Raw genomic sequence first — 142,404 nt, forward strand, 5'->3', positions numbered from 1 at the left:
TAATTTGTAAAGCTTGATGCCATCCTATATTCTGTAAAGAAAATTATATCCTCTAATTCCTTTTAAAGTGTTTCAACAGCAGAGAATTTTTTTTCTCAATTGCACTATATTAGGGCTGTGGGAAATTAATATTTGATGACAAACAAGAGTAAAAGTCCTCTTTTTGGGGTAAAAACCCACAAAATGAGATGAAGAATAGAAAGCACTGCTGACATTCAAAATCAAGATTTTCCTTTTACTAAATAGGCTCTTTGACCAACTAAGCCAAAGGACAAACAGGTGCAAAACATTAAAAAGCCTGCTTAGAGAGTTAAACAGCCCTAAACTGAGATAAAGAAGGAAGAGGACTGCTGGCATTCAAATTCAAGATTTTCCATTTACTAAATAGGCTCTTTGACCAACTAAGACAAAGGACAAACAGGTGTGATACATTAGAAAGCCTGCTTAGAGAGTTAAACAGCCCTAAACTGAGATAAAGAAGGAAGAGGACTGCTGGCATTCAAATTCAAGATTTTCTGTTTACTAAACAGGCTCTTTGACCAACTAAGACAAAGGACAAACAGGTGTGATACATTAGAAAGCCTGCTTAGAGAGTTAAGAAGCCCCAAACTGACATAAAGAAAGAATAGCACTGCTGGCATTCAAATTCAATATTTTCTGTTTACTAAACAGGCTCTTTGACCAACTAAGCCAAAGGACATAAAGGTGAGATACATTGGATAAACGGATTAGAGATGCATAGAAAGGAGGCATTTCAAAACGAAGTCAACTGGTTTTACATTGTCATGCTTGAAGCCATCTTTCTTCCTTTATATGTCTTAAATATAAGAGATTTTTAATCTCACAATTGCACTATCAGTCGCAAGTGAAACACCTATTTTTAAGATAGGAAGCTTCTTTGTGAGGAGATGAAAACACGGCACTGCTGAGATTCGAACTCAGGATCTTCTGTTTACTAGACAGGCACTTTAACCAACTCAGCCACAGCACCAGAAGATGGCATGCATTTGAAATCCAAGGAAGATTGAAGCACCAATCGAACATTCAACTGGTTAGCGCAGCAAAACAATATTGAGCTTGAGTTCCATTCCACGTAGAGCAGAAACATGGATTAAGATTTCAATCTCAGTCATAACACTTAAGAAGCCAAGTAAATTTTGAAGAGCATTCATTAAAAAGACTGACAAATTTACAGAAGCTGTATCGAGGACAAAGGCTTTCAAGTTTTGCAAATGAATGAGCCATCTTTTAGCACAGCTGAAATTTGGGACTTGTTTTGCTTCCAAGTTATGACACAGAATAGACAGATTGAAGAAATGCCATGGCAAAACCAAAAGGAGGAAAAATTATGACTAATTGATATTAAAAACCTCAGCACTGGTTCATTTCTGATAGAGTTTTCCCCAAGCTAACTTCAAACAACAGGCACTGTAGTTGACGAGATAAGGCAACTCTGACAAAAGCCAACATACAATCTTCAGTGAAAAAACACTGACTGGTAAAAACCCTCTCAACATCTTCCCACCTAAACGCACGGGCGCTATGTAGAAGAGGTGGCCGAGTGGTTATGGCGATGGACTGCTAATCCATTGTTCTCTGCATGCATGGGTTCGAATCCCATCCTCGTTGGATTAATCTGCTTCTTCTATCATCTTGAATGGTTTGGTTTTCATTTTTAACCCAAGCGGTGGACACTTCAAGCATGAAAGTTTACAATACTCCTGTGCTGCTATCAAACTTTGCAGAGTCAGATCTGTAAATCCACTGGTTTTAATTTGTAAAGCTTGATGCCATCCTATATTCTGTAAAGAAAATTATATCCTCTAATTCCTTTTAAAGTGTTTCAACAGGAGAGAATTTTTTTTCTCAATTGCACTATATTAGGGCTGTGGGAAATTAATATTTGATGACAAACAAGAGTAAAAGTCCTCTTTTTGGGGTAAAAACCCACAAAATGAGATGAAGAATAGAAAGCACTGCTGACATTCAAAATCAAGATTTTCCATTTACTAAATAGGCTCTTTGACCAACTAAGCCAAAGGACAAACAGGTGCAAAACATTAAAAAGCCTGCTTAGAGAGTTAAACAGCCCTAAACTGAGATAAAGAAGGAAAAGGACTGCTGGCATTCAAATTCAAGATTTTCCATTTACTAAATAGGCTCTTTGACAAACTAAGACAAAGGACAAACAGGTGAGATACATTAGAAAGCCTGCTTAGAGAGTTAAACAGCCCTAAACTGAGATAAAGAAGGAAGAGGACTGCTGGCATTCAAATTCAAGATTTTCTGTTTACTAAACAGGCTCTTTGACCAACTATGACAAAGGACAAACAGGTGTGATACATTAGAAAGCCTGCTTAGAGAGTTAAGAAGCCCCAAACTGACATAAAGAAAGAATAGCACTGCTGGCATTCAAATTCAAGATTTTCTGTTTACTAAACAGGCTCTTTGACCAACTAAGCCAAAGGACATAAAGGTGAGATACATTGGATAAACGGATTAGAGGTGCATAGAAAGGAGGCATTTCAAAACTATATTAACTGGTTTTACTTTGGCTTGAAGCCATCTTTCTTCCTTTATATCTCTTAGATAGAAGAGATTTTTAATCTCACAATTGCACTATCAGTCGCAAGTGAAACACCTATTTTTAAGATAGGAAACTTCTTTGTGAGGAGATGAAAACAAGGCACTGCTGAGATTCGAACTCAGGATCTCCTGTTTACTAGACAGGCGCTTTAACCAACTAAGCCACAGCACCAGAAGATGGCATGCATTTGAAATCCAAGGAAGATTGAAGCACCAATCGAACATTCAACTGGTTAGCGCAGCAAAACAATATTGAGCTTGAGTTCCATTCCACGTAGAGCAGAAACATGGAATAAGATTTCAATCTCAGTCATAACACTTAAGAAGCCAAGTAAATTTTGAAGAGCATTCATTTAAAAGACTGACAAATTTACAGAAGCTGTATCGAGGACAAAGGCTTTGAAGTTTTGCAATTGAATGAGCCATCTTTTAGCACAGTATGAAATTTGGGACTTGTTTTGCTTCCAAGTTATGGCACAGAATAGACAGATTGAAGAAATACCATGGCAAAACCAAAAGGAGGAAAAATTATGACTAATTGATATTAAAAACCTCAGCACTGGTTCATTTCTGATAGAGTTTTCCCCAAGCTAACTTCAAACAACAGGCACTGTAGTTGACGAGATAAGTCAAATCTGACAAAAGCCAACATACAATCTTCAGTGAAAAAACACTGACTGGTAAAAACCCTCTCAACATCTTCCCACCTAAACACACAGGTGCAATGTAGACGAGGTGGCCGAGTGGTTAAGGCGATGGACTGCTAATCCATTGTGCTCTGCATGCATGGGTTCGAATCCCATCCTCGTCGGATTAATCTGCTTCTTCTTTCGTGTTGAATGGTTTGGTTTTCATTTTTAACCCAAGCGGTGGACACTTCAAGCATGAAAGTTTACAATACTCCTGTGCTGCTATCAAACTTTGCAGAGTCAGATCTGTAAATCCACTGGTTTTAATTTGTAAAGCTTGATGCCATCCTATATTCTGTAAAGAAAATTATATCCTCTAATTCCTTTTAAAGTGTTTCAACAGCAGAGAATTTTTTTTCTCAATTGCATTATATTAGGGCTATGCGAAATTAATATTTGATGACAAGCAAGAGTAAAAGTCCTCTTTTTGGGGTAAAAACCCACAAAATGAGATGAAGAATAGAAAGCACTGCTGACATTCAAAATCAAGATTTTCCTTTTACTAAATAGGCTCTTTGACCAAATAAGCCAAAGGACAAACAGGTGAAAAACATTAAAAAGCCTGCTTAGAGAGTTAAACAGCCCTAAACTGAGATAAAGAAGGAAAAGGACTGCTGGCATTCAAATTCAAGATTTTCCATTTACTAAATAGGCTCTTTGACAAACTAAGACAAAGGACAAACAGGTGTGATACATTAGAAAGCCTGCTTAGAGAGTTAAACAGCCCTAAACTGAGATAAAGAAGGAAGAGGACTGCTGGCATTCAAATTCAAGATTTTCTGTTTACTAAACAGGCTCTTTGACCAACTATGACAAAGGACAAACAGGTGTGATACATTAGAAAGCCTGCTTAGAGAGTTAAGAAGCCCCAAACTGACATAAAGAAAGAATAGCACTGCTGGCATTCAAATTCAAGATTTTCTGTTTACTAAACAGGCTCTTTGACCAACTAAGCCAAAGGACATAAAGGTGAGATACATTGGATAAACGGATTAGAGATGCATAGAAAGGAGGCATTTCAAAACTAAATCAACTGGTTTTACATTGTCATGCTTGAAGCCATCTTTCTTCCTTTATATCTCTTAGATAGAAGAGATTTTTAATCTCACAATTGCACTATCAGTCGCAAGTGAAACACCTATTTTTAAGATAGGAAGCTTCTTTGTGAGGAGATGAAAACAAGGCACTGCTGAGATTCGAACTCAGGATCTCCTGTTTACTATGCTGATTCTGTCACACTAAGGTGCGACCCGTCTTAATTGTCTGTGGCCGAATTGTAGCTTTGGCACAAGGTATACGTATACTCGAGAAAAGAATACACAAGACAAGAGGTTATCGTGTCAGTATGATTCTTCTCTGTCTTTAATCAAACGTGTACAGCTTTTATAACAGAATTTGAGCTACATCATCAGTTACATCATGGACATGTTTCCAGTTACTATTTGCCTTTCCCAGGTCGCTACACAATCATTATGTACATTTCTGGGTTACCGTTTATTGCTCCCACATTGCTGAACAATACTTATATACACAAGTATTGTTTTCTAGCTTGGCTTACCCTGGTCCACCCAGTTTATTCAATATTTGATGAAGCTTAGGTGAGTGATACCATACAGAAACAACTCTAAGAAAATATAAGAAAATCAGAAGTATCTTAAAGCAACATGATCCCAATATCCAGCAAAGCGTCCATATAGTGATACAGATTTGATTCTTGTATATATTCATGTGCCATATATTCTTCCCTTAACAGTCCCTCCTTTGGAGATATGCAAAATCAAAATCCTAATCTCGTCGAACCTATCGATCTGTCCTCCCGGCCTACCTATCTCAACAATGCTGGAACCTAACTAACTAATCTTCACCGTATATACGAGACGACCCATCTCTAGTAGATGGACCCCCTCCTAACGGACTTTGCACAGGAGGAAGTCAGATCCTGGACTTTCCCTCATTGGCTTGCTTCAGACAGGCATATTCCGGAGATGGTGCTTGCATGTTTTCATTGGGACATCTTTCATACAGGGGATCTTCAAAATCGGCATGCATGGTCATCACTGTGGTTTCCATAGTTTTCATCATCATTTTCTTAAGGCATGGCACTATGCAGCATAGAATTAAAGAAAATATGATCAAAGGACATAAAATAACTTTTGCAAACTTAATGGGTCAATAATTGCCTTTATGGCATCCCCAGTGTATTTTATAAGCCGTTGTTGATTATTGTATAAATAGTTTATCCGCTTTGCATTCTTATTTACGGGGATGGTGGGTTTAAACACAACTATTGTCTCGTTCTCGACTTTGAATTTGTCAGGTGCTCCCTGTGTGCCCCCACTGGTATCTATGCTTCTTAGCCAAAATTTACCTTTTGTGTCACCATTTTCCCTCCCAAGTTTAGTACTTGAGCCTAGTACATATAACCCTTGCTCATTCTCTGAGGGGTTCTCAATGGTGAGGTACAGAACTATGCATCCCTCCTTGGGGCAGTGAGCGGCAGTGACAGGGAGTATTGAATCTGGAAGGCCACTCTGACCCTTAAAATGGGCTTTTGACAGGGTCATGCGACTTAATAGGCTTATTCCCCATTTGTCCCTTCGCTGTAGGGCCTGGGCTGGTTGATGTCTCCAGTCACTTTCACCAGTGTGCCACCCAACAAGAGACTAATCCTCCCAGTTTTGAACCTTCCCCTATTTCAGCAGTAGTGACACAGATGAATTGTGTATTAAACCTGATATGAAACTGTGCCATGGGGCCTGGATATTCTTATTGTGAGACAGTAGTCAAATTGATATGTTACTCTTGGGGTGGAGACATTATACCAGAAAGTCAGTATGCCCTTCTCATGAGTGACTACCCCTTGGTGACTGACTACCCCTTGAGCTAGGAGAAGGATAAGTGCCAGATGGATGAAGAGTGGCAGCCGCTACTGGACTCTGGATCCGGCATCTCCTTGCAGTGGGAAGCGAGGACCCATGGACTGCTGCGATAGTTGACAGGACTTGGAACAGGCTGTCATCTCTAGGTTCAAGGGTACGTCTGTTGAACCTCTTGGTGATGAGGACTCAGTCACCGGGCAGGATCTGGTGGGCTCCTATGTCCTCAGGATCTGGGATGGATGAAAAGACTCGAAAATGCATTTTAGTCACATGTTTTTAAACTTAGTCTACATATAGGCAATTATACTTGTGCGTGTATGTGACCCAAGGGAAAGACTAAACTCTTATGCTATGACTTCCCTGTTTCCTGTATAGCATCAAATATGTAGAGTTTTGTTCGAGGCCTTAAATTTTCCTTGTTCATCCTTAGGCATATTTCATCCTGTATAACTTCATCTTAGGTCCACTTCTTCTTTTCTTCCTTGGATACTTGTTTCTGGAGTGTCAGAACATCTTTTTCCAGGGTTATTCCTTTTCCTCTGTTTCCGTGTCAACCGGTATTACTGCTGCTTCTTTTGCTGTTACTTCAGCTAGTCTGTTGCCCACTGCTTCCCTTGAAGTGTCTCCAGTGTGTGTGCTTTTACTTTTACCACCGCAACTCTTCCTGGCATCAACAAGGACTCCATTAATTCTTGTATGGCTTTGTGGTGTCAGACTGGCGTTCCGTTAGCCGTGATGAAGCCTCTTTCCCTCCAGATTGATCTTGACAGCTTCATGTTGAGTGGACCTCTCGTATGCTTCTGTCAAGGCCCGCAGTCCTGCCTTTGGATGTAGGCAGTGGTTTTGCTGGCAGCAAGTTACTTCTGTGGCTACTGCTATACCAGTGTGCGAACGGCCTTCTTGGTCTGCATACCTTGGTCTATCCACAAAGAGCATCAGGTCAGGATCTTCCAGGTGTTCTCTTGCCTCATGACAGCAAGACAATCGCATTCCGCCATTTCAGAGTCGACTACCTCTTCCACTAATGTGTCAGAGATGTGGTTTTCATCCTCCATCTTCCTCCCCCCTTTGGCAGAGGTAGAAGAGTAGCTGGATTATGGACAGCACATCTGGAGATGGTGACGTTGTCTGAGAGCAGAGTAGGGCATTGCAGACAGAAATATCAGAAGCTTTATCCAGCACAGGTGGGTTGCAAACACGGTTCTCATGCAGGTTTGGACTTCACGAGTCACTTGGTCAGGTTTTGGAGAGTAGAAGCCAGGAGGGCATTGTCTTCCTCCGGGAAGCTGTGTTAGGACTCCATTTACATGGTCAGGCTTCTTCATGACAAACAGACAAAACAGTTCAGTATAGCGTGGCAGTCCTAGAGCTGTGAAAATGTGATTGCAATTTAGCATATAAAACACACCGATACCTTCTTTGGTTAACCTTAAAATAGTTATAAAAAAAGGTTGCATGTGTAGAAGAGCAGTATTGTCTTGGCTGTCTTCAGTCAGGGTCGGAGGTCATCCATATGTATTGTAAAAAAAAAAGTGGCTGTGGGATGTATCCTCTTCCAGGGCTCCAGGACCGTGGTCATGGCTCGGGTGAGCATAGAGAGGCTATACTGTGCCCCTTGAGGCATCATAGTCCAAATATATTGCTGGCCCTCGTGTGAAAACAAGCAGGTACTGGCTTGCAGCATGTAGAAATAAACTGAAGAAAGCATTGGCCAGGTCAATCACCGTGAACCATAGAAAAATAAATAGAATTGATAAAAATAAAACATAGTGTGTGGGTTTGGTACCATAGATGTGTTCAGTACTATAACTTCATTGACAGCACATAAGTCATGTATTATCCATAACTTCATAGAAATAATTGCAAATTATGAAATGGAGGGTAAATATTGCAATTTCCTTGGCAGCTGGGCTACTGGCTTCTGCCCCACCTTTACAAACTGGATTTTCAGCCTGCCAATATTGAGTCTGGGATCAGTGCCATTAGTTCAACGCCCACATGATCTACAGATGTGTCCTGTAAAAAAAAAGAAAAGACTACATACTTCTTCAGCAAGTAGATCAATGTCCCTGATCAATCTTCTGATTGCATCGGGACCCACCAGGAATTTGAGAGGAGTATCCTCAACCTCTGTCTGGGTGAGAGATGTTGTTTCTCCATTGTATTTTTGTGGGGGGGCGAGCTCCATGTCATATTCATCTTTTTCTTCATTATTCTTTTCATAAACGACATTAATTAATAAACCTATAATGGATACTGGACAGGATGTAGCATAAGACGTGCCGTCTATATAAATAGTTGGAAAGAAGGTACGGCTCTTTGGGTTGGTCATCTGACAGTCAGAACAAGTCTCACGATATTCTGCATTCTGCGTTTGACAGCTGGCACACGTCCAGTCATCGGGAATGTATATAGAAGTATAAATGAATGTAATGCAGATATTGCAACTGACATCTTCCTGTGTAAATATTTGTTTTGCACAAAATTCAGCAATCTTGTTATATTCCTCTCCTCATCCCTTTTTTCCTAACTTCCTCTGCCATCTTATAAAATGCTTCAGGGTCCTGTAACACCTCATAATACCTGAGGCTGGGACGCTGCTCTCCACTCATTAACACATTCTTCTATCCCTTCTTATCTAATGCTCCTCCCCTCGTGATCGGAGGGTTTCTTAACGTACATTTTCTTTCTCACTCCACTATGGGTCATATCTGTCTTATAGATATTGACTGACTGCTCCCACCCATTCTATCATCTGAATTCTGAGTATATCTGAAAAACATTTGTATGTGTGCGTCTTAAAACAAATTCTCACGGGGTTATGAACAGTGGGATATGTGACTGTAAAAGCTGTATGTACTCCTTATGTCCGAGTAAAGGGGTCTTCAGTGAACATAGTGATGTCTAGCTATCTTGAACACAGTAATATAGGGAATTAACCAACAACTAACACCAGAGTATTTCACAAATCTTGTGTATCCTGAAACTGCGTAGTATAAAAATACCTTATAAATTGTTAAAATTTCTGTTTCCTCAAAACTTTCGCTCTAAAACCTTTCAAAGAAAACCATCTCATAGAGAAATGTAGTGACATTAGTAAAACAATAACTAAAAAGTAACAATAGACCTCGGATCTCACAGAGATATCTGTACAAATCAAGCAATTACCATTCAAGTAATTCTCTTTCTACCTGAACCAACTAACCTTATAATTATAGTATGCAGAACAAAACTAGTTTATCCAATTCTCTAATTTCACAACATATATATGTATACACACATAGAATGCATTCAAAAATTTTAACCACATGCTAGTACGCCTCCTGCAAATTATACACACTACAAAAGACAAAAGACAATGAATTTAAAACTGGTACTGACATCAAATACTGCGAATCCTTGACACCAAAACAATTCGCAATTTACCTATCCATATGCCAGCCTGATTTGTAGAGGTGAAAAATCTACACCTGGGCAAACCATACTTTTCAGGGAGAGAGCAATCACTCAGTCACATCAACACGGTAATTGAAATTACCCTTCCACCCATATAACTTATGAACCTATGCTGCAGCTAAAACACCATCATCTTAGCCAGATGATGTCCGGTGGGAAACCCGCAAGAAGTCACCAACCACTTAGAGGTTGGAAAATCACTGAGAGTAATCAAGCCCCTACTCCCACTTGCCCACTGGGAGAGACACAGTTCAGACTTCTGCGATCATCGGTCAAGCCGAGAGCAGGACCGGAACCAGAGTGACAGTGAATTTGCTCAGTACGTCTCCCTATCTATATTTTTTTCCTTTTCAGGCTGGCTGAGGTAACAATCACGTATGCAAACAACCAAAACAGCAAAGCAGAGAGGCAAAGCAGATAAGGCAGACAATTAAACTTTTAGATTACCGTAATTATAAATATGCTTGAAGGGATATATATGTATACTATAAAACAACTTATTACATTTTATATTTTATATCCTCCGGACTGAATACAGATAATGTAGCGGGATTGTTAAACACTTTGGATTCAGGAAATGCAGCTGAAATAGCAGTCTAACCAGTATGGCAGTATATTCAATATGAGGGCTGCGGACAGGCATGTCTCAACAATGCATCAATACTTCAAACATAAAAAAAACTATTATGAATGTATTCCTTATCCCTTTCACTGTTCTTTTGTTACCAAGGCAACTAGGGCTGGGCTTTTTGTCACTTTAGGTATAGTAAATAGTGGTAATCACCTCTAGATAGGTGGTTGATATTTCAGCAGAGGGGGGAAAAATTAGTAATCACCTCTTTCCTTAAAAATATGTATATGCCGTGTCATTCACGTCACCGGGCCCAGTTTATACTGTGGGCGTATGGCCGGACGTGAGCACCTATATGTGTATATATATAATATATACATAACTTCTTCGACCGTCTAAGGTCGGAACCAGGGTGATAACCCAGTGGAAACATCCCCTTTGTACTCTGCTCTGTATGCTTCTAGTAGCCCTAGTGCAGTATGAAATAGTTTTTATCAGATACTAGATGGATTCTAGATACACCCTCCGAATTGGTTAGACCGGATAATACACACAGACAATTAAGGAATTATATACCTGACCGGGTCCGTAGGCTCAGGACTTTCAAACGTGGTCAGTTTAAGGGTTCAGAGAAGACAGCCAACTATCTCCTCCCAGCCGGACGTGAATACAGAAGGTTAGGTAAGATGATATATTTTCTCACCAGGTCTCGAGCTGCAGTCTCGTCCCGCTGGAAAGACGTCCGTCCTGGGGGGAGATTTTGTTGCGGCTGTGATCATCTGGTATCGTCCTGAGCCCCACTGTTTGAGCGCCAACTGCTGATTCTGTCACACTAAGGTGCGACCCGTCTTAATTGTCTGTGGCCGAATTGTAGCTTTGGCACAAGGTATACGTATACTCGAGAAAAGAATACACAAGACAAGAGGGTATCGTGTCAGTATGATTCTTCTCTGTCTTTAATCAAACGTGTACAGCTTTTATAACAGAATTTGAGCTACATCATCAGTTACATCATGGACATGTTTCCAGTTACTATTTGCCTTTCCCAGGTCGCTACACAATCATTATGTACATTTCTGGGTTACCGTTTATTGCTCCCACATTGCTGAACAATACTTATATACACAAGTATTGTTTTCTAGCTTGGCTTACCCTGGTCCACCCAGTTTATTCAATATTTGATGAAGCTTAGGTGAGTGATACCATACAGAAACAACTCTAAGAAAATATAAGAAAATCAGAAGTATCTTAAAGCAACATGATCCCAATATCCAGCAAAGCGTCCATATAGTGATACAGTTTTGATTCTTGTATATATTCATGTGCCATATATTCTTCCCTTAACAACTAGACAGGCGCTTTAACAAACTAAGCCACAGCACCAGAAGATGGCATGCAATTGAAATCCAAGGAAGATTGAAGCACCAATCGAACATTCAACTGATTAGTGCAGCAAAACAATATTGAGCTTGAGTTCCATTCCACGTAGAGCAGAAACATGGAATAAGATTTCAATCTCAGTCATAACACTTAAGAAGCCAAGTAAATTTTGAAGAGCATTCATTTAAAAGACTGACAAATTTACAGAAGCTGTATCGAGGACAAAGGGTTTGAAGTTTTGCAATTGAATGAGCCATCTTTTAGCACAGCTGAAATTTGGGACTTGTTTTGCTTCCAAGTTATGACACAGAATAGACAGATTGAAGAAATGCCATGGCAAAACCAAAAGGAGGAAAAATTATGACTAATTGATATTAAAAACCTCAGCACTGGTTCATTTCTGATAGAGTTTTCCCCAAGCTAACTTCAAACAACAGGCACTGTAGTTGACGAGATAAGGCAACTCTGACAAAAGCCAACATACAATCTTCAGTGAAAAAACACTGACTGGTAAAAACCCTCTCAACATCTTCCCACCTAAACGCACGGGCGCTATGTAGACGAGGTGGCCGAGTGGTTAAGGCGATGGACTGCTAATCCATTGTGCATGGGTGAAGCGGTGGACACTTCAAGCATGAAAGTTTACAATACTCCGGTGCTGCTATCAAACTTTGCAGAGTCAGATCTGTAAATCCACTGGTATTAATTTGTAAAGCTTGATGCCATCCTATATTCTGTAAAGAAAATTTTATCCTCTAATTCCTTTTAAAGTGTTTCAACAGCAGATAATTTTTTTTCTCAATTGCACTATATTAGGGCTGTGGGAAATTAATATTTGATGACAAACAAGAGTAAAAGTCCTCTTTTTGGGGTAAAAACCCACAAAATGAGATGAAGAATAGAAAGCACTGCTGACATTCAAAATCAAGATTTTCCTTTTACTAAATAGGCTCTTTGACCAATTAAGCCAAAGGACAAACAGGTGCGAAACATTAAAAAGCCTGCTTAGAGAGTTAAACAGCCCTAAACTGAGATAAAGAAGGAAAAGGACTGCTGGCATTCAAATTCAAGATTTTCCATTTACTAAATAGGCTCTTTGACCAACTAAGACAAAGGACAAACAGGTGTGATACATTAGAAAGCCTGCTTAGAGAGTTAAACAGCCCTAAACTGAGATAAAGAAGGAAGAGGACTGCTGGCATTCAAATTCAAGATTTTCTGTTTACTAAACAGGCTCTTTGACCCACTAAGACAAAGGACAAACAGGTGTGATACATTAGAAAGCCTGCTTAGAGAGTTAAGAAGCCCCAAACTGACATAAAGAAAGAATAGCACTGCTGGAATTCAAATTGAAGATTTTCTGTTTACTAAACAGGCTCTTTGACCAACTAAGCCAAAGGACATAAAGGTGAGATACATTGGATAAACGGATTAGAGATGCATAGAAAGGAGGCATTTCAAAACTAAATCAACTGGTTTTTACATTGTCATGCTTGAAGCCATCTTTCTTCCTTTATATCTCTTAGATAGAAGAGATTTTTAATCTCACAATTGCACTGTCAGTCGCAAGTGAAACACCTATTTTTAAGATAGGAAGCTTCTTTGTGAGGAGATGAAAACAAGGCACTGCTGAGATTCGAACTCAGGATCTCCTGTTTACTAGACAGGCGCTTTAACCAACTAAGCCACAGCACCAGAAGATGGCATGCATTTGAAATCCAAGGAAGATTGAAGCACCACTCGAACATTCAACTGGTTAGCGCAGCAAAACGATATTGAGCTTGAGTTCCATTCCACGTAGAGCAGAAACATGGAATAAGATTTCAATCTCAGTCATAACACTTAAGAAGCCAAGTAAATTTTGAAGAGCATTCATTTAAAAGACTGACAAATTTACAGAAGCTGTATCGAGGACAAAGGCTTTGAAGTTTTGCAATTGAATGAGCCATCTTTTAGCACAGCTGAAATTTGGGACTTGTTTTGCTTCCAAGTTATGACACAGAATAGACAGATTGAAGAAATGCCATGGCAAAACCAAAAGGAGGAAAGATTATGACTAATTGATATTAAAAACCTCAGCACTGGTTCATTTCTGATAGAGTTTTCCCCAAGCTAACTTCAAACAACAGGCACTGTAGTTGACGAGATAAGTCAAATCTGACAAAAGCCAACATACAATCTTCAGTGAAAAAACACTGACTGGTAAAAACCCTCTCAACATCTTCCCACCTAAACGCACAGGTGGTATGTAGACGAGGTGGCCGAGTGGTTAAGGCAATGGACTGCTAATCCATTGTGCTCTGCATGCACAATCCTCGTCGGATTAATCTGCTTCTTCTTTCGTGTTGAATGGTTTGGTTTTCATTTTTAACCCAAGCGGTGGACACTTCAAGCATGAAAGTTTACAATACTCCTGTGCTGCTATCAAACTTTGCAGAGTCAGATCTGTAAAGCCACTGGTTTTAATTTGTAAAGCTTGATGCCATCCTATATTCTGTAAAGAAAATTATATCCTCTAATTCCTTTTAAAGTGTTTCAACAGCAGAGAATTTTTTTTCTCAATTGCACTATATTAGGGCTGTGGGAAATTAATATTTGATGACAAACAAGAGTAAAAGTCCTCTTTTTGGGGTAAAAACCCACAAAATGAGATGAAGAATAGAAAGCACTGCTGACATTCAAAATCAAGATTTTCCTTTTACTAAATAGGCTCTTTGACCAACTAAGCCAAAGGACAAACAGGTGAAAAACATTAAAAAGCCTGCTTAGAGAGTTAAACAGCCCTAAACTGAGATAAAGAAGGAAAAGGACTGCTGGCATTCAAATTCAAGATTTTCCATTTACTAAATAGGCTCTTTGACCAACTAAGACAAAGGACAAACAGGTGTGATACATTAGAAAGCCTGCTTAGAGAGTAAAACAGCCCTAAACTGAGATAAAGAAGGAAGAGGACTGCTGGCATTCAAATTCAAGATTTTCTGTTTACTAAACAGGCTCTTTGACCAACTAAGACAAAGGACAAACAGGTGTGATACATTAGAAAGCCTGCTTAGAGAGTTAAGAAGCCCCAAACTGACATAAAGAAAGAATAGCACTGCTGGAATTCAAATTGAAGATTTTCTGTTTACCAAACAGGCTCTTTGACCAACTAAGCCAAAGGACATAAAGGTGAGATACATTGGATAAACGGATTAGAGATGCATAGAAAGGAGGCATTTCAAAACTAAATCAAGCCATCTTTCTTCCTTTATATCTCTTAGATAGAAGAGATTTTTAATCTCACAATTGCACTGTCAGTCGCAAGTGAAACACCTATTTTTTAAGATAGGAAGCTTCTTTGTGAGGAGATGAAAACAAGGCACTGCTGAGATTCGAACTCAGGATCTCCTGTTTACTAGACAGGCGCTTTAAACAACTAAGCCACAGCACCAGAAGATGGCATGCATTTGAAATACAAGGAAGATTGAAGCACCAATCGAACATTCAACTGATTCGTGCAGCAAAACAATATCGAGCTTGACTTCCATTCCACGTAGAGCAGAAACATGGAATAAGATTTCAATCTCAGTCATAACACTTAAGAAGCCAAGTAAATTTTGAAGAGCATTCATTTAAAAGACTGACAAATTTACAGAAGCTGTATCGAGGACAAAGGCTTTGAAGTTTTGCAATTGAATGAGCCATCTTTTAGCACAGCTGAAATTTGGGACTTGTTTTGCTTCCAAGTTATGACACAGAATAGACAGATTGAAGAAATGCCATGGCAAAACCAAAAGGAGGAAAAATTATGACTAATTGATATTAAAAACCTCAGCACTGGTTCATTTCTGATAGAGTTTTCCTCAAGCTAACTTCAAACAACAGGCACTGTAGTTGACGAGATAAGGCAACTCTGACAAAAGCCAACATACAATCTTCAGTGAAAAAACACTGACTGGTAAAAACCCTCTCAACATCTTCCCACCTAAACGCACGGGCACTATGTAGACGAGGTGGCCGAGTGGTTAAGGCTATGGACTGCTAATCCATTGTGCATGGGTGAAGCGGTGGACACTTCAAGCATGAAAGTTTACAATACTCCTGTGCTGCTATCAAACTTTGCAGAGTCAGATCTGTAAATCCACTGGTTTTAATTTGTAAAGCTTGATGCCATCCTATATTCTGTAAAGAAAATTATATCCTCTAATTCCTTTTAAAGTGTTTCAACAGCAGAGAATTTTTTTTCTCAATTGCACTATATTAGGGCTATGGGAAATTAATATTTGATAACAAGCAAGAGTAAAAGTCCTCTTTTTGGGGTAAAAACCCACAAAATGAGATGAAGAATAGAAAGCACTGCTGACATTCAAAATCAAGATTTTCCTTTTACTAAATAGGCTCTTTGAACAACTAAGCCAAAGGACAAACAGGTGCGAAACATTAAAAAGCCTGCTTAGAGAGTTAAACAGCCCTAAACTGAGATAAAGAAGGAAAAGGACTGCTGGCATTCAAATTCAAGATTTTCCATTTACTAAATAGGCTCTTTGACCAACTAAGACAAAGGACAAACAGGTGTGATACATTAGAAAGCCTGCTTAGAGAGTTAAACAGCTCTAAACTGAGATAAAGAAGGAAGAGGACTGCTGGCATTCAAATTCAAGATTTTCTGTTTACTAAACAGGCTCTTTGACCAACTAAGACAAAGGACAAACAGGTGTGATACATTAGAAAGCCTGCTTAGAGAGTTAAGAAGCCCCAAACTGACATAAAGAAAGAATAGCACTGCTGGAATTCAAATTGAAGATTTTCTGTTTACTAAACAGGCTCTTTGACCAACTAAGCCAAAGGACATAAAGGTGAGATACATTGGATAAACGGATTAGAGATGCATAGAAAGGAGGCATTTCAAAACTAAATCAACTGGTTTTACATTGTCATGCTTGAAGCCATCTTTCTTCCTTTATATCTCTTAGATAGAAGAGATTTTTAATCTCACAATTGCACTGTCAGTCGCAAGTGAAACACCTATTTTTAAGATAGGAAGCTTCTTTGTGAGGAGATGAAAACAACTCAGGATCTCCTGTTTACTAGACAGGCGCTTTAACCAACTAAGCCACAGCACCAGAAGATGGCATACATTTGAAATCCAAGGAAGATTGAAGCACCAATCGAACATTCAACTGGTTAGCGCAGCAAAACGATATTGAGCTTGAGTTCCATTCCACGTAGAGCAGAAACATGGAATAAGATTTCAATCTCAGTCATAACACTTAAGAAGCCAAGTAAATTTTGAAGAGCATTCATTTAAAAGACTGACAAATTTACAGAAGCTGTATCGAGGACAAAGGCTTTGAAGTTTTGCAATTGAATGAGCCATCTTTTAGCACAGCTGAAATTTGGGACTTGTTTTGCTTCCAAGTTATGACACAGAATAGACAGATTGAAGAAATGCCATGGCAAAACCAAAAGGAGGAAAAATTATGACTAATTGATATTAAAAACCTCAGCACTGGTTCATTTCTGATAGAGTTTTCCCCAAGCTAACTTCAAACAACAGGCACTGTAGTTGACGAGATAAGTCAAATCTGACAAAAGCCAACATACAATCTTCAGTGAAAAAACACTGACTGGTAAAAACCCTCTCAACATCTTCCCACCTAAACGCACAGGTGGTATGTAGACGAGGTGGCCGAGTGGTTAAGGCAATGGACTGCTAATCCATTGTGCTCTGCATGCACAATCCTCGTCGGATTAATCTGCTTCTTCTTTCGTGTTGAATGGTTTGGTTTTCATTTTTAACCCAAGCGGTGGACACTTCAAGCATGAAAGTTTACAATACTCCTGTGCTGCTATCAAACTTTGCAGAGTCAGATCTGTAAAGCCACTGGTTTTAATTTGTAAAGCTTGATGCCATCCTATATTCTGTAAAGAAAATTATATCCTCTAATTCCTTTTAAAGTGTTTCAACAGCAGAGAATTTTTTTTCTCAATTGCACTATATAAGGGCTGTGGGAAATTAATATTTGATGACAAACAAGAGTAAAAGTCCTCTTTTTGGGGTAAAAACCCACAAAATGAGATGAAGAATAGAAAGCACTGCTGACATTCAAAATCAAGATTTTCCTTTTACTAAATAGGCTCTTTGACCAACTAAGCCAAAGGACAAACAGGTGAAAAACATTAAAAAGCCTGCTTAGAGAGTTAAACAGCCCTAAACTGAGATAAAGAAGGAAAAGGACTGCTGGCATTCAAATTCAAGATTTTCCATTTACTAAATAGGCTCTTTGACCAACTAAGACAAAGGACAAACAGGTGTGATACATTAGAAAGCCTGCTTAGAGAGTTAAACAGCCCTAAACTGAGATAAAGAAGGAAGAGGACTGCTGGCATTCAAATTCAAGATTTTCTGTTTACTAAACAGGCTCTTTGACCAACTAAGACAAAGGACAAACAGGTGTGATACATTAGAAAGCCTGCTTAGAGAGTTAAGAAGCCCCAAACTGACATAAAAAGAATAGCACTGCTGGAATTCAAATTGAAGATTTTCTGTTTACTAAACAGGCTCTTTGACCAACTAAGCCAAAGGACATAAAGGTGAGATACATTGGATAAACGGATTAGAGATGCATAGAAAGGAGGCATTTCAAAACTAAATCAACTGGTTTTACATTGTCATGCTTGAAGCCATCTTTCTTCCTTTATATCTCTTAGATAGAAGAGATTTTTAATCTCACAATTGCACTATCAGTCTCAAGTGAAACACCTATTTTTAAGATAGGAAGCTTCTTTGTGCGGAGATGAAAACAAGGCACTGCTGTGATTCAAACTCAGGATCTCCTGTTTATTAGACAGGCGCTTTAACCAACTAAGCCACAGCACCAGAAGATGGCATGCATTCGAAATCCAAGGAAGATTGAAGCACCAATCGAACATTCAACTGGTTAGCGCAGCAAAACGATATTGAGCTTGAGTTCCATTCCACGTAGAGCAGAAACATGGAATAAGATTTCAATCTCAGTCATAACACTTAAGAAGCCAAGTAAATTTTGAAGAGCATTCATTTAAAAGACTGACAAATTTACAGAAGCTGTATCGAGGACAAAGGTTTTGAAGTTTTGCAATTGAATGAGCCATCTTTTAGCACAGCTGAAATTTGGGACTTGTTTTGCTTCCAAGTTATGACACAGAATAGACAGATTGAAGAAATGCCATGGCAAAACCAAAAGGAGGAAAAATTATGACTAATTGATATTAAAAACCTCAGCACTGGTTCATTTCTGATAGAGTTTTCCCCAAGCTAACTTCAAACAACAGGCACTGTAGTTGACGAGATAAGTCAAATCTGACAAAAGCCAACATACAATCTTCAGTGAAAAAACACTGACTGGTAAAAACCCTCTCAACATCTTCCCACCTAAACGCACAGGTGCTATGTAGACGAGGTGGCCGAGTGGTTAAGGCGATGGACTGCTAATCCATTGTGCTCTGAATGCATGGGTTCGAATCCCATCCTCGTCGGATTAATCTGCTTCTTCTATCATGTGGAATGGTTTGGTTTTCATTTTTAACCCAAGCGGTGGACACTTCAAGCATGAAAGTTTACAATACTCCTGTGCTGCTATCAAACTTTGCAGAGTCAGATCTGTAAATCCACTGGTTTTAATTTGTAAAGCTTGATGCCATCCTATATTCTGTAAAGAAAATTATATCCTCTAATTCCTTTTAAAGTGTTTCAACAGCAGAGATTTTTTTTTCTCAATTGCACTATATTAGGGCTGTGGGAAATTAATATTTGATGACAAACAAGAGTAAAAGTCCTCTTTTTGGGGTAAAAACCCACAAAATGAGATGAAGAATAGAAAGCACTGCTGACATTCAAAATCAAGATTTTCCTTTTACTAAATAGGCTCTTTGACCAACTAAGCCAAAGGACAAACAGGTGAAAAACATTAAAAAGCCTGCTTAGAGAGTTAAACAGCCCTAAACTGAGATAAAGAAGGAAAAGGACTGCTGGCATTCAAATTCAAGATTTTCCATTTACTAAATAGGCTCTTTGACAAACTAAGACACAGGACAAACAGGTGTGATACATTAGAAAGCCTGCTTAGAGAGTTAAACAGCCCTAAACTGAGATAAAGAAGGAAGAGGACTGCTGGCATTCAAATTCAAGATTTTCTGTTTACTAAACAGGCTCTTTGACCAACTATGACAAAGGACAAACAGGTGTGATACATTAGAAAGCCTGCTTAGAGAGTTAAGAAGCCCCAAACTGACATAAAGAAAGAATAGCACTGCTGGCATTCAAATTCAAGATTTTCTGTTTACTAAACAGGCTCTTTGACCAACTAAGCCAAAGGACATAAAGGTGAGATACATTGGATAAACGGATTAGAGATGCATAGAAAGGAGGCATTTCAAAACTAAACCAACTGGTTTTACATTGTCATGCTTGAAGCCATCTTTCTTCCTTTATATCTCTTAGATAGAAGAGATTTTTCATCTCACAATTGCACTATCAGTCGCAAGTGAAACACCTATTTTTAAGATAGGAAGCTTCTTTGTGAGGAGATGAAAACAAGGCACTGCTGAGATTCGAACTCAGGATCTCCTGTTTACTAGACAGGCGCTTTAACCAACTAAGCCACAGCACCAGAAAATGGCATGCATTTGAAATCCAAGGAAGATTGAAGCACCAATCGAACATTCAACTGGTTAGCGCAGCAAAACAATATTGAGCTTGAGTTCCATTCCACGTAGAGCAGAAACATGGAATAAGATTTCAATCTCAGTCATAACACTTAAGAAGCCAAGTAAATTTTGAAGAGCATTCATTTAAAAGACTGACAAATTTACAGAAGCTGTATCGAGGACAAAGGCTTTGAAGTTTTGCAATTGAATGAGCCATCTTTTAGCACAGCTGAAATTTGGGACTTGTTTTGCTTCCAAGTTATGACACAGAATAGACAGATTGAAGAAATGCCATGGCAAAACCAAAAGGAGGAAAAATTATGACTAATTGATATTAAAAACCTCAGCACTGGTTCATTTCTGATAGAGTTTTCCCCAAGCTAACTTCAAACAACAGGCACTGTAGTTGACGAGATAAGTCAAATCTGACAAAAGCCAACATACAATCTTCAGTGAAAAAACACTGACTGGTAAAAACCCTCTCAACATTTTCCCACCTAAACGCACAGGTGCTATGTAGACGAGGTGGCCGAGTGGTTAAGGCGATGGACTGCTAATCCATTGTGCTCTGCATGCATGGGTTCGAATCCCATCCTCGTCGGATTAATCTGCTTCTTCTTTCGTGTTGAATGGTTTGATTTTCATTTTTAACCCAAGCGGTGGACACTTCAAGCATGAAAGTTTACAATACTCCTGTGCTGCTATCAAACTTTGCAGAGTCAGATCTGTAAATCCACTGGTTTTAATTTGTAAAGCTTGATGCCATCCTATATTCTGTAAAGAAAATTATATCCTCTAATTCCTTTTAAAGTGTTTCAACAGCAGAGAATTTTTTTTCTCAATTGCATTATATTAGGGCTATGGGAAATTAATATTTGATGACAAGCAAGAGTAAAAGTCCTCTTTTTGGGGTAAAAACCCACAAAATGAGATGAAGAATAGAAAGCACTGCTGACATTCAAAATCAAGATTTTCCTTTTACTAAATAGGCTCTTTGACCAACTAAGCCAAAGGACAAACAGGTGAAAAACATTAAAAAGCCTGCTTAGAGAGTTAAACAGCCCTAAACTGAGATAAAGAAGGAAAAGGACTGCTGGCATTCAAATTCAAGATTTTCCATTTACTAAATAGGCTCTTTGACCAACTAAGACAAAGGACAAACAGGTGTGATACATTAGAAAGCCTGCTTAGAGAGTTAAACAGCCCTAAACTGAGATAAAGAAGGAAGAGGACTGCTGGCATTCAAATTCAAGATTTTCTGTTTACTAAACAGGCTCTTTGACCAACTAAGACAAAGGACAAACAGGTGTGATACATTAGAAAGCCTGCTTAGAGAGTTAAGAAGCCCCAAACTGACATAAAGAAAGAATAGCACTGCTGGCATTCAAATTCAAGATTTTCTGTTTACTAAACAGGCTCTTTGACCAACTATGACAAAGGACAAACAGGTGTGATATATTAGAAAGCCTGCTTAGAGAGTTAAGAAGCCCCAAACTGACATAAAGAAAGAATAGCACTGCTGGCATTCAAATTCAAGATTTTCTGTTTACTAAACAGGCTCTTTGACCAACTAAGCCAAAGGACATAAAGGTGAGATACATTGGATAAACGGATTAGAGATGCATAGAAAGGAGGCATTTCAAAACTAAATCAACTGGTTTTACATTGTCATGCTTGAAGCCATCTTTCTTCCTTTATATCTCTTAGATAGAAGAGATTTTTCATCTCACAATTGCACTATCAGTCGCAAGTGAAACACCTATTTTTAAGATAGGAAGCTTCTTTGTGAGGAGATGAAAACAAGGCACTGCTGAGATTCGAACTCAGGATCTCCTGTTTACTAGACAGGCGCTTTAACCAACTAAGCCACAGCACCAGAAAATAGCATGCATTTGAAATCCAAGGAAGATTGAAGCACCAATCGAACATTCAACTGGTTAGCGCAGCAAAACAATATTGAGCTTGAGTTCCATTCCACGTAGAGCAGAAACATGGAATAAGATTTCAATCTCAGTCATAACACTTAAGAAGCCAAGTAAATTTTGAAGAGCATTCATTTAAAAGACTGACAAATTTACAGAAGCTGTATCGAGGACAAAGGCTTTGAAGTTTTGCAATTGAATGAGCCATCTTTTAGCACAGCTGAAATTTGGGACTTGTTTTGCTTCCAAGTTATGACACAGAATAGACAGATTGAAGAAATGCCATGGCAAAACCAAAAGGAGGAAAAATTATGACTAATTGATATTAAAAACCTCAGCACTGGTTCATTTCTGATAGAGTTTTCCCCAAGCTAACTTCAAACAACAGGCACTGTAGTTGACGAGATAAGTCAAATCTGACAAAAGCCAACATACAATCTTCAGTGAAAAAACACTGACTGGTAAAAACCCTCTCAACATTTTCCCACCTAAACGCACAGGTGCTATGTAGACGAGGTGGCCGAGTGGTTAAGGCGATGGACTGCTAATCCATTGTGCTCTGCATGCATGGGTTCGAATCCCATCCTCGTCGGATTAATCTGCTTCTTCTTTCGTGTTGAATGGTTTGGTTTTCATTTTTAACCCAAGCGGTGGACACTTCAAGCATGAAAGTTTACAATACTCCTGTGCTGCTATCAAACTTTGCAGAGTCAGATCTGTAAATCCACTGGTTTTAATTTGTAAAGCTTGATGCCATCCTATATTCTGTAAAGAAAATTATATCCTCTAATTCCTTTTAAAGTGTTTCAACAGCAGAGAATTTTTTTTCTCAATTGCATTATATTAGGGCTATGGGAAATTAATATTTGATGACAGGCAAGAGTAAAAGTCCTCTTTTTGGGGTAAAAACCCACAAAATGAGATGAAGAATAGAAAGCACTGCTGACATTCAAAATCAAGATTTTCCTTTTACTAAATAGGCTCTTTGACCAACTAAGCCAAAGGACAAACAGGTGAAAAACATTAAAAAGCCTGCTTAGAGAGTTAAACAGCCCTAAACTGAGATAAAGAAGGAAAAGGACTGCTGGCATTCAAATTCAAGATTTTCCATTTACTAAATAGGCTCTTTGACCAACTAAGACAAAGGACAAACAGGTGTGATACATTAGAAAGCCTGCTTAGAGAGTTAAACAGCCTTAAACTGAGATAAAGAAGGAAGAGGACTGCTGGCATTCAAATTCAAGATTTTCTGTTTACTAAACAGGCTCTTTGACCAACTAAGACAAAGGACAAACAGGTGTGATACATTAGAAAGCCTGCTTAGAGAGTTAAGAAGCCCCAAACTGACATAAAGAAAGAATAGCACTGCTGGCATTCAAATTCAAGATTTTCTGTTTACTAAACAGGCTCTTTGACCAACTAAGCCAAAGGACATAAAGGTGAGATACATTGGATAAACGGATTAGAGATGCATAGAAAGGAGGCATTTCAAAACTAAATCAACTGGTTTTACATTGTCATGCTTGAAGCCATCTTTCTTCCTTTATATCTCTTAGATAGAAGAGATTTTTCATCCCACAATTGCACTATCAGTCGCAAGTGAAACACCTATTTTTAAGATAGGAAGCTTCTTTGTGAGGAGATGAAAACAAGGCACTGCTGAGATTCGAACTCAGGATCTCCTGTTTACTAGACAGGCGCTTTAACCAACTAAGCCACAGCACCAGAAAATGGCATGCATTTGAAATCCAAGTAAGATTGAAGCACCAATCGAACATTCAACTGGTTAGCGCAGCAAAACAATATTGAGCTTGAGTTCCATTCCACGTAGAGCAGAAACATGGAATAAGATTTCAATCTCAGTCATAACACTTAAGAAGCCAAGTAAATTTTGAAGAGCATTCATTTAAAAGACTGACAAATTTACAGAAGCTGTATCGAGGACAAAGGCTTTGAAGTTTTGCAATTGAATGAGCCATCTTTTAGCACAGCTGAAATTTGGGACTTGTTTTGCTTCCAAGTTATGACACAGAATAGACAGATTGAAGAAATGCCATGGCAAAACCAAAAGGAGGAAAAATTATGACTAATTGATATTAAAAACCTCAGCACTGGTTCATTTCTGATAGAGTTTTCCCCAAGCTAACTTCAAACAACAGGCACTGTAGTTGACGAGATAAGTCAAATCTGACAAAAGCCAACATACAATCTTCAGTGAAAAAACACTGACTGGTAAAAACCCTCTCAACATTTTCCCACCTAAACGCACAGGTGCTATGTAGACGAGGTGGCCGAGTGGTTAAGGCGATGGACTGCTAATCCATTGTGCTCTGAATGCATGGGTTCGAATCCCATCCTCGTCGGATTAATCTGCTTCTTCTATCATGTGGAATGGTTTGGCTTTCATTTTTAACCCAAGCGGTGGACACTTCAAGCATGAAAGTTTACAATACTCCTGTGCTGCTATCAAACTTTGCAGAGTCAGATCTGTAAATCCACTGGTTTTAATTTGTAAAGCTTGATGCCATCCTATATTCTGTAAAGAAAATTATATCCTCTAATTCCTTTTAAAGTGTTTCAACAGCAGAGATTTTTTTTTCTCAATTGCACTATATTAGGGCTGTGGGAAATTAATATTTGATGACAAACAAGAGTAAAAGTCCTCTTTTTGGGGTAAAAACCCACAAAATGAGATGAAGAATAGAAAGCACTGCTGACATTCAAAATCAAGATTTTCCTTTTACTAAATAGGCTCTTTGACCAACTAAGCCAAAGGACAAACAGGTGAAAAACATTAAAAAGCCTGCTTAGAGAGTTAAACAGCCCTAAACTGAGATAAAGAAGGAAAAGGACTGCTGGCATTCAAATTCAAGATTTTCCATTTACTAAATAGGCTCTTTGACAAACTAAGACACAGGACAAACAGGTGTGATACATTAGAAAGCCTGCTTAGAGAGTTAAACAGCCCTAAACTGAGATAAAGAAGGAAGAGGACTGCTGGCATTCAAATTCAAGATTTTCTGTTTACTAAACAGGCTCTTTGACCAACTATGACAAAGGACAAACAGGTGTGATACATTAGAAAGCCTGCTTAGAGAGTTAAGAAGCCCCAAACTGACATAAAGAAAGAATAGCACTGCTGGCATTCAAATTCAAGATTTTCTGTTTACTAAACAGGCTCTTTGACCAACTAAGCCAAAGGACATAAAGGTGAGATACATTGGATAAACGGATTAGAGATGCATAGAAAGGAGGCATTTCAAAACTAAACCAACTGGTTTTACATTGTCATGCTTGAAGCCATCTTTCTTCCTTTATATCTCTTAGATAGAAGAGATTTTTCATCTCACAATTGCACTATCAGTCGCAAGTGAAACACCTATTTTTAAGATAGGAAGCTTCTTTGTGAGGAGATGAAAACAAGGCACTGCTGAGATTCGAACTCAGGATCTCCTGTTTACTAGACAGGCGCTTTAACCAACTAAGCTACAGCACCAGAAAATGGCATGCATTTGAAATCCAAGGAAGATTGAAGCACCAATCGAACATTCAACTGGTTAGCGCAGCAAAACAATATTGAGCTTGAGTTCCATTCCACGTAGAGCAGAAACATGGAATAAGATTTCAATCTCAGTCATAACACTTAAGAAGCCAAGTAAATTTTGAAGAGCATTCATTTAAAAGACTGACAAATTTACAGAAGCTGTATCGAGGACAAAGGCTTTGAAGTTTTGCAATTGAATGAGCCATCTTTTAGCACAGCTGAAATTTGGGACTTGTTTTGCTTCCAAGTTATGACACAGAATAGACAGATTGAAGAAATGCCATGGCAAAACCAAAAGGAGGAAAAATTATGACTAATTGATATTAAAAACCTCAGCACTGGTTCATTTCTGATAGAGTTTTCCCCAAGCTAACTTCAAACAACAGGCACTGTAGTTGACGAGATAAGTCAAATCTGACAAAAGCCAACATACAATCTTCAGTGAAAAAACACTGACTGGTAAAAACCCTCTCAACATTTTCCCACCTAAACGCACAGGTGCTATGTAGACGAGGTGGCCGAGTGGTTAAGGCGATGGACTGCTAATCCATTGTGCTCTGCATGCATGGGTTCGAATCCCATCCTCGTCGGATTAATCTGCTTCTTCTTTCGTGTTGAATGGTTTGATTTTCATTTTTAACCCAAGCGGTGGACACTTCAAGCATGAAAGTTTACAATACTCCTGTGCTGCTATCAAACTTTGCAGAGTCAGATCTGTAAATCCACTGGTTTTAATTTGTAAAGCTTGATGCCATCCTATATTCTGTAAAGAAAATTATATCCTCTAATTCCTTTTAAAGTGTTTCAACAGCAGAGAATTTTTTTTCTCAATTGCATTATATTAGGGCTATGGGAAATTAATATTTGATGACAAGCAAGAGTAAAAGTCCTCTTTTTGGGGTAAAAACCCACAAAATGAGATGAAGAATAGAAAGCACTGCTGACATTCAAAATCAAGATTTTCCTTTTACTAAATAGGCTCTTTGACCAACTAAGCCAAAGGACAAACAGGTGAAAAACATTAAAAAGCCTGCTTAGAGAGTTAAACAGCCCTAAACTGAGATAAAGAAGGAAAAGGACTGCTGGCATTCAAATTCAAGATTTTCCATTTACTAAATAGGCTCTTTGACCAACTAAGACAAAGGACAAACAGGTGTGATACATTAGAAAGCCTGCTTAGAGAGTTAAACAGCCCTAAACTGAGATAAAGAAGGAAGAGGACTGCTGGCATTCAAATTCAAGATTTTCTGTTTACTAAACAGGCTCTTTGACCAACTAAGACAAAGGACAAACAGGTGTGATACATTAGAAAGCCTGCTTAGAGAGTTAAGAAGCCCCAAACTGACATAAAGAAAGAATAGCACTGCTGGCATTCAAATTCAAGATTTTCTGTTTACTAAACAGGCTCTTTGACCAACTATGACAAAGGACAAACAGGTGTGATATATTAGAAAGCCTGCTTAGAGAGTTAAGAAGCCCCAAACTGACATAAAGAAAGAATAGCACTGCTGGCATTCAAATTCAAGATTTTCTGTTTACTAAACAGGCTCTTTGACCAACTAAGCCAAAGGACATAAAGGTGAGATACATTGGATAAACGGATTAGAGATGCATAGAAAGGAGGCATTTCAAAACTAAATCAACTGGTTTTACATTGTCATGCTTGAAGCCATCTTTCTTCCTTTATATCTCTTAGATAGAAGAGATTTTTCATCTCACAATTGCACTATCAGTCGCAAGTGAAACACCTATTTTTAAGATAGGAAGCTTCTTTGTGAGGAGATGAAAACAAGGCACTGCTGAGATTCGAACTCAGGATCTCCTGTTTACTAGACAGGCGCTTTAACCAACTAAGCCACAGCACCAGAAAATAGCATGCATTTGAAATCCAAGGAAGATTGAAGCACCAATCGAACATTCAACTGGTTAGCGCAGCAAAACAATATTGAGCTTGAGTTCCATTCCACGTAGAGCAGAAACATGGAATAAGATTTCAATCTCAGTCATAACACTTAAGAAGCCAAGTAAATTTTGAAGAGCATTCATTTAAAAGACTGACAAATTTACAGAAGCTGTATCGAGGACAAAGGCTTTGAAGTTTTGCAATTGAATGAGCCATCTTTTAGCACAGCTGAAATTTGGGACTTGTTTTGCTTCCAAGTTATGACACAGAATAGACAGATTGAAGAAATGCCATGGCAAAACCAAAAGGAGGAAAAATTATGACTAATTGATATTAAAAACCTCAGCACTGGTTCATTTCTGATAGAGTTTTCCCCAAGCTAACTTCAAACAACAGGCACTGTAGTTGACGAGATAAGTCAAATCTGACAAAAGCCAACATACAATCTTCAGTGAAAAAACACTGACTGGTAAAAACCCTCTCAACATTTTCCCACCTAAACGCACAGGTGCTATGTAGACGAGGTGGCCGAGTGGTTAAGGCGATGGACTGCTAATCCATTGTGCTCTGCATGCATGGGTTCGAATCCCATCCTCGTCGGATTAATCTGCTTCTTCTTTCGTGTTGAATGGTTTGGTTTTCATTTTTAACCCAAGCGGTGGACACTTCAAGCATGAAAGTTTACAATACTCCTGTGCTGCTATCAAACTTTGCAGAGTCAGATCTGTAAATCCACTGGTTTTAATTTGTAAAGCTTGATGCCATCCTATATTCTGTAAAGAAAATTATATCCTCTAATTCCTTTTAAAGTGTTTCAACAGCAGAGAATTTTTTTTCTCAATTGCATTATATTAGGGCTATGGGAAATTAATATTTGATGACAAGCAAGAGTAAAAGTCCTCTTTTTGGGGTAAAAACCCACAAAATGAGATGAAGAATAGAAAGCACTGCTGACATTCAAAATCAAGATTTTCCTTTTACTAAATAGGCTCTTTGACCAACTAAGCCAAAGGACAAACAGGTGAAAAACATTAAAAAGCCTGCTTAGAGAGTTAAACAGCCCTAAACTGAGATAAAGAAGGAAAAGGACTGCTGGCATTCAAATTCAAGATTTTCCATTTACTAAATAGGCTCTTTGACCAACTAAGACAAAGGACAAACAGGTGTGATACATTAGAAAGCCTGCTTAGAGAGTTAAACAGCCCTAAACTGAGATAAAGAAGGAAGAGGACTGCTGGCATTCAAATTCAAGATTTTCTGTTTACTAAACAGGCTCTTTGACCAACTAAGACAAAGGACAAACAGGTGTGATACATTAGAAAGCCTGCTTAGAGAGTTAAGAAGCCCCAAACTGACATAAAGAAAGAATAGCACTGCTGGCATTCAAATTCAAGATTTTCTGTTTACTAAACAGGCTCTTTGACCAACTATGACAAAGGACAAACAGGTGTGATATATTAGAAAGCCTGCTTAGAGAGTTAAGAAGCCCCAAACTGACATAAAGAAAGAATAGCACTGCTGGCATTCAAATTCAAGATTTTCTGTTTACTAAACAGGCTCTTTGACCAACTAAGCCAAAGGACATAAAGGTGAGATACATTGGATAAACGGATTAGAGATGCATAGAAAGGAGGCATTTCAAAACTAAATCAACTGGTTTTACATTGTCATGCTTGAAGCCATCTTTCTTCCTTTATATCTCTTAGATAGAAGAGATTTTTCATCTCACAATTGCACTATCAGTCGCAAGTGAAACACCTATTTTTAAGATAGGAAGCTTCTTTGTGAGGAGATGAAAACAAGGCACTGCTGAGATTCGAACTCAGGATCTCCTGTTTACTAGACAGGCGCTTTAACCAACTAAGCCACAGCACCAGAAAATAGCATGCATTTGAAATCCAAGGAAGATTGAAGCACCAATCGAACATTCAACTGGTTAGCGCAGCAAAACAATATTGAGCTTGAGTTCCATTCCACGTAGAGCAGAAACATGGAATAAGATTTCAATCTCAGTCATAACACTTAAGAAGCCAAGTAAATTTTGAAGAGCATTCATTTAAAAGACTGACAAATTTACAGAAGCTGTATCGAGGACAAAGGCTTTGAAGTTTTGCAATTGAATGAGCCATCTTTTAGCACAGCTGAAATTTGGGACTTGTTTTGCTTCCAAGTTATGACACAGAATAGACAGATTGAAGAAATGCCATGGCAAAACCAAAAGGAGGAAAAATTATGACTAATTGATATTAAAAACCTCAGCACTGGTTCATTTCTGATAGAGTTTTCCCCAAGCTAACTTCAAACAACAGGCACTGTAGTTGACGAGATAAGTCAAATCTGACAAAAGCCAACATACAATCTTCAGTGAAAAAACACTGACTGGTAAAAACCCTCTCAACATTTTCCCACCTAAACGCACAGGTGCTATGTAGACGAGGTGGCCGAGTGGTTAAGGCGATGGACTGCTAATCCATTGTGCTCTGCATGCATGGGTTCGAATCCCATCCTCGTCGGATTAATCTGCTTCTTCTTTCGTGTTGAATGGTTTGGTTTTCATTTTTAACCCAAGCGGTGGACACTTCAAGCATGAAAGTTTACAATACTCCTGTGCTGCTATCAAACTTTGCAGAGTCAGATATGTAAATCCACTGGTTTTAATTTGTAAAGCTTGATGCCATCCTATATTCTGTAAAGAAAATTATATCCTCTAATTCCTTTTAAAGTGTTTCAACAGCAGAGAATTTTTTTTCTCAATTGCATTATATTAGGGCTATGGGAAATTAATATTTGATGACAAGCAAGAGTAAAAGTCCTCTTTTTGGGGTAAAAACCCACAAAATGAGATGAAGAATAGAAAGCACTGCTGACATTCAAAATCAAGATTTTCCTTTTACTAAATAGGCTCTTTGACCAACTAAGCCAAAGGACAAACAGGTGAAAAACATTAAAAAGCCTGCTTAGAGAGTTAAACAGCCCTAAACTGAGATAAAGAAGGAAAAGGACTGCTGGCATTCAAATTCAAGATTTTCCATTTACTAAATAGGCTCTTTGACCAACTAAGACAAAGGACAAACAGGTGTGATACATTAGAAAGCCTGCTTAGAGAGTTAAACAGCCCTAAACTGAGATAAAGAAGGAAGAGGACTGCTGGCATTCAAATTCAAGATTTTCTGTTTACTAAACAGGCTCTTTGACCAACTAAGACAAAGGACAAACAGGTGTGATACATTAGAAAGCCTGCTTAGAGAGTTAAGAAGCCCCAAACTGACATAAAGAAAGAATAGCACTGCTGGCATTCAAATTCAAGATTTTCTGTTTACTAAACAGGCTCTTTGACCAACTAAGCCAAAGGACATAAAGGTGAGATACATTGGATAAACGGATTAGAGATGCATAGAAAGGAGGCATTTCAAAACTAAATCAACTGGTTTTACATTGTCATGCTTGAAGCCATCTTTCTTCCTTTATATCTCTTAGATAGAAGAGATTTTTCATCCCACAATTGCACTATCAGTCGCAAGTGAAACACCTATTTTTAAGATAGGAAGCTTCTTTGTGAGGAGATGAAAACAAGGCACTGCTGAGATTCGAACTCAGGATCTCCTGTTTACTAGACAGGCGCTTTAACCAACTAAGCCACAGCACCAGAAAATAGCATGCATTTGAAATCCAAGGAAGATTGAAGCACCAATCGAACATTCAACTGGTTAGCGCAGCAAAACAATATTGAGCTTGAGTTCCATTCCACGTAGAGCAGAAACATGGAATAAGATTTCAATCTCAGTCATAACACTTAAGAAGCCAAGTAAATTTTGAAGAGCATTCATTTAAAAGACTGACAAATTTACAGAAGCTGTATCGAGGACAAAGGCTTTGAAGTTTTGCAATTGAATGAGCCATCTTTTAGCACAGCTGAAATTTGGGACTTGTTTTGCTTCCAAGTTATGACACAGAATAGACAGATTGAAGAAATGCCATGGCAAAACCAAAAGGAGGAAAAATTATGACTAATTGATATTAAAAACCTCAGCACTGGTTCATTTCTGATAGAGTTTTCCCCAAGCTAACTTCAAACAACAGGCACTGTAGTTGACGAGATAAGTCAAATCTGACAAAAGCCAACATACAATCTTCAGTGAAAAAACACTGACTGGTAAAAACCCTCTCAACATTTTCCCACCTAAACGCACAGGTGCTATGTAGACGAGGTGGCCGAGTGGTTAAGGCGATGGACTGCTAATCCATTGTGCTCTGCATGCATGGGTTCGAATCCCATCCTCGTCGGATTAATCTGCTTCTTCTTTCGTGTTGAATGGTTTGGTTTTCATTTTTAACCCAAGCGGTGGACACTTCAAGCATGAAAGTTTACAATACTCCTGTGCTGCTATCAAACTTTGCAGAGTCAGATATGTAAATCCACTGGTTTTAATTTGTAAAGCTTGATGCCATCCTATATTCTGTAAAGAAAATTATATCCTCTAATTCCTTTTAAAGTGTTTCAACAGCAGAGAATTTTTTTTCTCAATTGCATTATATTAGGGCTATGGGAAATTAATATTTGATGACAAGCAAGAGTAAAAGTCCTCTTTTTGGGGTAAAAACCCACAAAATGAGATGAAGAATAGAAAGCACTGCTGACATTCAAAATCAAGATTTTCCTTTTACTAAATAGGCTCTTTGACCAACTAAGCCAAAGGACAAACAGGTGAAAAACATTAAAAAGCCTGCTTAGAGAGTTAAACAGCCCTAAACTGAGATAAAGAAGGAAAAGGACTGCTGGCATTCAAATTCAAGATTTTCCATTTACTAAATAGGCTCTTTGACCAACTAAGACAAAGGACAAACAGGTGTGATACATTAGAAAGCCTGCTTAGAGAGTTAAACAGCCCTAAACTGAGATAAAGAAGGAAGAGGACTGCTGGCATTCAAATTCAAGATTTTCTGTTTACTAAACAGGCTCTTTGACCAACTAAGACAAAGGACAAACAGGTGTGATACATTAGAAAGCCTGCTTAGAGAGTTAAGAAGCCCCAAACTGACATAAAGAAAGAATAGCACTGCTGGCATTCAAATTCAAGATTTTCTGTTTACTAAACAGGCTCTTTGACCAACTAAGCCAAAGGACATAAAGGTGAGATACATTGGATAAACGGATTAGAGATGCATAGAAAGGAGGCATTTCAAAACTAAATCAACTGGTTTTACATTGTCATGCTTGAAGCCATCTTTCTTCCTTTATATCTCTTAGATAGAAGAGATTTTTCATCCCACAATTGCACTATCAGTCGCAAGTGAAACACCTATTTTTAAGATAGGAAGCTTCTTTGTGAGGAGATGAAAACAAGGCACTGCTGAGATTCGAACTCAGGATCTCCTGTTTACTAGACAGGCGCTTTAACCAACTAAGCCACAGCACCAGAAAATGGCATGCATTTGAAATCCAAGGAAGATTGAAGCACCAATCGAACATTCAACTGGTTAGCGCAGCAAAACAATATTGAGCTTGAGTTCCATTCCACGTAGAGCAGAAACATGGAATAAGATTTCAATCTCAGTCATAACACTTAAGAAGCCAAGTAAATTTTGAAGAGCATTCATTTAAAAGACTGACAAATTTACAGAAGCTGTATCGAGGACAAAGGCTTTGAAGTTTTGCAATTGAATGAGCCATCTTTTAGCACAGCTGAAATTTGGGACTTGTTTTGCTTCCAAGTTATGACACAGAATAGACAGACTGAAGAAATGCCATGGCAAAACCAAAAGGAGGAAAAATTATGACTAATTGATATTAAAAACCTCAGCACTGGTTCATTTCTGATAGAGTTTTCCCCAAGCTAACTTCAAACAACAGGCACTGTAGTTGACGAGATAAGGCAACTCTGACAAAAGCCAACATACAATCTTCAGTGAAAAAACACTGACTGGTAAAAACCCTCTCAACATCTTCCCACCTAAACTCACAGGTGCTATGTAGACGAGGTGGCCGAGTGGTTAAGGCGATGGACTGCTAATCCATTGTGCTCTGCATGCATGGGTTCGAATCCCATCCTCGTCGGATTAATCTGCTTCTTCTTTCGTGTTGAATGGTTTGGTTTTCATTTTTAACCCAAGCGGTGGACACTTCAAGCATGAAAGTTTACAATACGCCTGTGCTGCTATCAAACTTTGCAGAGTCAGATCTGTAAATCCACTTGTTTTAATTTGTAAAGCTTGATGCCATCCTATATTCTGTAAAGAAAATTATATCCTCTAATTCCTTTTAAAGTGTTTCAACAGCAGAGAATTTTTTTTCTCAATTGCACTATATTAGGGCTGTGGGAAATTAATATTTGATGACAAACAAGAGTAAAAGTCCTCTTTTTGGGGTAAAAACCCACAAAATGAGATGAAGAATAGAAAGCACTGCTGACATTCAAAATCAAGATTTTCCATTTACTAAATAGGCTCTTTGACCAACTAAGCCAAAGGACAAACAGGTGTGATACATTAGAAAGCCTGCTTAGAGAGTTAAACAGCCCTAAACTGAGATAAAGAAGGAAGAGGACTGCTGGCATTCAAATTCAAGATTTTCTGTTTACTAAATAGGCTCTTTGACCAACTAAGCCAAAGGACAAACAGGTGTGATACATTAGAAAGCCTGCTTAGAGAGTTAAACAGCCCTAAAATGAGATAAAGAAGGAAAAGGACTGCTGGCATTCAAATTCAAAATTTTCTGTTTACTAAACAGGCTCTTTGACCAACTAAGACAAAGGACAAACAGGTGTGATACATTAGAAAGCCTGCTTAGAGAGTTAAGAAGCCCCAAACTGACATAAAGAAAGAATAGCACTGCTGGCATTCAAATTCAAGATTTTCTGTTTACTAAACAGGCTCTTTGACCAACTAAGACAAAGCACAATCAGGTGTGATACATTAGAAAGCCTGCATAGAGAGTTAAGAAGCCCCAAACTGACATAAAGAAAGAATAGCACTGCTGGCATTCAAATTCAAGATTTTCTGTTTACTAAACAGGCTCTTTGACCAACTAAGACAAAGGACAAACAGGTGTGATACATTAGAAAGCCAGCTTAGAGAGTTAAGAAGCCCCAAACTGACATAAAGAAAGAATAGCACTGCTGGCATTCAAATTCAAGATTTTCTGTTTACTAAACAGGCTCTTTGACCAACTAAGCCAAAGGACATAAAGGTGAGAGACATTGGATAAACGGATTAGAGATGCATAGAAAGGAGGCATTTCAAAACAAAAGCAACTGGTTTTACATTGTCATGCTTGAAGCCATCTTTCTTCCTTTATATCTCATAGATAGAAGAGATTTTTAATCTCACAATTGCACTATCTGTCGCAAGTGAAACACCTATTTTTAAGATAGGAAGCTTCTTTGTGAGGAGATGAAAACAAGGCACTGCTGAGATTCAAACTCAGGATCTCCTGTTTACTAGACAGGCGCTTTAACCAACTAAGCCACAGAACCTGAAGATGGCATGCATTTGAAATCCAAGGAAGATTGAAGCACCAATCGAACATTCAACTGGTTAGCGCAGCAAAACAATATTGAGCTTGAGTTCCATTCCACGTAGAGCAGAAACATGGAATAAGATTTCAATCTCAGTCATAACACTTAAGAAGCCAAGTAAATTTTGAAGAGCATTCATTTAAAAGACTGACAAATTTACAGAAGCTGTATCGAGGACAAAGGCTTTGAAGTTTTGCAATTGAATGAGCCATCTTTTAGCACAGCTGAAATTTGGGACTTGTTTTGCTTCCAAGTTATGACACAGAATAGACAGATTGAAGAAATGCCATGGCAAAACCAAAAGGAGGAAAAATTATGACTAATTGATATTAAAAACCTCAGCACTGGTTCATTTCTGATAGAGTTTTCCCCAAGCTAACTTCAAACAACAGGCACTGTAGTTGACGAGATAAGGCAACTCTGACAAAAGCCAACATACAATCTTCAGTGAAAAAACACTGACTGGTAAAAACCCTCTCAACATCTTCCCACCTAAACACACAGATGCTATGTAGACGAGGTGGCCGAGTGGTTAAGGCGATGGACTGCTAATCCATTGTGCTCTGAATGCATGGGTTCGAATCCCAGCCTCGTCGGATTAATCTGCTTCTTCTTTCGTGTTGAATGGTTTGGTTTTCATTTTTAATCCAAGCGGTGGACACTTCAAGCATGAAAGTTTACAATACGCCTGTGCTGCTATCAAACTTTGCAGAGTCAGATCTGTAAATCCACTTGTTTTAATTTGTAAAGGTTGATGCCATCCTATATTCTGTAAAGAAAATTATATCCTCTAATTCCTTTTAAAGTGTTTCAACAGCAGAGAATTTTTTTTCTCAATTGCACTATATTAGGGCTGTGGGAAATTAATATTTGATGACAAACAAGAGTAAAAGTCCTCTTTTTGGGGTAAAAACCCACAAAATGAGATGAAGAATAGAAAGCACTGCTGACATTCAAAATCAAGATTTTCCATTTACTAAATAGGCTCTTTGACAAACTAAGCCAAAGGAAAAACAGGTGTGATACATTAGAAAGCCTGCTTAGAGAGTTAAACAGCCCTAAAATGAGATAAAGAAGGAAGAGGACTGCTGGCATTCAAATTCAAAATTTTCTGTTTACTAAACAGGCTCTTTGACCAACTAAGACAAAGGACAAACAGGTGTGATACATTAGAAAGCCTGCTTAGAGAGTTAAGAAGCCCCAAACTGACATAAAGAAAGAATAGCACTGCTGGCATTCAAATTCAAGATTTTCTGTTTACTAAACAGGCTCTTTGACCAACTAAGACAAAGTACAAACAGGTGTGATACATTAGAAAGCCTGCATAGAGAGTTAAGAAGCCCCAAACTGACATAAAGAAAGAATAGCACTGCTGGCATTCAAATTCAAGATTTTCTGTTTACTAAACAGGCTCTTTGACCAACTAAGCCAAAGGACATAAAGGTGAGAGACATTGGATAAACGGATTAGAGATGCATAGAAAGGAGGCATTTCAAAACAAAAGCAACTGGTTTTACATTGTCATGCTTGAAGCCATCTTTCTTCCTTTATATCTCATAGATAGAAGAGATTTTTAATCTCACAATTGCACTATCAGTCGCAAGTGAAACACCTATTTTTAAGATAGGAAGCTTCTTTGTGAGGAGATGAAAACAAGGCACTGCTGAGATTCAAACTCAGGATCTCCTGTTTACTAGACAGGCGCTTTAACCAACTAAGCCACAGAACCTGAAGATGGCATGCATTTGAAATCCAAGGAAGATTGAAGCACCAATCGAACATTCAACTGGTTAGCGCAGCAAAACAATATTGAGCTTGAGTTCCATTCCACGTAGAGCAGAAACATGGAATAAGATTTCAATCTCAGTCATAACACTTAAGAAGCCAAGTAAATTTTGAAGAGCATTCATTTAAAAGACTGACAAATTTACAGAAGCTGTATCGAGGACAAAGGCTTTGAAGTTTTGCAATTGAATGAGCCATCTTTTAGCACAGCTGAAATTTGGGACTTGTTTTGCTTCCAAGTTATGACACAGAATAGACAGATTGAAGAAATGCCATGGCAAAACCAAAAGGAGGAAAAATTATGACTAATTGATATTAAAAACCTCAGCACTGGTTCATTTCTGATAGAGTTTTCCCCAAGCTAACTTCAAACAACAGGCACTGTAGTTGACGAGATAAGGCAACTCTGACAAAAGCCAACATACAATCTTCAGTGAAAAAACACTGACTGGTAAAAACCCTCTCAACATCTTCCCACCTAAACGCACAGGTGCTATGTAGACGAGGTGGCCGAGTGGTTAAGGCGATGGACTGCTAATCCATTGTGCTCTGAATGCATGGGTTCGAATCCCAGCCTCGTCGGATTAATCTGCTTCTTCTTTCGTGTTGAATGGTTTGGTTTTCATTTTTAACCCAAGCGGTGGACACTTCAAGCATGAAAGTTTACAATACTCCTGTGCTGCTATCAAACTTTGCAGAGTCAGATCTGTAAATCCACTGGTTTTAATTTGTAAAGGTTGATGCCATCCTATATTCTGTAAAGAAAATTATATCCTCTAATTCCTTTTAAAGTGTTTCAACAGCAGAGAATTTTTTTTCTCAATTGCACTATATTAGGGCTGTGGGAAATTAATATTTGATGACAAACAAGAGTAAAAGTCCTCTTTTTGGGGTAAAAACCCACAAAATGAGATGAAGAATAGAAAGCACTGCTGACATTCAAAATCAAGATTTTCCATTTACTAAATAGGCTCTTTGACCAACTAAGCCAAAGGACAAACAGGTGTGATACATTAGAAAGCCTGCTTAGAGAGTTAAACAGCCCTAAAATGAGATAAAGAAGGAAGAGGACTGCTGGCATTCAAATTCAAAATTTTCTGTTTACTAAACAGGCTCTTTGACCAACTAAGACAAAGGACAAACAGGTGTGATACATTAGAAAGCCTGCTTAGAGAGTTAAGAAGCCCCAAACTGACATAAAGAAAGAATAGCACTGCTGGCATTCAAATTCAAGATTTTCTGTTTACTAAACAGGCTCTTTGACCAACTAAGACAAAGTACAAACAGGTGTGATACATTAGAAAGCCTGCATAGAGAGTTAAGAAGCCCCAAACTGACATAAAGAAAGAATAGCACTGCTGGCATTCAAGTTCAAGATTTTCTGTTTATTAAACAGGCTCTTTGACCAACTAAGCCAAAGGACATAAAGGTGAGAGACATTGGATAAACGGATTAGAGATGCATAGAAAGGAGGCATTTCAAAACAAAAGCAACTGGTTTTACATTGTCATTAGAGTTGAGCGATACCGTCCGATACTTCAAAGTATCGTATCGGATGGTATCGGCCGATCTTTAAAAAAAGTATCGGTATCGCCGATTCCGATACCGGAAGTCCCATTCAAGTCTATGGGACTTCCGGTATCGGAATAAGAAAAACCCTTTCCTGCCCTTGTACAGCCTCTCTGGGGTCTGTACGGGCCTTTCGGGGGGCTGTGCCGGCCTGCCAGGGGGTCTGTGCAGGCTCCGGTGGTCTGTGCCGGCCTGCCGGTGGTCTGTGCAGGCTCCGGGGGGCTGTGCCGGCCTGCCGGGGGGCTGTGCCGGCCTGCCGGGGGGCTGTGCAGGCTCCGGGGGGCTGTGCCGGCCTGCCGGGGGGCTGTGCAGGCATCGTCCGATGGGACTACAAGTCCCATCGGGCGATGCCTGCTACCATGACAGTGATTGACACATTAGCCAATGATGGGACAGTAGTAGTCCCATCATCCGGCTAATGTGTTAAATGTAAAAAAAAAAAAAAAAAAAATTACATGCTACATACATACAACATGCATACTACATACATGCTACATTCATACTACATACTACATACATGCTACATTCATACTACATGCAACATACATACTACATATATACTACATGCATACTACATGCATGCTACATGCATCATACATAACACATATATACTACATGCATGCTACATACATACTACATGCTACATACTACATATATACTACATGCATGCTACATACTACATGCTACATACATACTACATATATACTACATACATACTACATGCATGCTACATGCATCATACATAACACATATATACTACATGCATGCTACATACATACTACATGCTACATACTACATATATACTACATGCATGCTACATACTACATGCTACATACATACTACATATATACTACATGCATGCTACATACATACTGCATGCTACATGCATGCTACATACATACTACATACATACTACATGCTACATACATACTACATATATACTACATACATACTACATGCATGCAACATACATACTACATGCATGCTACATACATACCACATACATAACACATATATACTACATGCATGCTACATACATACTACATACATACCATATACATACTACATGCATGCTACATACATACTACATGCATGCTACATATATACTACATGCATGCTACATACATACTACATGCTACATACATACTACATATATACTACATGCATGCTACATACATACTACATGCTACATACATACTACATATATACTACATGCATGCTACATACATACTACATATATACTACATGCATGCTACATGCATGCTACATACATACCACATATATACTACATACATACAATACATTCATACAATACATACATAGACATACAGTACATATAACATAGAGTAACATACTTACCAATACTTGTCACATTGTTCCCCGAAGCCATTGTCTTTCCGGAATAAATATTAACATAACAAACCACAAAAATACTCACCCACGATCCGAAGCAGTCCACGAGTGTGTCCGACGACGATCTTGGGTAGAGAACTGCAGCATCAGCTGTTGCTGCCGTTCTCTACTGGCTGCAGGAATCCAATGACGGAAGGTAGGTATCCTTCCGCACTGTATTCCTCCGCCACTTAAAAAAAAAAAAAGTCCCTAGTCTCACTTTATGCCATTGCTGTGTGGGAAATTCCCACGCAGCAATGGCATAAAGTGAGACTAGGGACTTTTTTTTTTTTAAGTGGCGGAGGAATACAGTGCGGAAGGATACCTACCTTCCGTCATTGGATTCCTGCAGCCCGTAGAGAACGGCAGCATCATCTGATGCTGCAGTTCTCTACCCAAGATCGTCGTGGGACACACTCGTGGACTGCTTCGGATCGTGGGTGAGTATTTTTGTGGTTTGTTATGTTAATATTTATTCCGGAAAGACAATGGCTTCGGGGAACAATGTGACAAGTATTGGTAAGTATGCTACTCTATGTTATATGTACTGTATGTCTATGTATGTATTGTATGTATGTAGTATATATGTGGTATGTATGTAGTATGTATGTAGCATGCATGTAGTATATATGTAGTATGTATGTAGCATGCATGTAGTATATATGTAGCATGTATGTAGTATGTATGTGGTATGTATGTAGCATGTAGTATGTATGTAGCATGCATGTAGCATGCATGTAGTATGTATGTGGTATGTATGTAGCATGCATGTAGTATGTATGTAGTATGTATGTAGTATGTATGTAGCATGCAGTATGTATGTAGCATGTATGTAGTATGTATGTAGTATATATGTAGTATGTATGTAGCATGTAGTATGTATGTAGCATGTAGTATATATGTAGTATGTATGTAGTATATATGTAGTATGTATGTAGCATGCAGTATGTATGTAGCATGTAGTATATATGTAGTATGCATGTAGTATGTATGTAGCATGCATGTAGTATGTATGTAGTATGTATGTAGTATGTATGTAGCATGCAGTATGTATGTAGCATGTATGTAGTATGTATGTAGTATATATGTAGTATGTATGTAGTATGTATGTAGCATGCATGTAGTATGTATGTAGCATGTAGTATGTATGTAGCATGCATGTAGTATGTATGTAGTATATATGTAGTATGTATGTAGCATGTAGTATGTATGTAGCATGTAGTATGTATGTAGTATTTTTTTTTTTTTTTTTTAACATTTAACACATTAGCCGGATGATGGGACTACTACTGTCCCATCATTGGCTAATGTGTCAATCACTGTCATGGTAGCAGGCATCGCCCGATGGGACTTGTAGTCCCATCGGACGATGCTTGCACAGACCCCCGGACATCAGCACAGCCCCCCTGCAGGCCGGCACAGCCCCCCGGCAGGCCGGTACAGACCCCCACAGGGTGCACAGCCCCCCGGCAGGCCGGCACAGCCCCCCGGCAGGCCGGCAGAGACCCCGGGCAGTCCACACAGCCCCCCGGCAGGCCGGCACAGCCCCCCGGCAGGCCGGCAGAGACCCCCGGAAGGCCCGAAATGACGGCGCATCATGATGCGCACACACCGCGCATCATGATGACATCAGGCCATCAATCAACTGAACTTCCGATTCCGATGCCGAATTCCGATATTGAAAAAATATCGGAAGTCGGTATCGGAATTCCGATACAGCAAGTATCGGCCGATACCCGATACTTGCGGTATCGGAATGCTCAACACTAATTGTCATGCTTGAAGCCATCTTTCTTCCTTTATATCTCATAGATAGAAGAGATTTTTAATCTCACAATTGCACTATCAATCGCAAGTGAAACACCTATTTTTAAGATAGGAAGCTTCTTTGTGAGGAGATGAAAACAAGGCACTGCTGAGATTCAAACTCAGGATCTCCTGTTTACTAGACAGGCGCTTTAACCAACTAAGCCACAGAACCTGAAGATGGCATGCATTTGAAATCCAAGGAAGATTGAAGCACCAATCGAACATTCAACTGGTTAGCGCAGCAAAACAATATTGAGCTTGAGTTCCATTCCACGTAGAGCAGAAACATGGAATAAGATTTCAATCTCAGTCATAACACTTAAGAAGCCAAGTAAATTTTGAAGAGCATTCATTTAAAAGACTGACAAATTTACAGAAGCTGTATCGAGGACAAAGGCTTTGAAGTTTTGCAATTGAATGAGCCATCTTTTAGCACAGCTGAAATTTGGGACTTGTTTTGCTTCCAAGTTATGACACAGAATAGACAGACTGAAGAAATGCCATGGCAAAACCAAAAGGAGGAAAAATTATGACTAATTGATATTAAAAACCTCAGCACTGGTTCATTTCTGATAGAGTTTTCCCCAAGCTAACTTCAAACAACAGGCACTGTAGTTGACGAGATAAGGCAACTCTGACAAAAGCCAACATACAATCTTCAGTGAAAAAACACTGACTGGTAAAAACCCTCTCAACATCTTCCCACCTAAACTCACAAGTGCTATGTAGACGAGGTGGCCGAGTGGTTAAGGCGATGGACTGCTAATCCATTGTGCTCTGCATGCATGGGTTCGAATCCCATCCTCGTCGGATTAATCTGCTTCTTCTTTCGTGTTCAATGGTTTGGTTTTCATTTTTAACCCAAGCGGTGGACACTTCAAGCATGAAAGTTTACAATACGCCTGTGCTGCTATCAAACTTTGCAGAGTCAGATCTGTAAATCCACTTGTTTTAATTTGTAAAGCTTGATGCCATCCTATATTCTGTAAAGAAAATTATATCCTCTAATTCCTTTTAAAGTGTTTCAACAGCAGAGAATTTTTTTTCTCAATTGCACTATATTAGGGCTGTGGGAAATTAATATTTGATGACAAACAAGAGTAAAAGTCCTCTTTTTGGGGTAAAAACCCACAAAATGAGATGAAGAATAGAAAGCACTGCTGACATTCAAAATCAAGATTTTCCATTTACTAAATAGGCTCTTTGACCAACTAAGCCAAAGGACAAACAGGTGTGATACATTAGAAAGCCTGCTTAGAGAGTTAAACAGCCCTAAACTGAGATAAAGAAGGAAGAGGACTGCTGGCATTCAAATTCAAGATTTTCTGTTTACTAAATAGGCTCTTTGACCAACTAAGCCAAAGGACAAACAGGTGTGATACATTAGAAAGCCTGCTTAGAGAGTTAAACAGCCCTAAAATGAGATAAAGAAGGAAAAGGACTGCTGGCATTCAAATTCAAAATTTTCTGTTTACTAAACAGGCTCTTTGACCAACTAAGACAAAGGACAAACAGGTGTGATACATTAGAAAGCCTGCTTAGAGAGTTAAGAAGCCCCAAACTGACATAAAGAAAGAATAGCACTGCTGGCATTCAAATTCAAGATTTTCTGTTTACTAAACAGGCTCTTTGACCAACTAAGACAAAGCACAATCAGGTGTGATACATTAGAAAGCCTGCATAGAGAGTTAAGAAGCCCCAAACTGACATAAAGAAAGAATAGCACTGCTGGCATTCAAATTCAAGATTTTCTGTTTACTAAACAGGCTCTTTGACCAACTAAGACAAAGGACAAACAGGTGTGATACATTAGAAAGCCTGCTTAGAGAGTTAAGAAGCCCCAAACTGACATAAAGAAAGAATAGCACTGCTGGCATTCAAATTCAAGATTTTCTGTTTACTAAACAGGCTCTTTGACCAACTAAGCCAAAGGACATAAAGGTGAGAGACATTGGATAAACGGATTAGAGATGCATAGAAAGGAGGCATTTCAAAACAAAAGCAACTGGTTTTACATTGTCATGCTTGAAGCCATCTTTCTTCCTTTATATCTCATAGATAGAAGAGATTTTTAATCTCACAATTGCACTATCTGTCGCAAGTGAAACACCTATTTTTAAGATAGGAAGCTTCTTTGTGAGGAGATGAAAACAAGGCACTGCTGAGATTCAAACTCAGGATCTCCTGTTTACTAGACAGGCGCTTTAACCAACTAAGCCACAGAACCTGAAGATGGCATGCATTTGAAATCCAAGGAAGATTGAAGCACCAATCGAACATTCAACTGGTTAGCGCAGCAAAACAATATTGAGCTTGAGTTCCATTCCACGTAGAGCAGAAACATGGAATAAGATTTCAATCTCAGTCATAACACTTAAGAAGCCAAGTAAATTTTGAAGAGCATTCATTTAAAAGACTGACAAATTTACAGAAGCTGTATCGAGGACAAAGGCTTTGAAGTTTTGCAATTGAATGAGCCATCTTTTAGCACAGCTGAAATTTGGGACTTGTTTTGCTTCCAAGTTATGACACAGAATAGACAGATTGAAGAAATGCCATGGCAAAACCAAAAGGAGGAAAAATTATGACTAATTGATATTAAAAACCTCAGCACTGGTTCATTTCTGATAGAGTTTTCCCCAAGCTAACTTCAAACAACAGGCACTGTAGTTGACGAGATAAGGCAACTCTGACAAAAGCCAACATACAATCTTCAGTGAAAAAACACTGACTGGTAAAAACCCTCTCAAAATCTTCCCACCTAAACACACAGATGCTATGTAGACGAGGTGGCCGAGTGGTTAAGGCGATGGACTGCTAATCCATTGTGCTCTGAATGCATGGGTTCGAATCCCAGCCTCGTCGGATTAATCTGCTTCTTCTTTCGTGTTGAATGGTTTGGTTTTCATTTTTAATCCAAGCGGTGGACACTTCAAGCATGAAAGTTTACAATACGCCTGTGCTGCTATCAAACTTTGCAGAGTCAGATCTGTAAATCCACTTGTTTTAATTTGTAAAGGTTGATGCCATCCTATATTCTGTAAAGAAAATTATATCCTCTAATTCCTTTTAAAGTGTTTCAACAGCAGAGAATTTTTTTTCTCAATTGCACTATATTAGGGCTGTGGGAAATTAATATTTGATGACAAACAAGAGTAAAAGTCCTCTTTTTGGGGTAAAAACCCACAAAATGAGATGAAGAATAGAAAGCACTGCTGACATTCAAAATCAAGATTTTCCATTTACTAAATAGGCTCTTTGACAAACTAAGCCAAAGGAAAAACAGGTGTGATACATTAGAAAGCCTGCTTAGAGAGTTAAACAGCCCTAAAATGAGATAAAGAAGGAAGAGGACTGCTGGCATTCAAATTCAAAATTTTCTGTTTACTAAACAGGCTCTTTGACCAACTAAGACAAAGGACAAACAGGTGTGATACATTAGAAAGCCTGCTTAGAGAGTTAAGAAGCCCCAAACTGACATAAAGAAAGAATAGCACTGCTGGCATTCAAATTCAAGATTTTCTGTTTACTAAACAGGCTCTTTGACCAACTAAGACAAAGTACAAACAGGTGTGATACATTAGAAAGCCTGCATAGAGAGTTAAGAAGCCCCAAACTGACATAAAGAAAGAATAGCACTGCTGGCATTCAAATTCAAGATTTTCTGTTTACTAAACAGGCTCTTTGACCAACTAAGCCAAAGGACATAAAGGTGAGAGACATTGGATAAACGGATTAGAGATGCATAGAAAGGAGGCATTTCAAAACAAAAGCAACTGGTTTTACATTGTCATGCTTGAAGCCATCTTTCTTCCTTTATATCTCATAGATAGAAGAGATTTTTAATCTCACAATTGCACTATCAGTCGCAAGTGAAACACCTATTTTTAAGATAGGAAGCTTCTTTGTGAGGAGATGAAAACAAGGCACTGCTGAGATTCAAACTCAGGATCTCCTGTTTACTAGACAGGCGCTTTAACCAACTAAGCCACAGAACCTGAAGATGGAATGCATTTGAAATCCAAGGAAGATTGAAGCACCAATCGAACATTCAACTGGTTAGCGCAGCAAAACAATATTGAGCTTGAGTTCCATTCCACGTAGAGCAGAAACATGGAATAAGATTTCAATCTCAGTCATAACACTTAAGAAGCCAAGTAAATTTTGAAGAGCATTCATTTAAAAGACTGACAAATTTACAGAAGCTGTATCGAGGACAAAGGCTTTGAAGTTTTGCAATTGAATGAGCCATCTTTTAGCACAGCTGAAATTTGGGACTTGTTTTGCTTCCAAGTTATGACACAGAATAGACAGATTGAAGAAATGCCATGGCAAAACCAAAAGGAGGAAAAATTATGACTAATTGATATTAAAAACCTCAGCACTGGTTCATTTCTGATAGAGTTTTCCCCAAGCTAACTTCAAACAACAGGCACTGTAGTTGACGAGATAAGGCAACTCTGACAAAAGCCAACATACAATCTTCAGTGAAAAAACACTGACTGGTAAAAACCCTCTCAACATCTTCCCACCTAAACGCACAGGTGCTATGTAGACGAGGTGGCCGAGTGGTTAAGGCGATGGACTGCTAATCCATTGTGCTCTGAATGCATGGGTTCGAATCCCAGCCTCGTCGGATTAATCTGCTTCTTCTTTCGTGTTGAATGGTTTGGTTTTCATTTTTAACCCAAGCGGTGGACACTTCAAGCATGAAAGTTTACAATACTCCTGTGCTGCTATCAAACTTTGCAGAGTCAGATCTGTAAATCCACTGGTTTTAATTTGTAAAGGTTGATGCCATCCTATATTCTGTAAAGAAAATTATATCCTCTAATTCCTTTTAAAGTGTTTCAACAGCAGAGAATTTTTTTTCTCAATTGCACTATATTAGGGCTGTGGGAAATTAATATTTGATGACAAACAAGAGTAAAAGTCCTCTTTTTGGGGTAAAAACCCACAAAATGAGATGAAGAATAGAAAGCACTGCTGACATTCAAAATCAAGATTTTCCATTTACTAAATAGGCTCTTTGACCAACTAAGCCAAAGGACAAACAGGTGTGATACATTAGAAAGCCTGCTTAGAGAGTTAAACAGCCCTAAAATGAGATAAAGAAGGAAGAGGACTGCTGGCATTCAAATTCAAAATTTTCTGTTTACTAAACAGGCTCTTTGACCAACTAAGACAAAGGACAAACAGGTGTGATACATTAGAAAGCCTGCTTAGAGAGTTAAGAAGCCCCAAACTGACATAAAGAAAGAATAGCACTGCTGGCATTCAAATTCAAGATTTTCTGTTTACTAAACAGGCTCTTTGACCAACTAAGACAAAGTACAAACAGGTGTGATACATTAGAAAGCCTGCATAGAGAGTTAAGAAGCCCCAAACTGACATAAAGAAAGAATAGCACTGCTGGCATTCAAGTTCAAGATTTTCTGTTTATTAAACAGGCTCTTTGACCAACTAAGCCAAAGGACATAAAGGTGAGAGACATTGGATAAACGGATTAGAGATGCATAGAAAGGAGGCATTTCAAAACAAAAGCAACTGGTTTTACATTGTCATTAGAGTTGAGCGATACCGTCCGATACTTCAAAGTATCGTATCGGATGGTATCGGCCGATCTTTAAAAAAAGTATCGGTATCGCCGATTCCGATACCGGAAGTCCCATTCAAGTCTATGGGACTTCCGGTATCGGAATAAGAAAAACCCTTTCCTGCCCTTGTACAGCCTCTCTGGGGTCTGTACGGGCCTTTCGGGGGGCTGTGCCGGCCTGCCAGGGGGTCTGTGCAGGCTCCGGTGGTCTGTGCCGGCCTGCCGGTGGTCTGTGCAGGCTCCGGGGGGCTGTGCCGGCCTGCCGGGGGGCTGTGCCGGCCTGCCGGGGGGCTGTGCAGGCTCCGGGGGGCTGTGCCGGCCTGCCGGGGGGCTGTGCAGGCATCGTCCGATGGGACTACAAGTCCCATCGGGCGATGCCTGCTACCATGACAGTGATTGACACATTAGCCAATGATGGGACAGTAGTAGTCCCATCATCCGGCTAATGTGTTAAATGTAAAAAAAAAAAAAAAAAAAATTACATGCTACATACATACAACATGCATACTACATACATGCTACATTCATACTACATACTACATACATGCTACATTCATACTACATGCAACATACATACTACATATATACTACATGCATACTACATGCATGCTACATGCATCATACATAACACATATATACTACATGCATGCTACATACATACTACATGCTACATACTACATATATACTACATGCATGCTACATACTACATGCTACATACATACTACATATATACTACATACATACTACATGCATGCTACATGCATCATACATAACACATATATACTACATGCATGCTACATACATACTACATGCTACATACTACATATATACTACATGCATGCTACATACTACATGCTACATACATACTACATATATACTACATGCATGCTACATACATACTGCATGCTACATGCATGCTACATACATACTACATACATACTACATGCTACATACATACTACATATATACTACATACATACTACATGCATGCAACATACATACTACATGCATGCTACATACATACCACATACATAACACATATATACTACATGCATGCTACATACATACTACATACATACCATATACATACTACATGCATGCTACATACATACTACATGCATGCTACATATATACTACATGCATGCTACATACATACTACATGCTACATACATACTACATATATACTACATGCATGCTACATACATACTACATGCTACATACATACTACATATATACTACATGCATGCTACATACATACTACATATATACTACATGCATGCTACATGCATGCTACATACATACCACATATATACTACATACATACAATACATTCATACAATACATACATAGACATACAGTACATATAACATAGAGTAACATACTTACCAATACTTGTCACATTGTTCCCCGAAGCCATTGTCTTTCCGGAATAAATATTAACATAACAAACCACAAAAATACTCACCCACGATCCGAAGCAGTCCACGAGTGTGTCCCACGACGATCTTGGGTAGAGAACTGCAGCATCAGCTGTTGCTGCCGTTCTCTACTGGCTGCAGGAATCCAATGACGGAAGGTAGGTATCCTTCCGCACTGTATTCCTCCGCCACTTAAAAAAAAAAAAAGTCCCTAGTCTCACTTTATGCCATTGCTGTGTGGGAAATTCCCACGCAGCAATGGCATAAAGTGAGACTAGGGACTTTTTTTTTTTTAAGTGGCGGAGGAATACAGTGCGGAAGGATACCTACCTTCCGTCATTGGATTCCTGCAGCCCGTAGAGAACGGCAGCATCATCTGATGCTGCAGTTCTCTACCCAAGATCGTCGTGGGACACACTCGTGGACTGCTTCGGATCGTGGGTGAGTATTTTTGTGGTTTGTTATGTTAATATTTATTCCGGAAAGACAATGGCTTCGGGGAACAATGTGACAAGTATTGGTAAGTATGTTACTCTATGTTATATGTACTGTATGTCTATGTATGTATTGTATGTATGTAGTATATATGTGGTATGTATGTAGTATGTATGTAGCATGCATGTAGTATATATGTAGTATGTATGTAGCATGCATGTAGTATATATGTAGCATGTATGTAGTATGTATGTGGTATGTATGTAGCATGTAGTATGTATGTAGCATGCATGTAGCATGCATGTAGTATGTATGTGGTATGTATGTAGCATGCATGTAGTATGTATGTAGTATGTATGTAGTATGTATGTAGCATGCAGTATGTATGTAGCATGTATGTAGTATGTATGTAGTATATATGTAGTATGTATGTAGCATGTAGTATGTATGTAGCATGTAGTATATATGTAGTATGTATGTAGTATATATGTAGTATGTATGTAGCATGCAGTATGTATGTAGCATGTAGTATATATGTAGTATGCATGTAGTATGTATGTAGCATGCATGTAGTATGTATGTAGTATGTATGTAGTATGTATGTAGCATGCAGTATGTATGTAGCATGTATGTAGTATGTATGTAGTATATATGTAGTATGTATGTAGTATGTATGTAGCATGCATGTAGTATGTATGTAGCATGTAGTATGTATGTAGCATGCATGTAGTATGTATGTAGTATATATGTAGTATGTATGTAGCATGTAGTATGTATGTAGCATGTAGTATGTATGTAGTATTTTTTTTTTTTTTTTAACATTTAACACATTAGCCGGATGATGGGACTACTACTGTCCCATCATTGGCTAATGTGTCAATCACTGTCATGGTAGCAGGCATCGCCCGATGGGACTTGTAGTCCCATCGGACGATGCTTGCACAGACCCCTGGACATCAGCACAGCCCCCCGGCAGGCCGGCACAGCCCCCCGGCAGGCCGGTACAGACCCCCACAGGGTGCACAGCCCCCCGGCAGGCCGGCACAGCCCCCCGGCAGGCCGGCAGAGACCCCGGGCAGTCCACACAGCACCCCGGCAGGCCGGCACAGCCCCCCGGCAGGCCGGCAGAGACCCCCGGAAGGCCCGAAATGACGGCGCATCATGATGCGCACACACCGCGCATCATGATGACATCAGGCCATCAATCAACTGAACTTCCGATTCCGATGCCGAATTCCGATATTGAAAAAATATCGGAAGTCGGTATCGGAATTCCGATACAGCAAGTATCGGCCGATACCCGATACTTGCGGTATCGGAATGCTCAACACTAATTGTCATGCTTGAAGCCATCTTTCTTCCTTTATATCTCATAGATAGAAGAGATTTTTAATCTCACAATTGCACTATCAGTCGCAAGTGAAACACCTATTTTTAAGATAGGAAGCTTCTTTGTGAGGAGATGAAAACAAGGCACTGCTGAGATTCAAACTCAGGATCTCCTGTTTACTAGACAGGCGCTTTAACCAACTAAGCCACAGAACCTGAAGATGGCATGCATTTGAAATCCAAGGAAGATTGAAGCACCAATCGAACATTCAACTGGTTAGCGCAGCAAAACAATATTGAGCTTGAGTTCCATTCCACGTAGAGCAGAAACATGGAATAAGATTTCAATCTCAGTCATAACACTTAAGAAGCCAAGTAAATTTTGAAGAGCATTCATTTAAAAGACTGACAAATTTACAGAAGCTGTATCGAGGACAAAGGCTTTGAAGTTTTGCAATTGAATGAGCCATCTTTTAGCACAGCTGAAATTTGGGACTTGTTTTGCTTCCAAGTTATGACACAGAATAGACAGATTGAAGAAATGCCATGGCAAAACCAAAAGGAGGAAAAATTATGACTAATTGATATTAAAAACCTCAGCACTGGTTCATTTCTGATAGAGTTTTCCCCAAGCTAACTTCAAACAACAGGCACTGTAGTTGACGAGATAAGGCAACTCTGACAAAAGCCAACATACAATCTTCAGTGAAAAAACACTGACTGGTAAAAACCCTCTCAACATCTTCCCACCTAAACGCACAGGTGCTATGTAGACGAGGTGGCCGAGTGGTTAAGGCGATGGACTGCTAATCCATTGTGCTCTGAATGCATGGGTTCGAATCCCAGCCTCGTCGGATTAATCTGCTTCTTCTTTCGTGTTGAATGGTTTGGTTTTCATTTTTAACCCAAGCGGTGGACACTTCAAGCATGAAAGTTTACAATACTCCTGTGCTGCTATCAAACTTTGCAGAGTCAGATCTGTAAATCCACTGGTTTTAATTTGTAAAGGTTGATGCCATCCTATATTGTGTAAAGAAAATTATATCCTCTAATTCCTTTTAAAGTGTTTCAACAGCAGAGAATTTTTTTTCTCAATTGCACTATATTAGGGCTGTGGGAAATTAATATTTGATGACAAACAAGAGTAAAAGTCCTCTTTTTGGGGTAAAAACCCACAAAATGAGATGAAGAATAGAAAGCACTGCTGACATTCAAAATCAAGATTTTCCATTTACTAAATAGGCTCTTTGACCAACTAAGCCAAAGGACAAACAGGTGTGATACATTAGAAAGCCTGCTTAGAGAGTTAAACAGCCCTAAAATGAGATAAAGAAGGAAGAGGACTGCTGGCATTCAAATTCAAAATTTTCTGTTTACTAAACAGGCTCTTTGACCAACTAAGACAAAGGACAAACAGGTGTGATACATTAGAAAGCCTGCTTAGAGAGTTAAGAAGCCCCAAACTGACATAAAGAAAGAATAGCACTGCTGGCATTCAAATTCAAGATTTTCTGTTTACTAAACAGGCTCTTTGACCAACTAAGACAAAGTACAAACAGGTGTGATACATTAGAAAGCCTGCATAGAGAGTTAAGAAGCCCCAAACTGACATAAAGAAAGAATAGCACTGCTGGCATTCAAATTCAAGATTTTCTGTTTATTAAACAGGCTCTTTGACCAACTAAGCCAAAGGACATAAAGGTGAGAGACATTGGATAAACGGATTAGAGATGCATAGAAAGGAGGCATTTCAAAACAAAAGCAACTGGTTTTACATTGTCATGCTTGAAGCCATCTTTCTTCCTTTATATCTCATAGATAGAAGAGATTTTTAATCTCACAATTGCACTATCAGTCGCAAGTGAAACACCTATTTTTAAGATAGGAAGCTTCTTTGTGAGGAGATGAAAACAAGGCACTGCTGAGATTCGAACTCAGGATCTCCTGTTTACTAGACAGGCGCTTTAACCAACTAAGCCACAGCACCAGAAGATGGAATGCATTTGAAATCCAAGGAAGATTGAAGCACCAATCGAACATTCAACTGGTTAGCGCAGCAAAATAATATTGAGCTTGAGTTCCATTCCACGTAGAGCAGAAACATGGAGTAAGATTTCAATCTCAGTCATAACACTTAAGAAGCCAAGTAAATTTTGAAGAGCATTCATTTAAAAGACTGACAAATTTACAGAAGCTGTATCGAGGACAAAGGCTTTGAAGTTTTGCAATTGAATGAGCCATCTTTTAGCACAGCTGAAATTTGGGACTTGTTTTGCTTCCAAGTTATGACACAGAATAGACAGATTGAAGAAATGCCATGGCAAAACCAAAAGGAGGAAAAATTATGACTAATTGATATTAAAAACCTCAGCACTGGTTCATTTCTGATAGAGTTTTCCCCAAGCTAACTTCAAACAACAGGCACTGTAGTTGACGAGATAAGGCAACTCTGACAAAAGCCAACATACAATCTTCAGTGAAAAAACACTGACTGGTAAAAACCCTTTCAACATCTTCCCACCTAAACGCACGGGCGCTGTGTAGACGACGTGGCCGAGTGGTTAAGGTGATGGACTGCTAATCCATTGTGCTCTGCATGCATGGGTTCGAATCCCATCGTCGTCGGATTAATCTGCTTCTTCTTTCGCGTTGAATGGTTTGGTTTTCATTTTTAACCCAAGCGGTGGACACTTCAAGCATGAAAGTTTACAATACTCCTGTGCTGCTATCAAACTTTGCAGAGTCAGATCTGTAAATCCACTGGTTTTAATTTGTAAAGCTTGATGCCATCCTATATTCTGTAAAGAAAATTATATCCTCTAATTCCTTTTAAAGTGTTTCAACAGCAGACAATTTTTTTTCTCAATTGCACTATATTAGGGCTGTGGGAAATTAATATTTGATGACAAACAAGAGTAAAAGTCCTCTTTTTGGGGTAAAAACCCACAAAATGAGATGAAGAATAGAAAGCACTGCTGACATTCAAAATCAAGATTTTCCTTTTACTAAATAGGCTCTTTGACCAACTAAGCCAAAGGACAAACAGGTGCGAAACATTAAAAAGCCTGCTTAGAGAGTTAAACAGCCCTAAACTGAGATAAAGAAGGAAGAGGACTGCTGGCATTCAAATTCAAGATTTTCTGTTAACTAAACAGGCTCTTTGACCAACTAAGACAAAGGACAAACAGGTGTGATACATTAGAAAGCCTGCTTAGAGAGTTAAGAAGCCCCAAACTGACATAAAGAAAGAATAGCACTGCTGGCATTCAAATTCAAGATTTTCTGTTTACTAAACAGGCTCTTTGACCAACTAAGACAAAGGACAAATAGGTGTGATACATTAGAAAGCCTGCTTAGAGAGTTAAGAAGCCCCAAACTGACATAAAGAAAGAATAGCTGGCATTCAAATTCAAGATTTTCTGTTTACTAAACAGGCTCTTTGACCAACTAAGCCAAAGGACATAAAGGTGAGATACATTGGATAAACGGATTAGAGATGCATAGAAAGGATGCATTTCAAAACTAAATCAACTGGTTTTACATTGTCATGCTTGAAGCCATCTTTCTTCCTTTATATCTCTTAGGTAGAAGAGATTTTTAATCTCACAATTGCACTATCAGTCGCAAGTGAAACACCTATGTTTAAGATAGGAAGCTTCTTTGTGAGGAGATGAAAACAAGGCACTGCTGAGATTCGAACTCAGGATCTCCTGTTTACTAGACAGGCGCTTTAACCAACTAAGCCACAGCACCAGAAGATGGAATGCATTTGAAATCCAAGGAAGATTGAAGCACCAATCGAACATTCAACTGGTTAGCGCAGCAAAATAATATTGAGCTTGAGTTCCATTCCACGTAGAGCAGAAACATGGAGTAAGATTTCAATCTCAGTCATAACACTTAAGAAGCCAAGTAAATTTTGAAGAGCATTCATTTAAAAGACTGACAAATTTACAGAAGCTGTATCGAGGACAAAGGCTTTGAAGTTTTGCAATTGAATGAGCCATCTTTTAGCACAGCTGAAATTTGGGACTTGTTTTGCTTCCAAGTTATGACACAGAATAGACAGATTGAAGAAATGCCATGGCAAAACCAAAAGGAGGAAAAATTATGACTAATTGATATTAAAAACCTCAGCACTGGTTCATTTCTGATAGAGTTTTCCCCAAGCTAACTTCAAACAACAGGCACTGTAGTTGACGAGATAAGGCAACTCTGACAAAAGCCAACATACAATCTTCAGTGAAAAAACACTGACTGGTAAAAACCCTTTCAACATCTTCCCACCTAAACGCACGGGCGCTGTGTAGACGACGTGGCCGAGTGGTTAAGGTGATGGACTGCTAATCCATTGTGCTCTGCATGCATGGGTTCGAATCCCATCGTCGTCGGATTAATCTGCTTCTTCTTTCGTGTTGAATGGTTTGGTTTTCATTTTTAACCCAAGCGGTGGACACTTCAAGCATGAAAGTTTACAATACTCCTGTGCTGCTATCATACTTTGCAGAGTCAGATCTGTAAATCCACTGGTTTTAATTTGTAAAGCTTGATGCCATCCTATATTCTGTAAAGAAAATTATATCCTCTAATTAATCTGCTTCTTCTTTCGTGTTGAATGGTTTGGTTTTCATTTTTAACCCAAGCGGTGGACACTTCAAGCATGAAAGTTTACAATACTCCTGTGCTGCTATCAAACTTTGCAGAGTCAGATCTGTAAATCCACTGGTTTTAATTTGTAAAGCTTGATGCCATCCTATATTCTGTAAAGAAAATTATATCCTCTAATTCCTTTTAAAGTGTTTCAACAGCAGACAATTTTTTTTCTCAATTGCACTATATTAGGGCTGTGGGAAATTAATATTTGATGACAAATAAGAGTAAAAGTCCTCTTTTTGGGGTAAAAACCCACAAAATGAGATGAAGAATAGAAAGCACTGCTGACATTCAAAATCAAGATTTTCCTTTTACTAAATAGGCTCTTTGACCAACTAAGCCAAAGGACAAACACGTGCGAAACATTAAAAAGCCTGCTTAGAGAGTTAAACAGCCCTAAACTGAGATAAAGAAGGAAAAGGACTGCTGGCATTCAAATTCAAGATTTTCCATTTACTAAATAGGCTCTTTGACCAACTAAGACAAAGGACAAACAGGTGTGATACATTAGAAAGCCTGCTTAGAGAGTTAAACAGCCCTAAACTGAGATAAAGAAGGAAGAGGACTGCTGGCATTCAAATTCAAGATTTTCTGTTTACTAAACAGGCTCTTTGACCAACTAAGACAAAGGACAAACAGGTGTGATACATTAGAAAGCCTGCTTAGAGAGTTAAGAAGCCCCAAACTGACATAAAGAAAGAATAGCGCTGCTGGCATTCAAATTCAAGATTTTCTGTTTACTAAACAGGCTCTTTGACCAACTAAGACAAAGGACAAACAGGTGTGATACATTAGAAAGCCTGCTTAGAGAGTTAAGAAGCCCCAAACTGACATAAAGAAAGAATAGCTGGCATTCAAATTCAAGATTTTCTGTTTACTAAACAGGCTCTTTGACCAACTAAGCCAAAGGACATAAAGGTGAGATACATTGGATAAACGGATTAGAGATGCATAGAAAGGATGCATTTCAAAACTAAAACAACTGGTTTTACATTGTCATGCTTGAAGCCATCTTTCTTCCTTTATATCTCTTAGGTAGAAGAGATATTTAATCTCACAATTGCACTATCAGTCGCAAGTGAAACACCTACTTTTAAGATAGGAAGCTTCTTTGTGAGGAGATGAAAACAAGGCACTGCTGAGATTCGAACTCAGGATCTCCTGTTTATTAGACAGGCGCTTTAACCAACTAAGCCACAGCACCAGAAGATGGAATGCATTTGAAATCCAAGGAAGATTGAAGCACCAATCGAACATTCAACTGGTTAGCGCAGCAAAATAATATTGAGCTTGAGTTCCATTCCACGTAGAGCAGAAACATGGAGTAAGATTTCAATCTCAGTCATAACACTTAAGAAGCCAAGTAAATTTTGAAGAGCATTCATTTAAAAGACTGACAAATTTACAGAAGCTGTATCGAGGACAAAGGCTTTGAAGTTTTGCAATTGAATGAGCCATCTTTTAGCACAGCTGAAATTTGGGACTTGTTTTGCTTCCAAGTTATGACACAGAATAGACAGATTGAAGAAATGCCATGGCAAAACCAAAAGGAGGAAAAATTATGACTAATTGATATTAAAAACCTCAGCACTGGTTCATTTCTGATAGAGTTTTCCCCAAGCTAACTTCAAACAACAGGCACTGTAGTTGACGAGATAAGGCAACTCTGACAAAAGGCAACTCTGACAAAAGCCAACATACAATCTTCAGTGAAAAAACACTGACTGGTAAAAACCCTCTCAACATCTTCCCACCTAAACGCACGGCCGCTATGTAGACGAGGTGGCAGAGTGGTTAAGGTGATGGACTGCTAATCGATTGTTCTCTGCATGCATGGGTTCGAATCCCATCGTCGTCGGATTAATCTGCTTCTTCTTTCGTGTTGAATGGTTTGGTTTTCATTTTTAACCCAAGCGGTGGACACTTCAAGCATGAAAGTTTACAATACTCCTGTGCTGCTATCAAACTTTGCAGATTCAGATCTGTAAATCCACTGGTTTTAATTTGTAAAGCTTGATGCCATCCTATATTCTGTAAAGAAAATTATATCCTCTAATTCCTTTTAAAGTGTTTCAACAGCAGAGAATTTTTTTTCTCAATTGCACTATATTAGGGCTGTGGGAAATTAATATTTGATGACAAACAAGAGTAAAAGTCCTCTTTTTGGGGTAAAAACCCACAAAATGAGATGAAGAATAGAAAGCACTGCTGACATTCAAAATCAAGATTTTCCTTTTACTAAATAGGCTCTTTGACCAACTAAGCCAAAGGACAAACAGGTGCGAAACATTAAAAAGCCTGCTTAGAGAGTTAAACAGCCCTAAACTGAGATAAAGAAGGAAAAGGACTGCTGGCATTCAAATTCAAGATTTTCCATTTACTAAATAGGCTCTTTGACCAACTAAGACAAAGGACAAACAGGTGTGATACATTAGAAAGCCTGCTTAGAGAGTTAAACAGCCCTAAACTGAGATAAAGAAGGAAGAGGACTGCTGGCATTCAAATTCAAGATTTTCTGTTTACTAAACAGGCTCTTTGACCAACTAAGACAAAGGACAAACAGGTGTGATACATTAGAAAGCCTGCTTAGAGAGTTAAGAAGCCCCAAACTGACATAAAGAAAGAATAGCACTGCTGGCATTCAAATTCAAGATTTTCTGTTTACTAAACAGGCTCTTTGACCAACTAAGACAAAGGACAAATAGGTGTGATACATTAGAAAGCCTGCTTAGAGAGTTAAGAAGCCCCAAACTGACATAAAGAAAGAATAGCTGGCATTCAAATTCAAGATTTTCTGTTTACTAAACAGGCTCTTTGACCAACTAAGCCAAAGGACATAAAGGTGAGATACATTGGATAAACGGATTAGAGATGCATAGAAAGGATGCATTTCAAAACTAAATCAACTGGTTTTACATTGTCATGCTTGAAGCCATCTTTCATCCTTTATATCTCTTAGGTAGAAGAGATTTTTAATCTCACAATCAGTCGCAAGTGAAACACCTATTTTTAAAATAGGAAGCTTCTTTGTGAGGAGATGAAAACAAGGCACTGCTGAGATTCGAACTCAGGATCTCCTGTTTACTAGACAGGCGCTTTAACCAACTAAGCCACAGCACCAGAAGATTGAATGCATTTGCAATCCAAGGAAGATTGAAGCACCAATCGAACATTCAACTGGTTAGCGCAGCAAAATAATATTGAGCTTGAGTTCCATTCCACGTAGAGCAGAAACATGGAGTAAGATTTCAATCTCAGTCATAACACTTAAGAAGCCAAGTAAATTTTGAAGAGCATTCATTTAAAAGACTGACAAATTTACAGAAGCTGTATCGAGGACAAAGGCTTTGAAGTTTTGCAGTTGAATGAGCCATCTTTTAGCACAGCTGAAATTTGGGACTTGTTTTGCTTCCAAGTTATGACACAGAATAGACAGATTGAAGAAATGCCATGGCAAAACCAAAAGGAGGAAAAATTATGACTAATTGATATTAAAAACCTCAGCACTGGTTCATTTCTGATAGAGTTTTCCCCAAGCTAACTTCAAACAACAGGCACTGTAGTTGACGAGATAAGGCAACTCTGACAAAAGCCAAAATACAATCTTCAGTGAAAAAACACTGACTGGTAAAAACCCTCTCAACATCTTCCCACCTAAACGCACGGGCGCTATGTAGACGAGGTGGCCGAGTGGTTAAGGTGATGGACTGCTAATCCATTGTGCTCTGCATGCATGGGTTCGAATCCCATCGTCGTCGGATTAATCTGCTTCATCTTTCGTGTTGAATGGTTTGGTTTTCATTTTTAACCCAAGCGGTGGACACTTCAAGCATGAAAGTATACAATACTCCTGTGCTGCTATCAAACTTTGCAGAGTCAGATCTGTAAATCCACTGGTTTTAATTTGTAAAGCTTGATGCCATCCTATATTCTGTAAAGAAAATTATATCCTCTAATTCCTTTTAAAGTGTTTCAACAGCAGATAATTTTTTTTCTCAATTGCACTATATTAGGGCTGTGGGAAATTAATATTTGATGACAAACAAGAGTAAAAGTCCTCTTTTTGGGGTAAAAACCCACAAAATGAGATGAAGAATAGAAAGCACTGCTGACATTCAAAATCAAGATTTTCCTTTTACTAAATAGGCTCTTTGACCAACTAAGCCAAAGGACAAACAGGTGCGAAGCATTAAAAAGCCTGCTTAGAGAGTTAAACAGCCCTAAACTGAGATAAAGAAGGAGAAGGACTGCTGGCATTCAAATTCAAGATTTTCCATTTACTAAATAGGCTCTTTGACCAACTAAGACAAAGGTCAAACAGGTGTGATACATTAGAAAGCCTGCTTAGAGAGTTAAACAGCCCTAAACTGAGATAAAGAAGGAAGAGGACTGCTGGCATTCAAATTCAAGATTTTCTGTTTACTAAACAGGCTCTTTGACCAACTAAGACAAAGGACAAACAGGTGTGATACATTAGAAAGCCTGCTTAGAGAGTTAAGAAGCCCCAAACTGACATAAAGAAAGAATAGCACTGCTGGCATTCAAATTCAAGATTTTCTGTTTGCTAAACAGGCTCTTTGACCAACTAAGCCAAAGGACATAAACGTGAGATACATTGGATAAACGGATTAGAGATGCATAGAAAGGAGGCATTTCAAAACTAAATCAACTGGTTTTACATTGTCATGCTTGAAGCCATCTTTCTTCCTTTATATCGCTTAGATAGAAGAGATTTTTAATCTCACAATTGCACTATCAGTCGCAAGTGAAACACCTATTTTTAAGATAGGAAGCTTCTTTGTGAGGATATGAAAACAAGGCACTGCTGAGATTCGAACTCAGGATCTGAGTTAACCAACTAAGCCACAGCACCAGAAGATGGAATGCATTTGAAATCCAAGGAAGATTGAAGCAGCAATCGAACATTCAACTGGTTAGCGCAGCAAAACAATATTGAGCTTGAGTTCCATTCCACGTAGAGCAGAAACATGGAATAAGATTTCAATCTCAGTCATAACACTTAAGAAGCCAAGTAAATTTTGAAGAGCATTCATTTAAAAGACTGACAAATTTACAGAAGCTGTATCGAGGACAAAGGCTTTGAAGTTTTGCAATTGAATGAGCCATCTTTTAGCACAGCTGAAATTTGGGACTTGTTTTGCTTCCAAGTTATGACACAGAATAGACAGATTGAAGAAATGCCATGGCAAAACCAAAAGGAGGAAAAATTATGACTAATTGATATTAAAAACCTCAGCACTGGTTCATTTCTGATAGAGTTTTCCCCAAGCTAACTTCAAACAACAGGCACTGTAGTTGACGAGATAAGGCAACTCTGACAAAAGCCAACATACAATCTTCAGTGAAAAAACACTGACTGGTAAAAACCCTCTCAACATCTTCCCACCTAAACGCACGTGCGCTATGTAGACGAGGTGGCCGAGTGGTTAAGGGGATGGACTGCGAATCCATTGTGCTCTGCATGCATGGGTTCGAATACCATCCTCGTCGGATTAATCTGCTTCTTCTTTCATGTTGAATTGTTTGGTTTTCATTTTTAACCCAAGCGGTGGACAATTCATGCATGAAAGTTTACAATACTCCTGTGCTGCTATCAAACTTTGCAGAGTCAGATCTCTAAATCCACTGGTTTTAATTTGTAAAGCTTGATGCCATCCTATATTCTGTAAAGAAAATTATATCCTCTAATTCCTTTTAAAGTGTTTCAACAGCAGAGAATTTTTTTTCTCAATTGCACTATATTAGGGCTGTGGGAAATTAATATTTGATGACAAACAAGAGTAAAAGTCCTCTTTTTGGGGTAAAAACCCACAAAATGAGATGAAGAATAGAAAGCACTGCTGACATTCAAAATCAAGATTTTCCTTTTACTAAATAGGCTCTTTGACCAACTAAGCCAAAGGACAAACAGGTGCGAAACATTAAAAAGCCTGCTTAGAGAGTTAAACAGCCCTAAACTGAGATAAAGAAGGAAAAGGACTGCTGGCATTCAAATTCAAGATTTTCCATTTACTAAATAGGCTCTTTGACCAACTAAGACAAAGGACAAACAGGTGTGATACATTAGAAAGCCTGCTTAGAGAGTTAAACAGCCCTAAACTGAGATAAAGAAGGAAGAGGACTGCTGGCATTCAAATTCAAGATTTTCTGTTTACTAAACAGGCTCTTTGACCAACTAAGACAAAGGACAAACAGGTGTGATACATTAGAAAGCCTGCTTAGAGAGTTAAGAAGCCCCAAACTGACATAAAGAAAGAATAGCACTGCTGGCATTCAAATTCAAGATTTTCTGTTTACTAAACAGGCTCTTTGACCAACTAAGACAAAGGACAAATAGGTGTGATACATTAGAAAGCCTGCTTAGAGAGTTAAGAAGCCCCAAACTGACATAAAGAAAGAATAGCTGGCATTCAAATTCAAGATTTTCTGTTTACTAAACAGGCTCTTTGACCAACTAAGCCAAAGGACATAAAGGTGAGATACATTGGATAAACGGATTAGAGATGCATAGAAAGGATGCATTTCAAAACTAAATCAACTGGTTTTACATTGTCATGCTTGAAGCCATCTTTCATCCTTTATATCTCTTAGGTAGAAGAGATTTTTAATCTCACAATCAGTCGCAAGTGAAACACCTATTTTTAAAATAGGAAGCTTCTTTGTGAGGAGATGAAAACAAGGCACTGCTGAGATTCGAACTCAGGATCTCCTGTTTACTAGACAGGCGCTTTAACCAACTAAGCCACAGCACCAGAAGATGGAATGCATTTGAAATCCAAGGAAGATTGAAGCACCAATCGAACATTCAACTGGTTAGCGCAGCAAAACAATATTGAGCTTGAGTTCCATTCCACGTAGAGCAGAAACATGGAATAAGATTTCAATCTCAGTCATAACACTTAAGAAGCCAAGTAAATTTTGAAGAGCATTCATTTAAAAGACTGACAAATTTACAGAAGCTGTATCGAGGACAAAGGCTTTGAAGTTTTGCAATTGAATGAGCCATCTTTTAGCACAGCTGAAATTTGGGACTTGTTTTGCTTCCAAGTTATGACACAGAATAGACAGATTGAAGAAATGCCATGGCAAAACCAAAAGGAGGAAAAATTATGACTAATTGATATTAAAAACCTCAGCACTGGTTCATTTCTGATAGAGTTTTCCCCAAGCTAACTTCAAACAACAGGCACTGTAGTTGACGAGATAAGGCAACTCTGACAAAAGCCAACATCCAATCTTCAGTGAAAAAACACTGACTGGTAAAAACCCTCTCAACATCTTCCCACCTAAACACACGGGTGCTATGTAGATGAGGTGGCCGAGTGGTTAAGGCGATGGACTGCTAATCCATTGTGCTCTGCATGCATGGGTTCGAATCCCATCCTCGTCGGATTAATCTGCTTCTTCTTTCGTGTTGAATGGTTTGGTTTTCATTTTTAACACAAGTGGTGGACACTTCAAGCATGAAAGTTTACAATACTCCTGTGCTGCTATCAAACTTTGCAGAGTCAGATCTGTAAATCCACTCGTTTTAATTTGTAAAGCTTGATGCCATCCTATATTCTGTAAAGAAAATTATATCCTCTAATTCCTTTTAAAGTGTTTCAACAGCAGACAATTTTTTTTCTCAATTGCATTATATTAGGGCTGTGGGAAATTAATATTTGATTACAAACAAGAGTAAAAGTCCTCTTTTGGGGGTAAAAACCCACAAAATGAGATGAAGAATAGAAAGCACTGCTGACATTCAAAATCAAGATTTTCCTTTTACTAAATAGGCTCTTTGACCAACTAAGCCAAAGGACAAACAGGTGCGAAACATTAAAAAGCCTGCTTAGAGAGTTAAACAGCCCTAAACTGAGATAAAGAAGGAAAAGGACTGCTGGCATTCAAATTCAAGATTTTCCATTTACTAAATAGGCTCTTTGACCAACTAAGACAAAGGACAAACAGGTGTGATACATTAGAAAGCCTGCTTAGAGAGTTAAACAGCCCTAAACTGAGATAAAGAAGGAAGAGGACTGCTGGCATTCAAATTCAAGATTTTCTGTTTACTAAACAGGCTCTTTGACCAACTAAGACAAAGGACAAACAGGTGTGATACATTAGAAAGCCTGCTTAGAGAGTTAAGAAGCCCCAAACTGACATAAAGAAAAAATAGCACTGCTGGCATTCAAATTCAAGATTTTCTGTTTGCTAAACAGGCTCTTTGACCAACTAAGCCAAAGGACATAAAGGTGAGATACATTGGATAAACGGATTAGAGATGCATAGAAAGGAGGCATTTCAAAAATAAATCTACTGGTTTTACATTGCCATGCTTGAAGCCATCTTTCTTCCTTTATATCTCTTAGATAGAAGAGATTTTTAATCTCACAATTGCACTATCAGTGGCAAGTGAAACACCTATTTTTAAGATAGGAAGCTTCTTTGTGAGGAGTTGAAAACAAAGCACTGCTGAGATTCGAACTGAAGATCTCCTGTTTACTAGACAGGCGCTTTAACCAACTAAGCCACAGCACCAGAAGATGGCATGCATTTGAAATCCAAGGAAGATTGAAGCACCAATTGAACATTCAACTGGTTAGCGCAGCAAAACAATATTGAGCTTGAGTTCCATTCCACGTAGAGCAGAAACATGGAGTAAGATTTCAATCTCAGTCATAACACTTAAGAAGCCAAGTAAATTTTGAAGAGCATTCATTTAAAAGACTGACAAATTTACAGAAGCTGTATCGAGGACAAAGGCTTTGAAGTTTTGCAATTGAATGAGCCATCTTTTAGCACAGCTGAAATTTGGGACTTGTTTTGCTTCCAAGTTATGACACAGAATAGACAGATTGAAGAAATGCCATGGCAAAACCAAAAGGAGGAAAAATTATGACTAATTGATATTAAAAACCTCAGCACTGGTTCATTTCTGATAGAGTTTTCCCCAAGCTAACTTCAAACAACAGGCACTGTAGTTGACGAGATAAGGCAACTCTGACAAAAGCCAACATACAATCTTCAGTGAAAAAACACTGACTGGTAAAAACCCTCTCAACATCTTCCCACCTAAACACACGGGCGCTATGTAGACGAGGTGGCCGAGTGGTTAAGGTGATGGACTGCTAATCCATTGTGCTCTGCATGCATGGGTTCGAATCCCATCGTCGTCTGATTAATCTGCTTCTTCTTTCGTGTTGAATGGTTTGGTTTTCATTTTTAACCCAAGCGGTGGACACTTCAAGCATGAAAGTTTACAATACTCCTGTGCTGCTATCAAACTTTGCAGAGTCAGATCTGTAAATCCACTTGTTTTAATTTGTAAAGCTTGATGCCATCCTATATTCTGTAAAGAAAATTATATCCTCTAATTCCTTTTAAAGTGTTTCAACAGCAGAGAATTTTTTTTCTCAATTGCACTATATTAGGGCTGTGGGAAATTAATATTTGATGACAAACAAGAGTAAAAGTCCTCTTTTTGGGGTAAAAACCCACAAAATGACATGAAGAATAGAAAGCACTGCTGACATTCAAAATCAAGATTTTCCTTTTACTAAATAGGCTCTTTGACCAACTAAGCCAAAGGACAAACAGGTGCGAAACATTAAAAAGCCTGCTTAGAGAGTTAAACAGCCCTAAACTGAGATAAAGAAGGAAAAGGACTGCTGGCATTCAAATTCAAGATTTTCCATTTACTAAATAGGCTCTTTGACCAACTAAGACAAAGGACAAACAGGTGTGATACATTAGAAAGCCTGCTTAGAGAGTTAAACAGCCCTAAACTGAGATAAAGAAGGAAGAGGACTGCTGGCATTCAAATTCAAGATTTTCTGTTTACTAAACAGGCTCTTTGACCAACTAAGACAAAGGACAAACAGGTGTGATACATTAGAAAGCCTGCTTAGAGAGATAAGAAGCCCCAAACTGACATAAAGAAAGAATAGCACTGCTGGCATTCAAATTCAAGATTTTCTGTTTACTAAACAGGCTCTTTGACCAACTAAGCCAAAGGACATAAAGGTGAGATACATTGGATAAACGGATTAGAGATGCATAGAAAGGAGGCATTTCAAAACTAAATCAACTGGTTTTACATTGTCATGCTTGAAGCCATCTTTCTTCCTTTATATCTCGTAGATAGAAGAGATTTTTAATCTCATAATTCCACTATCATTCGCAAGTGAAACACCTATTTTTAAGATTCTTTGTGAGGAGACGAAAACAAGGTACTGCTGAGATTCGAACTCAGGATCTCCTGTTTACTAGACAGGCACTTTAACCAACTAAGCCACTGCACCAGAAGATGTCGTGCAATTGAAATCCAAGGAAGATTGAAGCACCAATCGAACATTCAACTGGTTAGCGCAGCAAAACAATATTGAGCTTGAGTTCCATTCCACGTAGAGCAGAAACATGGAATAAGATTTCAATCTCAGTCATAACACTTAAGAAGCCAAGTAAATTTTGAAGAGCATTCATTTAAAAGACTGACAAATTTACAGAAGCTGTATCGAGGACAAAGGCTTTGAAGTTTTGCAATTGAATGAGCCATCTTTTAGCACAGCTGAAATTTGGGACTTGTTTTGCTTCCAAGTTATGACACAGAATAGACAGATTGAAGAAATGCCATGGCAAAACCAAAAGGAGGAAAAATTATGACTAATTGATATTAAAAACCTCAGCACTGGTTCATTTCTGATAGAGTTTTCCCCAAGCTAACTTCAAACAACAGGCACTGTAGTTGACGAGATAAGGCAACTCTGACAAAAGCCAACATACAATCTTCAGTGAAAAAACACTGACTGGTAAAAACCCTCTCAACATCTTCCCCCCTAAACGCACGGGCGCTATGTAGACGAGGTGGCCGAGTGGTTAAGGCGATGGACTGCTAATCCATTGTGCTCTGCATGCATGGGTTCGAATCCCATCCTCGTCGGATTAATCTGCTTCTTCTTTCATGTTGAATGGTTTGGTTTTCATTTTTAACCCAAGCAGTGGACACTTCAAGCATGAAAGTTTACAATACTCCTGTGCTGCTATCAAACTTTGCAGAGTCAGACCTGTAAATCCACTGGTTTTAAATGGTAAAGCTTGATGCCATCCTATATTCTGTAAAGAAAATTATATCCTCTAATTCCTTTTAAAGTGTTTCAACAGCAGAGAATTTTTTTTCTCAATTGCACTAGATTAGGGCTGTGGGAAATTAATATTTGATGACAAACAAGAGTAAAAGTCCTCTTTTTGGGGTAAAAACCCACAAAATGAGATGAAGAATAGAAAGCACTGCTGACATTCAAAATCAAGATTTTCCTTTTACTAAATAGGCTCTTTGACCAACTAAGCCAAAGGACAAACAGGTGCAAAACATTAAAAAGCCTGCTTAGAGAGTTAAACAGCCCTAAACTGAGATAAAGAAGGAAAAGGACTGCTGGCATTCAAATTCAAGATTTTCCATTTACTAAATAGGCTCTTTGACCAACTAAGACAAAGGACAAACAGGTGTGATACATTAGAAAGCCTGCTTAGAGAGTTAAACAGCCCTAAACTGAGATAAAGAAGGAAGAGGACTGCTGGCATTCAAATTCAAGATTTTCTGTTTACTAAACAGGCTCTTTGACCAACTAAGACAAAGGACAAACAGGTGTGATACATTAGAAAGCCTGCTTAGAGAGTTAAGAAGCCCCAAACTGACATAAAGAAAGAATAGCACTGCTGGCATTCAAATTCAAGATTTTCTGTTTACTAAACAGGCTCTTTGACCAACTAAGCCAAAGGACATAAAGGTGAGATACATTGGATAAACGGATTAGAGATGCATAGAAAGGAGGGATTTCAAAACTAAATCAACTGGTTTTACATTGTCATGCTTGAAGCCATCTTTCTTCCTTTATATCTCGTAGATAGAAGAGATTTTTAATCTCATAATTCCACTATCAGTCGCAAGTGAAACACCTATTTTTAAGATTCTTTGTGAGGAGACGAAAACAAGGTACTGCTGAGATTCGAACTCAGGATCTCCTGTTTACTAGACAGGCGCTTTAACCAACTAAGCCACAGCACCAGAAGATGGCATGCATTTGAAATCCAAGGAAGATTGAAGCACCAATCGAACATTCAACTGATTAGCGCAGCAAAACAATATTGAGCTTGAGTTCCATTCCACGTAGAGCAGAAACATGGAGTAAGATTTCAATCTCAGTCATAACACTTAAGAAGCCAAGTAAATTTTGAAGAGCATTCATTTAAAAGACTGACAAATTTACAGAAGCTGTATCGAGGACAAAGGCTTTGAAGTTTTGCAATTGAATGAGCCATCTTTTAGCACAGCTGAAATTTGGGACTTGTTTTGCTTCCAAGTTATGACACAGAATAGACAGATTGAAGAAATGCCATGGCAAAACCAAAAGGAGGAAAAATTATGACTAATTGATATTAAAAACCTCAGCACTGGTTCATTTCTGATAGAGTTTTCCCCAAGCTAACTGCAAACAACAGGCACTGTAGTTGACGAGATAAGGCAACTCTGACAAAAGCCAACATACAATCTTCAGTGAAAAAACACTGACTGGTAAAAACCCTCTCAACATCTTCCCACCTAAACACACAGGCACTATGTAGACGAGGTGGCCGAGTGGTTAAGGAGATGGACTGCTAATCCATTGTGCTCTGCATGCATGGGTTCGAATCCCATCCTCGTCGGATTAATCTGCTTCTTATTTCATGTTGAATGGTTTGGTTTTCATTTTTAACCCAAGCAGTGGACACTTCAAGCATGAAAGTTTACAATACTCCTGTGCTGCTATCAAACTTTGCAGAGTCAGATCTGTAAATCCAATTGTTTTAATTGGTAAAGATTGATGCCATCCTATATTCTGTAAAGAAAATTATATCCTCTAATTCCTTTTAAAGTGTTTCAACAGCAGAGAATTTTTTTTCTCAATTGCACTATATTAGGGCTGTGGGAAATTAATATTTGATGACAAACAAGAGTAAAAGTCCTCTTTTTGAGGTAAAAACCCACAAAATGAGATGAAGAATAGAAAGCACTGCTGACATTCAAAATCAAGATTTTCCTTTTACTAAATAGGCTCTTTGACCAACTAAGCCAAAGGACAAACAGGTGCGAAACATTAAAAAGCCTGCTTAGAGAGTTAAACAGCCCTAAACTGAGATAAAGAAGGAAAAGGACTGCTGGCATTCAAATTCAAGATTTTCCATTTACTAAATAGGCTCTTTGATCAACTAAGACAAAGGACAAACAGGTGTGATACATTAGAAAGCCTGCTTAGAGAGTTAAACAGCCCTAAACTGAGATAAAGAAGGAAGAGGACTGCTGGCATTCAAATTCAAGATTTTCTGTTTACTAAACAGGCTCTTTGACCAACTAAGACAAAGGACAAACAGGTGTGATACATTAGAAAGCCTGCATAGAGAGTTAAGAAGCCCCAAACTGAGATAAAGAAGGAAGAGGACTGCTGGCATTCAAATTCAAGATTTTCTGTTTACTAAACAGGCTCTTTGACCAATTAAGACAAAGGACAAACAGGTGTGATACATTAGAAAGCCTGCATAGAGAGTTAAGAAGCCCCAAACTGACATAAAGAAAGAATAGCACTGCTGGCATTCAAATTCAAGATTTTCTGTTTACTAAACAGGCTCTTTGACCAACTAAGCCAAAGGACATAAAGGTGAGATACATTGGATAAACGGATTAGAGATGCATAGAAAGGAGGCATTTCAAAACTAAATCAACTGGTTTTACATTGTCATGCTTGAAGCCATCTTTCTTCCTTTATATCTCTTAGATAGAAGAGATTTTTAATCTCATAATTGCACTATCAGTCGCAAGTGAAACACCTATTTTTAAGATAGGAAGCTTCTTTGTGAGGAGATGAAAACAAGGCACTGCTGAGATTCAAACTCAGGATCTCCTGTTTACTAGACAGGCGCTTTAACAAACTAAGCCACTGCACCAGAAGATGGCATGCATTTGAAATCCAAGGAAGATTGAAGCACCAATCGAACATTCAACTGGTTAGCGCAGCAAAACAATATTGAGCTTGAGTTCCATTCGACGTAGAGCAGAAACATGGAATAAGATTTCAATCTCAGTCATAACACTTAAGAAGCCAAGTAAATTTTGAAGAGCATTCATTTAAAAGACTGACAAATTTACAGAAGCTGTATCGAGGACAAAGGCTTTGAAGTTTTGCAATTGAATGAGCCATCTTTTTGCACAGCTGAAATTTGGGACTTGTTTTGCTTCCAAGTTATGACACAGAATAGACAGATTGAAGAAATGCCATGGCAAAACCAAAAGGAGGAAAAATTATGACTAATTGATATTAAAAACCTCAGCACTGGTTCATTTCTGATAGAGTTTTCCCCAAGCTAACTTCAAACAACAGGCACTGTAGTTGACGAGATAAGGCAACTCTGACAAAAGCCAACATACAATCTTCAGTGAAAAAACACTGACTGGTAAAAACCCTCTCAACATCTTCCCACCTAAACGCACGGGCTCTATGTAGAAGAGGTGGCCGAGTGGTTAAGGCGATGGACTGCTAATCCATTGTGCTCTGCATGCATGGGTTCGAATCCCATCCTCGTCGGATTAATCTGCTTCTTCTTTCATGTTGAATGGTTTGGTTTTCATTTTTAACCCAAGCAGTGGACACTTCAAGCATGAAAGTTTACAATACTCCTGTGCTGCTATCAAACTTTGCAGAGTCAGACCTGTAAATCCACTGGTTTTAATTGGTAAAGCTTGATGCCATTCTATATTCTGTAAAGAAAATTATATCCTCTAATTCCTTTTAAAGTGTTTCAACAGCAGAGAATTTTTTTTCTCAATTGCACTATATTAGGGCTGTGGGAAATTAATATTTGATGACAAACAAGAGTAAAAGTCCTCTTTTTGGGGTAAAAACCCACAAAATGAGATGAAGAATAGAAAGCACTGCTGACATTCAAAATCAAGATTTTCCTTTTACTAAATAGGCTCTTTGACCAACTAAGCCAAAGGACAAACAGGTGCGAAACATTAAAAAGCCTGCTTAGAGAGTTAAACAGCCCTAAACTGAGATAAAGAAGGAAAAGGACTGCTGGCATTCAAAGTCAAGATTTTCCATTTACTAAATAGGCTCTTTGACCAACTAAGACAAAGGACAAACAGGTGTGATACATTAGAAAGCCTGCTTAGAGAGTTAAACAGCCCTAAACTGAGATAAAGAAGGAAGAGGACTGCTGGCATTCAAATTCAAGATTTTCTGTTTACTAAACAGGCTCTTTGACCAACTAAGACAAAGGACAAACAGGTGTGATACATTAGAAAGCCTGCTTAGAGAGTTAAGAAGCCCCAAACTGACATAAAGAAAGAATAGCACTGCTGGCATTCAAATTCAAGATTTTCTGTTTACTAAACAGGCTCTTTGACCAACTAAGACAAAGGACAAACAGGTGTGATACATTAGAAAGCCTGCTTAGAGAGTTAAGAAGCCCCAAACTGACATAAAGAAAGAATAGCACTGCTGGCATTCAAATTCAAGATTTTCTGTTTGCTAAACAGGCTCTTTGACCAACTAAGCCAAAGGACATAAAGGTGAGATACATTGGATAAACGGATTAGAGATGCATAGAAAGGATGCATTTCAAAACTAAATCAACTGGTTTTACATTGTCATGCTTGAAGCCATCTTTCTTCCTTTATATCTCTTAGGTAGAAGAGATTTTTAATCTCACAATTGCACTATCAGTCGCAAGTGAAACACCTATTTTTAAGATAGGAAGCTTTTTTGTGAGGAGATGAAAGCAAGGCACTGCTGAGATTCGAACTCAGGATCTCCTGTTTACTTGACAGGCACTTTAACCAACTAATCCACAGCACCAGAAGATGGCATGCATTTGAAATCCAAGGAAGATTGAAGCACCAATCGAACATTCAACTGGTTAGCGCAGCAAAACAATATTGAGCTTGAGTTCCATTCCACGTAGAGCAGAAACATGGAATAACATTTCAATCTCAGTCATAACACTTAAGAAGCCAAGTAAATTTTGAAGAGCATTCATTTAAAAGACTGACAAATTTACAGAAGCTGTATCGAGGACAAAGGCTTTGAAGTTTTGCAATTGAATGAGCCATCTTTTAGCACAGCTGAAATTTGGGACTTGTTTTGCTTCCAAGTTATGACACAGAATAGACAGATTGAAGAAATGCCATGGCAAAACCAAAAGGAGGAAAAATTATGACTAATTGATATTAAAAACCTCAGCACTGGTTCATTTCTGATAGAGTTTTCCCCAAGCTAACTTCAAACAACAGGCACTGTAGTTGACGAGATAAGGCAACTCTGACAAAAGCCAACATCCAATCTTCAGTGAAAAAACACTGACTGGTAAAAACCCTCTCAACATCTTCCCACCTAAACGCACGGGTGCTATGTAGATGAGGTGGCCGAGTGGTTAAGGCGATGGACTGCTAATCCATTGTGCTCTGCATGCATGGTTTCGAATCACATCCTCGTCGTATTAATCTGCTTCTTCTTTCGTATTGAATGGTTTGGTTTTCATTTTTAACCCAAGTGGTGGACACTTCAAGCATGAAAGTTTACAATACTCCTGTGCTGCTATCAAACTTTGCAGAGTCAGATCTGTAAATCCACTCGTTTTAATTTGTAAAGCTTGATGCCATCCTATATTCTGTAAAGAAAATTATATCCTCTAATTCCTTTTAAAGTGTTTCAACAGCAGACAATTTTTTTTCTCAATTGCATTATATTAGGGCTGTGGGAAATTAATATTTGATTACAAACAAGAGTAAAAGTCCTCTTTTGGGGGTAAAAACCCACAAAATGAGATGAAGAATAGAAAGCACTGCTGACATTCAAAATCAAGATTTTCCTTTTACTAAATAGGCTCTTTGACCAACTAAGCCAAAGGACAAACAGGTGCGAAACATTAAAAAGCCTGCTTAGAGAGTTAAACAGCCCTAAACTGAGATAAAGAAGGAAAAGGACTGCTGGCATTCAAATTCAAGATTTTCCATTTACTAAATAGGCTCTTTGACCAACTAAGACAAAGGACAAACAGGTGTGATACATTAGAAAGCCTGCTTAGAGAGTTAAACAGCCCTAAACTGAGATAAAGAAGGAAGAGGACTGCTGGCATTCAAATTCAAGATTTTCTGTTTACTAAACAGGCTCTTTGACCAACTAAGACAAAGGACAAACAGGTGTGATACATTAGAAAGCCTGCTTAGAGAGTTAAGAAGCCCCAAACTGACATAAAGAAAGAATAGCACTGCTGGCATTCAAATTCAAGATTTTCTGTTTACTAAACAGGCTAAACTAAGCCAAAGGACATAAAGGTGAGATACATTGGATAAACGGATTAGAGATGCATAGAAAGGAGGCATTTCAAAACTAAATCAACTGGTTTTACATGGTCATGCTTGAAGCCATCTTTCTTCCTTTATATCTCTTAGATAGAAGAGATTTTTAATCTCACAATTGCACTATCAGAGGCAAGTGAAACATCTATTTTTATGATAGGAAGCTTCTTTGTGAGGAGATGAAAACAAGGCACTGCTGAGATTCGAACTCAGGATCTCCTGTTTACTAGACAGGTGCTTTAACCAACTAAGCCACAGCACCAGAAAATGGCATGCATTTGAAATCCAAGGAAGATTGAAGCACCAATCGAACATTCAACTGGTTAGCGCAGCAAAACAATATTGAGCTTGAGTTCCATTCCACGTAGAGCAGAAACATGGAATAACATTTCAATCTCAGTCATAACACTTAAGAAGCCAAGTAAATTTTGAAGAGGATTCATTTAAAAGACTGACAAATTTACAGAAGCTGTATCGAGGACAAAGGCTTTGAAGTTTTGCAATTGAATGAGCCATCTTTTAGCACAGCTGAAATTTGGGACTTGTTTTGCTTCCAAGTTATGACACAGAATAGACAGATTGAAGAAATGCCATGGCAAAACCAAAAGGAGGAAAAATTATGACTAATTGATATTAAAAACCTCAGCACTTGTTCATTTCTGATAGAGTTTTCCTCAAGCTAACTTCAAACAACAGGCACTGTAGTTGACGAGATAAGGCAACTCTGACAAAAGCCAACATACAATCTTCAGTGAAAAAACACTGACTGGTAAAAACCCTCTCAACATCTTCCCACCTAAACACACAGGTGCTATGTAGAAGAAGTGGCCGAGTGGTTAAGGCGATGGACTGCTAATCCATTGTGCTCTGCATGCATGTGTTCGAATCCCATCCTCGTCGGATTAATCTGCTTCTTCTTTCGTGTTGAATGGTTTGGTTTTCATTTTTAACCCAAGCGGTGGACACTTCAAGCATGAAAGTTTACAATACTCCTGTGCTGCTATCAAACTTTGCAGAGTCAGATCTGTAAATCCACTGGTTTTAATTTGTAAAGCTTGATGCCATCCTATATTCTGTAAAGAAAATTATATCCTCTAATTCCTTTTAAAGTGTTTCAACAGCAGACAATTTTTTTTCTCAATTGCACTATATTAGGGCTGTGGGAAATTAATATTTGATGACAAACAAGAGTAAAAGTCCTCTTTTTGGGGTAAAAACCCACAAAATGAGATGAAGAATAGAAAGCACTGCTGACATTCAAAATCAAGATTTTCCTTTTACTAAATAGGCTCTTTGACCAACTAAGCCAAAGGACAAACAGGTGCGAAACATTAAAAAGCCTGCTTAGAGAGTTAAACAGCCCTAAACTGAGATAAAGAAGGAAAAGGACTGCTGGCATTCAAATTCAAGATTTTCCATTTACTAAATAGGCTCTTTGACCAACTAAGACAAAGGACAAACAGGTGTGATACATTAGAAAGCCTGCTTAGAGAGTTAAACAGCCCTAAACTGAGATAAAGAAGGAAGAGGACTGCTGGCATTCAAATTCAAGATTTTCTGTTTACTAAACAGGCTCTTTGACCAACTAAGACAAAGGACAAACAGGTGTGATACATTAGAAAGCCTGCTTAGAGAGTTAAGAAGCCCCAAACTGACATAAAGAAAGAATAGCACTGCTGGCATTCAAATTCAAGATTTTCTGTTTGCTAAACAGGCTCTTTGACCAACTAAGCCAAAGGACATAAAGGTGAGATACATTGGATAAACGGATTAGAGATGCATAGAAAGGAGGCATTTCAAAAATAAATCAACTGGTTTTACATTGTCATGCTTGAAGACATCTTTCTTCCTTTATATCGCTTAGATAGAAGAGATTTTTAATCTCACAATTGCACTATCAGTCGTAAGTGAAACACCTATTTTTAAGATAGGAAGCTTCTTTGTGAGGATATGAAAACAAGGCACTGCAGAGATTCGAACTCAGGATCTCCTGTTTACTAGACAGGCACTTTAACGAACTAAGCCACAGCACCAGAAGATGGAATGCATTTGAAATCCAAGGAAGATTGAAGCACCAATCGAACATTCAACTGGTTAGCGCAGCAAAACAATATTGAGCTTGAGTTCCATTCCACGTAGAGCAGAAACATGGAATAAGATTTCAATCTCAGTCATAACACTTAAGAAGCCAAGTAAATTTTGAAGAGCATTCATTTAAAAGACTGACAAATTTACAGAAGCTGTATCGAGGACAAAGGCTTTGAAGTTTTGCAATTGAATGAGCCATCTTTTAGCACAGCTGAAATTTTGGACTTGTTTTGCTTCCAAGTTATGACACAGAATAGACAGATTGAAGAAATGCCATGGCAAAACCAAAAGGAGGAAAAATTATGACTAATTGATATTAAAAACCTCAGCACTGGTTCATTTCTGATAGAGTTTTCCCCAAGCTAACTTCAAACAACAGGCACTGTAGTTGACGAGATAAGGCAACTCTGACAAAAGCCAACATCCAATCTTCAGTGAAAAAACACTGACTGGTAAAAACCCTCTCAACATCTTCCCACCTAAACGCACGGGTGCTATGTAGATGAGGTGGCCGAGTGGTTAAGGCGATGGACTGCTAATCCATTGTGCTCTGCATGCATGGGTTCGAATCCCATCCTCGTCGGATTAATCTGCTTCTTCTTTCGTGTTGAACGGTTTGGTTTTCATTTTTAACCCAAGTGGTGGACACTTCAAGCATGAAAGTTTACAATACTCCTGTGCTGCTATCAAACTTTGCAGAGTCAGATCTGTAAATCCACTCGTTTTAATTTGTAAAGCTTGATGCCATCCTATATTCTGTAAAGAAAATTATATCCTCTAATTCCTTTTAAAGTGTTTCAACAGCAGACAATTTTTTTTCTCAATTGCATTATATTAGGGCTGTGGGAAATTAATATTTGATTACAAACAAGAGTAAAAGTCCTCTTTTGGGGGTAAAAACCCACAAAATGAGATGAAGAATAGAAAGCACTGCTGACATTCAAAATCAAGATTTTCCTTTTACTAAATAGGCTCTTTGACCAACTAAGCCAAAGGACAAACAGGTGCGAAACATTAAAAAGCCTGCTTAGAGAGTTAAACAGCCCTAAACTGAGATAAAGAAGGAAAAGGACTGCTGGCATTCAAATTCAAGATTTTCCATTTACTAAATAGGCTCTTTGACCAACTAAGACAAAGGACAAACAGGTGTGATACATTAGAAAGCCTGCTTAGAGAGTTAAACAGCCCTAAACTGAGATAAAGAAGGAAGAGGACTGCTGGCATTCAAATTCAAGATTTTCTGTTTACTAAACAGGCTATTTGACCAACTAAGACAAAGGACAAACAGGTGTGATACATTAGAAAGCCTGCTTAGAGAGTTAAGAAGCCCCAAACTGACATAAAGAAAGAATAGCACTGCTGGCATTCAAATTCAAGATTTTCTGTTTGCTAAACAGGCTCTTTGACCAACTAAGCCAAAGGACATAAAGGTGAGATACATTGGATAAACGGATTAGAGATGCATAGAAAGGAGGCATTTCAAAAATAAATCAACTGGTTTTACATTGTCATGCTTGAAGCCATCTTTCTTCCTTTGATTCGAACTCAGGATCTCCTGTTTACTAGACAGGCGCTTTAACCAACTAAGCCACAGCACTAGAAGATGGAATGCATTTGAAATCCAAGGAAGATTGAAGCACCAATCGAACATTCAACTGGTTAGCGCAGCAAAACAATATTGAGCTTGAGTTCCATTCCACGTAGAGCAGAAACATGGAATAAGATTTCAATCTCAGTCATAACACTTAAGAAGCCAAGTAAATTTTGAAGAGCATTCATTTAAAAGACTGACAAATTTACAGAAGCTGTATCGAGGACAAAGGCTTTGAAGTTTCGCAATTGAATGAGCCTTCTTTTAGCACAGCTGAAATTTGGGACTTGTTTTGCTTCCAAGTTATGAAACAGAATAGACAGATTGAAGAAATGCCATGGCAAAACTAAAAGGAGGAAAAATTATGACTAATTGATATTAAAAACCTCAGCACTGGTTCATTTCTGATAGAGTTTTCCCCAAGCTAACTTCAAACAACAGGCACTGTAGTTGACGAGATAAGGCAACTCTGACAAAAGCCAACATACAATCTTCAGTGAAAAAACACTGACTGGTAAAAACCCTCTCAACATCTTCCCACCTAAACGAACGGGCGCTATGTAGACGAGGTGGCCGAGTGGTTAAGGTGATGGACTGCTAATCCATTGTGCTCTGCATGCATGGGTTCGAATCCCATCGTCGTCGGATTAATCTGCTTCTTCTTTCGTGTTGAATGGTTTGGTTTTCATTTTTAACCCAAGCGGTGGACACTTCAAGCATGAAAGTTTACAATACTCCTGTGCTGCTATCAAACTTTGCAGAGTCAGATCTGTAAATCCACTCGTTTTAATTTGTAAAGCTTGATGCCATCCTATATTCTGTAAAGAAAATTATATCCTCTAATTCCTTTTAAAGTGTTTCAACAGCAGAGAATTTTTTTTCTCAATTGCACTATATTAGGGCTGTGGGAAATTAATATTTGATGACAAACAAGAGTAAAAGTCCTCTTTTTGGGGTAAAAACCCACAAAATGAGATGAAGAATAGAAAGCACTGCTGACATTCAAAATCAAGATTTTCCTTTTACTAAATAGGCTCTTTGACCAACTAAGCCAAAGGACAAACAGGTGCGAAACATTAAAAAGCCTGCTTAGAGCGTTAAACAGCCCTAAACTGAGATAAAGAAGGAAAAGGACTGCTGGCATTCAAATTCAAGATTTTCCATTTACTAAATAGGCTCTTTGACCAACTAAGACAAAGGACAAACAGGTGTGATACATTAGAAAGCCTGCTTAGAGAGTTAAACAGCCCTAAACTGAGATAAAGAAGGAAGAGGACTGCTGGCATTCAAATTCAAGATTTTCTGTTTACTAAACAGGCTCTTTGACCAACTAAGACAAAGGACAAACAGGTGTGATACATTAGAAAGCCTGCTTAGAGAGTTAAGAAGCCCCAAACTTACATAATGAAAGAATAGCACTGCTGGCATTCAAATTCAAGATTTTCTGTTTACTAAACAGGCTCTTTGACCAACTAAGACAAAGGACAAATAGGTGTGATACATTAGAAAGCCTGCTTAGAGAGTTAAGAAGCCCCAAACTGACATAAAGAAAGAATAGCTGGCATTCAAATTCAAGATTTTCTGTTTACTAAACAGGCTCTTTGACCAACTAAGCCAAAGGACATAAAGGTGAGATACATTGGATAAACGGATTAGAGATGCATAGAAAGGATGCATTTCAAAACTAAATCAACTGGTTTTACATTGTCATGCTTGAAGCCATCTTTCTTCCTTTATATCTCTTAGGTAGAAGAGATTTTTAATCTCACAATTGCACTATCAGTCGCAAGTGAAACACCTATTTTTAAGATAGGAAGCTTCTTTGTGAGGAGATGAAAGCAAGGCACTGCTGAGATTCGAACTCAAGATCTCCTGTTTACTTGACAGGCACTTTAACCAACTAATCCACAGCACCAGAAGATGGCATGCATTTGAAATCCAAGGAAGATTGAAGCACCAATCGAACATTCAACTGGTTAGCGCAGCAAAACAATATTGAGCTTGAGTTCCATTCCACGTAGAGCAGAAACATGGAATAACATTTCAATCTCAGTCATAACACTTAAGAAGCCAAGTAAATTTTGAAGAGCATTCATTTAAAAGACTGACAAATTTACAGAAGCTGTATCGAGGACAAAGGCTTTGAAGTTTTGCAATTGAATGAGCCATCTTTTAGCACAGCTGAAATTTGGGACTTGTTTTGCTTCCAAGTTATGACACAGAATAGACAGATTGAAGAAATGCCATGGCAAAACCAAAAGGAGGAAAAATTATGACTAATTGATATTAAAAACCTCAGCACTGGTTCATTTCTGATAGAGTTTTCCCCAAGCTAACTTCAAACAACAGGCACTGTAGTTGACGAGATAAGGCAACTCTGACAAAAGCCAACATCCAATCTTCAGTGAAAAAACACTGACTGGTAAAAACCCTCTCAACATCTTCCCACCTAAACGCACGTGTGCTAGGTAGATGAGGTGGCCGAGTGGTTAAGGCGATGGACTGCTAATCCATTGTGCTCTGCATGCATGGTTTCGAATCCCATCCTCGTCGTATTAATCTGCTTCTTCTTTCGTGTTGAATGGTTTGGTTTTCATTTTTAACCCAAGTGGTGGACACTTCAAGCATGAAAGTTTACAATACTCCTGTGCTGCTATCAAACTTTGCAGAGTCAGATCTGTAAATCCACTCGTTTTAATTTGTAAAGCTTGATGCCATCCTATATTCTGTAAAGAAAATTATATCCTCTAATTCCTTTTAAAGTGTTTCAACAGCAGACAATTTTTTTTCTCAATTGCATTATATTAGGGCTGTGGGAAATTAATATTTGATTACAAACAAGAGTAAAAGTCCTCTTTTGGGGGTAAAAACCCACAAAATGAGATGAAGAATAGAAAGCACTGCTGACATTCAAAATCAAGATTTTCCTTTTACTAAATAGGCTCTTTGACCAACTAAGCCAAAGGACAAACAGGTGCGAAACATTAAAAAGCCTGCTTAGAGAGTTAAACAGCCCTAAACTGAGATAAAGAAGGAAAAGGACTGCTGGCATTCAAATTCAAGATTTTCCATTTACTAAATAGGCTCTTTGACCAACTAAGACAAAGGACAAACAGGTGTGATACATTAGAAAGCCTGCTTAGAGAGTTAAACAGCCCTAAACTGAGATAAAGAAGGAAGAGGACTGCTGGCATTCAAATTCAAGATTTTCTGTTTACTAAACAGGCTATTTGACCAACTAAGACAAAGGACAAACAGGTGTGATACATTAGAAAGCCTGCTTAGAGAGTTAAGAAGCCCCAAACTGACATAAAGAAAGAATAGCACTGCTGGCATTCAAATTCAAGATTTTCTGTTTGCTAAACAGGCTCTTTGACCAACTAAGCCAAAGGACATAAAGGTGAGATACATTGGATAAACGGATTAGAGATGCATAGAAAGGAGGCATTTCAAAACTAAATAAACTGGTTTTACATTGTCATGCTTGAAGCCATCTTTCTTCCTTTATATCGCTTAGATAGAAGAGATTTTTAATCTCACAATTGCACTATCAGAGTCAAGTGAAACATCTATTTTTATGATAGGAAGCTTCTTTGTGAGGAGATGAAAACAAGGCTCTGCTGAGATTCGAACTCAGGATCTCCTGTTTACTAGACAGGCACTTTAACCAACTAAGCCACAGCACCAGAAGATGGAATGCATTTGAAATCCAAGGAAGATTGAAGCACCAATCGAACATTCAACTGGTTAGCGCAGCAAAACAATATTGAGCTTGAGTTCCATTCCACGTAGAGCAGAAACATGGAATAAGATTTCAATCTCAGTCATAACACTTAAGAAGCCAAGTAAATTTTGAAGAGCATTCATTTAAAAGACTGACAAATTTACAGAAGCTGTATCGAGGACAAAGGCTTTGAAGTTTTGCAATTGAATGAGCCATCTTTTAGCACAGCTGAAATTTGGGACTTGTTTTGCTTCCAAGTTATGACACAGAATAGACAGATTGAAGAAATGCCATGGCAAAACCAAAAGGAGGAAAAATTATGACTAATTGATATTAAAAACCTCAGCACTGGTTCATTTCTGATAGAGTTTTCCCCAAGCTAACTTCAAACAACAGGCACTGTAGTTGACGAGATAAGGCAACTCTGACAAAAGCCAACATCCAATCTTCAGTGAAAAAACACTGACTGGTAAAAACCCTCTCAACATCTTCCCACCTAAACGCACGGGTGCTATGTAGATGAGGTGGCCGAGTGGTTAAGGCGATGGACTGCTAATCCATTGTGCTCTGCATGCATGGGTTCGAATCCCATCCTCGTCGTATTAATCTGCTTCTTCTTTCGTGTTGAATGGTTTGGTTTTCATTTTTAAACCAAGTGTTGGACACTTCAAGCATGAAAGTTTACAATACTCCTGTGCTGCTATCAAACTTTGCAGAGTCAGATCTGTAAATCCACTCGTTTTAATTTGTAAAGCTTGATGCCATCCTATATTCTGTAAAGAAAATTATATCCTCTAATTCCTTTTAAAGTGTTTCAACAGCAGACAATTTTTTTTCTCAATTGCATTATATTAGGGCTGTGGGAAATTAATATTTGATTACACACAAGAGAAAAAGTCCTCTTTTGGGGGTAAAAACCCACAAAATGAGATGAAGGATAGAAAGCACTGCTGACATTCAAAATCAAGATTTTCCTTTTACTAAATAGGCTCTTTGACCAACTAAGCCAAAGGACAAACAGGTGCGAAACATTAAAAAGCCTGCTTAGAGAGTTAAACAGCCCTAAACTGAGATAAAGAAGTAAAAGGACTGCTGGCATTCAAATTCAAGATTTTCCATTTACTAAATAGGCTCTTTGACCAACTAAGACAAAGGACAAACAGGTGTGATACATTAGAAAGCCTGCTTAGAGAGTTAAACAGCCCTAAACTGAGATAAAGAAGGAAGAGGACTGCTGGCATTCAAATTCAAGATTTTCTGTTTACTAAACAGGCTCTTTGACCAACTAAGACAAAGGACAAACAGGTGTGATACATTAGAAAGCCTGCTTAGAGAGTTAAGAAGCCCCAAACTGACATAAAGAAAGAATAGCACTGCTGGCATTCAAATTCAAGATTTTCTGTTTACTAAACAGGCTAAACTAAGCCAAAGGACATAAAGGTGAGATACTTTGGATAAACGGATTAGAGATGCATAGAAAGGAGGCATTTCAAAACTAAATCAACTGGTTTTACATGGTCATGCTTGAAGCCATCTTTCTTCCTTTATATCTCTTAGATAGAAGAGATTTTTAATCTCACAATTGCACTATCAGAGGCAAGTGAAACATCTATTTTTATGATAGGAAGCTTCTTTGTGAGGAGATGAAAGCAAGGCACTGCTGAGATTCGAACTCAGGATCTCCTGTTTACTAGACAGGCGCTTTAACCAACTAAGCCACAGCACCAGAAGATGGCATGCATTTGAAATCCAAGGAAGATTGAAGCACCAATCGAACATTCAACTGGTTAGCGCAGCAAAACAATATTGAGCTTGGGTTCCATTCCACGTAGAGCAGAAACATGGAATAACATTTCAATCTCAGTCATAACACTTAAGAAGCCAAGTAAATTTTGAAGAGGATTCATTTAAAAGACTGACAAATTTACAGAAGCTGTATCGAGGACAAAGGCTTTGAAGTTTTGCAATTGAATGAGCCATCTTTTAGCACAGCTGAAATTTGGGACTTGTTTTGCTTCCAGGTTATGACACAGAATAGACAGATTGAAGAAATGCCATGGCAAAACCAAAAGGAGGAAAAATTATGACTAATTGATATTAAAAACCTCAGCACTTGTTCATTTCTGATAGAGTTTTCCTCAAGCTAACTTCAAACAACAGGCACTGTAGTTGACGAGATAAGGCAACTCTGACAAAAGCCAACATACAATCTTCAGTGAAAAAACACTGACTGGTAAAAACCCTCTCAACATCTTCCCACCTAAACACACAGGTGCTATGTAGAAGAAGTGGCCGAGTGGTTAAGGCGATGGACTGCTAATCCATTGTGCTCTGCATGCATGGGTTCGAATCCCATCCTCGTCGGATTAATCTGCTTCTTCTTTCGTGTTGAATGGTTTGGTTTTCATTTTTAACCCAAGCGGTGGACACTTCAAGCATGAAAGTTTACAATACTCCTGTGCTGCTATCAAACTTTGCAGAGTCAGATCTGTAAATCCACTTGTTTTAATTTGTAAAGCTTGATGCCATCCTATATTCTGTAAAGAAAATTATATCCTCTAATTCCTTTTAAAGTGTTTCAACAGCAGACAATTTTTTTTCTCAATTGCACTATATTAGGGCTGTGGGAAATTAATATTTGATGACAAACAAGAGTAAAAGTCCTCTTTTTGGGGTAAAAACCCACAAAATGAGATGAAGAATAGAAAGCACTGCTGACATTCAAAATCAAGATTTTCCTTTTACTAAATAGGCTCTTTGACCAACTAAGCCAAAGGACAAACAGGTGCGAAACATTAAAAAGCCTGCTTAGAGAGTTAAACAGCCCTAAACTGAGATAAAGAAGGAAAAGGACTGCTGGCATTCAAATTCAAGATTTTCCATTTACTAAATAGGCTCTTTGACCAACTAAGACAAAGGACAAACAGGTGTGATACATTAGAAAGCCTGCTTAGAGAGTTAAACAGCCCTAAACTGAGATAAAGAAGGAAGAGGACTGCTGGCATTCAAATTCAAGATTTTCTGTTTACTAAACAGGCTCTTTGACCAACTAAGACAAAGGACAAACAGGTGTGATACATTAGAAAGCCTGCTTAGAGAGTTAAGAAGCCCCAAACTGAGATAAAGAAAGAATAGCACTGCTTGCATTCAAATTCAAGATTTTCTGTTTGCTAAACAGGCTCTTTGACCAACTAAGCCAAAGGACATAAAGGTGAGATACATTGGATAAACGGATTAGAGATGCATAGAAAGGAGGCATTTCAAAAATAAATCAACTGGTTTTACATTGTCATGCTTGAAGCCATCTTTCTTCCTTTATATCGCTTAGATAGAAGAGATTTTTAATCTCACAATTGCACTATCAGTCGCAAGTGAAACACCTATTTTTAAGATAGGAAGCTTCTTTGTGAGGATATGAAAAAAAGGCACTGCTGAGATTCGAACTCAGGATCTCCTGTTTACTAGACAGGCGCTTTAAGAAACTAAGCCACAGCACCAGAAGATGGCATGCATTTGAAATCCAAGGAAGATTGAAGCACCAATCGAACATTCAACTGGTTAGCGCAGCAAAACAATATTGAGCTTGAGTTCCATTCGACGTAGAGCAGAAACATGGAATAATATTTCAATCTCAGTCATAACACTTAAGAAGCCAAGTAAATTTTGAAGAGCATTCATTTAAAAGACTGACAAATTTACAGAAGCTGTATCGAGGACAAAGGCTTTGAAGTTTTGCAATTGAATGAGCCATCTTTTAGCACAGCTGAAATTTGGGACTTGTTTTGCTTCCAAGTTATGACACAGAATAGACAGATTGAAGAAATGCCATGGCAAAACCAAAAGGAGGAAAAATTATGACTAATTGATATTAAAAACCTCAGCACTGGTTCATTTCTGATAGAGTTTTTCCCAAGCTAACTTCAAACAACAGGCACTGTAGTTGACGAGATAAGGCAACTCTGACAAAAGCCAACATACAATCTTCAGTGAAAAAACACTGACTGGTAAAAACCCTCTCAACATCTTCCCACCTAAACGCACAGGTGCTATGTAGAAGAAGTGGCCGAGTGGTTAAGGCGATGGACTGCTAATCCATTGTGCTCTGCATGCATGGGTTCGAATCCCATCCTCGTCGGATTAATCTGCTTCTTCTTTCATGTTGAATGGTTTGGTTTTCATTTTTAACCCAAGCGGTGGACACTTCAAGCATGAAAGTTTACAATACTCCTGTGCTGCTATCAAACTTTGCAGAGTCAGATCTGTAAATCCACTCGTTTTAATTTGTAAAGCTTGATGCCATCCTATATTCTGTAAAGAAAATTATATCCTCTAATTCCTTTTAAAGTGTTTCAACAGCAGAGAATTTTTGTTCTCAATTGCACTATATTAGGGCTGTGGGAAATTAATATTTGATGACAAACAAGAGTAAAAGTCCTCTTTTTGGGGTAAAAACCCACAAAATGAGATGAAGAATAGAAAGTACTGCTGACATTCAAAATCAAGATTTTCCTTTTACTAAATAGGCTCTTTGACCAACTAAGCCAAAGGACAAACAGGTGCGAAACATTAAAAAGCCTGCTTAGAGAGTTAAACAGCCCTAAACTGAGATAAAGAAGGAAAAGGACTGCTGGCATTCAAATTCAAGATTTTCCATTTACTAAATAGGCTCTTTGACCAACTAAGACAAAGGACAAACAGGTGTGATACATTAAAAAGCCTGCTTAGAGAGTTAAACAGCCCTAAACTGAGATAAAGAAGGAAGAGGACTGCTGGCATTCAAATTCAAGATTTTCTGTTTACTAAACAGGCTCTTTGACCAACTAAGACAAAGGACAAACAGGTGTGATACATTAGAAAGCCTGCTTAGAGAGTTAAGAAGCCCCAAACTGACATAAAGAAAGAATAGCACTGCTTGCATTCAAATTCAAGATTTTCTGTTTGCTAAACAGGCTCTTTGACCAACTAAGCCAAAGGACATAAAGGTGAGATACATTGGATAAACGGATTAGAGATGCATAGAAAGGAGGCATTTCAAAACTAAATCAACTGGTTTTACATTGTCATGCTTGAAGCCATCTTTCTTTCTTTATATCGCTTAGATAGAAGAAATTTTTAATCTCACAATTGCACTATCAGTCGCAAGAGAAACACCTATTTTTAAGATAGGAAGCTTCTTTGTGAGGATATGAAAAAAAGGCACTGCTGAGATTCGAACTCATGATCTCCTGTTTACTAGACTAACTAAGCCACAGCACCAGAAGATGGAACGTATTTGAAATCCAAGGAAGATTGAAGCACCAATCGAACATTCAACTGGTTAGCGCAGCAAAACAATATTGAGCTTGAGTTCCATTCCACGTAGAGCAGAAACATGGAATAAGATTTCAATCTCAGTCATAACACTTAAGAAGCCAAGTAAATTTTGAAGAGCATTCATTTAAAAGACTGACAAATTTACAGAAGCTGTATCGAGGACAAAGGCTTTGAAGTTTTGCAATTGAATGAGCCATCTTTTAGCACAGCTGAAATTTGGGACTTGTTTTGCTTCCAAGTTATGACACAGAATAGACAGATTGAAGAAATGCCATGGCAAAACCAAAAGGAGGAAAAATTATGACTAATTGATATTAAAAACCTCAGCACTGGTTCATTTCTGATAGAGTTTTCCTCAAGCTAACTTCAAACAACAGGCACTGTAGTTGACGAGATAAGGCAACTCTGACAAAAGCCAACATCCAATCTTCAGTGAAAAAACACTGACTGGTAAAAACCCTCTCAACATCTTCCCACCTAAACGCACAGGTGCTATGTAGAAGAAGTGGCCGAGTGGTTAAGGCGATGGACTGCTAATCCATTGTGCTCTGCATGCATGGGTTCGAATCCCATCCTCGTCGGATTAATCTGCTTCTTCTTTCATGTTGAATGGTTTGGTTTTCATTTTTAACCCAAGCGGTGGACACTTCAAGCATGAAAGTTTACAATACTCCTGTGCTGCTATCAAACTTTGCAGAGTCAGATCTGTAAATCCACTCTTTTTAATTTGTAAAGCTTGATGCCATCCTATATTCTGTAAAGAAAATTATATCCTCTAATTCCTTTTAAAGTGTTTCAACAGCAGAGAATTTTTTTTCTCAATTGCACTATATTAGGGCTGTGGGAAATTAATATTTGATGACAAACAAGAGTAAAAGTCCTCTTTTTGGGGTAAAAACCCACAAAATGAGATGAAGAATAGAAAGTACTGCTGACATTCAAAATCAAGATTTTCCTTTTACTAAATAGGCTCTTTGACCAACTAAGCCAAAGGACAAACAGGTGCGAAACATTAAAAAGCCTGCTTAGAGAGTTAAACAGCCCTAAACTGAGATAAAGAAGGAAAAGGACTGCTGGCATTCAAATTCAAGATTTTCTGTTTATTAAACAGGCTCTTTGACCAACTAAGACAAAGGACAAATAGGTGTGATACATTAGAAAGCCTGCTTAGAGAGTTAAGAAGCCCCAAACTGACATAAAGAAAGAATAGCTGGCATTCAAATTCAAGATTTTCTGTTTACTAAACAGGCTCTTTGACCAACTAAGACAAAGGACAAATAGGTGTGATACATTAGAAAGCCTGCTTAGAGAGTTAAGAAGCCCCAAACTGACATAAAGAAAGAATAGCACTGCTTGCATTCAAATTCAAGATTTTCTGTTTGCTAAACAGGCTCTTTGACCAACTAAGCCAAAGGACATAAAGGTGAGATACATTGGATAAACGGATTAGAGATGCATAGAAAGGAGGCATTTCAAAACTAAATCAACTGGTTTTACATTGTCATGCTTGAAGCCATCTTTCTTCCTTTATATCGCTTAGATAGAAGAGATTTTTAATCTCACAATTGCACTATCAGTCGCAAGTGAAACACATATTTTTAAGATAGGAAGCTTCTTTGTGAGGATATGAAAACAAGGCACCGCTGAGATTCAAACTCATGATCTCCTGTTTACTAAATAGGCTCTTTGACCAACTAAGCCAAAGGACAAACAGGTGCGAAACATTAAAAAGCCTGCTTAGAGAGTTAAACAGCCCTAAACTGAGATAAAGAAGGAAGAGGACTGCTGGCATTCAAATTCAAGATTTTCTGTTAACTAAACAGGCTCTTTGACCAACTAAGACAAAGGACAAACAGGTGTGATACATTAGAAAGCCTGCTTAGAGAGTTAAGAAGCCCCAAACTGACATAAAGAAAGAATAGCACTGCTGGCATTCAAATTCAAGATTTTCTGTTTACTAAACAGGCTCTTTGACCAACTAAGACAAAGGACAAATAGGTGTGATACATTAGAAAGCCTGCTTAGAGAGTTAAGAAGCCCCAAACTGACATAAAGAAAGAATAGCTGGCATTCAAATTCAAGATTTTCTGTTTACTAAACAGGCTCTTTGACCAACTAAGCCAAAGGACATAAAGGTGAGATACATTGGATAAACGGATTAGAGATGCATAGAAAGGATGCATTTCAAAACTAAATCAACTGGTTTTACATTGTCATGCTTGAAGCCATCTTTCTTCCTTTATATCTCTTAGGTAGAAGAGATTTTTAATCTCACAATTGCACTATCAGTCGCAAGTGAAACACATATTTTTAAGATAGGAAGCTTCTTTGTGAGGATATGAAAACAAGGCACTGCTGAGATTCGAACTCATGATCTCCTGTTTACTAAATAGGCTCTTTGACCAACTAAGCCAAAGGACAAACAGGTGCGAAACATTAAAAAGCCTGCTTAGAGAGTTAAACAGCCCTAAACTGAGATAAAGAAGGAAGAGGACTGCTGGCATTCAAATTCAAGATTTTCTGTTAACTAAACAGGCTCTTTGACCAACTAAGACAAAGGACAAACAGGTGTGATACATTAGAAAGCCTGCTTAGAGAGTTAAGAAGCCCCAAACTGACATAAAGAAAGAATAGCACTGCTGGCATTCAAATTCAAGATTTTCTGTTTACTAAACAGGCTCTTTGACCAACTAAGACAAAGGACAAATAGGTGTGATACATTAGAAAGCCTGCTTAGAGAGTTAAGAAGCCCCAAACTGACATAAAGAAAGAATAGCTGGCATTCAAATTCAAGATTTTCTGTTTACTAAACAGGCTCTTTGACCAACTAAGCCAAAGGACATAAAGGTGAGATACATTGGATAAACGGATTAGAGATGCATAGAAAGGATGCATTTCAAAACTAAATCAACTGGTTTTACATTGTCATGCTTGAAGCCATCTTTCTTGCTTTATATCTCTTAGGTAGAAGAGATTTTTAATCTCACAATTGCACTATCAGTCACAAGTGAAACACCTTTGTTTAAGATAGGAAGCTTCTTTGTGAGGAGATGAAAACAAGGCACTGCTGAGATTCGAACTCATGATCTCCTGTTTACTAGACAGGCACTTTAACCAACTAAGCCACAGCACCAGAAGATGGAATGCATTTGAAATCCAAGGAAGATTGAAGCACCAATCGAACATTCAACTGGTTAGCGCAGCAAAACAATATTGAGCTTGAGTTCCATTCCACGTAGAGCAGAAACATGGAATAAGATTTCAATCTCAGTCATAACACTTAAGAAGCCAAGTAAATTTTGAAGAGCATTCATTTAAAAGACTGACAAATTTACAGAAGCTGTATCGAGGACAAAGGCTTTGAAGTTTTGCAATTGAATGAGCCATCTTTTAGCACAGCTGAAATTTGGGACTTGTTTTGCTTCCAAGTTATGACACAGAATAGACAGATTGAAGAAATGCCATGGCAAAACCAAAAGGAGGAAAAATTATGACTAATTGATATTAAAAACCTCAGCACTGGTTCATTTCTGATAGAGTTTTCCCCAAGCTAACTTCAAACAACAGGCACTGTAGTTGACGAGATAAGGCAACTCTGACAAAAGCCAACATACAATCTTCAGTGAAAAAACACTGACTGGTAAAAACCCTCTCAACATCTTCCCACCTAAACGCACAGGTGCTATGTAGAAGAAGTGGCCGAGTGGTTAAGGTGATGGACTGCTAATCCATTGTGCTCTGCATGCATGGGTTCGAATCCCATCCTCGTCGGATTAATCTGCTTTTTCTTTCATGTTGAATGGTTTGGTTTTCATTTTTAACCCAAGCGGTGGACACTTCAAGCATGAAAGTTTACAATACTCCTGTGCTGCTATCAAACTTTGCAGAGTCAGATCTGTAAATCCACTCGTTTTAATTTGTAAAGCTTGATGCCATCCTATATTCTGTAAAGAAAATTATATCCTCTAATTCCTTTTAAAGTGTTTCAACAGCAGAGAATTTTTTTTCTCAATTGCACTATATTAGGGCTGTGGGAAATTAATATTTGATGACAAACAAGAGTAAAAGTCCTCTTTTTGGGGTAAAAACCCACAAAATGAGATGAAGAATAGAAATTACTGCTGACATTCAAAATCAAGATTTTCCTTTTACTAAATAGGCTCTTTGACCAACTAAGCCAAAGGACAAACAGGTGCGAAACATTAAAAAGCCTGCTTAGAGAGTTAAACAGCCCTAAACTGAGATAAAGAAGGAAAAGGACTGCTGGCATTCAAATTCAAGATTTTCCATTTACTAAATAGGCTCTTTGACCAACTAAGACAAAGGACAAACCGGTGTGATACATTAGAAAGCCTGCTTAGAGAGTTAAACAGCCCTAAACTGAGATAAAGAAGGAAGAGGACTGCTGGCATTCAAATTCAAGATTTTCTGTTTACTAAACAGGCTCTTTGACCAACTAAGACAAAGGACAAACAGGTGTGATACATTAGAAAGCCTGCTTAGAGAGTTAAGAAGCCCCAAACTGACATAAAGAAAGAATAGCACTGCTTGCATTCAAATTCAAGATTTTCTGTTTGCTAAACAGGCTCTTTGACCAACTAAGCCAAAGGACATAAAGGTGAGATACATTGGATAAACGGATTAGAGATGCATAGAAAGGAGGCATTTCAAAACTAAATCAACTGGTTTTACATTGTCATGCTTGAAGCCATCTTTCTTCCTTTATATAGCTTAGATAGAAGAAATTTTTAATCTCACAATTGCACTATCAGTCGCAAGAGAAACACCTATTTTTAAGATAGGAAGCTTCTTTGTGAGGATATGAAAACAAGGCACTGCTGAGATTCGAACTCATGATCTCCTGTTTACTAGACAGGCACTTTACCACAGCACCAGAAGATAGCATGCATTTGAAATCCAAGGAAGATTGAAGCACCAATCGAACATTCAACTGGTTAGCGCAGCAAAACAATATTGAGCTTGAGTTCCATTCCACGTAGAGCAGAAACATGGAATAAGATTTCAATCTCAGTCATAACACTTAAGAAGCCAAGTAAATTTTGAAGAGCATTCATTTAAAAGACTGACAAATTTACAGAAGCTGTATCGAGGACAAAGGCTTTGAAGTTTTGCAATTGAATGAGCCATCTTTTAGCACAGCTGAAATTTGGGACTTGTTTTGCTTCCAAGTTATGACACAGAATAGACAGATTGAAGAAATGCCATGGCAAAACCAAAAGGAGGAAAAATTATGACTAATTGATATTAAAAACATCAGCACTGGTTCATTTCTGATAGAGTTTTCCTCAAGCTAACTTCAAACAACAGGCACTGTAGTTGACGAGATAAGGCAACTCTGACAAAAGCCAACATCCAATCTTCAGTGAAAAAACACTGACTGGTAAAAACCCTCTCAACATCTTCCCACCTAAACGCACAGGTGCTATGTAGATGAGGTGGCCGAGTGGTTAAGGCGATGGACTGCTAATCCATTGTGCTCTGCATGCATGGGTTCGAATCCCATCCTCGTCGGATTAATCTGCTTCTTCTTTCGTGTTGAATGGTTTGGTTTTCATTTTTAACCCAAGCGGTGGACACTTCAAGCATGAAAGTTTACAATACTCCTGTGCTGCTATCAAACTTTGCAGAGTCAGATCTGTAAATCCACTGGTTTTAATTTGTAAAGCTTGATGCCATCCTATATTCTGTAAAGAAAATTATATCCTCTAATTCCTTTTAAAGTGTTTCAACAGCAGACAATTTTTTTTCTCAATTGCACTATATTAGGGCTGTGGGAAATTAATATTTGATGACAAACAAGAGTAAAAGTCCTCTTTTTGGGGTAAAAACCCACAAAATGAGATGAAGAATAGAAAGCACTGCTGACATTCAAAATCAAGATTTTCCTTTTACTAAATAGGCTCTTTGACCAACTAAGCCAAAGGACAAACAGGTGCGAAACATTAAAAAGCCTGCTTAGAGAGTTAAACAGCCCTAAACTGAGATAAAGGAGGAAGAGGACTGCTGGCATTCAAATTCAAGATTTTCTGTTAACTAAACAGGCTCTTTGACCAACTAAGACAAAGGACAAACAGGTGTGATACATTAGAAAGCCTGCTTAGAGAGTTAAGAAGCCCCAAACTGACATAAAGAAAGAATAGCACTGCTGGCATTCAAATTCAAGATTTTCTGTTTACTAAACAGGCTCTTTGACCAACTAAGACAAAGGACAAATAGGTGTGATACATTAGAAAGCCTGCTTAGAGAGTTAAGAAGCCCCAAACTGACATAAAGAAAGAATAGCTGGCATTCAAATTCAAGATTTTCTGTTTACTAAACAGGCTCTTTGACCAACTAAGCCAAAGGACATAAAGGTGAGATACATTGGATAAACGGATTAGAGATGCATAGAAAGGATGCATTTCAAAACTAAATCAACTGGTTTTACATTGTCATGCTTGAAGCCATCTTTCTTGCTTTATATCTCTTAGGTAGAAGAGATTTTTAATCTCACAATTGCACTATCAGTCACAAGTGAAACACCTTTGTTTAAGATAGGAAGCTTCTTTGTGAGGAGATGAAAACAAGGCACTGCTGAGATTCGAACTCATGATCTCCTGTTTACTAGACAGGCACTTTAACCAACTAAGCCACAGCACCAGAAGATGGAATGCATTTGAAATCCAAGGAAGATTGAAGCACCAATCGAACATTCAACTGGTTAGCGCAGCAAAACAATATTGAGCTTGAGTTCCATTCCACGTAGAGCAGAAACATGGAATAAGATTTCAATCTCAGTCATAACACTTAAGAAGCCAAGTAAATTTTGAAGAGCATTCATTTAAAAGACTGACAAATTTACAGAAGCTGTATCGAGGACAAAGGCTTTGAAGTTTTGCAATTGAATGAGCCATCTTTTAGCACAGCTGAAATTTGGGACTTGTTTTGCTTCCAAGTTATGACACAGAATAGACAGATTGAAGAAATGCCATGGCAAAACCAAAAGGAGGAAAAATTATGACTAATTGATATTAAAAACCTCAGCACTGGTTCATTTCTGATAGAGTTTTCCCCAAGCTAACTTCAAACAACAGGCACTGTAGTTGACGAGATAAGGCAACTCTGACAAAAGCCAACATACAATCTTCAGTGAAAAAACACTGACTGGTAAAAACCCTCTCAACATCTTCCCACCTAAACGCACAGGTGCTATGTAGAAGAAGTGGCCGAGTGGTTAAGGTGATGGACTGCTAATCCATTGTGCTCTGCATGCATGGGTTCGAATCCCATCCTCGTCGGATTAATCTGCTTTTTCTTTCATGTTGAATGGTTTGGTTTTCATTTTTAACCCAAGCGGTGGATACTTCAAGCATGAAAGTTTACAATACTCCTGTGCTGCTATCAAACTTTGCAGAGTCAGATCTGTAAATCCACTCGTTTTAATTTGTAAAGCTTGATGCCATCCTATATTCTGTAAAGAAAATTATATCCTCTAATTCCTTTTAAAGTGTTTCAACAGCAGAGAATTTTTTTTCTCAATTGCACTATATTAGGGCTGTGGGAAATTAATATTTGATGACAAACAAGAGTAAAAGTCCTCTTTTTGGGGTAAAAACCCACAAAATGAGATGAAGAATAGAAATTACTGCTGACATTCAAAATCAAGATTTTCCTTTTACTAAATAGGCTCTTTGACCAACTAAGCCAAAGGACAAACAGGTGCGAAACATTAAAAAGCCTGCTTAGAGAGTTAAACAGCCCTAAACTGAGATAAAGAAGGAAAAGGACTGCTGGCATTCAAATTCAAGATTTTCCATTTACTAAATAGGCTCTTTGACCAACTAAGACAAAGGACAAACCGGTGTGATACATTAGAAAGCCTGCTTAGAGAGTTAAACAGCCCTAAACTGAGATAAAGAAGGAAGAGGACTGCTGGCATTCAAATTCAAGATTTTCTGTTTACTAAACAGGCTCTTTGACCAACTAAGACAAAGGACAAACAGGTGTGATACATTAGAAAGCCTGCTTAGAGAGTTAAGAAGCCCCAAACTGACATAAAGAAAGAATAGCACTGCTTGCATTCAAATTCAAGATTTTCTGTTTGCTAAACAGGCTCTTTGACCAACTAAGCCAAAGGACATAAAGGTGAGATACATTGGATAAACGGATTAGAGATGCATAGAAAGGAGGCATTTCAAAACTAAATCAACTGGTTTTACATTGTCATGCTTGAAGCCATCTTTCTTCCTTTATATAGCTTAGATAGAAGAAATTTTTAATCTCACAATTGCACTATCAGTCGCAAGAGAAACACCTATTTTTAAGATAGGAAGCTTCTTTGTGAGGATATGAAAACAAGGCACTGCTGAGATTCGAACTCATGATCTCCTGTTTACTAGACAGGCACTTTACCACAGCACCAGAAGATAGCATGCATTTGAAATCCAAGGAAGATTGAAGCACCAATCGAACATTCAACTGGTTAGCGCAGCAAAACAATATTGAGCTTGAGTTCCATTCCACGTAGAGCAGAAACATGGAATAAGATTTCAATCTCAGTCATAACACTTAAGAAGCCAAGTAAATTTTGAAGAGCATTCATTTAAAAGACTGACAAATTTACAGAAGCTGTATCGAGGACAAAGGCTTTGAAGTTTTGCAATTGAATGAGCCATCTTTTAGCACAGCTGAAATTTGGGACTTGTTTTGCTTCCAAGTTATGACACAGAATAGACAGATTGAAGAAATGCCATGGCAAAACCAAAAGGAGGAAAAATTATGACTAATTGATATTAAAAACATCAGCACTGGTTCATTTCTGATAGAGTTTTCCTCAAGCTAACTTCAAACAACAGGCACTGTAGTTGACGAGATAAGGCAACTCTGACAAAAGCCAACATCCAATCTTCAGTGAAAAAACACTGACTGGTAAAAACCCTCTCAACATCTTCCCACCTAAACGCACAGGTGCTATGTAGATGAGGTGGCCGAGTGGTTAAGGCGATGGACTGCTAATCCATTGTGCTCTGCATGCATGGGTTCGAATCCCATCCTCGTCGGATTAATCTGCTTCTTCTTTCGTGTTGAATGGTTTGGTTTTCATTTTTAACCCAAGCGGTGGACACTTCAAGCATGAAAGTTTACAATACTCCTGTGCTGCTATCAAACTTTGCAGAGTCAGATCTGTAAATCCACTGGTTTTAATTTGTAAAGCTTGATGCCATCCTATATTCTGTAAAGAAAATTATATCCTCTAATTCCTTTTAAAGTGTTTCAACAGCAGACAATTTTTTTTCTCAATTGCACTATATTAGGGCTGTGGGAAATTAATATTTGATGACAAACAAGAGTAAAAGTCCTCTTTTTGGGGTAAAAACCCACAAAATGAGATGAAGAATAGAAAGCACTGCTGACATTCAAAATCAAGATTTTCCTTTTACTATATAGGCTCTTTGACCAACTAAGCCAAAGGACAAACAGGTGCGAAACATTAAAAAGCCTGCTTAGAGAGTTAAACAGCCCTAAACTGAGATAAAGGAGGAAGAGGACTGCTGGCATTCAAATTCAAGATTTTCTGTTAACTAAACAGGCTCTTTGACCAACTAAGACAAAGGACAAACAGGTGTGATACATTAGAAAGCCTGCTTAGAGAGTTAAGAAGCCCCAAACTGACATAAAGAAAGAATAGCACTGCTGGCATTCAAATTCAAGATTTTCTGTTTACTAAACAGGCTCTTTGACCAACTAAGACAAAGGACAAATAGGTGTGATACATTAGAAAGCCTGCTTAGAGAGTTAAGAAGCCCCAAACTGACATAAAGAAAGAATAGCTGGCATTCAAATTCAAGATTTTCTGTTTACTAAACAGGCTCTTTGACCAACTAAGCCAAAGGACATAAAGGTGAGATACATTGGATAAACGGATTAGAGATGCATAGAAAGGATGCATTTCAAAACTAAATCAACTGGTTTTACATTGTCATGCTTGAAGCCATCTTTCTTCCTTTATATCTCTTAGGTAGAAGAGATTTTTAATCTCACAATTGCACTATCAGTCGCAAGTGAAACACCTTTGTTTAAGATAGGAAGCTTCTTTGTGAGGAGATGAAAACAAGGCACTGCTGAGATTCGAACTCAGGATCTCCTGTTTACTAGACAGGCGCTTTAACCAACTAAGCCACAGCACCAGAAGATGGAATGCATTTGAAATCCAAGGAAGATTGAAGCACCAATCGAACATTCAACTGGTTAGCGCAGCAAAACAATATTGAGCTTGAGTTCCATTCCACGTAGAGCAGAAACATGGAATAAGATTTCAATCTCAGTCATAACACTTAAGAAGCCAAGTAAATTTTGAAGAGCATTCATTTAAAAGACTGACAAATTTACAGAAGCTGTATCGAGGACAAAGGCTTTGAAGTTTTGCAATTGAATGAGCCATCTTTTAGCACAGCTGAAATTTGGGACTTGTTTTGCTTCCAAGTTATGACACAGAATAGACAGATTGAAGAAATGCCATGGCAAAACCAAAAGGAGGAAAAATTATGACTAATTGATATTAAAAACCTCAGCACTGGTTCATTTCTGATAGAGTTTTCCTCAAGCTAACTTCAAACAACAGGCACTGTAGTTGACGAGATAAGGCAACTCTGACAAAAGCCAACATCCAATCTTCAGTGAAAAAACACTGACTGGTAAAAACCCTCTCAACATCTTCCCACCTAAACGCACAGGTGCTATGTAGATGAGGTGGCCGAGTGGTTAAGGCGATGGACTGCTAATCCATTGTGCTCTGCATGCATGGGTTCTAATCCCATCCTCGTCGGATTAATCTGCTTCTTCTTTCGTGTTGAATGGTTTGGTTTTCATTTTTAACCCAAGCGGTGGACACTTCAAGCATGAAAGTTTACAATACTCCTGTGCTGCTATCAAACTTTGCAGAGTCAGATCTGTAAATCCACTGGTTTTAATTTGTAAAGCTTGATGCCATCCTATATTCTGTAAAGAAAATTATATCCTCTAATTCCTTTTAAAGTGTTTCAACAGCAGAGAATTTTTTTTCTCAATTGCACTATATTAGGGCTGTGGGAAATTAATATTTGATGACAAACAAGAGTAAAAGTCCTCTTTTTGGGGTAAAAACCCACAAAATGAGATGAAGAATAGAAAGCACTGCTGACATTCAAAATCAAGATTTTCCTTTTACTAAATAGGCTCTTTGACCAACTAAGCCAAAGGACAAACAGGTGCGAAACATTAAAAAGCCTGCTTAGAGAGTTAAACAGCCCTAAACTGAGATAAAGAAGGAAAAGGACTGCTGGCATTCAAATTCAAGATTTTCCATTTACTAAATAGGCTCCTTGACCAACTAAGACAAAGGACAAACAGGTGTGATACATTAGAAAGCCTGCTTAGAGAGTTAAACAGCCCTAAACTGAGATAAAGAAGGAAGAGGACTGCTGGCATTCAAATTCAAGATTTTCTGTTTATTAAACAGGCTCTTTGACCAACTAAGACAAAGGACAAACAGGTGTGATACATTAGAAAGCCTGCTTAGAGAGTTAAGAAGCCCCAAACTGACATAAAGAAAGAATAGCACTGCTGGCATTCAAATTCAAGATTTTCTGTTTACTAAACAGGCTCTTTGACCAACTAAGACAAAGGACAAATAGGTGTGATACATTAGAAAGCCTGCTTAGAGAGTTAAGAAGCCCCAAACTGACATAAAGAAAGAATAGCACTGCTTGCATTCAAATTCAAGATTTTCTGTTTGCTAAACAGGCTCTTTGACCAACTAAGCCAAAGGACATAAAGGTGAGATACATTGGATAAACGGATTAGAGATGCATAGAAAGGAGGCATTTCAAAACTAAATCAACTGGTTTTACATTGTCATGCTTGAAGCCATCTTTCTTCCTTTATATCGCTTAGATAGAAGAGATTTTTAATCTCACAATTGCACTATCAGTCGCAAGTGAAACACATATTTTTAAGATAGGAAGCTTCTTTGTGAGGATATGAAAACAAGGCACTGCTGAGATTCGAACTCATGATCTCCTGTTTACTAAATAGGCTCTTTGACCAACTAAGCCAAAGGACAAACAGGTGCGAAATATTAAAAAGCCTGCTTAGAGAGTTAAACAGCCCTAAACTGAGATAAAGAAGGAAGAGGACTGCTGGCATTCAAATTCAAGATTTTCTGTTAACTAAACAGGCTCTTTGACCAACTAAGACAAAGGACAAACAGGTGTGATACATTAGAAAGCCTGCTTAGAGAGTTAAGAAGCCCCAAACTGACATAAAGAAAGAATAGCACTGCTGGCATTCAAATTCAAGATTTTCTGTTTACTAAACAGGCTCTTTGACCAACTAAGACAAAGGACAAATAGGTGTGATACATTAGAAAGCCTGCTTAGAGAGTTAAGAAGCCCCAAACTGACATAAAGAAAGAATAGCTGGCATTCAAATTCAAGATTTTCTGTTTACTAAACAGGCTCTTTGACCAACTAAGCCAAAGGACATAAAGGTGAGATACATTGGATAAACGGATTAGAGATGCATAGAAAGGATGCATTTCAAAACTAAATCAACTGGTTTTACATTGTCATGCTTGAAGCCATCTTTCTTCCTTTATATCTCTTAGGTAGAAGAGATTTTTAATCTCACAATTGCACTATCAGTCGCAAGTGAAACACATATTTTTAAGATAGGAAGCTTCTTTGTGAGGATATGAAAACAAGGCACTGCTGAGATTCGAACTCATGATCTCCTGTTTACTAAATAGGCTCTTTGACCAACTAAGCCAAAGGACAAACAGGTGCGAAACATTAAAAAGCCTGCTTAGAGAGTTAAACAGCCCTAAACTGAGATAAAGAAGGAAGAGGACTGCTGGCATTCAAATTCAAGATTTTCTGTTAACTAAACAGGCTCTTTGACCAACTAAGACAAAGGACAAACAGGTGTGATACATTAGAAAGCCTGCTTAGAGAGTTAAGAAGCCCCAAACTGACATAAAGAAAGAATAGCACTGCTGGCATTCAAATTCAAGATTTTCTGTTTACTAAACAGGCTCTTTGACCAACTAAGACAAAGGACAAATAGGTGTGATACATTAGAAAGCCTGCTTAGAGAGTTAAGAAGCCCCAAACTGACATAAAGAAAGAATAGCACTGCTTGCATTCAAATTCAAGATTTTCTGTTTGCTAAACAGGCTCTTTGACCAACTAAGCCAAAGGACATAAAGGTGAGATACATTGGATAAACGGATTAGAGATGCATAGAAAGGAGGCATTTCAAAACTAAATCAACTGGTTTTACATTGTCATGCTTGAAGCCATCTTTCTTCCTTTATATCGCTTAGATAGAAGAGATTTTTAATCTCACAATTGCACTATCAGTCGCAAGTGAAACACATATTTTTAAGATAGGAAGCTTCTTTGTGAGGATATGAAAACAAGGCACTGCTGAGATTCGAACTCATGATCTCCTGTTTACTAAATAGGCTCTTTGACCAACTAAGCCAAAGGACAAACAGGTGCGAAACATTAAAAAGCCTGCTTAGAGAGTTAAACAGCCCTAAACTGAGATAAAGAAGGAAGAGGACTGCTGGCATTCAAATTCAAGATTTTCTGTTAACTAAACAGGCTCTTTGACCAACTAAGACAAAGGACAAACAGGTGTGATACATTAGAAAGCCTGCTTAGAGAGTTAAGAAGCCCCAAACTGACATAAAGAAAGAATAGCACTGCTGGCATTCAAATTCAAGATTTTCTGTTTACTAAACAGGCTCTTTGACCAACTAAGACAAAGGACAAATAGGTGTGATACATTAGAAAGCCTGCTTAGAGAGTTAAGAAGCCCCAAACTGACATAAAGAAAGAATAGCTGGCATTCAAATTCAAGATTTTCTGTTTACTAAACAGGCTCTTTGACCAACTAAGCCAAAGGACATAAAGGTGAGATACATTGGATAAACGGATTAGAGATGCATAGAAAGGATGCATTTCAAAACTAAATCAACTGGTTTTACATTGTCATGCTTGAAGCCATCTTTCTTCCTTTATATCTCTTAGGTAGAAGAGATTTTTAATCTCACAATTGCACTATCAGTCGCAAGTGAAACACATATTTTTAAGATAGGAAGCTTCTTTGTGAGGATATGAAAACAAGGCACTGCTGAGATTCGAACTCATGATCTCCTGTTTACTAAATAGGCTCTTTGACCAACTAAGCCAAAGGACAAACAGGTGCGAAACATTAAAAAGCCTGCTTAGAGAGTTAAACAGCCCTAAACTGAGATAAAGAAGGAAGAGGACTGCTGGCATTCAAATTCAAGATTTTCTGTTAACTAAACAGGCTCTTTGACCAACTAAGACAAAGGACAAACAGGTGTGATACATTAGAAAGCCTGCTTAGAGAGTTAAGAAGCCCCAAACTGACATAAAGAAAGAATAGCACTGCTGGCATTCAAATTCAAGATTTTCTGTTTACTAAACAGGCTCTTTGACCAACTAAGACAAAGGACAAATAGGTGTGATACATTAGAAAGCCTGCTTAGAGAGTTAAGAAGCCCCAAACTGACATAAAGAAAGAATAGCTGGCATTCAAATTCAAGATTTTCTGTTTACTAAACAGGCTCTTTGACCAACTAAGCCAAAGGACATAAAGGTGAGATACATTGGATAAACGGATTAGAGATGCATAGAAAGGATGCATTTCAAAACTAAATCAACTGGTTTTACATTGTCATGCTTGAAGCCATCTTTCTTCCTTTATATCTCTTAGGTAGAAGAGATTTTTAATCTCACAATTGCACTATCAGTCGCAAGTGAAACACCTTTGTTCAAGATAGGAAGCTTCTTTGTGAGGAGATGAAAACAAGGCACTGCTGAGATTCGAACTCATGATCTCCTGTTTACTAGACAGGAACTTTAACCAACTAAGCCACAGCACCGGAAGATGGAATGCATTTGAAATCCAAGGAAGATTGAAGCACCAATCGAACATTCAACTGGTTAGCGCAGCAAAACAATATTGAGCTTGAGTTCCATTCCACGTAGAGCAGAAACATGGAATAAGATTTCAATCTCAGTCATAACACTTAAGAAGCCAAGTAAATTTTGAAGAGCATTCATTTAAAAGACTGACAAATTTACAGAAGCTGTATCGAGGACAAAGGCTTTGAAGTTTTGCAATTGAATGAGCCATCTTTTAGCACAGCTGAAATTTGGGACTTGTTTTGCTTCCAAGTTATGACACAGAATAGACAGATTGAAGAAATGCCATGGCAAAACCAAAAGGAGGAAAAATTATGACTAATTGATATTAAAAACCTCAGCACTGGTTCATTTCTGATAGAGTTTTCCCCAAGCTAACTTCAAACAACAGGCACTGTAGTTGACGAGATAAGGCAACTCTGACAAAAGCCAACATACAATCTTCAGTGAAAAAACACTGACTGGTAAAAACCCTCTCAACATCTTCCCACCTAAACGCACAGGTGCTATGTAGAAGAAGTGGCCGAGTGGTTAAGGTGATGGACTGCTAATCCATTGTGCTCTGCATGCATGGGTTCGAATCCCATCCTCGTCGGATTAATCTGCTTCTTCTTTCGTGTTGAATGGTTTGGTTTTCATTTTTAACCCAAGCGGTGGACACTTCAAGCATGAAAGTTTACAATACTCCTGTGCTGCTTATCAAACTTTGCAGAGTCAGATCTGTAAATCCACTGGTTTTAATTTGTAAAGCTTGATGCCATCCTATATTCTGTAAAGAAAATTATATCCTCTAATTCCTTTTAAAGTGTTTCAACAGCAGACAATTTTTTTTCTCAATTGCACTATACTAGGGCTGTGGGAAATTAATATTTGATGACAAACAAGAGTAAAAGTCCTCTTTTTGGGGTAAAAACCCACAAAATGAGATGAAGAATAGAAAGCACTGCTGACATTCAAAATCAAGATTTTCCTTTTACTAAATAGGCTCTTTGACCAACTAAGCCAAAGGACAAACAGGTGCGAAACATTAAAAAGCCTGCTTAGAGAGTTAAACAGCCCTAAACTGAGATAAAGAAGGAAAAGGACTGCTGGCATTCAAATTCAAGATTTTCCATTTACTAAATAGGCTCTTTGACCAACTAAGACAAAGGACAAACCGGTGTGATACATTAGAAAGCCTGCTTAGAGAGTTAAGAAGCCCCAAACTGACATAAAGAAAGAATAGCTGGCATTCAAATTCAAGATTTTCTGTTTACTAAACAGGCTCTTTGACCAACTAAGCCAAAGGACATAAAGGTGAGATACATTGGATAAACGGATTAGAGATGCATAGAAAGGATGCATTTCAAAACTAAATCAACTGGTTTTACATTGTCATGCTTGAAGCCATCTTTCTTCCTTTATATCTCTTAGGTAGAAGAGATTTTTAATCTCACAATTGCACTATCAGTCGCAAGTGAAACACCTATGTTTAAGATAGGAAGCTTCTTTGTGAGGAGATGAAAACAAGGCACTGCTGAGATTCGAACTCAGGATCTCCTGTTTACTAGACAGGCGCTTTAACCAACTAAGCCACAGCACCAGAAGATGGAATGCATTTGAAATCCAAGGAAGATTGAAGCACCAATCGAACATTCAACTGGTTAGCGCAGCAAAATAATATTGAGCTTGAGTTCCATTCCACGTAGAGCAGAAACATGGAGTAAGATTTCAATCTCAGTCATAACACTTAAGAAGCCAAGTAAATTTTGAAGAGCATTCATTTAAAAGACTGACAAATTTACAGAAGCTGTATCGAGGACAAAGGCTTTGAAGTTTTGCAATTGAATGAGCCATCTTTTAGCACAGCTGAAATTTGGGACTTGTTTTGCTTCCAAGTTATGACACAGAATAGACAGATTGAAGAAATGCCATGGCAAAACCAAAAGGAGGAAAAATTATGACTAATTGATATTAAAAACCTCAGCACTGGTTCATTTCTGATAGAGTTTTCCCCAAGCTAACTTCAAACAACAGGCACTGTAGTTGACGAGATAAGGCAACTCTGACAAAAGCCAACATACAATCTTCAGTGAAAAAACACTGACTGGTAAAAACCCTTTCAACATCTTCCCACCTAAACGCACGGGCGCTGTGTAGACGACGTGGCCGAGTGGTTAAGGTGATGGACTGCTAATCCATTGTGCTCTGCATGCATGGGTTCGAATCCCATCGTCGTCGGATTAATCTGCTTCTTCTTTCGTGTTGAATGGTTTGGTTTTCATTTTTAACCCAAGCGGTGGACACTTCAAGCATGAAAGTTTACAATACTCCTGTGCTGCTATCAAACTTTGCAGAGTCAGATCTGTAAATCCACTGGTTTTAATTTGTAAAGCTTGATGCCATCCTATATTCTGTAAAGAAAATTATATCCTCTAATTAATCTGCTTCTTCTTTCGTGTTGAATGGTTTGGTTTTCATTTTTAACCCAAGCGGTGGACACTTCAAGCATGAAAGTTTACAATACTCCTGTGCTGCTATCAAACTTTGCAGAGTCAGATCTGTAAATCCACTGGTTTTAATTTGTAAAGCTTGATGCCATCCTATATTCTGTAAAGAAAATTATATCCTCTAATTCCTTTTAAAGTGTTTCAACAGCAGAGAATTTTTTTTCTCAATTGCACTATATTAGGGCTGTGGGAAATTAATATTTGATGACAAACAAGAGTAAAAGTCCTCTTTTTGGGGTAAAAACCCACAAAATGAGATGAAGAATAGAAAGCACTGCTGACATTCAAAATCAAGATTTTCCTTTTACTAAATAGGCTCTTTGACCAACTAAGCCAAAGGACAAACAGGTGCGAAACATTAAAAAGCCTGCTTAGAGAGTTAAACAGCCCTAAACTGAGATAAAGAAGGAAAAGGACTGCTGGCATTCAAATTCAAGATTTTCCATTTACTAAATAGGCTCTTTGACCAACTAAGACAAAGGACAAACAGGTGTGATACATTAGAAAGCCTGCTTAGAGAGTTAAACAGCCCTAAACTGAGATAAAGAAGGAAGAGGACTGCTGGCATTCAAATTCAAGATTTTCTGTTTACTAAACAGGCTCTTTGACCAACTAAGACAAAGGACAAACAGGTGTGATACATTAGAAAGCCTGCTTAGAGAGTTAAGAAGCCCCAAACTGACATAAAGAAAGAATAGCACTGCTGGCATTCAAATTCAAGATTTTCTGTTTACTAAACAGGCTCTTTGACCAACTAAGACAAAGGACAAATAGGTGTGATACATTAGAAAGCCTGCTTAGAGAGTTAAGAAGCCCCAAACTGACATAAAGAAAGAATAGCTGGCATTCAAATTCAAGATTTTCTGTTTACTAAACAGGCTCTTTGACCAACTAAGCCAAAGGACATAAAGGTGAGATACATTGGATAAACGGATTAGAGATGCATAGAAAGGATGCATTTCAAAACTAAATCAACTGGTTTTACATTGTCATGCTTGAAGCCATCTTTCATCCTTTATATCTCTTAGGTAGAAGAGATTTTTAATCTCACAATCAGTCGCAAGTGAAACACCTATTTTTAAAATAGGAAGCTTCTTTGTGAGGAGATGAAAACAAGGCACTGCTGAGATTCGAACTCAGGATCTCCTGTTTACTAGACAGGCGCTTTAACCAACTAAGCCACAGCACCAGAAGATTGAATGCATTTGAAATCCAAGGAAGATTGAAGCACCAATCGAACATTCAACTGGTTAGCGCAGCAAAATAATATTGAGCTTGAGTTCCATTCCACGTAGAGCAGAAACATGGAGTAAGATTTCAATCTCAGTCATAACACTTAAGAAGCCAAGTAAATTTTGAAGAGCATTCATTTAAAAGACTGACAAATTTACAGAAGCTGTATCGAGGACAAAGGCTTTGAAGTTTTGCAGTTGAATGAGCCATCTTTTAGCACAGCTGAAATTTGGGACTTGTTTTGCTTCCAAGTTATGACACAGAATAGACAGATTGAAGAAATGCCATGGCAAAACCAAAAGGAGGAAAAATTATGACTAATTGATATTAAAAACCTCAGCACTGGTTCATTTCTGATAGAGTTTTCCCCAAGCTAACTTCAAACAACAGGCACTGTAGTTGACGAGATAAGGCAACTCTGACAAAAGCCAAAATACAATCTTCAGTGAAAAAACACTGACTGGTAAAAACCCTCTCAACATCTTCCCACCTAAACGCACAGGCGCTATGTAGACGAGGTGGCCGAGTGGTTAAGGTGCTCGACTGCTAATCCATTGTGCTCTGCATGCATGGGTTCGAATCCCATCGTCGTCGGATTAATCTGCTTCATCTTTCGTGTTGAATGGTTTGGTTTTCATTTTTAACCCAAGCGGTGGACACTTCAAGCATGAAAGTATACAATACTCCTGTGCTGCTATCAAACTTTGCAGAGTCAGATCTGTAAATCCACTGGTTTTAATTTGTAAAGCTTGATGCCATCCTATATTCTGTAAAGAAAATTATATCCTCTAATTCCTTTTAAAGTGTTTCAACAGCAGATAATTTTTTTTCTCAATTGCACTATATTAGGGCTGTGGGAAATTAATATTTGATGACAAACAAGAGTAAAAGTCCTCTTTTTGGGGTAAAAACCCACAAAATGAGATGAAGAATAGAAAGCACTGCTGACATTCAAAATCAAGATTTTCCTTTTACTAAATAGGCTCTTTGACCAACTAAGCCAAAGGACAAACAGGTGCGAAGCATTAAAAAGCCTGCTTAGAGAGTTAAACAGCCCTAAACTGAGATAAAGAAGGAGAAGGACTGCTGGCATTCAAATTCAAGATTTTCCATTTACTAAATAGGCTCTTTGACCAACTAAGACAAAGGTCAAACAGGTGTGATACATTAGAAAGCCTGCTTAGAGAGTTAAACAGCCCTAAACTGAGATAAAGAAGGAAGAGGACTGCTGGCATTCAAATTCAAGATTTTCTGTTTACTAAACAGGCTCTTTGACCAACTAAGACAAAGGACAAACAGGTGTGATACATTAGAAAGCCTGCTTAGAGAGTTAAGAAGCCCCAAACTGACATAAAGAAAGAATAGCACTGCTGGCATTCAAATTCAAGATTTTCTGTTTGCTAAACAGGCTCTTTGACCAACTAAGCCAAAGGACATAAACGTGAGATACATTGGATAAACGGATTAGAGATGCATAGAAAGGAGGCATTTCAAAACTAAATCAACTGGTTTTACATTGTCATGCTTGAAGCCATCTTTCTTCCTTTATATCGCTTAGATAGAAGAGATTTTTAATCTCACAATTGCACTATCAGTCGCAAGTGAAACACCTATTTTTAAGATAGGAAGCTTCTTTGTGAGGATATGAAAACAAGGCACTGCTGAGATTCGAACTCAGGATCTGAGTTAACCAACTAAGCCACAGCACCAGAAGATGGAATGCATTTGAAATCCAAGGAAGATTGAAGCAGCAATCGAACATTCAACTGGTTAGCGCAGCAAAACAATATTGAGCTTGAGTTCCATTCCACGTAGAGCAGAAACATGGAATAAGATTTCAATCTCAGTCATAACACTTAAGAAGCCAAGTAAATTTTGAAGAGCATTCATTTAAAAGACTGACAAATTTACAGAAGCTGTATCGAGGACAAAGGCTTTGAAGTTTTGCAATTGAATGAGCCATCTTTTAGCACAGCTGAAATTTGGGACTTGTTTTGCTTCCAAGTTATGACACAGAATAGACAGATTGAAGAAATGCCATGGCAAAACCAAAAGGAGGAAAAATTATGACTAATTGATATTAAAAACCTCAGCACTGGTTCATTTCTGATAGAGTTTTCCCCAAGCTAACTTCAAACAACAGGCACTGTAGTTGACGAGATAAGGCAACTCTGACAAAAGCCAACATACAATCTTCAGTGAAAAAACACTGACTGGTAAAAACCCTCTCAACATCTTCCCACCTAAACGCACATGCGCTATGTAGACGAGGTGGCCGAGTGGTTAAGGGGATGGACTGCGAATCCATTGTGCTCTGCATGCATGGGTTCGAATACCATCCTCGTCGGATTAATCTGCTTCTTCTTTCATGTTGAATTGTTTGGTTTTCATTTTTAACCCAAGCGGTGGACAATTCATGCATGAAAGTTTACAATACTCCTGTGCTGCTATCAAACTTTGCAGAGTCAGATCTCTAAATCCACTGGTTTTAATTTGTAAAGCTTGATGCCATCCTATATTCAGTAAAGAAGATTATATCCTCTAATTCCTTTTAAAGTGTTTCAACAGCAGAGAATTTTTTTTCTCAATTGCACTATATTAGGGCTGTGGGAAATTAATATTTGATGACAAACAAGAGTAAAAGTCCTCTTTTTGGGGTAAAAACCCACAAAATGAGATGAAGAATAGAAAGCACTGCTGACATTCAAAATCAAGATTTTCCTTTTACTAAATAGGCTCTTTGACCAACTAAGCCAAAGGACAAACAGGTGCGAAACATTAAAAAGCCTGCTTAGAGAGTTAAACAGCCCTAAACTGAGATAAAGAAGGAAAAGGACTGCTGGCATTCAAATTCAAGATTTTCCATTTACTAAATAGGCTCTTTGACCAACTAAGACAAAGGACAAACAGGTGTGATACATTAGAAAGCCTGCTTAGAGAGTTAAACAGCCCTAAACTGAGATAAAGAAGGAAGAGGACTGCTGGCATTCAAATTCAAGATTTTCTGTTTACTAAACAGGCTCTTTGACCAACTAAGACAAAGGACAAACAGGTGTGATACATTAGAAAGCCTGCTTAGAGAGTTAAGAAGCCCCAAACTGACATAAAGAAAGAATAGCACTGCTGGCATTCAAATTCAAGATTTTCTGTTTACTAAACAGGCTCTTTGACCAACTAAGACAAAGGACAAATAGGTGTGATACATTAGAAAGCCTGCTTAGAGAGTTAAGAAGCCCCAAACTGACATAAAGAAAGAATAGCTGGCATTCAAATTCAAGATTTTCTGTTTACTAAACAGGCTCTTTGACCAACTAAGCCAAAGGACATAAAGGTGAGATACATTGGATAAACGGATTAGAGATGCATAGAAAGGATGCATTTCAAAACTAAATCAACTGGTTTTACATTGTCATGCTTGAAGCCATCTTTCATCCTTTATATCTCTTAGGTAGAAGAGATTTTTAATCTCACAATCAGTCGCAAGTGAAACACCTATTTTTAAAATAGGAAGCTTCTTTGTGAGGAGATGAAAACAAGGCACTGCTGAGATTCGAACTCAGGATCTCCTGTTTACTAGACAGGCGCTTTAACCAACTAAGCCACAGCACCAGAAGATGGAATGCATTTGAAATCCAAGGAAGATTGAAGCACCAATCGAACATTCAACTGGTTAGCGCAGCAAAACAATATTGAGCTTGAGTTCCATTCCACGTAGAGCAGAAACATGGAATAAGATTTCAATCTCAGTCATAACACTTAAGAAGCCAAGTAAATTTTGAAGAGCATTCATTTAAAAGACTGACAAATTTACAGAAGCTGTATCGAGGACAAAGGCTTTGAAGTTTTGCAATTGAATGAGCCATCTTTTAGCACAGCTGAAATTTGGGACTTGTTTTGCTTCCAAGTTATGACACAGAATAGACAGATTGAAGAAATGCCATGGCAAAACCAAAAGGAGGAAAAATTATGACTAATTGATATTAAAAACCTCAGCACTGGTTCATTTCTGATAGAGTTTTCCCCAAGCTAACTTCAAACAACAGGCACTGTAGTTGACGAGATAAGGCAACTCTGACAAAAGCCAACATCCAATCTTCAGTGAAAAAACACTGACTGGTAAAAACCCTCTCAACATCTTCCCACCTAAACACACGGGTGCTATGTAGATGAGGTGGCCGAGTGGTTAAGGCGATGGACTGCTAATCCATTGTGCTCTGCATGCATGGGTTCGAATCCCATCCTCGTCGGATTAATCTGCTTCTTCTTTCGTGTTGAATGGTTTGGTTTTCATTTTTAACCCAAGTGGTGGACACTTCAAGCATGAAAGTTTACAATACTCCTGTGCTGCTATCAAACTTTGCAGAGTCAGATCTGTAAATCCACTCGTTTTAATTTGTAAAGCTTGATGCCATCCTATATTCTGTAAAGAAAATTATATCCTCTAATTCCTTTTAAAGTGTTTCAACAGCAGACAATTTTTTTTCTCAATTGCATTATATTAGGGCTGTGGGAAATTAATATTTGATTACAAACAAGAGTAAAAGTCCTCTTTTGGGGGTAAAAACCCACAAAATGAGATGAAGAATAGAAAGCACTGCTGACATTCAAAATCAAGATTTTCCTTTTACTAAATAGGCTCTTTGACCAACTAAGCCAAAGGACAAACAGGTGCGAAACATTAAAAAGCCTGCTTAGAGAGTTAAACAGCCCTAAACTGAGATAAAGAAGGAAAAGGACTGCTGGCATTCAAATTCAAGATTTTCCATTTACTAAATAGGCTCTTTGACCAACTAAGACAAAGGACAAACAGGTGTGATACATTAGAAAGCCTGCTTAGAGAGTTAAACAGCCCTAAACTGAGATAAAGAAGGAAGAGGACTGCTGGCATTCAAATTCAAGATTTTCTGTTTACTAAACAGGCTCTTTGACCAACTAAGACAAAGGACAAACAGGTGTGATACATTAGAAAGCCTGCTTAGAGAGTTAAGAAGCCCCAAACTGACATAAAGAAAAAATAGCACTGCTGGCATTCAAATTCAAGATTTTCTGTTTGCTAAACAGGCTCTTTGACCAACTAAGCCAAAGGACATAAAGGTGAGATACATTGGATAAACGGATTAGAGATGCATAGAAAGGAGGCATTTCAAAAATAAATCTACTGGTTTTACATTGCCATGCTTGAAGCCATCTTTCTTCCTTTATATCTCTTAGATAGAAGAGATTTTTAATCTCACAATTGCACTATCAGTGGCAAGTGAAACACCTATTTTTAAGATAGGAAGCTTCTTTGTGAGGAGTTGAAAACAAAGCACTGCTGAGATTCGAACTGAAGATCTCCTGTTTACTAGACAGGCGCTTTAACCAACTAAGCCACAGCACCAGAAGATGGCATGCATTTGAAATCCAAGGAAGATTGAAGCACCAATTGAACATTCAACTGGTTAGCGCAGCAAAATAATATTGAGCTTGAGTTCCATTCCACGTAGAGCAGAAACATGGAGTAAGATTTCAATCTCAGTCATAACACTTAAGAAGCCAAGTAAATTTTGAAGAGCATTCATTTAAAAGACTGACAAATTTACAGAAGCTGTATCGAGGACAAAGGCTTTGAAGTTTTGCAATTGAATGAGCCATCTTTTAGCACAGCTGAAATTTGGGACTTGTTTTGCTTCCAAGTTATGACACAGAATAGACAGATTGAAGAAATGCCATGGCAAAACCAAAAGGAGGAAAAATTATGACTAATTGATATTAAAAACCTCAGCACTGGTTCATTTCTGATAGAGTTTTCCCCAAGCTAACTTCAAACAACAGGCACTGTAGTTGACGAGATAAGGCAACTCTGACAAAAGCCAACATACAATCTTCAGTGAAAAAACACTGACTGGTAAAAACCCTCTCAACATCTTCCCACCTAAACACACGGGCGCTATGTAGACGAGGTGGCCGAGTGGTTAAGGTGATGGACTGCTAATCCATTGTGCTCTGCATGCATGGGTTCGAATCCCATCGTCGTCTGATTAATCTGCTTTTTCTTTCGTGTTGAATGGTTTGGTTTTCATTTTTAACCCAAGCGGTGGACACTTCAAGCATGAAAGTTTACAATACTCCTGTGCTGCTATCAAACTTTGCAGAGTCAGATCTGTAAATCCACTTGTTTTAATTTGTAAAGCTTGATGCCATCCTATATTCTGTAAAGAAAATTATATCCTCTAATTCCTTTTAAAGTGTTTCAACAGCAGAGAATTTTTTTTCTCAATTGCACTATATTAGGGCTGTGGGAAATTAATATTTGATGACAAACAAGAGTAAAAGTCCTCTTTTTGGGGTAAAAACCCACAAAATGACATGAAGAATAGAAAGCACTGCTGACATTCAAAATCAAGATTTTCCTTTTACTAAATAGGCTCTTTGACCAACTAAGCCAAAGGACAAACAGGTGCGAAACATTAAAAAGCCTGCTTAGAGAGTTAAACAGCCCTAAACTGAGATAAAGAAGGAAAAGGACTGCTGGCATTCAAATTCAAGATTTTCCATTTACTAAATAGGCTCTTTGACCAACTAAGACAAAGGACAAACAGGTGTGATACATTAGAAAGCCTGCTTAGAGAGTTAAACAGCCCTAAACTGAGATAAAGAAGGAAGAGGACTGCTGGCATTCAAATTCAAGATTTTCTGTTTACTAAACAGGCTCTTTGACCAACTAAGACAAAGGACAAACAGGTGTGATACATTAGAAAGCCTGCTTAGAGAGATAAGAAGCCCCAAACTGACATAAAGAAAGAATAGCACTGCTGGCATTCAAATTCAAGATTTTCTGTTTACTAAACAGGCTCTTTGACCAACTAAGCCAAAGGACATAAAGGTGAGATACATTGGATAAACGGATTAGAGATGCATAGAAAGGAGGCATTTCAAAACTAAATCAACTGGTTTTACATTGTCATGCTTGAAGCCATCTTTCTTCCTTTATATCTCGTAGATAGAAGAGATTTTTAATCTCATAATTCCACTATCATTCGCAAGTGAAACACCTATTTTTAAGATTCTTTGTGAGGAGACGAAAACAAGGTACTGCTGAGATTCGAACTCAGGATCTCCTGTTTACTAGACAGGCACTTTAACCAACTAAGCCACTGCACCAGAAGATGTCGTGCAATTGAAATCCAAGGAAGATTGAAGCACCAATCGAACATTCAACTGGTTAGCGCAGCAAAACAATATTGAGCTTGAGTTCCATTCCACGTAGAGCAGAAACATGGAATAAGATTTCAATCTCAGTCATAACACTTAAGAAGCCAAGTAAATTTTGAAGAGCATTCATTTAAAAGACTGACAAATTTACAGAAGCTGTATCGAGGACAAAGGCTTTGAAGTTTTGCAATTGAATGAGCCATCTTTTAGCACAGCTGAAATTTGGGACTTGTTTTGCTTCCAAGTTATGACACAGAATAGACAGATTGAAGAAATGCCATGGCAAAACCAAAAGGAGGAAAAATTATGACTAATTGATATTAAAAACCTCAGCACTGGTTCATTTCTGATAGAGTTTTCCCCAAGCTAACTTCAAACAACAGGCACTGTAGTTGACGAGATAAGGCAACTCTGACAAAAGCCAACATACAATCTTCAGTGAAAAAACACTGACTGGTAAAAACCCTCTCAACATCTTCCCCCCTAAACGCACGGGCGCTATGTAGACGAGGTGGCCGAGTGGTTAAGGCGATGGACTGCTAATCCATTGTGCTCTGCATGCATGGGTTCGAATCCCATCCTCGTCGGATTAATCTGCTTCTTCTTTCATGTTGAATGGTTTGGTTTTCATTTTTAACCCAAGCAGTGGACACTTCAAGCATGAAAGTTTACAATACTCCTGTGCTGCTATCAAACTTTGCAGAGTCAGACCTGTAAATCCACTGGTTTTAAATGGTAAAGCTTGATGCCATCCTATATTCTGTAAAGAAAATTATATCCTCTAATTCCTTTTAAAGTGTTTCAACAGCAGAGAATTTTTTTTCTCAATTGCACTAGATTAGGGCTGTGGGAAATTAATATTTGATGACAAACAAGAGTAAAAGTCCTCTTTTTGGGGTAAAAACCCACAAAATGAGATGAAGAATAGAAAGCACTGCTGACATTCAAAATCAAGATTTTCCTTTTACTAAATAGGCTCTTTGACCAACTAAGCCAAAGGACAAACAGGTGCGAAACATTAAAAAGCCTGCTTAGAGAGTTAAACAGCCCTAAACTGAGATAAAGAAGGAAAAGGACTGCTGGCATTCAAATTCAAGATTTTCCATTTACTAAATAGGCTCTTTGACCAACTAAGACAAAGGACAAACAGGTGTGATACATTAGAAAGCCTGCTTAGAGAGTTAAACAGCCCTAAACTGAGATAAAGAAGGAAGAGGACTGCTGGCATTCAAATTCAAGATTTTCTGTTTACTAAACAGGCTCTTTGACCAACTAAGACAAAGGACAAACAGGTGTGATACATTAGAAAGCCTGCTTAGAGAGTTAAGAAGCCCCAAACTGACATAAAGAAAGAATAGCACTGCTGGCATTCAAATTCAAGATTTTCTGTTTACTAAACAGGCTCTTTGACCAACTAAGCCAAAGGACATAAAGGTGAGATACATTGGATAAACGGATTAGAGATGCATAGAAAGGAGGGATTTCAAAACTAAATCAACTGGTTTTACATTGTCATGCTTGAAGCCATCTTTCTTCCTTTATATCTCGTAGATAGAAGAGATTTTTAATCTCATAATTCCACTATCAGTCGCAAGTGAAACACCTATTTTTAAGATTCTTTGTGAGGAGACGAAAACAAGGTACTGCTGAGATTCGAACTCAGGATCTCCTGTTTACTAGACAGGCGCTTTAACCAACTAAGCCACAGCACCAGAAGATGGCATGCATTTGAAATCCAAGGAAGATTGAAGCACCAATCGAACATTCAACTGATTAGCGCAGCAAAACAATATTGAGCTTGAGTTCCATTCCACGTAGAGCAGAAACATGGAGTAAGATTTCAATCTCAGTCATAACACTTAAGAAGCCAAGTAAATTTTGAAGAGCATTCATTTAAAAGACTGACAAATTTACAGAAGCTGTATCGAGGACAAAGGCTTTGAAGTTTTGCAATTGAATGAGCCATCTTTTAGCACAGCTGAAATTTGGGACTTGTTTTGCTTCCAAGTTATGACACAGAATAGACAGATTGAAGAAATGCCATGGCAAAACCAAAAGGAGGAAAAATTATGACTAATTGATATTAAAAACCTCAGCACTGGTTCATTTCTGATAGAGTTTTCCCCAAGCTAACTGCAAACAACAGGCACTGTAGTTGACGAGATAAGGCAACTCTGACAAAAGCCAACATACAATCTTCAGTGAAAAAACACTGACTGGTAAAAACCCTCTCAACATCTTCCCACCTAAACACACAGGCACTATGTAGACGAGGTGGCCGAGTGGTTAAGGAGATGGACTGCTAATCCATTGTGCTCTGCATGCATGGGTTCGAATCCCATCCTCGTCGGATTAATCTGCTTCTTCTTTCATGTTGAATGGTTTGGTTTTCATTTTTAACCCAAGCAGTGGACACTTCAAGCATGAAAGTTTACAATACTCCTGTGCTGCTATCAAACTTTGCAGAGTCAGATCTGTAAATCCAATTGTTTTAATTGGTAAAGATTGATGCCATCCTATATTCTGTAAAGAAAATTATATCCTCTAATTCCTTTTAAAGTGTTTCAACAGCAGAGAATTTTTTTTCTCAATTGCACTATATTAGGGCTGTGGGAAATTAATATTTGATGACAAACAAGAGTAAAAGTCCTCTTTTTGGGGTAAAAACCCACAAAATGAGATGAAGAATAGAAAGCACTGCTGACATTCAAAATCAAGATTTTCCTTTTACTAAATAGGCTCTTTGACCAACTAAGCCAAAGGACAAACAGGTGCGAAACATTAAAAAGCCTGCTTAGAGAGTTAAACAGCCCTAAACTGAGATAAAGAAGGAAAAGGACTGCTGGCATTCAAATTCAAGATTTTCCATTTACTAAATAGGCTCTTTGATCAACTAAGACAAAGGACAAACAGGTGTGATACATTAGAAAGCCTGCTTAGAGAGTTAAACAGCCCTAAACTGAGATAAAGAAGGAAGAGGACTGCTGGCATTCAAATTCAAGATTTTCTGTTTACTAAACAGGCTCTTTGACCAACTAAGACAAAGGACAAACAGGTGTGATACATTAGAAAGCCTGCATAGAGAGTTAAGAAGCCCCAAACTGAGATAAAGAAGGAAGAGGACTGCTGGCATTCAAATTCAAGATTTTCTGTTTACTAAACAGGCTCTTTGACCAATTAAGACAAAGGACAAACAGGTGTGATACATTAGAAAGCCTGCATAGAGAGTTAAGAAGCCCCAAACTGACATAAAGAAAGAATAGCACTGCTGGCATTCAAATTCAAGATTTTCTGTTTACTAAACAGGCTCTTTGACCAACTAAGCCAAAGGACATAAAGGTGAGATACATTGGATAAACGGATTAGAGATGCATAGAAAGGAGGCATTTCAAAACTAAATCAACTGGTTTTACATTGTCATGCTTGAAGCCATCTTTCTTCCTTTATATCTCTTAGATAGAAGAGATTTTTAATCTCATAATTGCACTATCAGTCGCAAGTGAAACACCTATTTTTAAGATAGGAAGCTTCTTTGTGAGGAGATGAAAACAAGGCACTGCTGAGATTCAAACTCAGGATCTCCTGTTTACTAGACAGGCGCTTTAACAAACTAAGCCACTGCACCAGAAGATGGCATGCATTTGAAATCCAAGGAAGATTGAAGCACCAATCGAACATTCAACTGGTTAGCGCAGCAAAACAATATTGAGCTTGAGTTCCATTCGACGTAGAGCAGAAACATGGAATAAGATTTCAATCTCAGTCATAACACTTAAGAAGCCAAGTAAATATTGAAGAGCATTCATTTAAAAGACTGACAAATTTACAGAAGCTGTATCGAGGACAAAGGCTTTGAAGTTTTGCAATTGAATGAGCCATCTTTTAGCACAGCTGAAATTTGGGACTTGTTTTGCTTCCAAGTTATGACACAGAATAGACAGATTGAAGAAATGCCATGGCAAAACCAAAAGGAGGAAAAATTATGACTAATTGATATTAAAAACCTCAGCACTGGTTCATTTCTGATAGAGTTTTCCCCAAGCTAACTTCAAACAACAGGCACTGTAGTTGACGAGATAAGGCAACTCTGACAAAAGCCAACATACAATCTTCAGTGAAAAAACACTGACTGGTAAAAACCCTCTCAACATCTTCCCACCTAAACGCACGGGCTCTATGTAGAAGAGGTGGCCGAGTGGTTAAGGCGATGGACTGCTAATCCATTGTGCTCTGCATGCATGGGTTCGAATCCCATCCTCGTCGGATTAATCTGCTTCTTCTTTCATGTTGAATGGTTTGGTTTTCATTTTTAACCCAAGCAGTGGACACTTCAAGCATGAAAGTTTACAATACTCCTGTGCTGCTATCAAACTTTGCAGAGTCAGACCTGTAAATCCACTGGTTTTAATTGGTAAAGCTTGATGCCATTCTATATTCTGTAAAGAAAATTATATCCTCTAATTCCTTTTAAAGTGTTTCAACAGCAGAGAATTTTTTTTCTCAATTGCACTATATTAGGGCTGTGGGAAATTAATATTTGATGACAAACAAGAGTAAAAGTCCTCTTTTTGGGGTAAAAACCCACAAAATGAGATGAAGAATAGAAAGCACTGCTGACATTCAAAATCAAGATTTTCCTTTTACTAAATAGGCTCTTTGACCAACTAAGCCAAAGGACAAACAGGTGCGAAACATTAAAAAGCCTGCTTAGAGAGTTAAACAGCCCTAAACTGAGATAAAGAAGGAAAAGGACTGCTGGCATTCAAAGTCAAGATTTTCCATTTACTAAATAGGCTCTTTGACCAACTAAGACAAAGGACAAACAGGTGTGATACATTAGAAAGCCTGCTTAGAGAGTTAAACAGCCCTAAACTGAGATAAAGAAGGAAGAGGACTGCTGGCATTCAAATTCAAGATTTTCTGTTTACTAAACAGGCTCTTTGACCAACTAAGACAAAGGACAAACAGGTGTGATACATTAGAAAGCCTGCTTAGAGAGTTAAGAAGCCCCAAACTGACATAAAGAAAGAATAGCTCTGCTGGCATTCAAATTCAAGATTTTCTGTTTACTAAACAGGCTCTTTGACCAACTAAGCCAAAGGACATAAAGGTGAGATACATTGGATAAACGGATTAGAGATGCATAGAAAGGAGGCATTTCAAAACTAAATCAACTGGTTTTACATTGTCATGCTTGAAGCCATCTTTCTTCCTTTATATCTCTTAGATAGAAGAGATTTTAAATCTCATAATTCCACTATCAGTCGCAAGTGAAACACCTATTTTTAAGATAAGAAGCTTCTTTGTGAGGAGACGAAAACAAGGCACTGCTGAGATTCAAACTCAGGATCTCCTGTTTACTAGACAGGCGCTTTAACAAACTAAGCCACTGCACCAGAAGATGGCATGCATTTGAAATCCAAGGAAGATTGAAGCACCAATCGAACATTCAACTGGTTAGCGCAGCAAAACAATATTGAGCTTGAGTTCCATTCGACGTAGAGCAGAAACATGGAATAAGATTTCAATCTCAGTCATAACACTTAAGAAGCCAAGTAAATTTTGAAGAGCATTCATTTAAAAGACTGACAAATTTACAGAAGCTGTATCGAGGACAAAGGCTTTGAAGTTTTGCAATTGAATGAGCCATCTTTTAGCACAGCTGAAATTTGGGACTTGTTTTGCTTCCAAGTTATGACACAGAATAGACAGATTGAAGAAATGCCATGGCAAAACCAAAAGGAGGAAAAATTATGACTAATTGATATTAAAAACCTCAGCACTGGTTCATTTCTGATAGAGTTTTCCCCAAGCTAACTTCAAACAACAGGCACTGTAGTTGACGAGATAAGGCAACTCTGACAAAAGCCAACATACAATCTTCAGTGAAAAAACACTGACTGGTAAAAACCCTCTCAACATCTTCCCACCTAAACGCACGGGCTCTATGTAGAAGAGGTGGCCGAGTGGTTAAGGCGATGGACTGCTAATCCATTGTGCTCTGCATGCATGGGTTCGAATCCCATCCTCGTCGGATTAATCTGCTTCTTCTTTCATGTTGAATGGTTTGGTTTTCATTTTTAACCCAAGCAGTGGACACTTCAAGCATGAAAGTTTACAATACTCCTGTGCTGCTATCAAACTTTGCAGAGTCAGACCTGTAAATCCACTGGTTTTAATTGGTAAAGCTTGATGCCATTCTATATTCTGTAAAGAAAATTATATCCTCTAATTCCTTTTAAAGTGTTTCAACAGCAGAGAATTTTTTTTCTCAATTGCACTATATTAGGGCTGTGGGAAATTAATATTTGATGACAAACAAGAGTAAAAGTCCTCTTTTTGGGGTAAAAACCCACAAAATGAGATGAAGAATAGAAAGCACTGCTGACATTCAAAATCAAGATTTTCCTTTTACTAAATAGGCTCTTTGACCAACTAAGCCAAAGGACAAACAGGTGCGAAACATTAAAAAGCCTGCTTAGAGAGTTAAACAGCCCTAAACTGAGATAAAGAAGGAAAAGGACTGCTGGCATTCAAAGTCAAGATTTTCCATTTACTAAATAGGCTCTTTGACCAACTAAGACAAAGGACAAACAGGTGTGATACATTAGAAAGCCTGCTTAGAGAGTTAAACAGCCCTAAACTGAGATAAAGAAGGAAGAGGACTGCTGGCATTCAAATTCAAGATTTTCTGTTTACTAAACAGGCTCTTTGACCAACTAAGACAAAGGACAAACAGGTGTGATACATTAGAAAGCCTGCTTAGAGAGTTAAGAAGCCCCAAACTGACATAAAGAAAGAATAGCTCTGCTGGCATTCAAATTCAAGATTTTCTGTTTACTAAACAGGCTCTTTGACCAACTAAGCCAAAGGACATAAAGGTGAGATACATTGGATAAACGGATTAGAGATGCATAGAAAGGAGGCATTTCAAAACTAAATCAACTGGTTTTACATTGTCATGCTTGAAGCCATCTTTCTTCCTTTATATCTCTTAGATAGAAGAGATTTTAAATCTCATAATTCCACTATCAGTCGCAAGTGAAACACCTATTTTTAAGATAAGAAGCTTCTTTGTGAGGAGACGAAAACAAGGCACTGCTGAGATTCAAACTCAGGATCTCCTGTTTACTAGACAGGCGCTTTAACAAACTAAGCCACAGCACCAAAAGATGGCATGCATTTGAAATCCAAGGAAGATTGAAGCACCAATCGAACATTCAACTGGTTAGCGCAGCAAAACAATATTGAGCTTGAGTTCCATTCCACGTAGAGCAGAAACATGGAATAAGATTTCAATCTCAGTCATAACACTTAAGAAGCCAAGTAAATTTTGAAGAGCATTCATTTAAAAGACTGACAAATTTACAGAAGCTGTATCGAGGACAAAGGCTTTGAAGTTTTGCAATTGAATGAGCCATCTTTTAGCACAGCTGAAATTTGGGACTTGTTTTGCTTCCAAGTTATGACACAGAATAGACAGATTGAAGAAATGCCATGGCAAAACCAAAAGGAGGAAAAATTATGACTAATTGATATTAAAAACCTCAGCACTGGTTCATTTCTGATAGAGTTTTCCCCAAGCTAACTTCAAACAACAGGCACTGTAGTTGACGAGATAAGGCAACTCTGACAAAAGCCAACATACAATCTTCAGTGAAAAAACACTGACTGGTAAAAACCCTCTCAACATCTTCCCACCTAAACGCACGGGCGCTATGTAGACGAGGTGGCCGAGTGGTTAAGGTGATGGACTGCTAATCCATTGTGCTCTGCATGCATGGGTTCGAATCCCATCCTCGTCGGATTAAGCTGCTTCTTCTTTCATGTTGAATGGTTTGGTTTTCATTTTTAACCCAAGCAGTGGACACTTCAAGCATGAAAGTTTACAATACTCCTGTGCTGCTATCAAACTTTGCAGAGTCAGACCTGTAAATCCACTGGTTTTAATTGGTAAAGCTTGATGCCATCCTATATTCTGTAAAGAAAATTATATCCTCTAATTCCTTTTAAAGTGTTTCAACAGCAGAGAATTTTTTTTCTCAATTGCACTAGATTAGGGCTGTGGGAAATTAATATTTGATGACAAACAAGAGTAAAAGTCCTCTTTTTGGGGTAAAAACCCACAAAATGAGATGAAGAATAGAAAGCACTGCTGACATTCAAAATCAAGATTTTCCTTTTACTAAATAGGCTCTTTGACCAACTAAGCCAAAGGACAAACAGGTGCGAAACATTAAAAAGCCTGCTTAGAGAGTTAAACAGCCCTAAACTGAGATAAAGAAGGAAAAGGACTGCTGGCATTCAAATTCAAGATTTTCCATTTCCTAAATAGGCTCTTTGACCAACTAAGACAAAGGACAAACAGGTGTGATACATTAGAAAGCCTGCTTAGAGAGTTAAACAGCCCTAAACTGAGATAAAGAAGGAAGAGGACTGCTGGCATTCAAATTCAAGATTTTCTGTTTACTAAACAGGCTCTTTGACCAACTAAGACAAAGGACAAACAGGTGTGATACATTAGAAAGCCTGCTTAGAGAGTTAAGAAGCCCCAAACTGACATAAAGAAAGAATAGCACTGCTGGCATTCAAATTCAAGATTTTCTGTTTACTAAACAGGCTCTTTGACCAACTAAGCCAAAGGACATAAAGGTGAGATACATTGGATAAACGGATTAGAGATGCATAGAAAGGAGGCATTTCAAAACTAAATCAACTGGTTTTACATTGTCATGCTTGAAGCCATCTTTCTTCCTTTATATCTCGTAGATAGAAGAGATTTTTAATCTCATAATTCCACTATCAGTCGCAAGTGAAACACCTATTTTTAAGATAGGAAGCTTCTTTGTGAGGAGACGAAAACAAGGCACTGCTGAGATTCGAACTCAGGATCTCGTGTTTACTAGACAGGCGCTTTAACCAACTAAGCCACAGCACCAGAAGATGGCATGCATTTGAAATCCAAGGAAGATTGAAGCACCAATCGAACATTCAACTGGTTAGCGCAGCAAAACAATATTGAGCTTGAGTTCCATTCCACGTAGAGCAGAAACACGGAATAAGATTTCAATCTCAGTCATAACACTTAAGAAGCCAAGTAAATTTTGAAGAGCATTCATTTAAAAGACTGACAAATTTACAGAAGCTGTATCGTGGACAAAGGCTTTGAAGTTTTTCAATTGAATGAGCCATCTTTTAGCACAGCTGAAATTTGCGACTTGTTTTGCTTCCAAGTTATGACACAGAATAGACAGATTGAAGAAATGCCATGGCAAAACCAAAAGGAGGAAAAATTATGACTAATTGATATTAAAAACCTCAGCACTGGTTCATTTCTGATAGAATTTACCCCAAGCTAACTTCAAACAACAGGCACTGTAGTTGACGAGATAAGACAACTCTGACAAAAGCCAACATACAATCTTCAGTGAAAAAACACTGACTGGTAAAAACCCTCTCAACATCTTCCCACCTAAACGTAGATGAGGTGGCCGAGTGGTTAAGGCGATGGACTGCTAATCCATTGTGCTTTGCATGCATTGGGTTCGAATCCCATTCTCGTCGGATTAATCTGCTTCTTCTTTCGTGTTGAATGGTTTGGTTTTCATTTTTAACCCAAGCGGTTGACACTTCAAGCATGAAAGTTTACAATACTCCTGTGCTGCTATCAAACTTTGCAGAGTCAGATCTGTAAATCCACTGGTTTTAATTTGTAAAGCTTGTTGCCATCCTATATTCTGTAAAGAAAATTATATCCTCTAATTCCTTTTAAAGTGTTTCAACAGCAGAGAATTTTTTTTCTCAATTGCACTATATTAGGGCTGTGGGAAATTAATATTTGATGACAAACAAGAGTAAAAGTCCTCTTTTTGGGGTAAAAACCCACAAAATGAGATGAAGAATAGAAAGCACTGCTGACATTCAAAATCAAGATTTTCCTTTTACTAAATAGGCTCTTTGACCAACTAAGCCAAAGGACAAACAGGTGCGAAACATTAAAAAGCCTGCTTAGAGAGTTAAACAGCCCTAAACTGAGATAAAGAAGGAAAAGGACTGCTGGCATTCAAATTCAAGATTTTGCATTTACTAAATAGGCTCTTTGACCAACTAAGGCAAAGGACAAACAGGTGTGATACATTAGAAAGCCTGCTTAGAGAGTTAAACAGCCCTAAACTGAGATAAAGAAGGAAGAGGACTGCTGGCATTCAAATTCAAGATTTTCTGTTTACTAAACAGGCTCTTTGACCATCTAAGACAAAGGACAAACAGGTGTGATACATTAGAAAGCCTGCTTAGAGAGTTAAGAAGCCCCAAACTGACATAAAGAAAGAATAGCACTGCTGGCATTCAAATTTTTCTGTTTACTAAACAGGCTCTTTGACCAACTAAGCCAAAGGACATAAAGGTGAGATACATTGGATAAACGGATTAGAGATGCATAGAAAGGAGGCATTTCAAAACTAAATCAACTGGTTTTACATTGTCATGCTTGAAGCCATCTTTCTTCCTTTATATCTCTTAGATAGAAGAGATTTTTAATCTCACAATTGCACTATCAGTCGCAAGTGAAACACCTATTTTTAAGATAGGAAGCTTTTTTGTGAGGAGATGAAAACAAGGCACTGCTGAGATTCGAACTCAGGATCTCCTGTTTACTAGACAGGCGATTTAACCAACTAAGCCACAGCACCAGAAGATGGCATGCATGTGAAATCCAAGGTAGATTGAAGCACCAATCGAACATTCAACTGATTAGTGCAGCAAAACAATATTGAGCTTTAGTTCCATTCCACGTAGAGCAGAAACATGGAATAAGATTTCAATCTCAGTCATAACACTTAAGAAGCCAAGTAAATTTTGAAGAGCATTCATTTAAAAGACTGACAAATTTACAGAAGCTGTATCGTGGACAAAGGCTTTGAAGTTTTTCAATTGAATGAGCCATCTTTTAGCACAGCTGAAATTTGCGACTTGTTTTGCTTCCAAGTTATGACACAGAATAGACAGATTGAAGAAATGCCATGGCAAAACCAAAAGGAGGAAAAATTATGACTAATTGATATTAAAAACCTCAGCACTGGTTCATTTCTGATAGAATTTACCCCAAGCTAACTTCAAACAACAGGCACTGTAGTTGACGAGATAAGACAACTCTGACAAAAGCCAACATACAATCTTCAGTGAAAAAACACTGACTGGTAAAAACCCTCTCAACATCTTCCCACCTAAACGCACAGGCGCTATGTAGATGAGGTGGCCGAGTGGTTAAGGCGATGGACTGCTAATCCATTGTGCTTTGCATGCATGGGTTCGAATCCCATTCTCGTCGGATTAGTCTGCTTCTTCTTTCGTGTTGAATGGTTTGGTTTTCATTTTTAACCCAAGCGGTTGACACTTCAAGCATGAAAGTTTACAATACTCCTGTGCTGCTATCAAACTTTGCAGAGTCAGATCTGTAAATCCACTGGTTTTAATTTGTAAAGCTTGTTGCCATCCTATATTCTGTAAAGAAAATTATATCCTCTAATTCCTTTTAAAGTGTTTCAACAGCAGAGAATTTTTTTTCTCAATTGCACTATATTAGGGCTGTGGGAAATTAATATTTGATGACAAACAAGAGTAAAAGTCCTCTTTTTGGGGTAAAAACCCACAAAATGAGATGAAGAATAGAAAGCACTGCTGACATTCAAAATCAAGATTTTCCTTTTACTAAATAGGCTCTTTGACCAACTAAGCCAAAGGACAAACAGGTGCGAAACATTAAAAAGCCTGCTTAGAGAGTTAAACAGCCCTAAACTGAGATAAAGAAGGAAAAGGACTGCTGGCATTCAAATTCAAGATTTTCCATTTACTAAATAGGCTCTTTGACCAACTAAGGCAAAGGACAAACAGGTGTGATACATTAGAAAGCCTGCTTAGAGAGTTAAACAGCCCTAAACTGAGATAAAGAAGGAAGAGGACTGCTGGCATTCAAATTCAAGATTTTCTGTTTACTAAACAGGCTCTTTGACCAACTAAGACAAAGGACAAACAGGTGTGATACATTAGAAAGCCTGCTTAGAGAGTTAAGAAGCCCCAAACTGACATAAAGAAAGAATAGCACTGCTGGCATTCAAATTCAAGATTTTCTGTTTACTAAACAGGCTCTTTGACCAACTAAGCCAAAGGACATAAAGGTGAGATACATTGGATAAACGGATTAGAGATGCATAGAAAGGAGGCATTTCAAAACTAAATCAACTGGTTTTACATTGTCATGCTTGAAGCCATCTTTCTTCCTTTATATCTCTTAGATACAAGAGATTTTTAATCTCACAATTGCACTATCAGTCGCAAGTGAAACACCTATTTTTAAGATAGGAAGCTTTTTTGTGAGGAGATGAAAACAAGGCACTGCTGAGATTCGAACTCAGGATCTCCTGTTTACTAGACAGGCGATTTAACCAACTAAGCCACAGCACCAGAAGATGGCACGCATTTGAAATCCAAGGTAGATTGAAGCACCAATCGAACATTCAACTGATTAGTGCAGCAAAACAATATTGAGCTTTAGTTCCATTCCACGTAGATCAGAAACATGGAATAAAATTTCAATCTCAGTCATAACACTTAAGAAGCCAAGTAAATTTTGAAGAGCATTCATTTAAAAGACTGACAAATTTACAGAAGCTGTATCGAGGACAAAGGCTTTGAAGTTTTTCAATTGAATGAGCCATCTTTTAGCACAGCTGAAATTTGCGACTTGTTTTGCTTCCAAGTTATGACACAGAATAGACAGATTGAAGAAATGCCATGGCAAAACCAAAAGGAGGAAAAATTATGACTAATTGATATTAAAAACCTCAGCACTGGTTCATTTCTGATAGAATTTACCCCAAGCTAACTTCAAACAACAGGCACTGTAGTTGACGAGATAAGACAACTCTGACAAAAGCCAACATACAATCTTCAGTGAAAAAACACTGACTGGTAAAAACCCTCTCAACATCTTCCCACCTAAATGTAGATGAGGTGGCCGAGTGGTTAAGGAGATGGACTGCTAATCCATTGTGCTTTGCATGCATTGGGTTTGAATCCCATTCTCGTCGGATTAATCTGCTTCTTCTTTCGTGTTGAATGGTTTGGTTTTCATTTTTAACCCAAGCGGTTGACACTTCAAGCATGAAAGTTTACAATACTCCTGTGCTGCTATCAAACTTTGCAGAGTCAGATCTGTAAATCCACTGGTTTTAATTTGTAAAGCTTGTTGCCATCCTATATTCTGTAAAGAAAATTATATCCTCTAATTCCTTTTAAAGTGTTTCAACAGCAGAGAATTTTTTTTCTCAATTGCACTATATTAGGGCTGTGGGAAATTAATATTTGATGACAAACAAGAGTAAAAGTCCTCTTTTTGGGGTAAAAACCCACAAAATGAGATGAAGAATAGAAAGCACTGCTGACATTCAAAATCAAGATTTTCCTTTTACTAAATAGGCTCTTTGACCAACTAAGCCAAAGGACAAACAGGTGCAAAACATTAAAAAGCCTGCTTAGAGAGTTAAACAGCCCTAAACTGAGATAAAGAAGGAAAAGGACTGCTGGCATTCAAATTCAAGATTTTCCATTTACTAAATAGGCTCTTTGACCAACTAAGGCAAAAGACAAACAGGTGTGATACATTAGAAAGCCTGCTTAGAGAGTTAAACAGCCCTAAACTGAGATAAAGAAGGAAGAGGACTGCTGGCATTCAAATTCAAGATTTTCTGTTTACTAAACAGGCTCTTTGACCATCTAAGACAAAGGACAAACAGGTGTGATACATTAGAAAGCCTGCTTAGAGAGTTAAGAAGCCCCAAACTGACATAAAGAAAGAATAGCACTGCTGGCATTCAAATTTTTCTGTTTACTAAACAGGCTCTTTGACCAACTAAGCCAAAGGACATAAAGGTGAGATACATTGGATAAACGGATTAGAGATGCATAGAAAGGAGGCATTTCAAAACTAAATCAACTGGTTTTACATTGTCATGCTTGAAGCCATCTTTCTTCCTTTATATCTCTTAGATAGAAGAGATTTTTAATCTCACAATTGCACTATCAGTCGCAAGTGAAACACCTATTTTTAAGATAGGAAGCTTTTTTGTGAGGAGATGAAAACAAGGCACTGCTGAGATTCGAACTCAGGATCTCCTGTTTACTAGACAGGCGATTTAATCAACTAAGCCACAGCACCAGAAGATGGCATGCATTTGAAATCCAAGGTAGATTGAAGCACCAATCGAACATTCAACTGATTAGTGCAGCAAAACAATATTGAGCTTTAGTTCCATTCCACGTAGAGCAGAAACATGGAATAAGATTTCAATCTCAGTCATAACACTTAAGAAGCCAAGTAAATTTTGAAGAGCATTCATTTAAAAGACTGACAAATTTACAGAAGCTGTATCGAGGACAAAGGCTTTGAAGTTTTTCAATTGAATGAGCCATCTTTTAGCACAGCTGAAATTTGCAACTTGTTTTGCTTCCAAGTTATGACACAGAATAGACAGATTGAAGAAATGCCATGGCAAAACCAAAAGGAGGAAAAATTATGACTAATTGATATTAAAAACCTCAGCACTGGTTCATTTCTGATAGAGTTTTCCCCAAGCTAACTTCAAACAACAGGCACTGTAGTTGACGAGATAAGGCAACTCTGACAAAAGCCAACATACAATCTTCAGTGAAAAAACACTGACTGGTAAAAACCCTCTCAACATCTTCCCACCTAAACGTAGATGAGGTGGCCGAGTGGTTAAGGCGATGGACTGCTAATCCATTGTGCTTTGCATGCATTGGGTTCGAATACCATTCTCGTCGGATTAATCTGCTTCTTCTTTCGTGTTGAATGGTTTGGTTTTCATTTTTAACCCAAGCGGTTGACACTTCAAGCATGAAAGTTTACAATACTCCTGTGCTGCTATCAAACTTTGCAGAGTCAGATCTGTAAATCCACTGGTTTTAATTTGTAAAGCTTGTTGCCATCCTATATTCTGTAAAGAAAATTATATCCTCTAATTCCTTTTAAAGTGTTTCAACAGCAGAGAATTTTTTTTCTCAATTGCACTATATTAGGGCTGTGGGAAATTAATATTTGATGACAAGCAAGAGTAAAAGTCCTCTTTTTGGGGTAAAAACCCACAAAATGAGATGAAGAATAGAAAGCACTGCTGACATTCAAAATCAAGATTTTCCTTTTACTAAATAGGCTCTTTGACCAACTAAGCCAAAGGACAAACAGGTGCGAAACATTAAAAAGCCTGCTTAGAGAGTTAAACAGCCCTAAACTGAGATAAAGAAGGAAAAGGACTGCTGGCATTCAAATTCAAGATTTTGCATTTACTAAATAGGCTCTTTGACCAACTAAGGCAAAGGACAAACAGGTGTGATACATTAGAAAGCCTGCTTAGAGAGTTAAACAGCCCTAAACTGAGATAAAGAAGGAAGAGGACTGCTGGCATTCAAATTCAAGATTTTCTGTTTACTAAACAGGCTCTTTGACCATCTAAGACAAAGGACAAACAGGTGTGATACATTAGAAAGCCTGCTTAGAGAGTTAAGAAGCCCCAAACTGACATAAAGAAAGAATATCACTGCTGGCATTCAAATTTTTCTGTTTACTAAACAGGCTCTTTGACCAACTAAGCCAAAGGACATAAAGGTGAGATACATTGGATAAATGGATTAGAGATGCATAGAAAGGAGGCATTTCAAAACTAAATCAACTGGTTTTACATTGTCATGCTTGAAGCCATCTTTCTTCCTTTATATCTCTTAGATAGAAGAGATTTTTAATCTCACAATTGCACTATCAGTCGCAAGTGAAACACCTATTTTTAAGATAGGAAGCTTTTTTGTGAGGAGATGAAAACAAGGCACTGCTGAGATTCGAACTCAGGATCTCCTGTTTACTAGACAGGCGATTTAACCAACTAAGCCACAGCACCAGAAGATGGCATGCATTTGAAATCCAAGGTAGATTGAAGCACCAATCGAACATTCAACTGATTAGTGCAGCAAAACAATATTGAGCTTTAGTTCCATTCCACGTAGAGCAGAAACATGGAATAAGATTTCAATCTCAGTCATAACACTTAAGAAGCCAAGTAAATTTTGAAGAGCATTCATTTAAAAGACTGACAAATTTACAGAAGCTGTATCGTGGACAAAGGCTTTGAAGTTTTTCAATTGAATGAGCCATCTTTTAGCACAGCTGAAATTTGCGACTTGTTTTGCTTCCAAGTTATGACACAGAATAGACAGATTGAAGAAATGCCATGGCAAAACCAAAAGGAGGAAAAATTATGACTAATTGATATTAAAAACCTCAGCACTGGTTCATTTCTGATAGAATTTACCCCAAGCTAACTTCAAACAACAGGCACTGTAGTTGACGAGATAAGACAACTCTGACAAAAGCCAACATACAATCTTCAGTGAAAAAACACTGACTGGTAAAAACCCTCTCAACATCTTCCCACCTAAACGTAGATGAGGTGGCCGAGTGGTTAAGGCGATGGACTGCTAATCCATTGTGCTTTGCATGCATTGGGTTCGAATCCCATTCTCGTCGGATTAATCTGCTTCTTCTTTCGTGTTGAATGGTTTGGTTTTCATTTTTAACCCAAGCGGTTGACACTTCAAGCATGAAAGTTTACAATACTCCTGTGCTGCTATCAAACTTTGCAGAGTCAGATCTGTAAATCCACTGGTTTTAATTTGTAAAGCTTGTTGCCATCCTATATTCTGTAAAGAAAATTATATCCTCTAATTCCTTTTAAAGTGTTTCAACAGCAGAGAATTTTTTTTCTCAATTGCACTATATTAGGGCTGTGGGAAATTAATATTTGATGACAAACAAGAGTAAAAGTCCTCTTTTTGGGGTAAAAACCCACAAAATGAGATGAAGAATAGAAAGCACTGCTGACATTCAAAATCAAGATTTTCCTTTTACTAAATAGGCTCTTTGACCAACTAAGCCAAAGGACAAATAGGTGCAAAACATTAAAAAGCCTGCTTAGAGAGTTAAACAGCCCTAAACTGAGATAAAGAAGGAAAAGGACTGCTGGCATTCAAATTCAAGATTTTCCATTTACTAAATAGGCTCTTTGACCAACTAAGACAAAGGACAAACAGGTTTGATACATTAGAAAGCCTGCTTAGAGAGTTAAACAGCCCTAAACTGAGATAAAGAAGGAAGAGGACTGCTGGCATTCAAATTCAAGATTTTCTGTTTACTAAACAGGCTCTTTGACCAACTAAGACAAAGGACAAACAGGTGTGATACATTAGAAAGCCTGCTTAGAGAGTTAAGAAGCCCCAAACTGACATAAAGAAAGAATAGCACTGCTGGCATTCAAATTCAAGATTTTCTGTTTACTAAACAGGCTCTTTGACCAACTAAGCCAAAGGGCATAAAGGTGAGATACATTGGATAAACGGATTAGAGATGCATAGAAAGGAGGCATTTCAAAACTAAATCAACTGGTTTTACATTGTCATGCTTGAAGCCATCTTTCTTCCTTTATATCTTTTAGATAGAAGAGATTTTTAATATCATAATTCCACTATCAGTCGCAAGTGAAACACCTATTTTTAAGATAGGAAGCTTCTTTGTGAGGAGATGAAAACAAGGCACTGCTGAGATTCAAACTCAGGATCTCCTGTTTACTAGACAGGCGCTTTAACAAACTAAGCCACAGCACAAGAAGATGGCATGCATTTGAAATCCAAGGAAGATTGAAGCACCAATCGAACATTCAACTGGTTAGCGCAGCAAAACAATATTGAGCTTGAGTTCCATTCCACGTAGAGCAGAAACATGGAATAAGATTTCAATCTCAGTCATAACACTTAAGAAGCCAAGTAAATTTTGAAGAGCATTCATTTAAAAGACTGACAAATTTACAGAAGCTGTATCGAGGACAAAGGCTTTGAAGTTTTGCAATTGAATGAGCCATCTTTTAGCACAGCTGAAATTTGGGACTTGTTTTGCTTCCAAGTTATGACACAGAATAGACAGATTGAAGAAATGCCATGGCAAAACCAAAAGGAGGAAAAATTATAACTAATTGATATTAAAAACCTCAGCACTGGTTCATTTCTGATAGAGTTTTCCCCAAGCTAACTTCAAACAACAGGCACTGTAGTTGACGAGATAAGGCAACTCTGACAAAAGCCAACATACAATCTTCAGTGAAAAAACACTGACTGGTAAAAACCCTCTCAACATCTTCCCACCTAAACGCACGGGCGCTATGTAGACGAGGTGGCCGAGTGGTTAAGGGGATGGACTGCTAATCCATTGTTCTCTGCATGCATGGGTTCGAATCCCATCCTCGTCGGATTAATCTGCTTCTTCTTTCATGTTGAATGGTTTGGTTTTCATTTTTAACCCAAGCAGTGGAACCCTTCAAGCATGAAAGTTTACAATACTCCTGTGCTGCTATCAAACTTTGCAGAGTCAGACCTGTAAATCCACTGGTTTTAATTGGTAAAGCTTGATGCCATCCTATATTCTTTAAAGAAAATTATATCCTCTAATTCCTTTTAAAGTGTTTCAACAGCAGAGAATTTTTTTTCTCAATTGCACTATATTAGGGCTGTGGGAAATTAATATTTGATGACAAACAAGAGTAAAAGTCCTCTTTTTGGGGTAAAAACCCACAAAATGAGATGAAGAATAGAAAGCACTGCTGACATTCAAAATCAAGATTTTCCTTTTACTAAATAGGCTCTTTGACCAACTAAGCCAAAGGACAAACAGGTGCGAAACATTAAAAAGCCTGCTTAGAAAGTTAAACAGCCCTAAACTAAGATAAAGAAGGAAAAGGACTGCTGGCATTCAAATTCAAGATTTTCCATTTACTAAATAGGCTCTTTGACCAACTAAGACAAAGGACAAACAGGTGTGATACATTAGAAAGCCTGCTTAGAGAGTTAAACAGCCCTAAACTGAGATAAAGAAGGAAGAGGATTGCTGGCATTCAAATTCAAGATTTTCTGTTTACTAAACAGGCTCTTTGACCAACTAAGACAAAGGACAAACAGGTGTGATACATTAGAAAGCCTGCATAGAGAGTTAAGAAGCCCCAAACTGACATAAAGAAAGAATAGCACTGCTGGCATTCAAATTCAAGATTTTCTGTTTACTAAACAGGCTCTTTGACCAACTAAGCCAAAGGACATAAAGGTGAGATACATTGGATAAACGGATTAGAGATGCATAGAAAGGAGGCATTTCAAAACTAAATCAACTGGTTTTACATTGTCATGCTTGAAGCCATCTTTCTTCCTTTATATCTCTTAGATAGAAGAGATTTTTAATCTCATAATTGCACTATCAGTCGCAAGTGAAACACCTATTTTTAGATAGGAAGCTTCTTTGTGAGGAGATGAAAACAAGGCACTGCTGAGATTCAAACTCAGGATCTCCTGTTTACTAGACAGGCGCTTTAACAAACTAAGCCACAGCACCAGAAGATGGCATGCATTTGAAATCCAAGGAAGATTGAAGCACCAATCGAACATTCAACTGGTTAGCGCAGCAAAACAATATTGAGCTTTAGTTCCATTCCAAGTAGAGCAGAAACATGGAATAAGATTTCAATCTCAGTCATAACACTTAAGAAGCCAAGTAAATTTTGAAGAGCATTCATTTAAAAGACTGACAAATTTACAGAAGCTGTATCGTGGACAAAGGCTTTGAAGTTTTGCAATTGAATGAGCCATCTTTTAGCACAGCTGAAATTTGGGACTTGTTTTGCTTCCAAGTTGTGACACAGAATAGACAGATTGAAGAAATGCCATGGCAAAACCAAAAGGAGGAAAAATTATGACTAATTGATATTAAAAACCTCAGCACTGGTTCATTTCTGATAGAGTTTTCCCCAAGCTAACTTCAAACAACAGGCACTGTAGTTGACGAGATAAGGCAACTCTGACAAAAGCCAACATACAATCTTCAGTGAAAAAACACTGACTGGTAAAAACCCTCTCAACATCTTCCCACCTAAATGCATGTGCGCTATGTAGACGAGGTGGCCGAGTGGTTAAGGGGATGGACTGCTAATCCATTGTCCTCTGCATGCATGGGTTCGAATACCATCCTCGTCGGATTAATCTGCTTCTTCTTTCATGTTGAATTGTTTGGTTTTCATTTTTAACCCAAGCGGTGGACACTTCATGCATGAAAGTTTACAATACTCCTGCGCTGCTATCAAACTTTGCAGAGTCAGATCTCTAAATCCACTGGTTTTAATTTGTAAAGCTTGATGCCATCCTATATTCTGTAAAGAAAATTATATCCTCTAATTCCTTTTAAAGTGTTTCAACAGCAGAGAATTTTTTTTCTCAATTGCACTATATTAGGGCTGTGGGAAATTAATATTTGATGACAAACAAGAGTAAAAGTCCTCTTTTTGGGGTAAAAACCCACAAAATGAGATGAAGAATAGAAAGCACTGCTGACATTCAAAATCAAGATTTTCCTTTTACTAAATAGGCTCTTTGACCAACTAAGCCAAAGGACAAACAGGTGCGAAACATTAAAAAGCCTGCTTAGAGAGTTAAACAGCCCTAAACTGAGATAAAGAAGGAAAAGGACTGCTGGCATTCAAATTCAAGATTTTCCATTTACTAAATAGGCTCTTTGACCAACTAAGACAAAGGACAAACAGGTGTGATACATTAGAAAGCCTGCTTAGAGAGTTAAACAGCCCTAAACTGAGATAAAGAAGGAAGAGGACTGCTGGCATTCAAATTCAAGATTTTCTGTTTACTAAACAGGCTCTTTGACCAACTAAGACAAAGGACAAACAGGTGTGATACATTAGAAAGCCTGCTTAGAGAGTTAAGAAGCCCCAAACTGACATAAAGAAAGAATAGCACTGCTGGCATTCAAATTCAAGATTTTCTGTTTACTAAACAGGCTCTTTGACCAACTAAGCCAAAGGACATAAAGGTGAGATACATTGGATAAATGGATTAGAGATGCATAGAAAGGAGGCATTTCAAAACTAAATCAACTGGTTTTACATTGTCATGCTTGAAGCCATATTTCTTCCTTTATATCTCTTAGATAGAAGAGATTTTTAATCTCACAATTGCACTATCAGTCGCAAGTGAAACACCTATTTTTAAAATAGGAAGCTTCTTTGTGAGGAGATGAAAACAAGGCACTGCTGAGATTCGAACTCAGGATCTCCTGTTTACTAGACAGGCGCTTTAACCAACTAAGCCACAGCACCAGAAGATGGCATGCATTTGAAATCCAAGGAAGATTGAAGCACCAATCGAACATTCAACTGGTTAGCGCAGCAAAACATTATTGAGCTTGAGTTCCATTCCACGTAGAGCAGAAACATGGAATAAGATTTCAATCTCAGTCATAACACTTAAGAAGCCAAGTAAATTTTGAAGAGCATTCATTTAAAAGACTGACAAATTTACAGAAGCTGTATCGAGGACAAAGGATTTGAAGTTTTGCAATTGAATGAGCCATCTTTTAGCACAGCTGAAATTTGGGACTTGTTTTGCTTCCAAGTTATGACACAGAATAGACAGATTGAAGAAATGCCATGGCAAAACCAAAAGGAGGAAAAATTATGACTAATTGATATTAAAAACCTCAGCACTGGTTCATTTCTGATAGAATTTACCCCAAGCTAACTTCAAACAACAGGCACTGTAGTTGACGAGATAAGACAACTCTGACAAAAGCCAACATACAATCTTCAGTGAAAAAACACTGACTGGTAAAAACCCTCTCAACATCTTCCCACCTAAACGTATATGAGGTGGCCGAGTGGTTAAGGCGATGGACTGCTAATCCATTGTGCTTTGCATGCATTGGCTTCGAATCCCATTCTCGTCGGATTAATCTGCTTCTTCTTTCGTGTTGAATGGTTTGGTTTTCATTTTTAACCCAAGCGGTTGACACTTCAAGCATGAAAGTTTACAATACTCCTGTGCTGCTATCAAACTTTGCAGAGTCAGATCTGTAAATCCACTGGTTTTAATTTGTAAAGCTTGTTGCCATCCTATATTCTGTAAAGAAAATTATATCCTCTAATTCCTTTTAAAGTGTTTCAACAGCAGAGAATTTTTTTTCTCAATTGCACTATATTAGGGCTGTGGGAAATTAAAATTTGATGACAAACAAGAGTAAAAGTCCTCTTTTTGGGGTAAAAACCCACAAAATGAGATGAAGAATAGAAAGCACTGCTGACATTCAAAATCAAGATTTTCCTTTTACTAAATAGGCTCTTTGACCAACTAAGCCAAAGGACAAACAGGTGCGAAACATTAAAAAGCCTGCTTAGAGAGTTAAACAGCCCTAAACTGAGATAAAGAAGGAAAAGGACTGCTGGCATTCAAATTCAAGATTTTCCATTTACTAAATAGGCTCTTTGACCAACTAAGGCAAAGGACAAACAGGTGTGATACATTAGAAAGCCTGCTTAGAGAGTTAAACAGCCCTAAACTGAGATAAAGAAGGAAGAGGACTGCTGGCATTCAAATTCAAGATTTTCTTTTTACTAAACAGGCTCTTTGACCAACTAAGACAAAGGACAAACAGGTGTGATACATTAGAAAGCCTGCTTAGAGAGTTAAGAAGCCCCAAACTGACATAAAGAAAGAATAGCACTGCTGGCATTCAAATTCAAGATTTTCTGTTTACTAAACAGGCTCTTTGACCAACTAAGCCAAAGGACATAATGGTGAGATACATTGGATAAACGGATTAGAGATGCATAGAAAGGAGGCATTTCAAAACTAAATCAACTGGTTTTACATTGTCATGCTTGAAGCCATCTTTCTTCCTTTATATCTCTTAGATAGAAGAGATTTTTAATCTCACAATTGCACTATCAGTCGCAAGTGAAACACCTATTTTTAAGATAGGAAGCTTTTTTGTGAGGAGATGAAAACAAGGCACTGCTGAGATTCGAACTCAGGATCTCCTGTTTACTAGACAGGCGATTTAACCAACTAAGCCACAGCACCAGAAGATGGCATGCATTTGAAATCCAAGGTAGATTGAAGCACCAATCGAACATTCAACTGATTAGTGCAGCAAAACAATATTGAGCTTTAGTTCCATTCCACGTAGAGCAGAAACATGGAATAAGATTTCAATCTCAGTCATAACACTTAAGAAGCCAAGTAAATTTTGAAGAGCATTCATTTAAAAGACTGACAAATTTACAGAAGCTGTATCGAGGACAAAGGCTTTGAAGTTTTTCAATTGAATGAGCCATCTTTTAGCACAGCTGAAATTTGCGACTTGTTTTGCTTCCAAGTTATGACACAGAATAGACAGATTGAAGAAATGCCATGGCAAAACCAAAAGGAGGAAAAATTATGACTAATTGATATTAAAAACCTCAGCACTGGTTCATTTCTGATAGAATTTACCCCAAGCTAACTTCAAACAACAGGCACTGTAGTTGACGAGATAAGACAACTCTGACAAAAGCCAACATACAATCTTCAGTGAAAAAACACTGACTGGTAAAAACCCTCTCAACATCTTCCCACCTAAACGTAGATGAGGTGGCCGAGTGGTTAAGGCGATGGACTGCTAATCCATTGTGCTTTGCATGCATTGGGTTCGAATCCCATTCTCGTCGGATTAATCTGCTTCTTCTTTCGTGTTGAATGGTTTGGTTTTCATTTTTAACCCAAGCGGTTGACACTTCAAGCATGAAAGTTTACAATACTCCTGTGCTGCTATCAAACTTTGCAGAGTCAGATCTGTAAATCCACTGGTTTTAATTTGTAAAGCTTGTTGCCATCCTATATTCTGTAAAGAAAATTATATCCTCTAATTCCTTTTAAAGTGTTTCAACAGCAGAGAATTTTTTTTCTCAATTGCACTATATTAGGGCTGTGGGAAATTAATATTTGATGACAAACAAGAGTAAAAGTCCTCTTTTTGGGGTAAAAACCCACAAAATGAGATGAAGAATAGAAAGCACTGCTGACATTCAAAATCAAGATTTTCCTTTTACTAAATAGGCTCTTTGACCAACTAAGCCAAAGGACAAACAGGTGCGAAACATTAAAAAGCCTGCTTAGAGAGTTAAACAGCCCTAAACTGAGATAAAGAAGGAAAAGGACTGCTGGCATTCAAATTCAAGATTTTCCATTTACTAAATAGGCTCTTTGACCAACTAAGGCAAAGGACAAACAGGTGTGATACATTAGAAAGCCTGCTTAGAGAGTTAAACAGCCCTAAACTGAGATAAAGAAGGAAGAGGACTGCTGGCATTCAAATTCAAGATTTTCTGTTTACTAAACAGGCTCTTTGACCATCTAAGACAAAGGACAAACAGGTGTGATACATTAGAAAGCCTGCTTAGAGAGTTAAACAGCCCTAAACTGACATAAAGAAAGAATAGCACTGCTGGCATTCAAATTTTTCTGTTTACTAAACAGGCTCTTTGACCAACTAAGCCAAAGGACATAAAGGTGAGATACATTGGATAAACGGATTAGAGATGCATAGAAAGGAGGCATTTCAAAACTAAATCAACTGGTTTTACATTGTCATGCTTGAAGCCATCTTTCTTCCTTTATATCTCTTAGATAGAAGAGATTTTTAATCTCATAATTCCACTATCAGTCGCAAGTGAAACACCTATTTTTAAGATAGGAAGCTTCTTTGTGAGGAGATGAAAACAAGGCACTGCTGAGATTCAAACTCAGGATCTCCTGTTTACTAGACAGGCGCTTTAACAAACTAAGCCACAGCACAAGAAGATGGCATGCATTTGAAATCCAAGGAAGATTGAAGCACCAATCGAACATTCAACTGGTTAGCGCAGCAAAACAATATTGAGCTTGAGTTCCATTCCACGTAGAGCAGAAACATGGAATAAGATTTCAATCTCAGTCATAACACTTAAGAAGCCAAGTAAATTTTGAAGAGCATTCATTTAAAAGACTGACAAATTTACAGAAGCTGTATCGAGGACAAAGGCTTTGAAGTTTTGCAATTGAATGAGCCATCTTTTAGCACAGCTGAAATTTGGGACTTGTTTTGCTTCCAAGTTATGACACAGAATAGACAGATTGAAGAAATGCCATGGCAAAACCAAAAGGAGGAAAAATTATAACTAATTGATATTAAAAACCTCAGCACTGGTTCATTTCTGATAGAGTTTTCCCCAAGCTAACTTCAAACAACAGGCACTGTAGTTGACGAGATAAGGCAACTCTGACAAAAGCCAACATACAATCTTCAGTGAAAAAACACTGACTGGTAAAAACCCTCTCAACATCTTCCCACCTAAACGCACGGGCGCTATGTTGACGAGGTGGCCGAGTGGTTAAGGGGATGGACTGCTAATCCATTGTCCTCTGCATGCATGGGTTCGAATACCATCCTCATCGGATTAATCTGCTTCTTCTTTCATGTTGAATTGTTTGGTTTTCATTTTTAACCCAAGCGGTGGACACTTCATGCATGAAAGTTTACAATACTCCTGCGCTGCTATCAAACTTTCCAGAGTCAGATCTCTAAATCCACTGGTTTTAATTTGTAAAGCTTGATGCCATCCTATATTCTGTAAAGAAAATTATATCCTCTAATTCCTTTTAAAGTGTTTCAACAGCAGAGAATTTTTTTTCTCAATTGCACTATATTAGGGCTGTGGGAAATTAATATTTGATGACAAACAAGAGTAAAAGTCCTCTTTTTGGGGTAAAAACCCACAAAATGAGATGAAGAATAGAAAGCACTGCTGACATTCAAAATCAAGATTTTCCTTTTACTAAATAGGCTCTTTGACCAACTAAGCCAAAGGACAAACAGGTGCGAAACATTAAAAAGCCTGCTTAGAGAGTTAAACAGCCCTAAACTGAGATAAAGAAGGAAAAGGACTGCTGGCATTCAAATTCAAGATTTTCCATTTACTAAATAGGCTCTTTGACCAACTAAGACAAAGGACAAACAGGTGTGATACATTAGAAAGCCTGCTTAGAGAGTTAAACAGCCCTAAACTGAGATAAAGAAGGAAGAGGACTGCTGGCATTCAAATTCAAGATTTTCTGTTTACTAAACAGGCTCTTTGACCAACTAAGACAAAGGACAAACAGGTGTGATACATTAGAAAGCCTGCTTAGAGAGTTAAGAAGCCCCAAACTGACATAAAGAAAGAATAGCACTGCTGGCATTCAAATTCAAGATTTTCTGTTTACTAAACAGGCTCTTTGACCAACTAAGCCAAAGGACATAAAGGTGAGATACATTGGATAAACGGATTAGAGATGCATAGAAAGGAGGCATTTCAAAACTAAATCAACTGGTTTTACATTGTCATGCTTGAAGCCATCTTTCTTCCTTTATATCTCGTAGATAGAAGAGATTTTTAATCTCATAATTCCACTATCAGTCGCAAGTGAAACACCTATTTTTAAGATAGGAAGCTTCTTTGTGAGGAGTCGAAAACAAGGCACTGCTGAGATTCGAACTCAGGATCTCCTGTTTACTAGACAGGCGCTTTAACAAACTAAGCCACAGCACCAGAAGATGGCACGCATTTGAAATCCAAGGAAGATTGAAGCACCAATCGAACATTCAACTGGTTAGTGCAGCAAAACAATATTGAGCTTGAGTTCCATTCCACGTAGAGCAGAAACATGGAATAAGATTTCAATCTCAGTCATAACACTTAAGAAGCCAAGTAAATTTTGAAGAGCATTCATTTAAAAGACTGACAAATTTACAGAAGCTGTATCGAGGACAAAGGCTTTGAAGTTTTGCAATTGAATGAGCCATCTTTTAGCACAGCTGAAATTTGGGACTTGTTTTGCTTCCAAGTTATGACACAGAATAGACAGATTGAAGAAATGCCATGGCAAAACCAAAAGGAGGAAAAATTATGACTAATTGATATTAAAAACCTTAGCACTGGTTCATTTCTGATAGAATTTACCCCAAGCTAACTTCAAACAACAGGCACTGTAGTTGACGAGATAAGACAACTCTGACAAAAGCCAACATACAATCTTCAGTGAAAAAACACTGACTGGTAAAAACCCTCTCAACATCTTCCCACCTAAACGTATATGAGGTGGCCGAGTGGTTAAGGCGATGGACTGCTAATCCATTGTGCTTTGCATGCATTGGCTTCGAATCCCATTCTCGTCGGATTAATCTGCTTCTTCTTTTGTGTTGAATGGTTTGGTTTTCATTTTTAACCCAAGCGGTTGACACTTCAAGCATGAAAGTTTACAATACTCCTGTGCTGCTATCAAACTTTGCAGAGTCAGATCTGTAAATCCACTGGTTTTAATTTGTAAAGCTTGTTGCCATCCTATATTCTGTAAAGAAAATTATATCCTCTAATTCCTTTTAAAGTGTTTCAACAGCAGAGAATTTTTTTTCTCAATTGCACTATATTAGGGCTGTGGGAAATTAATATTTGATGACAAACAAGAGTAAAAGTCCTCTTTTTGGGGTAAAAACCCACAAAATGAGATGAAGAATAGAAAGCACTGCTGACATTCAAAATCAAGATTTTCCTTTTACTAAATAGGCTCTTTGACCAACTAAGCCAAAGGACAAACAGGTGCGAAACATTAAAAAGCCTGCTTAGAGAGTTAAACAGCCCTAAACTGAGATAAAGAAGGAAAAGGACTGCTGGCATTCAAATTCAAGATTTTCCATTTACTAAATAGGCTCTTTGACCAACTAAGGCAAAGGACAAACAGGTGTGATACATTAGAAAGCCTGCTTAGAGAGTTAAACAGCCCTAAACTGAGATAAAGAAGGAAGAGGACTGCTGGCATTCAAATTCAAGATTTTCTGTTTACTAAACAGGCTCTTTGACCAACTAAGACAAAGGACAAACAGGTGTGATACATTAGAAAGCCTGCTTAGAGAGTTAAGAAGCCCCAAACTGACATAAAGAAAGAATAGCACTGCTGGCATTCAAATTCAAGATTTTCTGTTTACTAAACAGGCTCTTTGACCAACTAAGCCAAAGGACATAAAGGTGAGATACATTGGATAAACGGATTAGAGATGCATAGAAAGGAGGCATTTCAAAACTAAATCAACTGGTTTTACATTGTCATGCTTGAAGCCATCTTTCTTCCTTTATATCTCTTAGATAGAAGAGATTTTTAATCTCACAATTGCACTATCAGTCGCAAGTGAAACACCTATTTTTAAGATAGGAAGCTTTTTTGTGAGGAGATGAAAACAAGGCACTGCTGAGATTCGAACTCAGGATCTCCTGTTTACTAGACAGGCGATTTAACCAACTAAGCCACAGCACCAGAAGATGGCATGCATTTGAAATCCAAGGTAGATTGAAGCACCAATCGAACATTCAACTGATTAGTGCAGCAAAACAATATTGAGCTTTAGTTCCATTCCACGTAGAGCAGAAACATGGAATAAGATTTCAATCTCAGTCATAACACTTAAGAAGCCAAGTAAATTTTGAAGAGCATTCATTTAAAAGACTGACAAATTTACAGAAGCTGTATCGAGGACAAAGGCTTTGAAGTTTTTCAATTGAATGAGCCATCTTTTAGCACAGCTGAAATTTGCGACTTGTTTTGCTTCCAAGTTATGACACAGAATAGACAGATTGAAGAAATGCCATGGCAAAACCAAAAGGAGGAAAAATTATGACTAATTGATATTAAAAACCTCAGCACTGGTTCATTTCTGATAGAATTTACCCCAAGCTAACTTCAAACAAAAGGCACTGTAGTTGACGAGATAAGACAACTCTGACAAAAGCCAACATACAATCTTCAGTGAAAAAACACTGACTGGTAAAAACCCTCTCAACATCTTCACACCTAAACGTAGATGAGGTGGCTGAGTGGTTAAGGCGATGGACTGCTAATCCATTGTGCTTTGCATGCATTGGGTTCGAATCCCATTCTCGTCGGATTAATCTGCTTCTTCTTTCGTGTTGAATGGTTTGGTTTTCATTTTTAACCCAAGCGGTTGACACTTCAAGCATGAAAGTTTACAATACTCCTGTGCTGCTATCAAACTTTGCAGAGTCAGATCTGTAAATCCACTGGTTTTAATTTGTAAAGCTTGTTGCCATCCTATATTCTGTAAAGAAAATTATATCCTCTAATTCCTTTTAAAGTGTTTCAACAGCAGAGAATTTTTTTTCTCAATTGCACTATATTAGGGCTGTGGGAAATTAATATTTGATGACAAACAAGAGTAAAAGTCCTCTTTTTGGGGTAAAAACCCACAAAATGAGATGAAGAATAGAAAGCACTGCTGACATTCAAAATCAAGATTTTCCTTTTACTAAATAGGCTCTTTGACCAACTAAGCCAAAGGACAAACAGGTGCGAAACATTAAAAAGCCTGCTTAGAGAGTTAAACAGCCCTAAACTGAGATAAAGAAGGAAAAGGACTGCTGGCATTCAAATTCAAGATTTTCCATTTACTAAATAGGCTCTTTGACCAACTAAGGCAAAGGACAAACAGGTGTGATACATTAGAAAGCCTGCTTAGAGAGTTAAACAGCCCTAAACTGAGATAAAGAAGGAAGAGGACTGCTGGCATTCAAATTCAAGATTTTCTGTTTACTAAACAGGCTCTTTGACCAACTAAGACAAAGGACAAACAGGTGTGATACATTAGAAAGCCTGCTTAGAGAGTTAAGAAGCCCCAAACTGACATAAAGAAAGAATAGCACTGCTGGCATTCAAATTCAAGATTTTCTGTTTACTAAACAGGCTCTTTGACCAACTAAGCCAAAGGACATAAAGGTGAGATACATTGGATAAACGGATTAGAGATGCATAGAAAGGAGGCATTTCAAAACTAAATCAACTGGTTTTACATTGTCATGCTTGAAGCCATCTTTCTTCCTTTATATCTCTTAGATAGAAGAGATTTTTAATCTCACAATTGCACTATCAGTCGCAAGTGAAAAACCTATTTTTAAGATAGGAAGCTTCTTTGTGAGGAGATGAAAACAAGGCACTGTTGAGATTCGAACTCAGGATCTCCTGTTTACTAGACAGGCGATTTAACCAACTAAGCCACAGCACCAGAAGATGGCATGCATTTGAAATCCAAGGTAGATTGAAGCACCAATCGAACATTCAACTGATTAGTGCAGCAAAACAATATTGAGCTTTAGTTCCATTCCACGTAGAGCAGAAACATGGAATAAGATTTCAATCTCAGTCATAACACTTAAGAAGCCAAGTACATTTTGAAGAGCATTCATTTAAAAGACTGACAAATTTACAGAAGCTGTATCGAGGACAAAGGCTTTTAAGTTTTTCAATTGAATGAGCCATCTTTTAGCACAGCTGAAATTTGCGACTTGTTTTGCTTCCAAGTTATGACACAGAATAGACAGATTGAAGAAATGCCATGGCAAAACCAAAAGGAGGAAAAATTATGACTAATTGATATTAAAAACCTCAGCACTGGTTCATTTCTGATAGAGTTTTCCCCAAGCTAACTTCAAACAACAGGCACTGTAGTTGACGAGATAAGGCAACTCTGACAAAAGCCAACATACAATCTTCAGTGAAAAAACACTGACTGGTAAAAACCCTCTCAACATCTTCCCACCTAAACGCACAGGCACTATGTAGATGAGGTGGCCGAGTGGTTAAGGCGATGCACTGCTAATCCGTTGTGCTTTGCATGCATGGGTTCAAATCCCATTCTCGTCGGATTAATCTGCTTCTTCTTTCGTGTTGAATGGTTTGGTTTTCATTTTTAACCCAAGCGGTTGACACTTCAAGCATGAAAGTTTACAATACTCCTGTGCTGCTATCAAACTTTGCAGAGTCAGATCTGTAAATCCACTGGTTTTAATTTGTAAAGCTTGTTGCCATCCTATATTCTGTAAAGAAAATTATATCCTCTAATTCCTTTTAAAGTGTTTCAACAGCAGAGAATTTTTTTTCTCAATTGCACTATATTAGGGCTGTGGGAAATTAATATTTGATGACAAACAAGAGTAAAAGTCCTCTTTTTGGGGTAAAAACCCACAAAATGAGATGAAGAATAGAAAGCACTGCTGACATTCAAAATCAAGATTTTCCTTTTACTAAATAGGCTCTTTGACCAACTAAGCCAAAGGACAAACAGGTGCGAAACATTAAAAAGCCTGCTTAGAGAGTTAAACAGCCCTAAACTGAGATAAAGAAGGAAAAGGACTGCTGGCATTCAAATTCAAGATTTTCCATTTACTAAATAGGCTCTTTGACCAACTAAGGCAAAGGACAAACAGGTGTGATACA

At 38.1% G+C, this 142,404-nt stretch overlaps 47 non-coding genes across 47 annotated transcripts; 24 read left to right on the forward strand and 23 right to left on the reverse strand.

The window, feature by feature from the left end:
- Window positions 1-2,684: 2,684 nt before the first annotated feature.
- Window positions 2,685-2,758, reverse strand: TRNAT-AGU (transfer RNA threonine (anticodon AGU)). The gene has a single exon. It is a non-coding gene; the product is annotated as a tRNA-Thr (tRNA).
- Window positions 2,759-3,315: 557 nt separating this feature from the next.
- On the forward strand, window positions 3,316-3,397 carry TRNAS-GCU (transfer RNA serine (anticodon GCU)). Its single transcript has one exon. It is a non-coding gene; the product is annotated as a tRNA-Ser (tRNA).
- A 9,785-nt stretch (window positions 3,398-13,182) lies between these two features.
- TRNAT-AGU (transfer RNA threonine (anticodon AGU)) lies at window positions 13,183-13,256 on the reverse strand. Its single transcript has one exon. It is a non-coding gene; the product is annotated as a tRNA-Thr (tRNA).
- A 6,861-nt stretch (window positions 13,257-20,117) lies between these two features.
- TRNAT-AGU (transfer RNA threonine (anticodon AGU)) lies at window positions 20,118-20,191 on the reverse strand. Its single transcript has one exon. It is a non-coding gene; the product is annotated as a tRNA-Thr (tRNA).
- Window positions 20,192-20,747: 556 nt separating this feature from the next.
- TRNAS-GCU (transfer RNA serine (anticodon GCU)) lies at window positions 20,748-20,829 on the forward strand. The gene has a single exon. It is a non-coding gene; the product is annotated as a tRNA-Ser (tRNA).
- Window positions 20,830-22,030: 1,201 nt separating this feature from the next.
- TRNAT-AGU (transfer RNA threonine (anticodon AGU)) lies at window positions 22,031-22,104 on the reverse strand. Its single transcript has one exon. It is a non-coding gene; the product is annotated as a tRNA-Thr (tRNA).
- Window positions 22,105-22,660: 556 nt separating this feature from the next.
- On the forward strand, window positions 22,661-22,742 carry TRNAS-GCU (transfer RNA serine (anticodon GCU)). Its single transcript has one exon. It is a non-coding gene; the product is annotated as a tRNA-Ser (tRNA).
- A 1,059-nt stretch (window positions 22,743-23,801) lies between these two features.
- TRNAT-AGU (transfer RNA threonine (anticodon AGU)) lies at window positions 23,802-23,875 on the reverse strand. Its single transcript has one exon. It is a non-coding gene; the product is annotated as a tRNA-Thr (tRNA).
- Window positions 23,876-25,572: 1,697 nt separating this feature from the next.
- Window positions 25,573-25,646, reverse strand: TRNAT-AGU (transfer RNA threonine (anticodon AGU)). The gene has a single exon. It is a non-coding gene; the product is annotated as a tRNA-Thr (tRNA).
- Window positions 25,647-26,202: 556 nt separating this feature from the next.
- TRNAS-GCU (transfer RNA serine (anticodon GCU)) lies at window positions 26,203-26,284 on the forward strand. Its single transcript has one exon. It is a non-coding gene; the product is annotated as a tRNA-Ser (tRNA).
- Window positions 26,285-27,485: 1,201 nt separating this feature from the next.
- Window positions 27,486-27,559, reverse strand: TRNAT-AGU (transfer RNA threonine (anticodon AGU)). The gene has a single exon. It is a non-coding gene; the product is annotated as a tRNA-Thr (tRNA).
- A 556-nt stretch (window positions 27,560-28,115) lies between these two features.
- On the forward strand, window positions 28,116-28,197 carry TRNAS-GCU (transfer RNA serine (anticodon GCU)). The gene has a single exon. It is a non-coding gene; the product is annotated as a tRNA-Ser (tRNA).
- Window positions 28,198-29,398: 1,201 nt separating this feature from the next.
- On the reverse strand, window positions 29,399-29,472 carry TRNAT-AGU (transfer RNA threonine (anticodon AGU)). Its single transcript has one exon. It is a non-coding gene; the product is annotated as a tRNA-Thr (tRNA).
- Window positions 29,473-30,028: 556 nt separating this feature from the next.
- Window positions 30,029-30,110, forward strand: TRNAS-GCU (transfer RNA serine (anticodon GCU)). The gene has a single exon. It is a non-coding gene; the product is annotated as a tRNA-Ser (tRNA).
- Window positions 30,111-31,169: 1,059 nt separating this feature from the next.
- Window positions 31,170-31,243, reverse strand: TRNAT-AGU (transfer RNA threonine (anticodon AGU)). Its single transcript has one exon. It is a non-coding gene; the product is annotated as a tRNA-Thr (tRNA).
- A 556-nt stretch (window positions 31,244-31,799) lies between these two features.
- On the forward strand, window positions 31,800-31,881 carry TRNAS-GCU (transfer RNA serine (anticodon GCU)). Its single transcript has one exon. It is a non-coding gene; the product is annotated as a tRNA-Ser (tRNA).
- A 1,059-nt stretch (window positions 31,882-32,940) lies between these two features.
- On the reverse strand, window positions 32,941-33,014 carry TRNAT-AGU (transfer RNA threonine (anticodon AGU)). Its single transcript has one exon. It is a non-coding gene; the product is annotated as a tRNA-Thr (tRNA).
- A 556-nt stretch (window positions 33,015-33,570) lies between these two features.
- TRNAS-GCU (transfer RNA serine (anticodon GCU)) lies at window positions 33,571-33,652 on the forward strand. The gene has a single exon. It is a non-coding gene; the product is annotated as a tRNA-Ser (tRNA).
- Window positions 33,653-42,394: 8,742 nt separating this feature from the next.
- On the forward strand, window positions 42,395-42,476 carry TRNAS-GCU (transfer RNA serine (anticodon GCU)). The gene has a single exon. It is a non-coding gene; the product is annotated as a tRNA-Ser (tRNA).
- A 9,881-nt stretch (window positions 42,477-52,357) lies between these two features.
- On the reverse strand, window positions 52,358-52,431 carry TRNAT-AGU (transfer RNA threonine (anticodon AGU)). The gene has a single exon. It is a non-coding gene; the product is annotated as a tRNA-Thr (tRNA).
- A 556-nt stretch (window positions 52,432-52,987) lies between these two features.
- Window positions 52,988-53,069, forward strand: TRNAS-GCU (transfer RNA serine (anticodon GCU)). The gene has a single exon. It is a non-coding gene; the product is annotated as a tRNA-Ser (tRNA).
- Window positions 53,070-54,123: 1,054 nt separating this feature from the next.
- Window positions 54,124-54,197, reverse strand: TRNAT-AGU (transfer RNA threonine (anticodon AGU)). Its single transcript has one exon. It is a non-coding gene; the product is annotated as a tRNA-Thr (tRNA).
- A 556-nt stretch (window positions 54,198-54,753) lies between these two features.
- TRNAS-GCU (transfer RNA serine (anticodon GCU)) lies at window positions 54,754-54,835 on the forward strand. The gene has a single exon. It is a non-coding gene; the product is annotated as a tRNA-Ser (tRNA).
- A 1,392-nt stretch (window positions 54,836-56,227) lies between these two features.
- TRNAI-AAU (transfer RNA isoleucine (anticodon AAU)) lies at window positions 56,228-56,301 on the reverse strand. Its single transcript has one exon. It is a non-coding gene; the product is annotated as a tRNA-Ile (tRNA).
- A 1,842-nt stretch (window positions 56,302-58,143) lies between these two features.
- On the reverse strand, window positions 58,144-58,217 carry TRNAT-AGU (transfer RNA threonine (anticodon AGU)). The gene has a single exon. It is a non-coding gene; the product is annotated as a tRNA-Thr (tRNA).
- A 2,309-nt stretch (window positions 58,218-60,526) lies between these two features.
- TRNAR-GCG (transfer RNA arginine (anticodon GCG)) lies at window positions 60,527-60,608 on the forward strand. Its single transcript has one exon. It is a non-coding gene; the product is annotated as a tRNA-Arg (tRNA).
- Window positions 60,609-61,796: 1,188 nt separating this feature from the next.
- Window positions 61,797-61,870, reverse strand: TRNAT-AGU (transfer RNA threonine (anticodon AGU)). The gene has a single exon. It is a non-coding gene; the product is annotated as a tRNA-Thr (tRNA).
- Window positions 61,871-62,426: 556 nt separating this feature from the next.
- On the forward strand, window positions 62,427-62,508 carry TRNAS-GCU (transfer RNA serine (anticodon GCU)). The gene has a single exon. It is a non-coding gene; the product is annotated as a tRNA-Ser (tRNA).
- Window positions 62,509-65,960: 3,452 nt separating this feature from the next.
- TRNAS-GCU (transfer RNA serine (anticodon GCU)) lies at window positions 65,961-66,042 on the forward strand. The gene has a single exon. It is a non-coding gene; the product is annotated as a tRNA-Ser (tRNA).
- A 1,051-nt stretch (window positions 66,043-67,093) lies between these two features.
- TRNAT-AGU (transfer RNA threonine (anticodon AGU)) lies at window positions 67,094-67,167 on the reverse strand. The gene has a single exon. It is a non-coding gene; the product is annotated as a tRNA-Thr (tRNA).
- A 7,917-nt stretch (window positions 67,168-75,084) lies between these two features.
- Window positions 75,085-75,166, forward strand: TRNAS-GCU (transfer RNA serine (anticodon GCU)). Its single transcript has one exon. It is a non-coding gene; the product is annotated as a tRNA-Ser (tRNA).
- A 5,250-nt stretch (window positions 75,167-80,416) lies between these two features.
- On the forward strand, window positions 80,417-80,498 carry TRNAS-GCU (transfer RNA serine (anticodon GCU)). Its single transcript has one exon. It is a non-coding gene; the product is annotated as a tRNA-Ser (tRNA).
- Window positions 80,499-81,550: 1,052 nt separating this feature from the next.
- On the reverse strand, window positions 81,551-81,624 carry TRNAT-AGU (transfer RNA threonine (anticodon AGU)). Its single transcript has one exon. It is a non-coding gene; the product is annotated as a tRNA-Thr (tRNA).
- Window positions 81,625-90,661: 9,037 nt separating this feature from the next.
- TRNAS-GCU (transfer RNA serine (anticodon GCU)) lies at window positions 90,662-90,743 on the forward strand. Its single transcript has one exon. It is a non-coding gene; the product is annotated as a tRNA-Ser (tRNA).
- A 3,445-nt stretch (window positions 90,744-94,188) lies between these two features.
- Window positions 94,189-94,270, forward strand: TRNAS-GCU (transfer RNA serine (anticodon GCU)). The gene has a single exon. It is a non-coding gene; the product is annotated as a tRNA-Ser (tRNA).
- Window positions 94,271-95,324: 1,054 nt separating this feature from the next.
- TRNAT-AGU (transfer RNA threonine (anticodon AGU)) lies at window positions 95,325-95,398 on the reverse strand. The gene has a single exon. It is a non-coding gene; the product is annotated as a tRNA-Thr (tRNA).
- Window positions 95,399-101,715: 6,317 nt separating this feature from the next.
- TRNAT-AGU (transfer RNA threonine (anticodon AGU)) lies at window positions 101,716-101,789 on the reverse strand. Its single transcript has one exon. It is a non-coding gene; the product is annotated as a tRNA-Thr (tRNA).
- Window positions 101,790-102,345: 556 nt separating this feature from the next.
- On the forward strand, window positions 102,346-102,427 carry TRNAS-GCU (transfer RNA serine (anticodon GCU)). Its single transcript has one exon. It is a non-coding gene; the product is annotated as a tRNA-Ser (tRNA).
- A 1,384-nt stretch (window positions 102,428-103,811) lies between these two features.
- TRNAT-AGU (transfer RNA threonine (anticodon AGU)) lies at window positions 103,812-103,885 on the reverse strand. Its single transcript has one exon. It is a non-coding gene; the product is annotated as a tRNA-Thr (tRNA).
- A 2,309-nt stretch (window positions 103,886-106,194) lies between these two features.
- On the forward strand, window positions 106,195-106,276 carry TRNAR-GCG (transfer RNA arginine (anticodon GCG)). Its single transcript has one exon. It is a non-coding gene; the product is annotated as a tRNA-Arg (tRNA).
- Window positions 106,277-107,464: 1,188 nt separating this feature from the next.
- On the reverse strand, window positions 107,465-107,538 carry TRNAT-AGU (transfer RNA threonine (anticodon AGU)). The gene has a single exon. It is a non-coding gene; the product is annotated as a tRNA-Thr (tRNA).
- A 556-nt stretch (window positions 107,539-108,094) lies between these two features.
- TRNAS-GCU (transfer RNA serine (anticodon GCU)) lies at window positions 108,095-108,176 on the forward strand. Its single transcript has one exon. It is a non-coding gene; the product is annotated as a tRNA-Ser (tRNA).
- A 3,452-nt stretch (window positions 108,177-111,628) lies between these two features.
- Window positions 111,629-111,710, forward strand: TRNAS-GCU (transfer RNA serine (anticodon GCU)). The gene has a single exon. It is a non-coding gene; the product is annotated as a tRNA-Ser (tRNA).
- Window positions 111,711-112,761: 1,051 nt separating this feature from the next.
- On the reverse strand, window positions 112,762-112,835 carry TRNAT-AGU (transfer RNA threonine (anticodon AGU)). Its single transcript has one exon. It is a non-coding gene; the product is annotated as a tRNA-Thr (tRNA).
- Window positions 112,836-118,846: 6,011 nt separating this feature from the next.
- TRNAS-GCU (transfer RNA serine (anticodon GCU)) lies at window positions 118,847-118,928 on the forward strand. Its single transcript has one exon. It is a non-coding gene; the product is annotated as a tRNA-Ser (tRNA).
- A 3,442-nt stretch (window positions 118,929-122,370) lies between these two features.
- Window positions 122,371-122,452, forward strand: TRNAS-GCU (transfer RNA serine (anticodon GCU)). The gene has a single exon. It is a non-coding gene; the product is annotated as a tRNA-Ser (tRNA).
- Window positions 122,453-132,318: 9,866 nt separating this feature from the next.
- On the reverse strand, window positions 132,319-132,392 carry TRNAT-AGU (transfer RNA threonine (anticodon AGU)). Its single transcript has one exon. It is a non-coding gene; the product is annotated as a tRNA-Thr (tRNA).
- Between the last annotated feature and the right edge of the window lie 10,012 nt (window positions 132,393-142,404).

Source organism: Dendrobates tinctorius, unplaced genomic scaffold (assembly GCF_039654945.1).
Source record: "Dendrobates tinctorius isolate UK_male_01 unplaced genomic scaffold, ASM3965494v1 ptg000204l, whole genome shotgun sequence".
Classification (NCBI taxonomy): domain Eukaryota; kingdom Metazoa; phylum Chordata; class Amphibia; order Anura; family Dendrobatidae; genus Dendrobates; species Dendrobates tinctorius.